Below are 144,179 nucleotides of genomic sequence, written 5' to 3'. Positions count from 1 at the left end.
GCTGGTGCAACATGTTCTTCAGGGTCTCCAGCTGTGGATATTTTGCAATGTCCCTATGCAATCTGTTTCTGCATTGTGCTCCAGCACTGGTACTGCCATAAACATTAACTGTCTAAGCAAGCATTTTCTTACTGCAATGCAAGTTCACTTATTTCCTCCTTTCTAGGTCAATAGCAGATGACAATCCCTAAAAATGCTGGCATGAATTCCATGATACAAATATCATAAGCTTTACCTTCTTAGAATAGAAAACTGTAAATGGTTTGTGTTATACACATACACTACCAGCAAAGGGGTATGTTTCATATTTTCTGCCATAAAATTATACCAGAAAAGTTAAAAAAGCCCCAAACCACATGTACCCTAAAAAAGCTACTCATGGGTCTAAATGACAAGCCAGATCCTACTGAAATCATGAGTATAGATGAGTTTGACTGCTATTTGCGTCAGACACAGAACATTCTGTTTTAAAGAGTGACAGAAAGTAAAAACCTACATAATGAAAGCAGATAACAGCTCTAAAATACCTAGGAAGTATTGCTCAGAGAGGCAAGACACACTCCACACAAGCATACTCTATTGCAGAAGTAAATTGGATAAAATGTGATGGTCTTTTTGAATTTGTTGGGATTGAATTGGCCAAGTTTATTGTTGCCATGGTCTGTCCACACCAAAGTCCTGACTAGTTATAAGTATACCTCCTGTGCTCACTGAATCTCTGAAATCAAAGTTGGTGAAAAATAATATTTAAGTGAAAAAAAAAAAAAAACCAACCAAGTCCTTTTGACTTAAAAAATGAAGAGTGAAAATCCAACTTGTCTCAAGGACATCCAATTCTTATGATAAATTACAGGCAAAAAGCTGCCTTCACATTTCCTCCCTCCCCACTCTCCTAAACCATTTATCTTTTGAACTCCAGCTTAAAAAGTTGCTCATCACAAAAGGTTTAGACACTGCCATAAGCAACAGAACAGCTGCATGTAAGGCAGTGCAAGGTTCACATACTAAAAGATCACAAGGATGTTGGAACAAAATAGATTTTGAATCCCATGTGCTAATTGTCCACACCAAGATAAAGAGAACATTGCAAAACACACAGGCAGGCAGACAGCTGAGTTAATTCAGAGTTTTTAAATTGCAGGAATTAAACCTGAAGAATCAGTTAAAATGAAAAGGGTAATAACAGTGATATTTTCCCTTCCAAGCTTCTGACATGTTATTTGCATCTTAAGCAATTAAGACAGCAGAGGATACAGTCCCTTTCTGAGGGACAAGAATATTTCTGAACTCCTCCCACACTTTGCTGATAGTCGTAACAATGAAAGAATTTGCACTTTAAAGTAAGGAAGCCTGCCAGAGATAGTGAAAAAATAAATTACTCTGAATGTTTCCAAACTCATCAGTTACCAAGCTCTGCTGACAGCATTTTTACTAACAGAACTGTCAAACTTACAGAATGCTTTCTGCAGGATAAATTGTTTCCTATTAAGGTTGCTCTCACCAATGTCATATCTTCACACAGACCCCTTTTGACTAGAAAAAGGGCTACAGGCAAATAACAATCTCAACAGATATGACGACATACTTATGACTTAAAATTCTGTACTTTTAGAAGCACTCCTAGAAACATCAAAGGACCATGATTTTCAGGGATATGAACACTTACAGGCAAAGACAGGCAAGCTCAATGACTATCAGGTGTTATGCTTAAGTCCCTGGAAATCAATTTAAAAGTCATCCTGGCAACACTTTAACACACTAAACCATCAATAATGTATCCATGCCCAGAGGAAAGCTCATTAGAGTGAGAATAAAACTAATCCAGATCCATCTACCTCACTATAAAACAAGTGGATAGAACTGCTTGTTTATGACAGCTCATTCATGTCTTACAATCTCCCATTTGATCTTATATTCTTCCCCTTGGGCATGAAATGTCCTTATAAGCTCACAGGTTCTGGTAACAGCAGAGGCAGGCTTTTTCATTCAGGCTCACACCTGCCTATACTGTCTGAGATTACCCCACACCCCTGTAAGAATACTGGCCACACAGGTACCACAAACAGAACATATGAAGACAAAGATTCAAAGTAAACTAATCTCTACCTATCCTAGTCACAGAAATAGCACTAGAATGTGCAGGCACGCTCAGTGCAACTATCAGTGCCAAAAAAACCCCATTGATACAGGGGAGACCTGGCAGTTTGCCAGAACTGAGCACAGTAACAGCATCCAACTGCAGCTACTGACAAAATCCAGAAAAACTCCCTCCCTAAACCAGCAATATAAAGACAACTGAGAGCAGAAAGAGAATATGCAGCATAGGAAGAAGTAGGGAAGGATGGTAAATGATAAACCAATACATTTGGCCTTATCTCCACTTGAATATTTGCTGAACCATTGTGCTGGTTTAGGTTGAGATAATTTCCTTCAGAGCTAATAGCTAAGCTATTTGCAAGACTATGCTTTGGATTTGTGCTGAAAACAGTGTTTACAATGCAAAGACTTTTCCATTATTGCTGAACAGAACAAATTCTCAAATTGTATTTAAGAATTAAGAGGACTCACCATAATCTGGGTGAAAAATCTGTCGAATCAGAAGAAGAAACCATTCTTTTGTCAGGCCACCCATATCAAGACCAGCTTCTCCTACAAAAGTGACTTTTAACTTCTTTTTCAGATCTGCCTTCTTCCTTGCTAGCTATTGTGAAATAGGTAAGGCAGAAGAAAAAGGAGATTGAACATATTATCACTACCACTAGCCATAGAGAACACACCTCAGCCTCTACTCTACTGCTCTTGCTTTGCTTAAACCATTAATTTGCATAATTTTCTAATAGGTCAAAACTATATTAAAACAATGACTGAATTGCAGAAGTAAGGCAATTATGACTACTTGACACCCTCAACTAATTTGCACACGGTGTCACTCTCTGGGCTTGAAAAAAGTTATGTGTTGTACAAATAGTCTTAATAAGCAATTAGATACAATGAATTGCATTTGTCTGGAATATTTCAGACCTATATAATTTTTTACCTTTTAAATAAGATGTGCTACCAGGAGGAAATGACAAATTAAAAAAGTACTTAGACATAATTTGGAAATATTTAGAAATAAGGAAGTAAGCTAATATTTCAATATTTGGACACCATTCGGTTCTGTGTAAGATGCCTGCCAACAAGTATCAGCTGCTTCTTAGAATTATTTTTTAGGCAATTGTAATGAGCTCCTTTCATTGCTTTGTCCTAAGAGACAGCATTTCATGCAGGTACACAAAAAACCTGCAAAGAATTAGATTACAGCCTTTTACAATTAACAGTGATTTTTCAGACTGAGTCTCTATACAAGCCTTCTTTAAACCATTAATTACTGTCCAGCTCCAGAGAAAGTGTTTAAACCAGTCAAGAATATGCATGTGCTAAAATAATCTCCATTTTGTTACTTGCACAAGTAAATTCCTATTACATAAAAATTCCTATTACATAAAAATGTTATAATTATTGGTATTTGTGTTATGTGAAACAAGCCACTTATTAGTTGAAGTGATTTTTCTTTGCAAATTATTATTTGAAATTCCCTCTCCATCTGCCATCCCCCATAAATTTAAGAATATTAATATATACTATATTCTTACTCATCTCTGAGATAGGTAGAAGAAAACATTGAAAATAAATAGATGAATATTTTGACTATAAAAATTTTTTTAATTTGCTCTTGGTTATATTAGTGAGGTAAAAAAATGCCTGAGAGGAAGCAATATCACCAATCATATTTCTTCTGTCTTAGGAGAACAGGCCAAAAATAGACAGGTTTTAATAGCAGAAAATAAAGTTAAAACTTACATTTTATGACATGAGTAACCAGAATTTGTTTGATGTTGTTTTCACTACCTGGACAGTATCATCAGGCTGTTCTCAATGTTGAGAAAGAGAGGGAACTAAATTTCATTAAATGATGTTAATTAGCAAGGTTCAGAGGATACTGAAGAATTGGCTACTTAATAGACACATCTGTTTCATTTCTCAAAAAGGAAAAATTACACTGAAGAATGTGAGGAATTAGTTAAAAGAATTGAAGAAAAGAAAGCCCAAAATTATTATTATAAGATAGAGATGGAAAAAGAAAAATATTCCAAGAATTAGAACAAACAACCTCATTAGTGATTAGTCAGATACTATTCATGCTGCTGTCATGGACTCAAGTCCTGCAGAAACTGATAATTGTGCACAGGATTTTTAACACAAAAATTATAAAAACAAATAAAGACCATGTACAAGTATGTATGGGATTTGCTATGGAGCAGCATGAGCACAGGAAATTAATTTCAAGATGTCTAACCCAATCTGTTCTTCAGCACTGCAATTTTGACAGTAATTAAATTCTCTTTATTTAGTGCTATGTAGTTATATTCCCAATCTCTTAGTGCAAAAGATTTAAATATGACTTATCAAATTGAAATCTAACAATAGGTACTCTACAGCAACACACAATTTAATTACATTTTTTTATTACCTCATCAAGTGAATCACTAACAAGGTGTGTCCTCCTCACTTTCACATTTAGGAATAACATATTCATGTCAGGCTTCTGTCTCCGAGAGACTTTATCCACCAGGCTTTGCTATTTGAATGAAAAAGAAACATCACACATGCAGTATCTTCATGTAAAAAAAAAAGGTGTCACACTTGTTAACTGTAAAAGTTCTCAGTATGGTGTATTAAAGACCTTTCCCTAACATTGTAACTGCTTCAATATATTCTAGGAGATGGAGAGAAATTTCTTTACTACAGAATTCTCATGAGTTTTTCTTCCTTAATCATCATGTTAATTTAACAGGCTAACACATTATGCTGGTTTCTCAAAAGAGGAAAAAAGTAAGTCAAGTACTATAACTTTCTCTAAAACACTGCCATTCATAAAGATCCTGAAACTAGTACACAAAAAGAAAAAAAATACTGAGAGAACCCAGCATGGACATTTGTAGACTAGTCATAGTAAAATGATTTAAGTTCTTTTCCAGGGTAATCAGAAACTCTAGAAGTTGTAACAGGTCACATGTAATATCAGTCTAACAAATACTCATAAAATACCAATGGAAGTGACAAAGATTCATCTTGAGGGACTTACCCGTGCAATACTTATCATTTGTTGTTCTGAGTCCCTTTGAATAATCACTTTTTTTGCTGCTATAGAAATAATAAATGGGTATTGACAGAAAGAAAACCTAACAAGAGAAAAGAAGATTAAATATTTTCTATCTAGCATACTATTTTCAGTGAATTATTCAGTAACTAATCCCTCCACTGACAATAATTTCCAAATAGCTTCTGGTTTTTTCACTTTGTATATAGTGATATTTGACTCAATAGAACAAACTGTTATTTGCAAATACTGCTAGAAACTGGAATTAATAATACTTATCTTTTGGGTTTTTTGTGATTTGTTTAGTTGGTTTTTTTCTTCTCAAGTAAAATATCAGGTATCAGACAGAAGAGTAGCCTGAAATACCTGATTCAGTGGAGCAAATTATGGTGCCCAAGTTTACCCCAACTGCTGCTGAAGGCAAGGAAAATGTCTATGAATGTATTGGAGGCTAAAATTTGTCTATAATAAGACACAGTCTGAAGTCCATGTCAATAATTAATAAACTTACTTTATTATCATCATCCATATTTTACATATTTTCTCTAGGTTGCAAAGGTAGAATGAGATTTATTCCAGTCAATCTCACATCCATGCAGTAGCAAGTAAGTAGCAGCTGTAATGTTTTTTTCATTAAAATAATACAGTATTTAATGTGGACCTATGTACAAATAAATGGTATGCATACCATATAGACACTGTATTTCCTCTACATTTAATACAGACATACATAGCATAGATACAATGCATTGAAGTACTATTCAACAAGAAGCAACCAATTATTCTTCCTACCTGTGAGAATTCCCATAGCATTGCCAGTTATGATATTCTTCCATAAGATCAATATGATCAAGTGTAGAATTGTAGAAATCCGTATATGAAATTATAGGAGGGCTAATCAGACTATTTGCAGCATCTACAAAGAGAACACAAAAGCTTTTTAAAGTAATGCCTAGACCCAGCATATTTAATTTCTTGGCATCATGAGCACTAAAAACTTTAAGCCAAGCCTAAAATAACACAAACAATTAATAACTTAGCTAGAGAAATACAGCTACAACATAGCACTATATAACAACACATTAATTTCTGTAGAAAACAGAAAATCCCTACTTCATCCAATTTATGATAAGGGAACCTCAGTTTGACTCTGGTTTCTTTACTGACATACACCAAATTAAGGTTTCATGGACAAAGGGTGCTATGTTCTGCTGAAATTGATGGAAAAGCAGTTTGATAAATGAAAGTGTTTAAGAAATTCACATAATTTCAAGCAGCTGTGGCCAGAAACCCTACATTTTTTTCCAGTATACCATCTAGACCTGCACAAAAATTAAGTACTTGACCAAAGGAAGAAAGCCAATTCACATTTATCTCATTATATAATGGCATTCATAAAATATCAAACAGCTAATAAGTTTTCTTTCTTTACACTTCAGCACTATTAACACTTCATAATTTAATTTTGGTCAATCAGACAAAAAGTAGTGTCTTTTGATTAACTAAATAGCTCTTTTTCCAGAATTAAGGAACAAGCAACTCTTTAATAGATGCCTATAAACATATCTTGGGTTTAGACACAGGTCTGCTAATGTGCCTAACTCTGGACTGTGCAGAATACTTCTAAGTAAAAATTTTAAGTTGACAGGCAAAATACCTTAGTTCCAATTTTAATTTTCATTTGGTGGTTTTATCTTCTAAAAAGGAAAAAGTAAGTGCTCTAATCACCATTTGGCAGCAGTTGTGAAGGTTTACATTTGCAGTAGTCAAATCTGCTGTGCTCTATGTTGAACTGCACAGGGGTTTACCTTTTTTAAGCTGTAGTTTTGGATCTAAGAGGCACTTGCATTGCCTAACTTCCTTTAGATGCTAAATAGTTCTGTGAGGGTAGGTGAGTTATAGAAGAAATTCTGGCAGCTACAAGGTTAAGATAGTTTCTTTTATAAATCTGAGGGAAACCTTAACCATTGGTTACTTCTGTGGATTTCTGTTTGAATGATCTTTGTTGTTGCTGTTACAGGAAAACTCTGCATAGCAATTATTCTCTACAAGTAGGAAGACACCAACAGAAGTCTCTTGCTTATCACATTTCAGCATTTTATTGTAGTTTGTACTGTGCCACCATCATTATTAGTATCCCCCAGAAGAGGAGCAGTAAAAACCATCCTCTCCCAAGATGTGTGTGTTATATAAAACAAACCCCATACACACACACAAATATACATATAAAAACATATATTTGCCTACACAGTTCAAGAAAAATACCTACTAAATAAAGCCAGGACTTTTGTTGCTGATGGAATCCACCAGGTACATTTCACCATAGGTGGAAACTCTTCAGGTTTTGCAGGAAACAGCCGTAAAGAAATAAATTGCAGTAACCTGTCCACCACCTGCTTGAACCTCTTCTGTGAAATCCTAAAACAAACATGCTGCACTTACTCTCATGTGATCACTGTCTACACTAGAGTTGTTACCAAATTTCAATGTTTTTTTAAAAACCACCTTCATTACAATTTTTAAATCCAATTATAATTGTTTAAATTAATTTTTAATGCTTTTGTCCTATTTGTACATAAAAACAAAATTCCAAAATGAAAGCTGGAACAAGCATGCTTTTAAATATTGGCACAAGGCAATGTTCTTCAGTGCACCCCTAACTATGCTCCTTAACTCTGTAGAAAAATAATAAAAGAAAAGCAATAGAATCATTATCTGTTCTTGACTTACAGTAAACAAAACAAAAATCCTTATCTATTTCACTCCACACTCTGAATACTGAGGAATTCTGATTTGAGATACATAGTCCTTTAAATAAAAAGTGCTTCATATGCTTGTGCCATGTGTACATTTTAAATCACATGCTGCATCACTTCCATAATAGCACAACAATACACATATATGTGTAGGCATGTTAAAATAGCTTTTTCTAAACAGGAGCTTTCCTATTTTAATGGTTTCCATTTTTAATAACTGCTCTAAGACTAAAAACATTGATAGATGTATTGCATAGACAGAACTGCATTTACAAATTATAAATGCAGTTACAATGAAGCAGTATTTTACCACAATTTAAAGCAAATCTGGACATAGGGAGGGGGAGGGAAATTAAATTACCATCCTTGCAAAGAAGAAAATCCTTAATTAAGATTTCCTAGGAGATTTGGAAATTGCAAATATGGCCAAGCTTTGTTTTTACCTCAAACTGAACTTTTTGCTCAGTCAGTACATGGAAGGCAATCTGCACACCAATTCAGGAGTTGCTCTTTGGGCAGTTACCCCATATGACTTTTAGTGAGGTGCTATTACAGTTATTTCAATTAATTACAAATCCAATGCCCTAAGCACATTCTTTTACCACCTCTATCACACTAGGAAGTCAGGCCCCTAGTTCCTTTGTGGTTTCTGTACATTACAGCAACATTATAGTATCTTTTGCAAGTTATGCAAGATAAAACTTTATTTAAACACAGATCATAAAGATGTTTGTTTTAATAATACCATATAAACATATAACTAAAAATTACACACAAGTATTTATATTGCATGTGTTATCAAAAATAACTCTGATAAGTCATTTTGTGATTAAGGCTTTTTTGCATAAATATAAGAAGTTTTATACATTATATACATTTTGCATCTATAAATCAGTATCACTTAGTGGACTAAGTCCACATGTATTTGAAAGCCACAAAACCAATCTCTTTACTCAATTAAATTAACTTTTATATAATTTATAAAACAGTCAACATCAATGGAAATACAGTAACAATTGTTATCCTAGAAATGGAATTTGTAATGTGGGGTTTTGGTTTTCTTTTTACTTTTTAGACCAGTGCACTAGGAAATGATGGTCAGCTTCTGTTAAGGCTGCTATCTGTCTTAGCAAGTGAGCATAGATGACATAAGTAGAAGTGTTACTAAATTGAGGATTCTGAAAAAGATTAAAAAAAGTGTTAGGTTAATAAACTGCATAAAGGGAAAAAAGTCATTAGGATTTTTTCTCATGTTTGTTGTTGCCAGTACAATTACACAGGAAAGTAGCTCACAAAATAGCTGTGACAGTGGTAAAACTATGGGAAAAAACAACTCACAACTTCTAGCCAAACAAAAAATATACAACTGCTGTATTATAAAAGTATGATTTTTTTTTTTCCCCAAAAGAAAGCCCACAGGTAGCCCAAAGGCAGTACTCAATATTCTGGATTATTCTTTACATTGCAACACAAATTACACTGCTCTAAGTGATGTGCTTTTCATATCAGTAATACAAATTCTTATAGCCCCTGTCTATCCCTTATCAATCCAAACTAATTTTCCCTCTGTTCCAAGTGTTCACACATTCCCTCTTTTCAGCAGGAGATATTATTTTGAATTCACAGCTAGTGTAGGCCACCCCAGAGAAGAAAACTATTGTCTCAAGAAATTAAATTGCTATTTGATATTCTCAAATAACAGCAGAAATTGCTCCTTGTGTTCAGAGGTGTTAGGTACACTATAAAATATAAAGGGAAAATCTATAAATACAAGCCTACTATAGCAGCAAAGGTAAGAGGTGACCACCCACAGAAATCAGACATTGTAACCAGTCAGATAGACTGGATAAAATGTAACACTGGAGAAAGTTACAGCAATATCAGAAACTGCATATATTGAAACTTTCAGAGTTACAGAACCCTAATAAAGCAAATTGGGGAATAAGGACAACATAAGAACAAATAAGCAGATAAAATATTTATTCTTTCAACCCAGAAAATAAAAGGAAACAATTACTTGTGTACTAGTGCATTGTTTTAATCTATGCAACCTTTCCCATCTTCCATTAAGCTCCCATTCCCATCATGCATCACATTTTTTCCACATTTCAATATGTTCTTACAATAGGAAATTGCACGTGAAGTACCTCAGCTATATAAACTATCTTGTTTGCACAGTATACTGGTTTATAGATTAATAAGTTAAGCAGACACATACTTATATAAAAATATTGTATTTTTCTTACCTGTAAAAGTATACAATATGCTCTAAGATCATCTTTTGTTCGTGGCCTAAGAATAAATGAAATAATAAACAGAACCATATGGATCCATAATCTATAGACATTAAGAGTCATGAAATCATGAACGATTCCATTTTGCTTTGCTAATATCTATAGAATACCATATTTAAGAATCTTCACTGGTCTCAAAAACTGCAAAGGATATTTACAGACTCTGACAATTCTCCAAAGGCAGCAGGCTATTTATTATCTGTCTTTTTAAAACATGACACTAAAAAAAGGTCAGAATTGAAGAGTCAGAGGTGTTCCAAAGAGGGAATTTCGCATTATTGTCGATCTCAAGTGACACCATAAAATAGTTTATTTGCTCTTCTTTCATACTTCCTGCAACAATTCTCCATACACTTCTACCACTGCAGACACTGCACTTCTTTGTGTTTACCAAGGCTTTTATATAACCACAAATTCAGGCAGCAACATCACACAAAACAGTGTAAGTTGGAGAAAGACCTGGGTCACATGGGAGTTACAACAAGCCACTGTCTCTTGCTGCACCCTTTTGTGAATTACACCACACATTCTCATTTCTATTACTTCATACTAAAATTCTGACATCTCCAAAAATCTTCCTGCTTTTGGTCTATCCCCTGCTGTATCCTGCACTGCTCTTTCTGTGGTGCTGCCACACATGAACTGTGAAGCAAACTGTGGATCAGGGAAGTGTCCTATTTGCTGGTGGGGGTGGACAACGAGAATAAGTTTTAGATAAATTCCTTAATTAATCTCACAATTCAGATGTCCAAAGAAATGCCCTGGCAACGAGCAGCTGAGATTGGGTGATGGAATGCATGGCTGGGTATGGATCTGCCTCTCAGAGGTTCAATGACAGCTTACAGAGTTCAGGATGTATTTCAGCAGATTTGCCAAAAAGAAGTTCTTATCAAATGAGCTGCATCACATTTTCTTTCTTTGCCCAAAAGATAAAACCTATAGCAGATTTAAGTGCTGGCACAGCACTGGTGCAAACACTTATTATAATTACCCTGTCCATTCTTGCAGTAGACCATTAATTATTCCTTTTAGGACTGACTTCTGAACATCTTGAGGCTATGAAAAAAGGAGAGGAAAAATATCTGACATAATTATACATATTCAATACAAGACATTGTACAAATAAGCAAGTTTGCTTTGCCTGCATTTAAAGACAGCTAAGAAATCTTTTGTGTTATGATGCTGAGCTCCTAAATATCTTCCTCACAGACATACTAGCTGAGCATGGGGTTGTGCCAATGGTGCCTTTCAGCACTTAAACCCTGCAAATATAATTTCTAAACTACTCCTGTGCTTTGTATACTAGGCACAGGACCTATTTTATACTATCCCCATCCTCATATTTTCTTTATTTCCCACCATGCAGTCCCATCACAGCCATGTAGTATCTCTAAGATTTGCAGTCTTTAGGAACTATCACAATGTAAACTATGCTTTACTAGTAGGAAAATTTTCCTCCTCTTTTACTAGAGCAGCTGTCATGATTCTATGACGTTTCTCATGGGATCATTTAAAGTATGTTTTGAGAGATTCTTTAGAAATCATGCCTATCTGAGAAAAACTTTTGATATAAATGGTATAAAACATGAATCCTTTTTTCCTACTTACAGTATTTAATAAGGCATCATAGACAACATTCACAAATTTTGCATCGATTCCAGAATCCTCAATGGTATTAAATGGAGAATTGGTATCTTTCTGTAAGTTAGATAATACATGAAGCATTTTGAGTATTTTATAGCTATCTTTGAAAATGTAAGATTAATAGCAAGCATAGGAAAACATGTTCAGATATAAGTATTCTCCTAATCAAAACCTAAGAATATAAGTTTCCTTAATTAGTATGCTAAAGACAGAGCAAAACAATAGTAATCCTACACATATTCATATTGTCATTCTGTTTTAAAAATGTAAGAGGGTTTCAAATAATGAATTACATTGAACTTTCATTTTTGTTGTTGATCCATTATTAGACAAAGGCAAGAAAATTTCAAGCATTTATCATTTGTAAAATAATTAAAGGTCATGGGTTATTTTGTCCAGGCTCAGGCTCTACCACCCATATTAAATATTGTAAGCACATTTTGCTTTATAGTAAGCAGGAAATAATAATTTAGCATGAACTCAGAAACACAGATAGAACTGTTCCTTAGGAAAACCAAGTGTGCCATGATAACACACAAACAGCTTTAATAGAATCCATACCAAACTTTTTTTTAGGGATAGGGAATTTCTTTTTCCAAATTTGCCTGGGCCTCTGCATTAGCTTCGAGGTTTTAAAACTGGAATTTGTGTAGAAAGTACCTACACAGTCACAGTGTCACACAAACTATGAACTGGAATTTTAAAGCTCCACAAACTTGAAATATGATTACTTAAACTGGAATCAATAAATTAATGCAGTAACAGATTGTCTACAAAAGGCAGGTGAGATCATGCAAAATTATTTTAGTGGCCTTGAATACCTTTGCTTTAACAGGTATCTTTGGAAACATTTTGAAGATACAAAGTACTGTAATTACCAAACAGTATTAGGAATTATTTTCTACCTTAAATGCAGCATTTATCTCCAAGAAAGAATCAAAAGTTGTAGAATAAAAATTATGTACAGCTTTCCAATCTCCCGATGCCTTCGACTTTTCCATATCATCCCTAGAGAAAATATATTCAAATACTCGTAATGGTTTGACCTTTCCAGCCACTTAGACTTCAAAATGCATTGTAACTTGAAGCTCTTCTCACTAAGAACACTTAGAAGACAGACAAGTATAATATCTGTATCTTTCTAACATCTTCCTTGTCATTTAAAGATCATGGCATTATAAGAGAACAAAAGCATAGTTTGTGTTTGATACACCTGAGCAATGTCTTTTATTTAAAATGTTAATTCACAATGTCACAGTTCAGTGTGTTAGGACAAATAATTAGCAGAACAGAACAGAATTAAACTGCAGCTACACTGACATGATAAAGCTTCTCAGAGTAATTTAAGTATGAGGGGTCCTAAACCACTCAAATTCACTAGAATTTCTTCAAAATTTTATTTCTTTTAAATTTTTTCAAACAGAACTCAATCTTAGGCACATGACAAGGTGGCCACCAGTGACAAAGTGGCTTCACTAAGGGCAAATTGTGCCTGCCAAATCTGGTGGCCTTCTACAGTAGAGTTACAATGCTGATAGATGATGGAAGAATGATATTGTCTACCTGGACTTGTACAAGGCCTTCCCCTGGAAACTGCTTCCTCTCACTTTGCTGCAGGCTGTGCAAGAAATCCTCAGCATTGGGAAATCCTAACCAGGCTCAGCACAGGGAGCAGCCTCCAGATCCAGCTGAGGAGGACCTAGCCCTGCCTGGAGGATGGCAGCCGTGGGAGAGGGGAAATGGAGAGGTGTAGGGGCTCACAGCTGGGGACTCAAATGCACTAAGGACAGGGGCTAATGGCTTTAACCTGAAGCAGGGTTGATTTACATTAGATATAAGGAAGGAGTCTTTTACAAACACTGCCACAGGTTGTCTAGAGATGATAGTCAATAGATACAAAAAGCTGAATGTGAAAAAAAATTCAGTTCTTTGAATCACCTGAATACCAGTAAAGGATCACCTCTTTGCAAATTTTTCATTTTTCCTCTTTTTCTTTCCCACAAGATACACACTGAATAATCAAAAAGTGTTCCTTTTCCTCCCTGGAAGCACAACATTTCGAACGTGAGAGAGAGAAATAATTGCCAGTATAACCAAAACACCTAAGACTGTAAGAGATTTGCCAGCCTACAATAAGCCATAATAATTCTTTGCCAAAACTAGATGTTCACTGCCTATCTAATTTTGAAGTATATGTTTTGCCATTTTCTGTGCGGAACAACATCTCAAGCTAGAAAAAATATTTTGATAGTTTTCACAGTAACAGAGTTATCAATCCCACCATATAACTAGATTACCTCCTTGCCAGTCTTACTGAAACTCTTTCCTCATTTGAGATTAACAAAATCAAATGTATGAATCAGGTCAAAACGAAAAGAATTCCAAAGAAAGGAAGAAAACACACTTCTAGGAACACCAGCATAACTTACTGAAAATCTTTCACAGTTTTGGTTCGAGTTGGGAGGGAAGGCTCAGGAGGAAATGGTGCTGTCAGCTCTTGGGGTATAGTATCTGCAGACACACGCTGCTTCTGCCGCACGTCCAGGCAAAGAGGTGGCAGCTCTCTCCCTTCTGAAAAGGTAAAGAAGAGCAAATACAATGCATCTAACACAAACAAACTGGTACTAGGGCAAAAGGAAACTCCGAGTGTTTAATTCTAATTCTTTGAAAAAGAATTTGACTTATCACATGCGCATGCAGACATGATGGAAAATTTGGATAACTAATAAAAATAGCAGTGTTGCCCATTATTGTATTTCCAATATAGATTGTAAATATTTAATATTCAAACTTCAACACTGGTGCTCCTTACTGCTAATCAAAATCTCACAATCATACCAAAGTCTGACTATAGTACAAGGACAACACTTCAGTCCATTTTTCTACACTGTGATACAGAATTTAAGCTAGAGATAACTGTGAATCACCTACAGCTTCCATGAACAATCTCTCCAAAAACCTAAATGGGAGAAGTAATTTCTTTTGCCTTACAGAGAATTAGTGGTGAAACAGAAGCATCTTTGATCACTTCTCAATAAATCAGGCTGCCTATTCTAGTACTACTGGCAGTGCTGTGCAAAGGTCTTTCTATTCTACTCTTTCCTTTTAATTTGATCTGAGAATATTTGATCAGATTAGTGTGGCAAAACTTGGCAACAGTGTGAGAAGAGAGATGAAGCTGCCCCTGTGTCTGACACAGCTCCAAAACACACCCAGCACAGGCCAAAGTGGAGCCCAGCAGTGACACTGGTAGCACCCCAGTGGCAATATATTTAGGAAAGGGTAAAAAAAGCTGCATAGTAGCTGAGAGAGGGGGAGGGATTTAAAAAAAAAAAGGAAGAAAGAAAGAGAAAGCAACTACCCTACAGACACCCATGTGAGTGAAAAAGAAGGAGGAGGTAGTCCAGAGTGTGGGGCAGAGATTCCTCTGCAGCCAGTGGAGAGCCCATGCTTGATCAGGCTGCTGGCAGAATTGCAGAGAAGTTGAGAACAAGGGAAGTTGTGGTAAGCAGGGAAGGGGAAGGTGTTCTGAGTTTTGCTTCTGTTTTGTTTAACTGGCAATAAATTAACATTCTTGTACTCTCAGTCTTTATGTCAGCCCATAAGCTTTTTCTTCTTTTTTTCTCCCCATGTCCTGTTGAGGAGGGGAAGCCACAGAGCAGCTTGGTGGGTGTCTGGCAGTCAACCAAGGTAAACCCACCCAAAACATGAAAAAAGATTTCCACTTCATTTTGACAGTGTCTTCCCAAACATTCTCAAACAGTCTTACTGTCTGATTTATGCTGCTCATTTTTAAAAGCATTTACAAGAATTGTGACATATGTTTGGGATAAAATACACTACATAAAATAGAAGTGCCCTCAAAAGCCATACATATTTAATGAAAATCCTCTATTAATTGTCTAAGACCCTGCTAAGGCCTTTTGAAGATTTGGGTTTTTTAATTAACTAAACATCAAAATAGTATCACTATACTGCTGCCTACTCCACTTATCACAGCAGGGAAACAGATGCTAAGAATGTCCCATGAATCCAAGAGCAGAGTTTTTTTTCACTCATGCTCATGACAGAGACACTGTCACTGTGACTTAACTCAGCCACCATTCATGAGATAACAGACCAGAACTGTCCTCAGTACCCTGATGACAGCACTGATTTCTGATATGGAACCTTGCCCATTCTCACAGCTGGAATTTTAACTATTTTAAGAGTAGTAATAGAAAAAAACAAAGCAGACACACAGATAATAAATTAATCCAAGCCAAGGTGCCAACCAATCCAATTATGTAAATGTTCTGCTATTGAACACCATTCTCTGAAAGCAGGATGGACTGATTTTAAAGAATTAAAGAAAGAATTTATCTTATTTTTATACTCTGAGAATAACAAGCTTTTTGATTTAAATCTCATTCTATCCTCTCAATTTTAAATGGATTAAACATTGAGCTATAACCAGCTGAACACACTGAAATGAGGAAAATATTCTTTCTACATCAGTAGAAGAGACATCTGCTGGCAGATGCTGCATCTCAATTCAATAAATTGAGGCTGCAGGTGCTGAGCTGGTAACTTGCACCCTGTCAGCAAAGCAATGTTCTTTGAAATATATGCAGTTTAATTTACACATACTAAAATTGATTTTTAATAGTATCTTTAACACATATGGTCAACTTCAGTATGTTTTGTCATCATTCAAGTTTATTTGTACACAGATTTATTTGATCTTCTGCCAGTAAAGAATGCTAATTAAGATCTGTCACTTGACTTTCATTGAGTAGAAATGGGAAACTTCATTTATTGAGTTGATAAACAGCAATAACACAAAATTACAAGACAAGAAAAACCAGTAATTTCTGGCTTCTTGCCCAGTTACATCAAGTAAAAAGATTCAGCAAAGCGTTGACTGCTTAAGGAATGATCAAAAACTTTGGTGAGGAAATCTCACTGATACAAAGCAGAATTGAGTAGTCCAGGGAAGTTCAGGGTAAATAAATATTGTAACTATTTTTGCTGTGAACAACACACCTGCTGGCTGATGAAGATTTTCAAAGAAGATAAAGCAAACAAAATTCACTTACTGTATTTGTAACATTAGAAAAGAACTAAAACAATCTATTCAGAATATAAATTTCACACCAGATCATTGTTACATTAGAAAACTAGTTATATGTGGCACCTATATAGCACCCAAACATCTCCCTACTTTTCATGCTGTATCTACCAGCATTAGCTTTTCCACACCTTTGTTTTCAATGAAATTAATGTTCTTTGAACCTAAGTGTGAAGTATTACTAGCATGTGCCTATATATGTACACATATAAATACAGCTACACATGTTCAGAGATAGCATATGTATGGACGAAGTGCAAAAAAGCCCAAATACCAAAACACCAATCAAGCACTATTCTTTAATGCCAGATTAGCAAAAGCAGCATTTTTAACTGATAAATTTGCTTAAATTTCTCCACAGAAATACTGCCTCAAAATATTTTGAATTCATCTTTAACTGCTCCTAAAAATATTCTGATTTTCTATAGGCAGGTTACTCTGATCCTGAAACTACCACAGCATCTGCTCAATTTTACACACTGAGCTCTATTTCAAGAACATATCCTTATTCATAATAAATATTGCCACACGTTAGTGTGGTGAAAATTATCAACTAAGTACTTCTGAGACATTAATTACAACTGGGATAGCACTGTCTGCAGCAAATTGAGGGCACTTCAAGAGAGTGGTGTTTAGAGTTTGTCATTCTTGCTAGGTACCAAAAAAAAAGGAGTGGGGAGAGGTCAGTAGAGAAGCAGATTTTTGGTATGTGGGAGAATTTTTACTGGCCATCTCCACCCACTGAGGTTTCCTTTGTGGTACAAAGCAATTTGATCTAAGCAAAAAAATCGTGTTTGAGGTATCATTCAAACCTTTTGTGTTTCAGTGATTGTCCTTGTATTTGGAAGTAGAAAGCTCCTCTTTACCCTGTAACAAAAACTGCTTAAAAAAAAAAAAAAAAAGTCTTTCACTGACTTTTAGTTTTGCAGTATAGCCAACAAGACTAATAAAAGACTATTTTAGTAAGAATCTAATGCTGCAAGTTATACACCACCTTTCCTGCACAACTTTGACAATACCTGTCAACAGTTTCATTTCAAAGTCACACTGCTGAGATCTCTCAGTTCAGCTTCCTTTTTGCCTCAAATTCACTGACTAATGCAAAGACTTAGTGAACCACAGCAAAATAGGTCGGACCACAGGTCTGACCACAACACCATCTCATCTAAATTTCATTATTCTAGCCTACCATACTGAATAGAGCTACACTTTCTATCTTTTAACCAAGTATTGTTACCACATCATAGTGCAACAACCTTCCTTCTCACTTATAAAGCTCTTCAGAACTTACCAGTTGTTGCCCGTGCATTTTATTTTTTGCTATTACTGGCCTTCATCTACACTGAAAAACAGCATCTCTCAGCAACTCTCTCCCTTAAAAGCATTATTCTTGCCACATTCCCACCATCCTTCAGATGTCAATAAAACAATTTTCTCCAAAGTTCTGACGATTTCTAGAGACACTGCCTGGTTGAAGCTAGACAAAGAATATCTACAGATAGACTGCCAAATCAGTACCTTTCTTTAAAACTTCAGGTGCTTATTTCATCCTCCAGGTCTATTTGTTTTTTCTTATCCAACTTGCCTCTATGACACAACCTCTAATGAGGATGGGCTATCATATATATCCCTGCCTGTACAATGTACAACACAGTATAATTTAATGAAATCTAGATTTCTAGATTTTCTGGCACTACCACAATATAAATACTGGCAGAAAACTGAGCACCTTCTAAACTTGGTAACTAAGTAACACAGGTCTTTTTTTCTCTTACCGTTTTTGATGTTGGGTATAACAAGTTGTGTAGGCGAATTTCTGTTTCCGATGCCTTCTTTCTTTTGGTTGATAGTAGTGATGAAATTGCTGAAAGTGGAAAACTGACTTTTGGCTCCTTCCTCCAACCCCTGTAATTAAGATGACAGTAGGCTCTAAAGGGCTAATATATTACTGCTAGAGTAATCTTCCTAGTGAAGCATTACACAGAATTCTTAAATACCTTTTAACCTGAAATCAGACTGGTAATAACTGAATAAGACATAAAGAATGATTCTGCAAGTTTCCTCATAAATAAAGATTCTGCATGTACCTCAGGAGAGATACCATAAAATTCCTTTCCATTACATTAAAAAACTCAATTATTAAGCTGCAGGATATGAAGAAATCCTTGGATAACTGCAAGGAAAACACAATACAATTAGGATGATGTTGATGATATTCTAACTTTCTGCATCCTAGTCTCGACTTTTATACTTCTCACTACATCCAGTTTAGTTTAAACAGAAGAAAGTATCACATACTCCTTTCTCCAAATAACCCTAACATATTCAAGTAGTTTAGACAAATTTCCCAAGACATGAAATGTAAGGCCAAAAAACTTAACCTGCTAAAAAAATTTCAATACTGACCACCTGAATAAAACTCCCTAATGATTCAAAATGGTCAGCATCTGCTGCCACTGAAGAAAGGCTGACCAACAAATATTGGTTAACAAAATGCTAAAATACTCCTTGCTTGAACACCTGTACATGCTGTCACCAAGGAGCCTGCACAAGTCTCTGCTAGGAAGTGCTGAGCACTAATGTGTTTTAACAGCAAACAGAAGTGAAATCACACATCAGACTTCCAAAGGATTGTGCCAGTTAATCAGCACTGGGTGCTATTAGATACAGTTACTTACTACAGAACTTGTAAAGCAAAGATGGGGTTAAGAGGCTTGCCCAAGAAGTCTCAACGAATATTTTAATTTTCATCTCAGTTCCAAGTCATAAATTGATATCAGGAGAAGGTAAATCAATTAAAAAATATATACACACACTTCCTGCACGCCATGATTTTCAACCTCACAGTAACCTAGACTCATTTTCCTGATATCTGGCATCTGTGCTCTCAGTTAGAAAAATGTTTCCACACAAATCAAAACTTTAATTCTGCAAATGAGAATACATGTTCTAGAATAATTAATCTAATATCCTATCAATTTTTTTTAACATGTACATCTCCCTTTCCCCTTAACAGAAATACATTGGACTAAGACATGCAGCCAGAGTATATAAAAGCTAAAACCCATCATCATCTTAGAACGTCATTTGTTCTAAGAAAAGCACTTGACTTCCACCACAACATCCTGAAAAACCACCAGAAGGGTAATAACACAGCCCATAAATCTACCACACCACAGTGTACACAAGCTGGTACATTGCCAGGAATTTTAAATAACTGTGGCACATGCTACTATTTTTCTGTGGTTTGTAACTCACAAAATTGTAAATGCGAACAATCATCAGGACTTCTGGCTCTAAAAAATTACAAATTTCAATTTCTAAAACTGGTATTTTTACCAAATTTCAATTTCTAGTTCCAAATTCTTTCTAACAAACATTGCAAAATAAAATGTAATTACCAGTGTGATTTTCAGATTAACATTTCCTTTTAGTATATAACCTTTGAAATATCATTAAGATGATTCTTAAAAGTCACCTGGCACCTGATCTGAGAAAAACAGACCCTGGACAAACATTAATGACTGAAAAATAATGTTTAAACAAATCCAGATCTGAGCTTAATCTGCTCTGTCACAAAATGTGTGCTCCAGGCAGAAAAGCTCTGAAGCACAGACTAGTCTAATTATGATTAATAGGGAATAGATTGCAGAGATAATTGAAAAAAGGAGTTTTTTCTTAAATAAATTATTGTGACAGCCTTTTTTGACTGACTTAGCTTTCTAGGTTTTACTCCAGTCATGTCACTGAAATACTATAGGTGGACAGTTTTTAAAAAGCTTTCTCCTTACTGCCACCTCCCTCAGCAGTGATCACAAAGAACAAAAACTGCATGCCCTAACTCCATCATCCTGTTTCAAGAGCAGTTCCAACAATATTAAACAAACATATGGATAAGGCTTTATTGGGAGACCCATTGTCATTAATGAGAAGCTCTGACAACCCCTGAGGGAATAATCTAGGACAAGTGCCCAGCACCATGTCATACTTTAAAATTTTGTAGAAGGTCACTGAGCTTTTAGAGCCTAAGATTCTACAAGCACATGGCCATCAGAAAACTGAACATCCACCAAAAGGAATGAATATGCTTAGAGGGAGTAAGGGGATCAAAGTAATCTTTAATCTTGTTTTAAGATCATATTAATAAGCCACAACTCTGTTGGCTTCTTAGTGGAAGTTTTCCAAAACATGAAGGCCTCCATAAGACTGGAGAAGTCCTAGCATTATACTTTATAAAACTGTATTTTTCATTATTGAAGTTAAATGAAATGGTGAAAACAAGACAAAATGTTCCCAAAGAGCACATATAGACTGCTTTCTCAGAAGAGACAAAAGATCATCTAGAGGAGTTTCTTGAAAATCCTGCATTAGCCCTAACATTGCTTACTCAAGACCCTTATGGATATGGCAAGCAAAGACTAGTGAGGATGAAAAGATTTCTTTCCGTGTGCAAGAACACATGGAGGAGACTCAGATTTCCAGAAGGCATGTGACAGTGCAACAGGCTGCACAAAAAGCAGGATTTTCCCTTTCACTCATAGCTTGAAAGCTGTGATTTTGGACTGTTTTTCCTTTACAGAAGTATCTAGTTGTTCTTATTTATTAGGAAGCAAATGATTTAGCTTTCCACAAGTTTCCTTCCAGAATGCTGACACCCAAACGATCACCCCTTTGGTGATAATCTATGACATCTCTCCACAAAACTCTCTCTCTCCCCCATAACATACTACTGAAGCCCAAGTAAGGCTCCAGGTAAATTCAAACCCCGCCCTGCACTTGACTCACAGCCACACCCAGCCAGCTCTGAGCTCCTCTGCAGCAGGTCCCGCGAAACTGCTCCAGCCTGCGGGCAACACTTCAGAGATAAGGGACGGATGTCCAGCTACAAAGAAATTCTCCTGATTCTGTAAGGCAGCTGCAATTCTACATGGCCATTCAGGGGCACATATTTTTCATTAGCTGAGCTAAGCCTGACAAATTTTAGGCCAGCATTTGTATCTTTATTCTAAGGGACTGAAAATTGCCATTCAAAGTCTCAGGTGGAGATATTCAAAGGTAAAAATAACTCCTGGGCACTCGTCCATTACAGACTTCTCCCACCAAATCGGTATTTGAATCACAAGAATAAACATATTCTTACACATTCTGACAGATTTACAAAGCTGAAAGTCTTTCAGCAGATTGGAACGTTTAGGCAAAACACAAAATTGGCAGAATTGCTCTAAGGAGTTTGCATACAATTACTTAGTTTAACATCACAATTATTTCCTGACAGTTATAAATATTATATGTGCAATTCTTTTAAATTCAAATTATGAATTTAAATAAATTATAATTTAGATTAGAATTTCTCATAAGTCAGATGCTTATCAGAACCGCTGAACTAAAATCTCCTAAGTGTATTACTACAACATTAGTAACATTTTTTGTTAAGTTCTTGGACTGAAGTAACTTACCACAAGTTCTAATGTTAAGTTGTGTAAGATATTCAACTCGTGACAGAAAAATTTTATTTTCTGTAATATTGTATGGTCAGCAGAAAGAAAAGCACAACTCTGGTATAATTAAAAACCTGAGAAAACGTTTCTGAAAGGAATCTATAAGAAAATACCCTATCCCCACTTTTTTTCCCTGCATTAATTCATTCGTCATTTCATCAAAACGTTCTGTCATCTTTGCTTCAACACAAAAAACTGGAAAATATTTTTAAAGAAAAAGTTAAAAATACAGAAGTATTTCCCAGCTGCCTCTCTTGCCATTAAGCGTATTAGAGCTGAAACCCTCCACCCCCGAGAACCCTTAATGAACATTCACAATGCTGCAAACCTTCAGTCATGACTAACCCGACAGAACAGACCGTTGTAAAATGTTAACTATAAGCGGATGGAGAATTTATAGCTTCATTATGTCATTGCTTACAGATGCACTTGTTATTTTTAAGAAACTTGAATGAAAGCCTCTCAACGGAAAGGAACATGAAAGAAAATGAAGACGCTGCTTCCCCCCTTCCCTTTCTCCTCCCAAACAAAGCGGCAAACGCAGCAAACGAGCGCGGAGTGGCACAGGCGGGCCGGCGGGCGGCCGCCCGGCCGCTGACGGGACCTACCCCGGCAGCCGCGGTGGACGCCGACGGGATGGGCGGCAATATCTCTCCCTCCTTTTCCTTTTCTTTTTGCGTTTCCTTTTCTTTCTCCCCTTCTTCCTCTTCTTCCTCCTCCTCGCCGCCCTCCTCGGCTGCCGGGACGGCGGCGCTGCCCTGGCTCAGCTCGGCGCCCGGCGGATGCCCCTCGCCGGGGCCGGGGGGCAGCTCGGCGGCAGCCGCCGGGCTCTGCAGCGACATGCTCCCGCTCCGGGGCGCGTCTCGGCCGGCGGCAGCCTCTCGGTGCCGTGGGCACCCGCGACCCGCGCCCGCCTCCTCTCCTCCCTCCGAGGAGCCCCCGCGGGCACCCTCAGCTCCGCCGCTCCGCTCCGCTCGGCCGCCGCGGCACTGCAGCAGCCGTGCTGCTCCCGGGCGCCCAGACACCCCCGCACGGCGGGGCGGAGCGCAGCGCAGCGCAGCCCGGCCGCCCCCGCCGCGGCCCCGGCGAGCAGGGGGAGCGCGGGACGCGGCGCAGCGGAGGCGCCGGCGGAGCCGCTGCCCGGGAGCGCCCTCGCCGCCGCGCCGCCTACAGAGCGCGGGCGGCAGGAGGGGCCGCCGCCGCCATGCTGCTCAGCGGCGGCCCGAGGAAACGCGCCTGGCGGCCGGGGGGGAGCGGAGGACACGGCGGCGGAAACTCCGCGGCGCAGGAACGGCGCGGGGCTGCGGCTGGCCCGCGCAGCCGCCCTGGCAAGGGGTGCCGGGCAGGGTGTGGGGCAGCGACGGGACTCGGGAGTGGCGACGAGGAAATGGACGAGCAATAAACAAATATCAACATAAATGTATATATAAAAATATATATAAATATACAGCTGGGTGAAGGGATACCGCTAGGCACGGCCGCGCCTCCGTCACGGCGGGTGGTGCCGGGTGCTGCTGCGCTGGCACAGGCCGTGCTGGCAGTGGCACCTGTGACACCGCTCTAGGGCTGTGCTGGCAGTGGCACCTGTGACACCGCTCTGGGTCCGTGCTGGCAGTGGCACCTGTGACACCTCTCTAGGGCCGTGCTGGCAGTGGCACCTGTGACACCGCTCTAGGGCCGGGCTGGCAGTGGCACCTGTGACACCGCTCTGGGCCCGTGCTGGCAGTGGCACCTGTGACACCTCTCTAGGGCCGTGCTGGCAGTGGCACCTGTGACACCGCTCTAGGGCCGGGCTGACAGTGGCACCTGTGACACCGCTCTAGGGCTGTGCTGGCAGTGGCACCTGTGACACCGCTCTAGGGCTGTGCTGGCAGTGGCACCTGTGACACCGCTCTAGGGCTGTGCTGGCAGTGGCACCTTTTACACAGTGTTGTCACCTCACAGCTCCTCATGGTTTCAGGTAAAAGAAAATTTTCTTTTTTCCAAAAAGAAAATACAGAAATCATCGAATCACTGAAGTTGAAAAAGCCCTTTGATATGATAATCTCAATCTTCAGCCAAATAACACCGTGCCCACTATACCTTGTCATGGAATTGAACCTCATTGTGAAGGAGTGTGCGGTTCCATGAGGAATGAGTGTGTGATGGATGTGTGAGCGTGGTCCTGTCTCTGATGGCAAAGGCCGAGTGGTGCCAGGGCTGTGCCGTGGTGGATCCTGCCCCTCCACTTGGGCAGGTCTCAGGGAGCCTGAGGCAGTGCCCACTGTCAGAGCCTAGTGCAGCTCCCCGGCTGCGCTGGAGCTTTGCTGATAGTGTGTGAAGAAATACCATCTTCAGAAGAGGTGCTGTGTTGACCTGGTTGCCAATACATCTAGGCCAATTTAAGCTCTTCAAACCACTAGCTGCCAGATGAAACAAGTTTCCTTCAGACCACTCTAATTTTCTATCTGAAGAAGAGTTTTTCTCCCTGCTTCAGGAACAGAGCGTGATTAGCATTACAGACCATGTGAAACAAATCTTCAAAATTGTTTTCCTGGTGGAGGAAAAACATGTGATGATTTTTCTGAGCATTGGTAGTACACAAGTAGCTCCTGCAGGAGCTGTGGGAAAGATTTCTGTAAGAATCATAAAAGCAATGGCACAATAGGTACTGCAGTGTTGATCTAACACATTGAAAAAGGCTTTTCCTTTCTGAAGGAACTGGCAGACCTGGAGTTTTTAAAGGTTTCACTAAGAAATAACTTTGTCTCCTTACCAAGTTAAATATGAGATCTGGTTTTCCAAGAAGTTCATTCTTCTTGCTGTGCTTACTTCCCAGTGGCTTTCAGCAGTTTGCATGAATAAGCGGCCTGTTGCACTTAAACAAAGCCCCCCAAACACTCACTCATCTTTTTCCTTTCCATGCCAAGAAATAACATAATGATAGTAATTTCAACAGCTTCAGTACAAGCAGCTTTACACCCAGTGGCAGTCCCCAGCTTGAAATAATTGGCACAACTGTTTCGTGGAGCTGTGCCAGCTTGAAACATGGAAGGATTTGCTCCCTTGAGCCTGCAAAGAGAGATGAAATAAAGAAAAAATTAAATGTAGAAAGGAAAGTATAGAAACAAATTAATATGTTTTTCAGTTCCATAAAGCTATAAAGGCCTGATTTTTGATGATGTCAAAAACACTGAAATAGTTTCTACCAAGATTATCTCATGAACAAGCTAATGCAATGTGAAAGATATCAACTTCTATTGTCCATGCCCTTCTGTGCTATTTGAAGGTGAAATGCTCTCTTGGAGCTAAACTAATTCAGGTGAATATTTTGACTCATAGCAATTATGAAAATAGGCACAAAAAATTTCTTCCTATTTTTGTAAGAGAGCAAAAAATACTGAACAAGCAAACACATTTTCTTACTTCTAACTAATGTAGCATACATCTGGTGCCCAGGGTTTGAAACTAAAAGTATTTCAATATCATTCACAGATCCACAAGGCAGTCAAAGATATAATCATAGCTGGGAAAGACATGTCTAAATCAGCTTTCAGTTTTCTAGCATGGACTGATGCTATCTTGGAGAAGCAGTGCTGCATGTAATGAGGTGATGCATGTAGACCCTGCAGTAATTTGTTGCCAAAGTTATGAACTAGGGTAATGGGCAATGGAGCAGTCAGAAAACAGGACAAAGACATTATTGCAGTAAGATTTGTTTGATATACTACATACACAATTTTCAAAACTAAACAGAACTATGCTACTGCCATTCTACAGATTTCATGAATTTGTTGGCCAGATGGCCTGGGAGCCTTGACAAAGGGCCAAACACACTCAATGCCTGTATTTCAAAGGACACTTTCCTTGATTTTTTACATCTCTTGTAAGCTACTTAAACATCTTAAATCACGTGGTGCCAGCTACTTCACCAAAATTTTTGGTGAAAGGGGCAAAGGTAAAGCTCAACTGAAAATGGTTGCTGATGCCCAAGTACATATTGCCTGGGTCTACAGTTCTTGCTGTTCCCAGAGGAGTTTGCAGTGTCACTCGACCCCATGCTGGCACACCATGCTGCTGGCTCAGATGAACATATGCACCCTGCAGTACCACCCCTGAATAACTGTGGGGGACACAGGCAGGATGTGACCCTGAACAGATTTTCTTGTAGTTACAGAAGAACAGTCCTGCCTTAGCAGGATGTTGACCCTTTCACTGGAATAAGATCTTCTTGAAACCTTATTTTAAAATGTTTCACAGATATATCTCTTCTATCCAAAGAGTTTGAGTTGTCAGGAAGGGGGAAAAGCCACTGGCACATCTCTGTGCAATGACGTGGCCAGGCACAGGCTGCCACTAGGAATGACAGATGGAACCAAACCAAATGCTAACATTTGTTCACAAATGATTACTAAACGCTTACAAGTAATAGATACACTCACAGAGACTGGCATTTGGGAGTGACACACAAATGTAAAAAATAAAAAGGGCTGAGTTCCCTGCCTAGTACTGTCATGACAAATACTGATTGGATCTCTCATTCTTCTCTGCAGTCAGAAGTCAAATTCAGCTGTAGCCAAAATCTCCCCTGGTTTAATTCAGTAACATTAGGGGATAGGCTTGGGCTGTTAGTGAGTTTTTCCTTGATACTCAAATGGTTTACTAGTGTTTGCAATCAAATGGTGTCAAAAATCTCTGGTACAAACTGGCATTTCAGGAGCTGAAATGACACACGTCCTTCAGAAAAGGTAGGCGGAATTTTCCCATTCAGTTGCTGATGTACTCCCATCACACATCTGTACTGTGTTTCTCTTATGGAGTAGTGCTATTTCCTTCTCTATACCTTTTGAAGATCTCATTTTGTACTTCCCAGTATAAAATAATTGGGCCATTTAAGAGATGTGTGGGATGGACCCTGAGTGGGCACAAGGGGAAGCATAGTATGACTGAAACATCAAAAGAGGAAGCAAAGGCTGAAGACAACCCATTTCCTCTCTATGGGTGTAGGAGAGAAAGAAATGGTTGGGAGTTTTCCAACAAAACAGGTTTTCAGCAAAACATTCTGTTTCAACAGAAAGATCTGATTAATTGAAATGGAAATGTTTTACAAAGAAGCATCTTTCTCAGCGACCTTTTAGCAGAACTCAGGCAAGATGCCATCAAAATCCACCTGTTACTCTGCCGGCTCAGTTGGAGAGCTCACCACACTTGCTATGTGAATCACAAAAAATTAGAGACACTGTAGCTTCTGTACTGCCTGGCCCGCTAACTCCCGAGCTGTGGTGCCCTCCTGCAGCACCTGCCCACATCATCCTTTAGGGAAGATGGAAGTTCACATCTGCTCACAAGTCATGACTGTTCTGAGACTGCACAACCTCAGAGCTTGTAGGGGATGACCCCAGTCTTGTCCAACCTCCCCTTTTTTGCAGCCACTTGTTTCCCTTGAAGTTGGACTAAGGTATAAATTTGAAGAATTCTGCCCAAAAGTCCAAATGATTGTGAATTCATCTGCCACTGCTAACAAATAGTCTATTTATATTTGCTATTCCTGTGGCAAATTTGAAAATATGTCAAGGTTGATGCTGGCTTACTGCTTTAGTCCCTATATCATATGCCTTCATTTACAAGAGAGAAAAGCTCCTTTTATTCCAGAAGCACATATGCAAGGTGCACTCAGAACCTCCTAAGCTAAGTCCATGTTTTTTCCCTTATGACTAACCTTAGACAGATCTATTGTTCTTGCTTACCCTTGGCTATCCTCCAGTACTTGAAAAGTCTCATTTAAAAAATAAAATTATAAACATTTATAAAAACTGGTGCAAAGAACTTGGATAATCATCTGAAGCACTTACATGCAAATTGGGTTGTCTTGGCAGACAATTGTGTATTTTTCTTTGGCAAATGGTAAATGCTTGATTGAAGGTACATCACCAGATGGGATGCATCCAGCTTGGGCATTCCTAGTACACAAAAGGAAGAGGTAATCAGAGGTTCTGTGTATAACTATTGGCATTGTTGTTTTCACTTTGGGTTCCTTGTCATCACTGACTGTACAGTGTAACAGCTGTTCCAGCCAAACAAAAAAGGCTTGAAGACTTTGGTGCCTAAGCTGTAGATTATCTTCTAGGTTAGTGATTAACTCGTTTTTGTCTGCCTGAATAGGGTGAATATTATATTACTTCTTGCCCTGGGAGAGGGTCTTTGTTAGCCTCTCTTTTAGAAATGCAATGGCTTTTCAGAGGAAGCTTATCTGTGATAATGCAGTTTATGCAAACATTGGAAGAAAGATATGGCAAGAGAAAAACTCACCAAGTGAAGAGCATTCACTTAGTGATCTCTCAGCTTTACTAAGGTTTCCACTTCTTCTCTGCAGAAAGCTGGTGTTGGTTATTCAATATAAATGTCAGTTAATTTCACTTGTACAGAATGTGGCAGTAGCATGGTCTTCCCCAAGGTATAGCAAGGGGCAGATGTTAAAGCTCTACTTTTGTCATGTCTGATCTGGAACTTATTTTTAAATGAGATAGAGGCAGATACTAGGCACAGACTTTTATTCAACTTCTATTCAAACTGGAAATAAGAAACAAATATGCCATGCTAAAAGGGTTAAAATGAGATGTCAATAATAATGTTTAACTCAGAAAACAGCTTATGTACCTTTGTCATGTGACCTATAAAATTGTAAACCACTCTTAGAATTAACATTTGCATAGCATGGCTTTGCAAATCTCTGCTTACTTAACAAAGGAGTCTGATTTCTTTAAAAAGACAGCGGTCTTGAACTGAAGTGACAGCGAGAGATACAATTTAAATAATTTCCGCTCGCTCATCCTCTTAGGCTAGGAGGAGCTGGGGGAGCGGAGGGCGCCGGCGGTAGCCGAGGCTGCAGCTCCCTCCAGCGCCGGCTCGGCGGCTTTCCCAGCGCCGAGAGCATCGCATCGGGCTCCCGCCGCTCGGAAATTACTTACTAGCTCGCAGACAGGGTGGGAGTACCTAGGTTTCGAGCTTTAAAGGTAATAAATATGGGATAAGATCGTGTACGCAGTGATTTGCATGAGTATCCTTGGAACTCCTATGGCAATTTTCACAGACAGTATTAGCACCATATGTTGGTTTGGGGAGGATTGAGAGCTGGCTGCTTGCAGACAAGACTGTCACATTTTTAAGGCAGTCTGTGGTATTTCCCTTGTAATGTCTAAACGGGATGAGTACAGTTTCTGCTTCTTCCAGTATCTTAATTAGCTAACTTTAATAGCCTTTTCTGTTGATGGCAAACCTTTACAAATAGGAGAGATGGCTGAATTTGTGGAGCTCTTGAATCTCCCAAGGAAGAAAGACCTTTGGCACACACATGATGGTAGCTAGAATCAAAGGGCTGGGACAGTTGCTGTCCTGCCACTGAATGGTGCAGTCCTTGCTGATGAATCTGCAACCTTCCTGCCACACTTCTCAGGCTGGCCTGTAAGATGAATCACCTCTGCTTTTCATCTGCAGCTACAACCCCAGGGGAATCCAAAGTGGAGGGTGAGCTTCTACAAGTGTTAGTGGTGCTGTTCCTGCAGCAGAGCAAGTGCTGAGGACAGCTGAAAATCTGGTTCCTCATGTGCAGCAGGAGCCTGGTTTGGATCCAGCTGCAGAATTGTAGCACAGGCACTGATGTGCCCCAGCTCAGCACCTGGCCAAGCAGAGCCTGTTGGGTGCTGTGCCAGCCTGGCCTTTCCTAGGCTCAGCCTTCCCTCTTCCAGGGCTGCTTCACTTTCTCATCTTTCCTGCTCAGGGCAAGTTTGTTTGAGAAAACCAGTTACAAGTGTAAGAGGGCTCTCTCTCCTGTCTCCTATAAACACCAAAAATTTCAAACCCAACTCTTTCACCTTCCCAAGATTTTCTTAATTTTCCCCCACTGCTATCAGTTGTCAATTTCCTGTTAGACACAGCTCTAGACCTACTGGCTGCTTTTCAGCAGCTTGCCTGGAGTAGCTATGAGAGTACAGACAAGGAACATACTGCAGTGCTATGCCACAGCCACAGACCACAGAAGGGAGAAAAAGACTCCCAGCAAGACCCCACACTGTTCTGTAGTGTCACTACAGGCCCATCACACATACAGACTGAAATGTTCATACCTCCGAGGAGCACACCTGAGGTTTCACAGCAGATTTGGGTGGAAACAGCAGCTTCAGGACATTTCTTCAGTCAGTGTGGGCTCAGACACTGTGTGTGCCCTGTGTGCCAGCAAGAGGCAGCAAGTGACAACTCATGATCTTCCAGAAGCACCAGAAGTGCTTACAGATGGGTGCCAAGAGCATCCCTGTGCTGTGTGATGTGGATGCCACTCAAATACCCTTCACCACTGGCACAGGCAGTGCTCAGTGCAGGTTGCATAAGTGTATTCAACAAGGGCCTTTAAAAAAAGAAAAGCACAAATGTAAGTAAATAAGATCAAGATGTGCTTTATGGATACTGTCTAGCTTCTTTCTACATAAATAACTTGCACTCACTCAAAACTTGTTCCTTCCTAGGCAGTGTCTGTTCTAGTAAAACCTTCTTGTCCACCAAAAAGCACATGAACTCTTTACGGTTTGTGTGAGAAAAAAGGAGTGATGCAAACACAACTAATGCAACGGTGACTAAATTTGCCTAATGAATGAACAAATAATGCTGTTTTGCTTCTCTCACCTTCAGAGGAAATGTGCACCAAGTGGTTAATAATCCATCCCCTGCACTAGCCCCACACAGTATCCTTCTATTAAGAAAATTCCATCACAGTGGAGTATGCTTGACTGTAGAGGCAGAAACATTATAAAAGTAAAGAACTGGACTAGATACTAGAGTTCATATAGCTGACTTTCTCCTGAATTATCTTTCAATAAACGTTTTCCCTTTAAAATTTTTCTACGCTTACTCTCCTTAAAACATAAATATTTTGATATTTTTTGCAAAAGCCTTCATCTTCAGTGGAGTTCTTCAGCACACACAGTAAGGCAGTAGAGAATCCTGGAATTACAAAACACTATTCAAATATAAACAAGAGATAATAAACAGCTGTACCAGTTCCCTGTATAAATTGTAATACTTGTTGAAAATATGCTGGAGCAAGGGAAGAACTCCTCTCTCTGAGAAGCAGCAGAAACAGTGTGTGATGAACTGACTGTAACTCCCATTCCCTGACTCTCCTGCTCCACTGCTGGGGAGGGGGTGGAGCTGGGAAGGAGGGAGGGGTGGGGGAGTGTGTTTTGAAGGTCTTATTTTATTTCTCATTATCCTGCTGTGATTCTGTTAGTAGTAAATTCAATTGACATCTTTAATTTGCATCTGTTTTGCCCATGAGGGCATTTGATGAGTGATCTCTCTCTGTCCTTATCCTCTACCCACGAACCCTTTGTTATATTTTCTCTCCCCTGTCCAGCCAGCTTCAACCCAATACACACAGCCTCCCACATTTTCAGCTGATATTGCAGAATTTACTGTTATTGAGCATAAAGGTGCCTGATTTGCTGGAGATCATTGCAGGAGTACAGGCTCCTTCCCAAGACAGTGATGCCAAATTATAATGTCATTTGTATTTATCCAAGTAGTTCTATTTATAATAACCTTCCAGGTGACCCAATTGTACACTTGGTAAAGCATGTCTAAAGAAGATTAGTTTCTATCTTTCAGAGTATGAAGTAGTGTACTATATAAATGCTGCAGCTTAGCTACTGTCTGTTTTGAATGTCAGTTAGGATCAGGTAGTGTTTATGTGCTTCTGAGATTTAGCAGTTTTTATTCAGGATTTCTCAAATTTGCATCAAGCTGAAACTTGGCATGTAAGCTGTCAGCACAGATGCTAGTTTTATTCCAAAAATAGAGTAAGTTGAAGCTTTTAAAGGTGTCAAGTGGCTTATTTATGCAGTGGTTGCAGATCCTTTCGTTTTTCTCGCTTTCAACTATACAGAAGCTTACTCTGTAACCTTCCTCCAGGATTACAGTCCTGAACAGTGAGGAATAAAAAGGTAAGTGATCACAGCAGAGTGATAATCCAAGGAAATGCCCTGGAAACAAGTGTAAATAATGGTAATTTTAGGTGAAATAGAACTACCTTCATGAAATCACCATAAACAAAAATAATTGAGAAAACATCTGAAATGCTACCCAAAATACTAATGCTAATGCTATCAAGCTATATTGCTTGACAGCATCGTGGAAAGACAGCTAAATCTCCAGCTCTGTGAAGGTTTCCTAACACTCCCATTTAGAAAAGGAATCCTTCTTTCAGGGATTACTGAAACCTCCTCCTCCAGGAACCATTGCAGGGTACAGCTCTACCTCCACCATGGTATTTACTGAGTATGTGTATTAAAGTCTAAGGCATAATGACTCAGAAAACTTGTAGTAGTATGGATCACTTATGTTCAGTTATCTACAGCACAGTTTGAGGGGTAACAAACTGCCCCTCATAGAATAAATCAATCCAAATATAAGGGGTTCACAAGTGGACCCCCCCTTTACTTTGTGCAGCCAAGTGCCCTCTGCCATGACCTAAGCTCTGGTAGACTAGAAAACAAAACCAGGAGTTTGAATAATGTCCTGCCAACAGCTACAGGAGAGAGCAGGTCAATGCAAACATGACATACACCCTGTCCTCTTTCCTTTCTAAGAACCCTGAAAGACAGAATGGGGTAGGTAAAGCCAGGGAGGACCTGCCTAGTCAGACATCTGTCTGTAGCTTCAGTTTCCATTTGTAACAAGTGCAGGGAATAACCAATAATTTGCAGTCATGTTGATATATAAATAAATGATACGTAGGTTTCTGTTAATTTTTTCAGTTTTTAGAATACTTACAGGTTGCAATGACTATAATTAAGTTTCAACTGAATGTAGTCATTTGCCAAAACTTTCAAATTCATAGCTGTATTTTTTTTCCAGTGAGCAATTTACTCTTCATAAAAGCACTTGTGCCAGTACAAGTTAGTGTGCATGACTTCTTTATACTACTCTTCTTGGGGAGGCATCCCCCATCTGTTTAAAAAACAAAGAGAAGTTGTTACAATGGTTGCAGAAAAAAAAAATTAACTTTAGACCCTTTCATTCTACTGAATCCAGTTAGATCCAAATATGAATAAAGACGATGAAAGTTACAAGATTATAAACTTGAAGCATTTGCTCCTACGTAATGCATATTCAACACTCAATCATTTTATATTCTCTGAGGAATGGTAGAATTTCAACACTCACTGGCTATATCTCTTTTTGAAGGTCTTCAGCAGTAATTTCTCTTCTCAAATCTACTCCAAAAATGTTCAGCTGTATCAAAATAATAGACAAGACCACATCAAGTTCTATTTAGTGGCCATGATTTGCACATCTACAATACTCTTAACATGCAAACGTTTTAGTCTTTCCTGTCAGAATGAAGCAATGTGAAAAACCTGAGCTAATTTATTTGGGCTTTAGACAGCTGTGGATGAGAACTAATTTCTGGTTAGGAATTGAATTCATGCCAGCAGGAGCTTACTCTTAAACAGATGCTCCAGAATTCTATTAGGAAGGTCACATATCTCATGTCATCACTTGATGGGTACCTGGTCAGAAGTCTCTTCCCTCCCTGCTATTGCTGTCCCTGTGAAATAGCAAACATATTTTCTGGTCATTGTGTGCTCTGTGAATAATTTCTCTAAAAGGTTATTTACAGAAAAGTCAGGTCCATTTTCCTAACTCTAAAAACATGTAAGTTAAACAAAATCTTGTTTGCTAAAAATCTTATAACACTCAGCACGTTATAATTCTGAATTTTTAAAATAATTTCAAAATGTTACAATAATTTTACAGATATAAAAAAAAACTTAAAAGCCCCGAATACACAAGGGATTCTTCTTTATCAATCCTTTGGTTTTGAAAAAAAAAAAATAGAGATTGTATTTTTCCCTAGTGACCATAAAAATGAGACAGCCCAGAAATATACAGGCAGAAGAATGTATGGAATGCACCTCATCTAGATGCTTTTTGTGTTTCTTAAGCCTCCATGAACATCAGGTCTCATTTCAATGTTTCCCCTCAGGAAACAGCATGGCTTGTGCCAGAGATTTGTATCTCTCAAGAGTTTCATCTGTACCTGTCTTCAAGCAAGACAAGTACAAGGTGGGTATTTTTGGTAGGTAGCTCATGTTGTTGATAGTCAGCAGTACCTGTAGTTTCATGAATGCTTTCAGTTCTGGTGTGTTCAGTTCTGGTTTTGCAAGAAAGAATCTGTCCACCCTCTCCCATCCTACAGCTACCTGCTGTCATCCTACCTTCTGCTGTGTTTGCAGGAGCATTTTGTGTGGTCATGTGGAGCTCTGGTTGTGTTTAACTCAGGGAAAAACTCAGAAAACATCTTTTCATCCTTGAAAAGAGGGTGAAGGCCAGGAGCAGGGTCTGGCTCAGCAGATTACTGGTCTAATGAGTGCAGTACCTGAAGGTCAGGCACCAGCTCCAAGGCTGGAACTCACCACACTGATGTGGAGCTGTGCAGAAAAGGGTGACTAAATCAGCCCCTGGGAGAGACTCCAACAGGGCACCCCTGGGAGTCAGAGCCCAAGTTCACTTCTGGTGCCTGTCTGCCTACACGTGCACGGAAGGGGAATGTGCATGTAGGTTATATTTTGCAAGAACTTCCCAAAAAAGGTACAGCAAATATTTTTTGCTTGTGGTGTGATTTGACACATGACATACCACAGCAACCTTCCAGGGCACAGAATGTGATCCCACTTTGTATCTGATATAATTAAGGATGTATGACTTAAGTACCAGCTCATGGCTGTAGCCTGAAGTGATACCATTGGACTGAGATACTACATTGGCATTTTGCTTTCCATCTAGGGAATTGCAATATGTGCTAAAAATACTGTTTGGCACATGGAAATGCAGACTCTTATCTCATGCAGAGCGGGACATGGAATGTCAACCCCAGTAGAAGTCACCACAGAAGAGGGGAAGTGGACATTTTAAGGAAGCCTTCTTGTGTTGCCAGCAAGATAAGCTGAGGCTGGGTTGATATTCTTTATCCCTCTCTCCACTCTGTCCATTGCAGGATGAGGAATGATCTTTTTAGAAGTGAGTCATAGCTAAATAAAACCTGCATAGGTAATCATTTGCACCATATTAGGCATCAATTTTCCATCACACATTGTATCTATGTAGCTACTGGAGACGTTGTTTTCTTCCCTGTGTTTTTCATGGGAAGATGCATTTATTTTTAAGCTGTATTTAAAGTCACTCATCTCTAGGGAGATGTGGAGAGGATACTTGGCAGGAAAGGACCTCATCTTCTCTCCAAAGCCACTTGGTGCCCAGGCTCTCCTATCCCAACTCTGGGTGGCACACCATGACTGTGGTTTAAGAGAGCATCTAAGAGAGAAGACTTGTTCTGACAATCTTTTTAGAAAAAGTATCTAAGATCCTGTCTGAAATTATGGTTACAGAGAGGAGCATCTGCTGAGTTATTTAAATTGATACCTTCAGGTTCTATAATCATAGAATCAGCAAGGGGGGGAGCAGAGACATTTATACACTAAGTTACTTGTGAAGGACAATAAGATAATAAACAAAATGTTCTGCAGAAATAACAAATTAACCCAAGTGATTGAATTTCAGAGAGCTGTAGAGACTAGTCCTGCCTATTTTACCCATATGAGTAGTTTCATTAACAACAATCTGTTTCTTAGTAAATTGCCAGTTGTAATAAAAACAAATAACTTGTTCTTTTGTTTCTCCGCTGCCATGCATTTTAATAATTCCTGGCATACTCATTAAAACTGGTTCTTTTATACTCACAGGTCGTAAAATACTCTTGCATTACTGTTAAACCACTCCATCTCCCTTTTCTGTCTGAGCATCAATATAGCCACAGAAGAGACAGAGGAAAATAAAAACCTCCAGAACAGGTGCAAGAGCAGGATGATGCAACTGTCTGCTCCCTCTGCCCACAGGAGCAATGTGGCACCTCGGGGCTGTGAGCACGGATCCAGAAAGTGGCACTGAGTGAATTCCATGCCAAAACCTTGACAACATCTGATATGTGCAAGAGGGCCACTGAGTGCACAGAACTGCGTGTCCAGCAGAACATGACACCATGCAAACACCACTGGGGTTAGACTTGCACACACTAATCATTTATTTGCTGTAAAAACAGATGTGCCTTATAATTGCATCTAAAAGGTGCACTCGCAAAATTAACAATCCAAAACCTGTATAAAGGTTTCATGAGCTTTAAAATTAATTTGAAAAAGTTGTTCTCCATTTGCTTATGCTTCAATTTTAATGAAGTACTGAGTGACATCTGTTAGGGGTTTTAAAATATTTTTTCCTTTGTCACATTTTTATGTTTATAATGACTGCATACTATGAGGAAAAAGGGGTGACAGAGCACCAAGATTGCTTAAAAAGCATTGCTTGTTCTTTTATATTATTCATGAAGTACTTAAGGCTATTCAAGAGAATCATGATGTTTAATATGCATGTGTACAATACTTAGTTTGCAAAAACAAGTTGGCAGAATTTTGCATGGAGCTGTTGCTAACATCTCTTTCCTGGGCAATTGCACACTTAGGAATCTGTTGGCAATTTTTTTATTCTACCCATGAGAAGTGACACCCCAAAAGGATCACTTTGTGACCATTCTTGTCAGGAGCATAACTGAGAGGTGAACTGGCTCAGCACTGCAAAATCTCTGGAGGGGAAGATTTCACTCTACTGCCCCTGTGAATGGGGAATACGAACATAAAATAATATGAATTTGGATTTTTATCCACTCTTCCAAGAGCTACACTTCAGGAGCTAGTGGAGTTCTATACAGACATTATTCATCCCTTTTTCTGAAGCCCCTGAATCTGTCATGCCCAGTGCTGTTCAGAACTGGAATAGAAGGACAGATCCAAAGACAGCTGACAATCTGTGTGTGATACAACAGATCAAGGAGTGCTAATAGATGGAAATAAGGAAATAACTCTGTTATGTGCTGCTCAGCCCTTTGAAGAATTGGTAAGGTGAAGGTGAGAGAGGGTAAAAACTTACTGTTTTCTAGAAAAAAATATTGCTTCCAAACAGAAGGACAGCTCAGTCTTTTTCCTGTCTATTTGAAGATTCATCTTAACACTGATGGGTATCTAGTGAGTTTGAAGTACTTCCTCTTACACTTTGAGCATTTTTGACTTATGATTGTGGAACCCTGTTGGATGGCTACAGAGTTGTGACCTCTGGGTTAAGGAGTCCCCTTAACCTTAGGGATCTCTTCTATGGTTGAAACTGGTCCCACCAGAGTTCAGCATTACAGTGATGCTCTGCAGACAGAAATCCAGCACCTCTGTCTTTCATGTAGATTTATCAAGAGAGTAAAACAGAGACCACGATGCTGCCAGTGTCCACAGGTCATGGCTAACACATTTCAGCAGAAAAAAATCACTTGACTCTTTGTACTGCACCAAGGATAACACAGTCTCAACCCAAACAAGTAGGAATTATTAATGGTAACAGACAGCTGGAAACACAGGTCAAGGGCAGAAGAAGTCCCTGCCTCAGTAGTTTTCCATTTGCTCATGAGGCAAAGTGACCACCTGACTGTTCTCCTGGCTTGTTGTAGTCTCATGGCAAAGCACTGTGATGCACTCGGGGTTCATGTGAGCTCAGCTCACATGGCAAGTCAGACTCCAGACTCCCAGTCTGGGTGAAACTCCCCTGATGGCATTTCCTTTAGAACTGTAGCACTCTGCCCTTTGTTCTCTGCTGAATGAGCTTGGGCCCATTTAATCCAAGTCATCCTGCTTACAACCTGTTGGTATAGTGGGGCTTCTGCCTAAAGATGATTGAGAAAAAAGACAACCGAGTGATAGGAAGTGAATCCAAACTATAAGTGGTGTGAACCTTGTTTTCCTTTTCAAAGTAGAACTAAATGTATGGGATTTGATTTAAAATGAAATATACAGATAAAATGTTTCATTTTAGTAAGAAAAAATGCTGAGAATCTTTTTACTATCAAGCAGATGTGGATGACATTGGGTCGCATCACAATAGTACAATGGGAATTTTTTCAAACATTGCTACAGTATGTGCTTTTTTTTTTTTTCAATTGAAATCTCACTACTATAATACCAGCCAACTGAGAAGAATTTCTCATGTTTTGGATGGTAATAAATCTTCCACAAAGTGTTAACCAACACCTTGGGCAGTTTTTCCAGTTAATACTACTCTAGATCCCACATTACAAACTGCTGAAACAGGAGAAGGGGTTTAGGTACACATTTCAAACATTTCCTTCCTAGTTTTGGTCAACATCATGTGACTACATGAATGAAATAGCAAGGGATTCATCAATAATAATAGTAAACTACAGCTCAGGCTTTGAGGTAAAAAAGAAAACAAAACCAAAACAACTTTTCCTTCCCCACTCCCCCTCCTTATTCCCATCTAACAGTTCAACAGACTTTGTGAGAAGTCTTGGAATAATTTCTCTTTTCAATGCTTCTAATTTAAATTACTTACTGAAAATGAATATTTCATGACATTACAGGACTCTCCAAAACTTCATCTCTTTAGTGTTAATTATTCCAACAGGACTTATATGAAAAGCAAAGGCCACTTTTTTATATTGTCTGCATTAACACTATAAAACTATATTCATTTGACAGTTAAAGTTCTCATTTTTATATTTCCTCATTTTTACTTTTTAGTGTCTCCCACAGAATGTTGCACAGTTTGGTCATGGGTTTAACCCTGCAGTCAGCCTATTATGTCCTCATCAGTACAAAAGATGCAAAACTGCTAATACTTAATCCTTAGTTTTCTTCCTCTTCAAGCCAAAGCCACCTTCAATTTCCATACTGGAAATTCTCACAGCAGTACCCCTAAGCAAAGTTCTGTTTAATCCTCCAGGTAAGCTTGACTATTATCCATTGCCTGAGCAAGGAAGCAAGGTATACTTAGGCACCTACATGTTTGGAGCTAAGAAAGTTTCCACTTCAGAGTAAATAGTTTCCACTAGATCTCTCTTCTCTTGTAGTAAAAAAGAAAAACAAACAAAACACCAAAAAAAACCCCAAACAATCAAAACCCCCAAAACAAAAACAAACAAATAACAGCCCAAAATAAATCAACCCTCCATCTGCATTCCTTTGACATTCTGATGAGCACAAACAAAACAAGATAACCTCCAGAAGCACAAACTTATGTCATTTGATCAAATGGAAAGACATGCAGTACAAGCTGGAAATCTTTTCCATGTACCTTAGCTGAGGTCAGGACAACTCTGTGTATAACCTGCTGTCTGGGGTGTCAGCATTTCAGGGCCTCTTACCACAGATCTTTCATGCAACATCCACACTGAGGGAAGCAACCTGCAAGTCCAGGCTTTGCACCCTTTGAAGTTCCCTCCTTTACCCATACTCATCCTTCAGCACCCCATCTCTCTTAGGGTGCAATTTGCAATGAGTCTTCCTCTGTCCTGGCTTCTGCCTGACTCCTGAAGTCTGGCTAAGCATCCACACTGAGAACTGGAATAACAAGTGCCACTGGGAATGGACTGCAGGAGATCAGCACGGGGGCTTACAGTGGCTTCTGCCTGCCCCTCGCTGGTGAAACCCCCCAGGTGAGGCACAGAGCAATAAAACAATACCCATAAAGCAAGGCCAGTGCAGCCAGAGTGACTGAATGCTTTCAGGATGTGGCAATAATTTCTCTAGACTACTCTGTGTCATTGAGCAGCCCAGAGGTGGAGAAACGCCTCAATTTGAGGAAAGAACCAAAGTCTCAGACTTCTACTTCTCATCCTCCAACTTCTGAAGTGAATAACCTAGAAAATTTGACTTTCTAAAACTGGTAACAAGTGTGGCACTTCACTGCTCTAAATACTCCAGGCAGCTTTTCCCTCAATGCCTCCCTATGGCCTTTTGTCACCCACACTAAGTTTTCTGATGGAGAGCTAGGTGGCTTTGCATGCCCTTGCCCATTTCCACACCCAGTCTCCTGAGTACTCAGCATCCTTGTTCACAGTAATCACATGCATGAATCTAACAATGCAATTCCAGTTTTATGAAGTGCAGATTTCTGTAAAGATGGAAATATTATCACAAAAAACCCCAATGTTTATTGTCAGACCCTATAGGTTTTGACAAGTTTATTCATGTTAGATGTGGATCTTAACTAACTTCCATTCTTAGGGTATTATAAGACTCTGACCTCTTAAACATTTAATAAACATGATGAAACAATAAACTAGATGAAATGAAATGTTGTGGAATTAGTTCTGCATTTGAATTGCACTTTCATTGTGTCATTTAGCAACCAAAAGGATGAGCTTGTAAAGTGGTTCTTTTGAAACAGCCAAACAAATAAGATGATTTGGGCACACATGGTATAAGTAGGATAAAGTCTTATAAAGAAAAATCCTTCATGACATTGTGGCTGAATTAAGCCAAGGCACAATAATATCCATTTGTCCAGACAAGCTACTGGCACGATTTCTGCAACAGAGCTGAAGTGGTATCTGCAGATGGTGATTGGGGTGCAAAGTTAATGTTTTTATGCATGAAGCATCCTGGCATGTGCAGGTGATCTTCAAATGCCAAGGATTGCCTCTCTCTTTTGCATCACAAAACATCTGCAACAGTCCTACAGCATTCAACACACTCTTTATGATCAAGAGCCAGATTGTCATATTTGTGTTCACAGCTATTTTGCTTTTACCCTAGATTCCCTTCCCAAATTTTCCTTCGTCTTATCCTGCTTCTGTTGGGCTTGTAACCATATAAATTAGATGAACAATTGTATTTCTGTCAGGCCAGTCGCCCTGTTGGAACTGCCAGAATCTCACTGGGCTGGTAAATCACAGTTTGGTAGCTGCTGCCAGACATAACAAGGACATCCACTGATCTCCAGGAAGCTCTTTGGGAAGCAAGACACTGCTCAGAGGGAATATGGGTGTTTCTCAGTTGACCTGCTTGCTGGGAATATGAAAGTAAGGGAAGCAAAACCAGGAAGAAATATTAAAAAGTCCTTTTGTATAGTTTAATACTCTTTTTTGGGATTGCAAAATACAGGAATCAGGGAACATAAATATATAAATTCAACAAAAACTAGACCAATGAAAAAGATTCTGAAGCACAATGACGAAATATATATTCCAGCAAAAGCTCCATCACTATTTACTTCTCTCTATTAATACAATCATAGCTTAATCTAAGTCTGATCTAAAACTGAACTGGAAATGCAAATAGTCTGTTTTGCAACTGTTAAAACAAGTGAATGTGATGTTAAGTTCACCACAGGTTTTGTCAGCAAGTTCTTGGTCTTTTAATACCCTACATACAGGGTTTATACTCTTTTGGAGTGGGGAATTAAAAAAGTCATTAATTTGGCTTAGTTTGCCTGGGAATTACTCAGTCTGGACAATATGGAGAGCAGCATTTGAAAGACATTGTTTGCAAGGTTGTGCTGGGTGACAGCAGCATTTCCATCTGGCAAATGCCTGAAATGTGTGCTCAGTGTGGGAAAGACTGGATTCAAAGAGGAAAATAAGGTGCTATTTGCCTTATGTGGCATGTGAGAGAATTTTTGGGCAGACTCAGAATATACCAGTATTTTACAACAACAGAAAACACAGAAAGAATTCTCACTTTGCCTGCAGTGTGCAGCAAACAAGTTTCACTAATTTTTCTTCAATCAGATTTGTAACTAAAATATTCCTTGCTTTAGTGCAACTGGAATAAAGACTATTCTAAAAGCATGACCAACTGATAAGACATGAATAAAATTACTTCCATGTGTATGAGATTATAAATGGGACTTCTCTTTTCAACAAAGAACATTGTAAACAAATACACGATCCAGTTTATTAACTGGAGATTGGCTGGATTACAGTTTGGAAATAAGATACACATGTTGGCAATTATCACACTTCATTCTAGTTAGGCCTTTGAAAAACATACATCATGTGTTTTTTCCTTGGAAATTGTAGCTTTTTTAGCTTGCCTTACTAGAAGGTTCTGAAAAGTATCTTTTCAAAATGGATATACAAGTCTGATTTCTGAATCCACGTTCAAACATGAGAGGGCAGATCCAGATTCCTCAGTTAGGGAATCTGAGGTGGAAGTCAGGTTGAGGTGGAAGTTAAGAAGGTCTTCCAGCCAGCTGGGATATACCACAGAGGGGGACTGGGTGTAAATGTTCCAGTGGCTGTAGCCTGTGCCACTCAGGGTATGAGACCAAGAGAGGCATTGCCTGGTTCAACTAGAAGAACTGTGTCAGTGCATTGTTTTATTAGGGCTATTTTACATTGCAGGTTGTTCTCATGTCCTAGTTTGTAAAATGTGGCAAAACAGACTTTCCCTACTTCATATAGGTGTTATTAGGGGACTTAAACTGCTAGACTCTCAGGTAGTAGCTGCCAAAGAAAGATAGATTATCTTTTTTTTTCTTAGTGTAGCTTTGAAAGAAAGAAGCCTTTTGAACAACAGCAGCCTGGCATTCAAGGCACTCATGGCATGTCCAGGCCAAGCTCTTGTTCCCTATCAGGTAGAGTCCTTGTTTTGCCCTGGCTCTGCTGCCTGGCTAAGTGCAGGAGCCCTAAGCACTGGGCTGCTGGCCATTCTGGAGCAAGTCTCTCAGAGTGATAGACTCCTCTGACACACCACAAAACACGATCTAAGCACTCCACACGTTTTGAGAGAGCCCTGTGCTGGGATGCACTGGTTACAGTGGAGAGAAGCAAGTTAGATCACATGGAAAGGGATACAGATCTAAACCAGAGCACCACAGTCAGTCTAAATAAATGATTGGTGTTGCTCAGTTTGGACAGATGGCTGGCAAAACCTGCCAGGGGCATTTCAAAGTTAATATTCACGTGCTGTCCTACTTCTTCATGTCAAGGAAATGTATGTTAATGTTAACCCTGGCATTAATCCAATACTGGGCTCTGACATTAGAATGATATACACAGCAAGTAGGAGCATTTCTGCAGAGATTAGAGATGACTTTCTCACAAGAGATACAAGAATTTTGTGCAACAGCTGTAGGGAAAAGAAGAGGAAACCCAGGTCCAAAATCTCTCTTTCAAGCCCATTATAACTTCCAGCATGTCCAAGAAATGATGACAAAGTGTTTTTGCAGACATTTTCAGACTTGGGTGTGTTAGTCCCATCCTGGCATAGGTAACACACAGGCCTGAAAGACAGACCTAACCTCTCCTTCCTGTCATGCAGCCTAGAAAACCAATGAAGTATTGCAATAGATATGAACAACAGCACAAAGTAATCTCCTTATCTAATTGACATTACTATTGGTAGCTGACTTAGAAAGATGGGAACTTAAAGTGTCAAGTGTAGAAGATAAAGGAGCCCTGGCTTCAGCTGAGACTCTCAGACAGCAACACCCCAGGTACAGAAGTGACACAGTTCAAGCATTATTTACTTCAACCAAAACTTAGCACCTTGACAGTATGAAGGATTCCCCCAGTGAAGAAGCTATGCCAGTCCTGTCCCTCCTGCCAGCACATCAGAGACAAAGAGGCCAGGTGATGGGTTAACTTCATGTAAGGCACTTTGGGCTTCATTGAGGGTGTTGAAGACCTCAATTTTCAAACAAAGCCTGGGATAAAATTACATCAAGATGCCATACAAATCTTCAGCTGCTTTGAGCAGGCCAGTAACATGGAAAACCTTTTCTCCATGTCTTATGTTGCAGAAAACCTCAGATTATTTTTGGGTTTGGTGCTGATTCTAATGTCACTTTTAAAAACCATGAAAAAAGGAGGAGTTAAAATCAAGAACTTCATAAATCTTATTTAGAAAAAATTCTGTTTAAATTATATGAGATGAAAGCATATCCTGAAAATTCTCTAAAGGCTCTTAAAAATGCAGTAGGGGGAGAAGGATACCATCCAATTAGTCCTCTAGTCCTACCCCCAAAAAGACCACACTAAATAGCAAAATAATCAGTTAAGGACAAATCAGAAGGCATGGGGCAAAAACTCAGCAAAACCAGTATCCCCACCTCTCTCAGTGTTTCATTTCATTCTACAAGGCCAAAGATTGTTTTCTTGAAATTATAAAATGAAAGCCAACCCTGCCCTGTTTTGTTAGATAGCATGGATCTTTTAATATGAGCTATCTGTTCAGAGAAGGAGAAAATTTCAGATAAATCCTTTTAACAAGCTCTCTCTATTTTTTTTTTTTTTTTTTTTTTTTTTTTTTTTTTTTTTTTTAATCTGCAAGGCCAAATAAATGGACGAGGTGCTTATTTTTTTGGAAGAATAACAGAAGCACTGCCTCTGTGTTTGTGGCCACTGACTGGTCTCAGCAATTAGAAATTACTGCCTTGTAAATTTTCTTCCATTAGCAGCCCATTTCACGTGTTGGAGGCAGAGGTGAGCAGAGCCTCAGCCAGTGGGTTTCTGGAGTTGGCAGCCAGCAGTAGCACTATTGCTGCTATGCCTTTATTGCTGCCATGGACGTGCTGCAGCACAGATCCATCAGGGGGGAGCAGCTCATTCCTGCCCCAAAGAGCTGACCTGGCTGGCTTTGCTTCCATGTGCCCATCTTTGCTGTGTGACAAGCTAAGCCCCAAGCCAGCTCAGGCTCTATCAGCACCTGCAGAGGATTAGGTGGACAGCCCTGCACTGAGGTTTCACAGCAAGCCCAGGCAGCAGCTGTGGCCCGTGGGGAGCTGAGCTGCAGTGTCCATGGCCCCAGCAGAGATCAGCCTGCATTTGCACACCCAGGCTCTGCAGAGCAGCTCTGCCACTGGGCAGCCACAGGGCACTCAGAGGGGCTTTGGCAGCTGGATCCAGCCCCCATGTGATGGACACTCTGGATGGGACCAGACAGTAGCCAAAGTGTTACAAGTCAGTGACCAGACCTGGGGAGCTGCTCCTGAGACAGATCCTCCATCACAGCAACGCCCATGCCAAGAACTGCAGCAGGGGAAGGAGAGAAATATTTATCTTACTGCCTGGAAGGTATTCAGTCTGTGCTTCATACAGTAAGAAAGTCATTACCTCCAACAAATCCGTCCCTTTCTCCCAGACATAAAATCTGCAAAGCTGTGAAGCCAGGTGTCTGATGATGTGGAAATCACATCAGAGATGAACACCATCAAAACTTTTTAACTGCCATTCTGGAGATGCTTCCAAATTTTAAAGGGATTGTTTAGGGAAAACAGCTATGTTTCCAGGTGAGAATCAGGTTACCTAAAATAGCATTTAGAGTTTGGATGTTTAGTACAAAAATGAACAGATAGGATCATAAATCTATCTTTTGCTAGATGCCTCTCTGTATTATTTAGGGACTCTTAGATTTTAATTTTTATATTTTCTAATGCTTGACTTCCATTCTGGCAGGAATTATACTGCTGTAATTTGGTCAACTAGCACTGATTAACAAGAAACAAGGAAACAAGATTAGATGCAAACCCATTTACAGCAAAGCCTACTAACCCAAATAAACCTCAAAAATTTAATTTATGAAGCACTTTCTCTGATGCAGCTCATGCCCAGCTCCATAGGAACCACAAGAGAGTGTATTAATTCTTCTGTGAGGCCAAAGAATGCAAGTATCGGATGGAAGACACTTTATAGTGGATCTACTGTAAATCATTCACCCTCCAGCAGCTGTTTGAGACATCTTCTGGTTCTCTGACTATAATCTGTTCTTTACAGAGCAAACATGAGAATTCTCAAATCAAAATGGTTTTCTAATCAGCATCAAAAAGGCTTTAAAAAAAAACAAAACAAAAACCTTTCTCCCATACAGAGTTAAAGAAAATCTCACAACAAGTAACTGAAAACCAATATACTGCTTTTACACAGAATTTCCAAGAAAACAGGAGTAGGGAAGCAACTATAATGAATAGCCAAGGAATAGTATTTAAGAAGGATGAAATATTAGAGAGTTTTCAAGCTTATCCTAACTAAGCAGGTATCATTATAAAAGCAACTATAAAGAGCTTTTGTTAGTGTTACAAGTGTAACTAGAAGTAGAATTCTGTTATGGTAATAAAGCTGCTACTGTAAATATTTTACAATAGAGAAATAAGCTTTTTGTGGCTAATAAAAACATACATATTTAAAGAAATGGTGCATTATCCAGGTCAGCATTATGTTTCACCTCTGATTTTATTTTATTCACACCTCCTGCATGCTTCTTCCTCACCAAAAACTGTAATCCTTGAAGAGGAGGTAGTCCTGCTCTGCACAAGTGTAATAGTCTAAACACATCTCTTTTTTTTTTTTTTTTCTGCAGATTGAGAGCCTGAGAATTTAATGATTTACAGAACACCTCTGCTTGAGGCCTTCTTTCAGCTTTTATTAATTAAGAGTTCGAGTCTTTGATATAAAGTAGAATCTCTGAGAGGCCAGAGGCATTGCATTCTCAGGTATATTTAACACACAGCAATGTGATGGATGCAGTTCAGGGTCCTACCCTGCTCATGTCTTTGCTAGCACAAATTTAGAAAGTGTTAAAAGGTCTAGTGCCTATAAAAGCTAAGCAAGTTCCAACAAGCCAAGAAGAGGGAGGTGATGCATTCTCTCAGGAATCTGTCTAAGGAAGTTATGGGTGTAGCTGCTGTGCTCTTTGGCTTTGGTGAAAGTCTAGAGCAGGAAGTGTTGTGGGATGGCCCTGGCAACATTTACAGAAAAAGCAGTTCTAAAGTAAGTGGGAAATTTAGATAAGAGAAATTATATAAATCCTTAGGACAAATGAATATCCTATTGGACTGAGAGTCTAAAAGAGTAATATCTTCCCCTTGGAATTCACAGTTTATTGCAGAAAAATAAATGAAATGCTATAGCAATAAGACAATCCCCCAGAGCGATCACTGGCACTTGTCACTTGGAGAAGAAATGAGAGGACTTTTTTTTTATTCTGCTATTCTGTTATGGCTGTAACCGGAATTTAGACAACAGAAAAAGATTCTAAACCACTTGGGGAACTTGTCAACATTTTGTGATTTATACAAAATAAGTGGGACTCAATGCAGTGGGACTCCAAACCCTGTCCTCTTCACCACTGACCTCTGAGTTGCTCCTAAGGTGGTGCTGTAAAACCCTACACTTACTGCTGGCAAAAGCCATTACTGAGACACATGGTCTCAGAAAATGTTCAAAGGAATCGTGTGACTGATTTCCCTAAGAGCAGAAGTTACCCTCATTAAGTCTATTCTAGAGCAATACTGTCAGTTGTTTTTTGAGTATTCAGATAGTCCTGTTTTGTTTGCAAAATTAGAGCAGAGAACAAACAAGGGTAAATTGTCAACTTCAGCAAAACCATCTATTTGAAGCTGGAGGCAAATATCAGGATACCTTGTTACCTGAACATTTTGGGCCAGACTACATCAAACGGTGGCAATCAGAGCCAAGTTCAACACTGCCCATTGCCCATCCATTCCTTGAAACAAACTAGCTCCTTCCTGAGCTGTCCCATTGCCAGACTCCAGCACTTTCACACACAGACCTGCAGAAGTGCCCAGCTGTCCTGGAGAAACACGGGTTAAATTGGAGCTTCAGAGTCTGCAAATGGAGACCAATGCCTTCACTTACATAAAGCACAGGCTCTGATCAGTGTTGAAAAAAAGCATGTTTAGCATGCTGTGATTCTTCAGGGAAATGGGTGAATAATTTTACCTCCTTGAATCTGTTTTTTTCTGCTGCAGCAGCTTTTTAAAGGAAAGAATTTATTGGTGTAAAAAACCACTCATTCTTAATTGCCAAATAATGCCAAATGCCAGTTTCCATGTTTTGTATCTATGTTTACTTCGCAGAATCATTCAAGCCCTGGTCCAAGTAGTCTTAATAATAATTGCTTTTTAATATTAAAGTAGTCCCTCAGGAAATTCCCACATGAAAAAAACCACTGCTGACAGATTGAGAAGAGAAGAGGTTCAGGTAGAAATTCTCCCTTCTGCAGCAGCACTATAGGATTTGCTGTGAACCTAAACATGTGAGGAGTATAGCTTTCACCCACAGATGGTGTTGAACACAGTCTGTGCCTTCCCAAGATAGAAGACTGCAGATTTAGGCTCAAAGAAATGCCAACATACAGCTTAAAGAAAGGGGTTTTAGTTTATGTTAAAACAGGATAACCAGTTTGGCATGAAAAAGTGAGAGTTAGATTGGTATCCACCCATTCATCAGGCTCTGAACAAGCCAGGCAGGCGCAGGCTCAGAGGAAAAGTGCCTCATCCTAATAAGGCAGAGCTGCCTGGCAGGGACATAGCCTGGATGCCTTCCCTGTGAACTAATGCAAGCCATCGAGGAGCAGTGTCATCTTTCCATCCACAACCCCCTGTGCTCACCTCTGCAGGATTACTTGTGCTGAGTTCCACACAAATCTGCAGCCTGTGTGCTGCAGGAAAATCTCACGTTACAAGGAAAGCCACTTACCCCTGTCCCAGGTTACCCTCTGCATCTCCTCCAATGTGAAAGCCCAGGGAAAAGAAAACAGTCATCATGACTGAATAGCAAGCATTTTTTCTGCACAGGGGATATGAAATTATAGCAAGTATTTTATTTATTTTTTTTAATCTGTACTAAAATTATACTGCTTGTTTGCTTGACAAGACCTTCCTTAGTTTAGATTTAACTCAATATGACTGAATCCCTTAGAAATAAAGGATTTTAAATGGAAAACAACAGCTCAGAAGAAGCTTTTGGCTGTATGCAAACAGCCATGTTTCTGCCTCCTGCTGAGTGGAGGTGGCAAGGTGTCTGCTGAGGTAGGAGCTGCTGCTCACTTATTTTGAAGAAATGTCCTTATTGCTTGATGTATTTATAACATTCCCATCCACTAATGCATTCCAGAGAGGCAGATCTCCCTACTGATGTCAAGAGAATCAGCTGAAAACAGGTCTATAACAATTTTTGGACTTTAAAGCAAGACCTGTGGCTGTTCAGAAAGAAGGAGATTTAGCATTATGTGCACAAATAAGAGGTAATTTACAAAGAAGAGAGTAAGTATATAAAGTAAAAAAATTATTAATATAGTTTCTGCTCTTCATAGCCAAAAAAGATCCTGCAGCAAGATTTCCATCTGAATTTTTAGGATGTTTGCTTAATTAACTGCTGAAAGATGTACCTTTTGGGCCAAAACTTCATTTTGGTCTATTGGCATTGTGGACCTTTTTCATTCAGTAAGAAATATCCCATGTATTAAAATGAAAATCAACACGCAGCTACCTCTACTACATCTTACTCTTTTCTTTAAATAATTTTAAATATTGACCCAAAATATGGCAACATGTTGACATTTCATACTTTTGCAAAGCAGCAAAATTTAAGCAAGTGGGGACCTTTTCTTACCACCTGCAATAATCAAATATGGCTCTACTGGCCTCTTAATGCCCCTCCATGCCCTCCTTCCTCCTTTGTACCACAATGGGGTATTAGTGGCTAAAAAGAGAGCAATAATCTGTGGTGAGGGATGGACAATGTGCTGAGGTGCTCTTGGGTGAATAAACAGTGCAATTGAAAAGGCTTTGTTCAAACACAGACATTTATCTGTGAGCAGAACAAAGTACAAACTTACCCAACTCTCAGTTTATGAGATAGTTTGGTTTGTTTACTCATCATTGAGGCTCCCTCAACTTCAACTACAATTAATTTTCAGTTTGGAGGAGATGCTCTCATTTGTTCATCAGTTACTCAGGAAATGAATGTAACCCTAACATTCATTCAGAGAGGAGCTTCCACCCCAAACCTCCCAGTCCCTGTAAGCAGCTCCTTTAACAGCCAACTTCTGCAAAAGCACAAGGCACTCAAGAGGTGCATCAGGCCAAGCACAAACACACTTCTATAATTCTCTGCTAACAATGCAGAAAAGAAGTTGAAAGTTTGAAAGGTACTCTCAAAAGCCCTTCTAATTCCTGTACATGCACATCACCAATGAAAATGGTGACTCCTTTGGCATGTGTGCCATCTCCTACAGACACATCTGTTCTCTGCTGTGTCAGACTCCACCTGAGCAGGAGAGAAACCGGCTCTGACTAGAGAACTACAATTCACTTACAAGGTTCCTGTTTCATTTGCAAGTCTTTAATAGTTTCAAGTTCCTAGACATATGGTTTCAAGAGTGTGCAGCTTCCCCTCATGAGCTATGACTTCCACTTCAAAATGCCACATTTCACTGAGGAGACAGTAACCTGCATTCATAGACCCTGGAACAGTCATTCTGTTACAATTGTTCTCCTCAGCAGAGGAGGGGATTGAAGTACACCCAGCAAAGAGACCAAAAGTGTGAGCAAGTCTGAGGCAGTGCCACCAAGGATTGTCAGGGTGCCCTGCCAAGCCACTGTAGGTGCAGACAGTACAGAAACCCATCTGATATTTTCCAGAGAACACTTTCCACATGACTGACATCTTCTACAGTTCAAAACCAAAAAAAATGTTCATTATGTCAGCTCTCTGTCCCAAGCAGGTGGGACAAGAACACATGCTGATGCACCAGCATTTCACAGGAGAGAGAAATTGTGATTTATGGCCACCTCTGCATTTTTCTCCTTTAGATAAAGGATTTCTTCCCTCAGAATTTGTCAGCACACACCAAAGAGGAATGACGCATTTAAGAGTAGTTACTCAGCACTATGTACTCAAGCACCTACAGCTGAGAAAGCTGTTCATTTAGTAAGCTAAATTTGGAGCTTCATTCAGCTTACCCTGAAGAAATGCTCCATTGTCATCCCACTGCTTGTGCTCTTGTTCTGCATCCACAGAAAGCCTGGTGACGTAGAAGTGTCCACTCCTGGGCAAAAGAAAATGGAAGGCACTCCAAAATGCAGGCACAAGAAGTGTCTCCAAAGGGAGGGAGATCCCTCATCTCCCACATCAGTTGTAATGCAGGTTTGCTAGCCTGAACTCTTCATTCTGATTGAGAAAATAGGTCCTTCATTTCACTACTTCCTTTGCTCTGAAGTTATGTATTTCAACACTGTTGTGGTTAATAAGTTTGTCAGATAGCAATCCAGGGGCAGTGGATATATAGGTCCCTCAGGCATGTTGCATATTTTATCTCTGCCATATCACTAATTATAACCATGGTTATGATTAGAATGTTGAGATTCATGATTTTACAAGCCACTCTTTCCTTGCCTATCCTAACTTGGTTTCAGACTCCTTTCTCTGGCTCCAGCAGCAAAGAGACATCAGTGACAGGGAATGCCTGCCAACACAGCAGGAGTGAGCCAATGCTGATCCCTCTTCCTGTAACATGCCCTGGCTGAGCATGTCCAGGCTAAAACATCACTACAGCCAAATTTGCACATCCACAAAAGCAGTATTACTTTGTATCACTAGGTACTGGTAGGAACAGGACTCCTCAAAAGCTTCTTGAACAGACAACCTTTAGATTAAATGGAGGATCTGGAGGAGGCTTTTCTTATATTGAGGACCCTTCTTATATTTAGTTGCACTAGAAGTACCTAATCCCTTTAAATTCTTATAATTTCAGAGATCTGTTAGGACTCTTAAAATTAACTAATTCAGACCAAGAGACCTGGGATAATAGAAAAAAAAAAAGTGTGACAGAGAGGGAGGTAAAAAAGCATACAAGCCATCACAAAAGAGCTGTGCAGGGCTGAATACCCAATCCCAGACTCTCTTTGCCTGAATGCCTCCTAGCACTGGAGAAAACTCAATTTGACAAATAACTACTTTTTTCCACTTCCCCACCCAGGGTCCCTGAGCTGCACCACTTTATACATCCAGAGCTGCCTCAGCTGAGGGTAAGCAGGGATGCTCAGCATTCCTCTCTTCTTCAACCTGCTCTATGCCCAAAGGCTGGGCTTTAGTTCAGCCTGGTGGCAGGAAACAACCATGGGGCAGTGGGTTTCTGGTCTCAGAGATGCAGATAGATGCCATGGCACCTCCTGTCTTCCTGCAGAACAGAGAATGAGGTGGAGACCTCTCAATTACTTAATCTGATGCTTGGCTGCTTCTGCCTGTGGGCAAGAAAGCTGTGATTCTGAGCAGGATGCCTTTGTCACTGGGGGAAAACATCCTCCACGAGGCAATGCTCCTCTTCTCAGCAGCTGAAACCTGGTACAGCTCAGGGAAGCACTCACCATGCTCAGGGCAAGCAGGGAGTTCTGGTTACTCTCCCTGCTGCCAGAAGTGCTGGCAAACATTGCTGTTCAAGTGCCAAACACAATTTATCTTGGGGTCAGGAACCACAGCTCACAGCTCCCCTCTTCCTCAAGGCTGCCCTAAGCTGTAGCCCACAGCCCTGCAGCCTTGCTGTTTCTTTGTATTCATGCTTTCTCTCACTTTAATTAATTTTGGTTTGGAAGAACCTTTTCAAAAGGAGAGAAGGGTGTTCTTCCAGGATGAGTGGTTGCCTTGGAAATAGGACACGTGGATTTAAATTCTCTCGAATTGAGAAGAGAACCAAATGCAAAGCCCCTGCTTTGCCTGCAAGGGCAGTAACCACCCAGTGCCATGGGAAAGGTGCACACCTGAGACACACAGCATTCTGTAGCCCACTCCTTGAGGAAATGGACCATGGAAGTGTCCCCAGGACAGAGCCAGCACCAGCCTCCTGCAGGAAGGCTTCTCCTGAAGCTGTAGTAGGACATTTTACTCAGGTAATCATCCTAGCAACTTCTTTCTGAGCATATAGACTTTGCATGATTCTTTCCTCAGGCTTTCTGACTGCTAATCTAATATGTCAGGGAGAAAAGAAAAAAAAAACCAGTGATTTTGCCAAAATATCAGTACGGCAATAATGAGACTTTCTGGATTGAGCCAGTAGGTAGAAGTTCAAGTAAAATTATCTTATATCTGATTTAGTTGTTTTTGTTTGCTTGTTTGATTTCTGAAAAGTGCTTTTCCCCATAGCTTTTTTTCAAGCAATGTTAGCATTAGGTCTGGGTTACTTACAGCTAGTCAAAGTGCAAAAAGGTTGTCTCAGGGCAGGAGTTTTCTGAAAGAATGCCAAGAGATTCACAAGCTGGACACAGATCCCTTGCTGAGTGTTTCAGGCTACTGTGAAGGTGTCAAATGAAGACCACTTCAGGCATCCACAGCAAAGAACCAGAGAGACTGTGACCCTGCCCAACCTTTAAGCCATTCTGTCTTGTGTGCTGAAGATCAAAGGCAACAGAAATAACAATTATCATGTTACATCATGCTGTTCCAATAAACAATTGCGTGTTTTTTCCCTTCAGCTTTTCCCTGTGCTTTAAGAAAAGTGAAGTTCTAAAAACAAACCCCAAAAGACTACAAAATTTAGCTGTACATGCCCAAAAGTCAAGACTGTTATGTTTTGCTACTTTCAGTTAGTTTATACTAAGAGGATTTTTAGGAGTTCAGCATACCACTGCTGTCCTGTAATAATGTTTCACAGTGTAGTAAGAGATGCTGTCTTATTTTTTCTTGGCCCAGAGTGAATAATTCAGCACTGCATGTTTCATAGTCTGAGTCATAAATGTTGAAACTGATTACACAGAGGCATTGGAGAAGTCTCTCATTTTGCTTGCTTAAAGAACCACTGAAATTCATTGAGACATTTACAATTCCCATGAAACTCAGGCTTTTAACTTGAGGCTTTTTATTTCTCCCCACCACTGTCAGGACAGCAACTCCAAGGGCACAGTACATGTTCAGAAATCACAAAAACATTTAAACCCCCCAAAATTCTGAGAAAGGAATATATGAGGAACATTGCTTAATCTGGTTTGCTTCTAGCAGTGAACAGGTATTACCAGTACAGAGCATATCCTAATTTTCAGTGTAACCTCAGTGGCAGTCCCTGTTCTTCTGCCTACAAAGCATTTTACTATTTAATAAAGTTTCTGTTTACTGAAATTACTTTTTAACTCTCTAACACCCACTTTGGTAGCAGAAGAATGCAACTGGATCCTCCCAATGCCTTCTGTCTCAGGGCAAACAAACCCACCCTCCTTTGCCTCTCTTCTCCTCTGTCATATGCTCAGCCTCCTCCTCAGGCCCCCATTTTAATGGCTCACCTTTGAATTAATATATTTTTCAATAACAGCACTTGATTAAGAAGCTATATATTAATATATGTAAATAATATATAATATCTATAACATATTAGATAATAAATATAATACATAATAATAATATATATAATTATATTTTAATATATCTTAAAATATATGTCCCAGTCTTCCTACTGGGAGTAAGCACAAATATACCAGAATGCAGATGAAAGGCATTAAAGCCTTGTGTTTTTTTAAAAAAGATGGGATTTTGCTTCTTGCCTATGGAATCACTACTTGTGGTCCACTCTACAAGAGGCATTTGTGCCCCTGTTGAAGAGCAGCCAGAGCTGGAGTAAATCTACCACAGAGAATGCAGCAAATCCAGCATTGTTTGATGTTGTGCTTCAAAAAGGTGTAACTGACCTGACCCTTTACACCAAATCCAGCACAAAGCCAATCAGTGTTTGCCATTTTGGTGTGAAGATCAGAACTGACACTTGTTGCACTTCCCTGAGGCACCACCAGTGGAAAAGCTTCCTAACACATAACTAGAATTTAGTGAGAAGAGTGCAGCTCAAAGTAATGTGGCTGGCATGAAAAGGGCACTAGCAACAACACTCTATTCTGAAAAAAGTCAGTGGAAGACTAGAATATGTTGCCCCATCTAAACAATTGAGTTACACTGCATTCAGTAGTGCAGATCTTCATCTGCCTGTAAATACTTGGAAAACTTTTATTGCAATGCTTCATTATTTTCTGTTCTGCAAGCTGCTGGATCCCTGGGGCAGATCAAGGGAGCTGATGGAACAAGCTCAGCAGGCCATTCATTAGACCTCCTCTATGACCTGGACTGGGCAGGATTTTCTGCACAGAATGTTCCTCTTCCCCAACCTCACAGGGCAAATTAGAGTACATCCAATTAAGATACAAAGAAAACTTCAGTTTGAAGGAAATAACCTAATTCATATTTCTCTGGGACATCAGAGTGATACATCCATCTTTATTAAAGCAAACAGGATAAAGGATAAAACCACTCCACAATCCAGGGCAAGAAAACAACCCTCACTCTAAACAGAGGGTTTAAATAATATTCCTAGAAGGATTATCTTTTGAAGAATTGCCAAAATGTTCATTGGCCAGATCTGGTGCCTTCTGCCTTGTAGGAAGTAATATTTTTTTAAATGTTTTGTCTTTGTGATAATCTTAGAAAGGGCCATCACACACCTCATTATAGTATTATTGCTTATTCTGTGCTTGTTTCACACCTTGCACTCCTCCCTTTGCTGGTGTTGTATTTACAGCACTGTATTTCAGTGCTGCTCTGATCAACTGAATCCTTTAAGAACATTTGGAATCAGAATCATGGAATTGTTTAGGTTGGAAAAGTGCTTTAAGATCATCAAATCCAGCAGTTCCCCTAGCTCTGCCAACTCCACCGCTAAACTATGTCCCCAAGTGCCACATCCACACTTCTTAAATACCTCCAGGGACAGTGACTCAAAGGCTTCCCTGGTCAGTCTGTTCCAATGTTGACAGTGTTTTCCATGGAGAAATGTTTCCTAATATCCAATCTAAGCATCCCCTTGTGTGACTTGAATCCTATCACTAGTTGCCTGGGAGAAGAGGCTGATCCCCAGCTTGCCATAACCTCCTTTCAAGCAGCTGTAGAGAGCAGTAAGGTCTCCCTTGAGCCTCCTTTTTCTCCACCCCAGCTCTCTCAGCTGCTCCAGACCCTTCACCAGTTTTGCTGCACTTCTTTGGACACACTCCAGCACCTCAAAGTCTTTCTTGCAATGAGGGGCCCAAAACTGAACACAGGATTCAAGGTGCAGATTCACCAGTGCCAACTTTGGTCTATGAAAAATCACACAGTGAAATCACTCCACAGAGAGTTTTCCAGTGGGCCAGAAAACATTCGTTGTGAGATTTGGGAATTTCATGGGAGGGGAAGGGAAGGGAAGGGAAGGGAAGGGAAGGGAAGGGAAGGGAAGGGAAGGGAAGGGAAGGGAAGGGAAGGGAAGGGAAGGGAAGGGAAGGGAAGGGAAGGGAAGGGAAGGGAAGGGAAGGGAAGGGAAGGGAAGGGAAGGGAAGGGAAGGTGCTGCCAAACCCACAGTCCCTGCGGGAGCTGAGTATCTGCTCTGCAAAGCCCCGGACACTCAGCGCTGGTTTTCCTTGCTGCGTGCTTTATTACCCGTGTTAGAGAGGTGGTGGGGAGGGTTTTGCGGTGAGAACGAGCACCGCTGCTGTAAACCCCTGATACCGTGCAGCCCAAGGCCCGAGAGCGGGTCCCAGCCGCTGGTGTCCCCTCGGGCTCGGCGTGTGTCAGCCCGAGCGAGGGGCTCCGCTCGCCCCCATCATTGCTCCGCTCGCCCCGGCACCGCTCCGCTCGCTCCCATCATTGCTCCGCTCGCCCCCGGCACCGCTCCGCTCGCCCCCATCATCGCTCCGCTCGCCCCCATCATCGCTCCGCTCGCCCCCATCATTGCTCCGCTCGCCCCCGCCATTGCTCCGCTCGCCCCCGCCATCGCTCCGCTCGCCCCCATCATCGCTCCGCTCGCCCCCATCATCGCTCCGCTCGCCCCCATCATTGCTCCGCTCGCCCCCATCATTGCTCCGCTCGCCCCCATCATTGCTCCGCTCGCCCCCGCCATTGCTCCGCTCGCTCCCATCATCGCTCCGCTCGCCCCCATCATTGCTCCGCTCGCCCCCATCATCGCTCCGCTCGCCCCCGCCATTGCTCCGCTCGCCCCCATCATCGCTCCGCTCGCCCCCGGCACTGCTCCGCTCGCCCCCATCATTGCTCCGCTCGCCCCCATCATTGCTCCTCTCGCCCCCGCCATTTCTCCGCTCGCCCCCGGCACTGCTCCGCTCGCCCCCATCATCGCTCCGCTCGCCCCCATCATTGCTCCTCTCGCCCCCGCCATTGCTCCGCTCGCCCCCGGCACTGCTCCGCTCGCCCCCGGCACTGCTCCGCTCGCCCCCATCATCGCTCCGCTCGCCCCCATCATTGCTCCGCTCGCCCCTCTGCTTTGGGCTTAGCTCTGGCACGGAGCATCTCACTTGCATCAGTGCAGAGTTATTCTGTTCCACGGGCGGCCTCCCAGGCGTGAGTTTTAAAAGCTTACTTAGTGAATATCAGATTTCATATCGTTTCATCCACCGCTTTCCACGCCAGTCTCTAGGCTAAGGACTAAAGCATTAATTTAACTCCACACCAGTTTGCTGCTGATCTCCTTTCCCTTTCCCCAAGATTCCCAAATAACAAGCACTACCATTTCCCTAGCAGGCACTCCAAGCCCACAGCATCATAAAAGCCAAGTGAGGCCACGACATCTCTACAGGAACACGAGAGGAAATGAGACCCAAGACACTCATCAGCTGGTAGAAAGTAGAAACTATTTCCGTCTGCTCCTGGGTTTAAAGAATAAGCTGCCAGGACAAAAGACTGTGGAAAATGTTCTGTTGTAAAGACTCACAGTAAATGAAAGAGGTCAGCAGTGACACAGCTGCTAAAGAGACAGTAACTGCAGCTAATTGGATGGGCTGCTGCCTGGGTCTCTGAATCCTAAGGATTTGCCTGAGAAGTATTTAAAGTTTTCAGGGTCTTGCCATCCATGCGTGGTATACTGAAGTCATACAAGAAAAAGCTGTTTCTTTTCCCTTTCTTTTATTGTTAATGTCTTGAATACATCATTGTGTCCTCTTTTATTTTTTTTATTTTTTTTTTAGAAAAAGCAGGTGAAGGTAGGTAAAGGATAAGAGCTGCAAAACTCTGCACACACAACATTAATGGAAACTAAACATATTTTAGAGGTGGGCAAAATTATTTCTTTGCAAAGTTTCTCATTACAAAAGTTTTAGCACTTGGAATGGCCAGTTCCAACATTTTCTTTTTTTTTTTTTTGATTTTTTTTTTTTTGTTAATAATTAAAAAATAAAAATCCTGTTGGGGTCATTTAATCTTGTCATCTCCAATACAGCATCTATCTTCCTTTCTTAGCACATTTCTGTTCTTTTCCTGCTGGAGATAAGCTGGGGAATTTGCATGCTATTTTCTCACTGACTCATTTTCCAAATATGGCCATTTAACAAATATCTTTTCTGCAGGCAGCCATCCCCTTCAGAGCCTTCATAAAGGAAATTACTCAATCAATAAAGTTAATTTTCTCTCCCCCCTGAAGCAGCCACCCACCTCAGCAGATGCTAAGAAGCAGACTAAAACAAAACTGGAAACCTACTCAGATCCAAACATCTCTTGCCAATGTCCTCCTGTAGCTAAGGTTGAAATTAATACTTTGTCTATACTAGGAAGAAGTGCAAAGAGCAAGACTGTGTTCTGCTTCTCTAATTAGCTGACTGAAAGATTAATAAAGAGCAGTGATGAGCTCTGGTCCATTCTTGCTAAGTTTAGACTCAACCCACTTCTGTGATAAATACTGTTTTCATGTTGAACCAAATTCAAAGTTGACATGAACTTCAGTGATGTGCACAGCACAGATTACCACCATTCTGAAACTGTCCCAGTGGGACAGAAAGAACCAGTCCCACCGGCTAGTTTCATCCCAGGATGAGATCTGCACTGGAAATAAAGAAGAGACTCACCTGGAAAGCCTGAGGAAACCCTGCAACATCTGGATAATCCTTGGGACACCCTCAAAACCACTTGGGAAGGGTCTGTTTTTGCAAATCTGTGGGAATAAACAATAGCATTGATCACAGGAACGAAATGCACAACAGCACCTGCTTTGCTTCTTCTGTGTTTTGAATAAGAAAAACAAAATTTAGCATTGTATATACTAAAAAGGGGATTTTGGGATCAAATCAACTCTGCTTTACATGAACCTGATGTTCACAGAGAAAGTCCAGAGTTAAGCTGAGACAGTTCAGAATTAGGTTCTTGTGCATAAGGATGTTCAACCTCCCCGATTTGAACATGTTGGCAAAGGCAACATAGAAGTTGGCCTCAGTTTAAATTTCTGTGCCAATCACACTTGGGTAGAAGGGGCACAGATTTAGTGAGTTCACTAGCTGGTCTTAGATAAAGTTTAGAAGAAAACAGAAAAATGAGGGTTCCAATTTAATGTTTAAGAAAAAACCAAAAAATATAGGTGTCTTAGGAATATTATCAAGACAACTTACTAGCAGCTGAAGCAGAGCTCCACAGAGACAGAAGGCGCAGGGAGAAAAAGAAAATAAAAAAGCACCCAGCTAAGAAGAAGAGGATTTCATGTGTAAAAGATGCATCAGATATTTCTCAGAAATGCACTACCAATGTAGAGCATTTTTCCTTGCAGTATGTAAATTGTAAGCTATGAAAGGTGTGAAGGAACTGGGATCATCAAGTCTAAGTCCATGATATGAACTAAAACCAAAAGAGAAATACTGTGAATAATGATTACAGAAAGAATGAAAGGAAAAACTAAATACCTAGTATTTAGTAGGATTTTAGATTAATATAATGCATTCTTAACTGAGTACTGCAACTCAGGGCACTTATAGAACAGACCTACTCACATACCCAGTACACCCCTGCTGTCTGCAGCATCAAGGGTCTCACTGTCATGGGCCCAGCAGGGCACTATTTATGTTACAGGTAGCACCAGTCAAGAAACAAAATTAGCCCATCTCCCAGAGTTTATCTCCCAGGAATCTTCTGAGCAGAAAGACAGAAGGAGAGACAAATCAACTATGATCCAGTGTAGGGCTGGGGAGGGATGCTGCAGATGGTCCAGGAGCCTTCCTGTGAGTTTGTGCCACTCATTCAGGTGGGATGGCAATTTTCCACAGTATGGGCTACTGGGGGAGGATTTCCCTTGCTTTGATGTCGTGCTAATAAGGAAGGGGTTGAGTGCTAAGAGAGCTTTGCTTTCAGACCTTAGCAACTGCACGTACCTGTGGCTGCTGGTTTAGCAGCAATTTCCATCCTGCTGACACAACAAGCACTGGGGAAGCTGGTTGCAAAGAAATTAACCACTGTAATTTCAAGCAGAACTGTTGCTGTTAAAAGGACAATGACAGGTTAATGACAAACAGAGGGAAATCTTCTCTAAGGAAATCTGTTAAGTCAGTACCTGATTTGATAGGAGATCCAACCTGAAGGGATGGAAGTGGGTTAACACAATGCAGCTGGTTTCCTACATGGGGCTTCTGGTGTGGAGAGCAAGCAGAACACCCACTGCTGCTGGTAAAATCAATGGCAAAAGCTTATGACTTCACAAACCCGTGGGCTGCTTCAACTGAATTGATACTAAAAGATGGTGGGCAAAATTTTTCTGTGATTTAAACAGACATCTGTGACACATATCATATATCATGAACTTAAAATGTGGAGGTCCAGCAGATAGCAGATCCATATCTACAGCTCCAGAAGATGAGTAACTCTTTCTGTTATTGCTGGGCAGCAGAGCACCAGGTCAATTTACCCTTGTTCTACATAACTACCTGCTATAAATGCCATCAGAAGAGTCCAGCTCCAGCTGTGTCACATATGGAAAAGAACAAAGATTAAGGATATTGCTAGAAATGTTCAGCACATCAGAGACTGCAGCTGCACAGTGGTGTTTAGTGTGTCATCCTGCCTGGGCATGGACTCACTGTTTTACTAACACCAAGCTCCTAAAAATCAGGGCTGATGACAGACTGCACACAGATGGAGTTTCCAGACCTTAAGATAACTCTCCACACCTCCTCCCCAGCAAGAACATCTGATCTGCAGCAGTTGTCTCCTGCATTTAAACTCAGTTTTCACCAAAGCACTGCAAAGGTGGTTATGTTTACAGTTCAAAATCTCGACTTGGACACATCTGAGCCCAGGGGAAGGCTGCTCTGCACTGATAATTAACAGCAGTAAATTAAACACCAACTGCTTAGGGCTCAACAGGAAAAAGGCTAGATACTAATGAACATGGAGAACATCCACAAAAACATTAACAAGCTTTTTTTTTTCCTCTTTTTTTTTTTTTTCTTATTTCCTTAGCTTTTACTTTGATATTTTAAAATAAGCTATTTTTAAAGCTAATTTTAAAAAAATCTTCTTTAGTTTTTTCTATTTAATATGACATTTCCATTCACATTACCCTCTTTCTTTTGCTGTAGTTGTATTTGCCATACTTGTAGTCTCTCCAAGCCTCTGAAGTTCTCATAGTGTGAGTGGAGGAGCTTTGCCTTTTGGTCTTCCAGCATTGGGCTTTATCATTGCATTTAGAAAAATAAAATGCCAGGGGCTTTTGGAAAATTGTCAAAAGGTAATTTTTCTTTGAATGCAAAGCACAAACTCTACATGCATCCCACCCTTGACAAAAGATCTGGGTGTGGGTCAAAGCTAAACAAGCCTTGATGCATCTGATTCTGAAGAACCTGAGGAACTTCTCCTCCCATTCCTTGGGATGGACTCCTGTGCTGGCCTTGTGTCCCACCCTGGAACCTGGGTCTTGCATACATCCACATGGCTTTGCTGAGAGCAATCTGCTTGTGCTGGGTGGCTGCTCCCCAGTCTTACTCAGAATTGCTTCAGCATCTGGCTGTTACTGTCTTGCTCAGGTATTTGTGGAAGTCAGAGAAAATCTAACCACCTCCTTTTCAGAGTTTTGTAGAGGCACAAGTGGAGCCCCTTACAGTGTTTCTTGGAAGGGATCTGTGACTTTTAAGCATTTTTAATGCATCATTCATTGATCATCATTCTAAATATTGCTGATGCATGGAGACATAGGGATTCAGTTCAGCTTTGGCTTCCCAAATTAAAAATATTTATGTGCCTTATAGTCTGCTACACTAGAGGTGCTTGTACCTGTTGTACCTTTTAGAGATGAGTTCAATTGATCTTGCACTGAAGTGGAAGTGAACACATCTAAATTACAGAGTCAATGGAAATAATCATCTGGGAGGACTACATTTGGATGAATTCTCTGAGCAGCAGGTGACAACCCATGATGCTTTAGCTTTTGGGACATTTTATCTTTTCTTAGAAGCTCTTAATGGTATGAAGTACTGTCCAGTGCTCACTTTCCCACAGAAACTTTTGATCAATATTCACAATTGTGCACTCCTTACCACAGTATATTCCTTACCACCATCCTTATTCCAGTGGTTCCTTGTGGACAAATAAAAGCAGAGCAGATGATACAGCTGCTGCACAACAGGTGTTTTTCCTTCCCCATGACCTTCCCAAAGAATTTAGCAACAAGAAACCTGTGAATCCACAGGCTCAGGCACTGGGTTTCACAGCCTCAGTCTCAAGCTAATGGCCACACCAACAAGTCTCCTGTTTTCTGAACTTCTGCCTGCAGCCCTATAGAAAGGCTAAAGGATCCTTTTCTACTGTTTGCCAGGTCAGGCTCTTTGCTGAGTCTTAATGTGAGGCTGCAAACAGCAGGTGAAACCAAGTCTACACTTCCTAGTAGCAAAATGGGAGGACATTTAGAAAGCACAATTTATCTGCTGGCTATGTACTTCAACCTGACAGCAGTTAAGGATGTGGGTGATATTAAGAATGTTTATTGGTGAGAGGTCACATACATGGTATTTGTACAAATGCACATACATAGTATTTTCTATATAACCCATGGACAGACACCTTGTCCAAGGTGAAGTGTGGTATACAGGCAGTCTGGCAGTGACCTGAGCTCTGTGAGGGTTCAAAGCCCACAGCCACTGTCTCTGTGCTGCCAGTTTCCCTGCAGAGAGCTGCAAATAGCTCAAACAGTCCTGCCCCAATGCAGCTGGGGAGCTTGTGCCCAGCTGGCTGGCTCAGCACTGCTCTGTGGATGCCTGGCACACCCCTGCTTTGGTGTGCTGAGCAATTGCCTTCACATGGTCCTCTCTGTGATGTTACATCTCTGGCAATTCTTGTCCTCACCTATTGTTGTGAGAACTACCAGTGCTGAAGACTGAATTTCTTACAGTCTATTCAAATCTAGTTTTAGCCAGTCTCCTCTTGTGACTAGCAGTAGATGACATCAGGATAATTAGTCTATAGCCCTTTCCCTTAGAAAAACAAATGGCTCTCCTATCACATCCACCTTTTTCTCAAAATCTAAAAGATATTACAAGGAATAATTTAGCTTATTGTCAGCTTTTTTAAGCAGTGATTATTGGAGCTTCCCCATGCTGGGAATTGAGACTATATTAAGGATCATAGGGATAAAGCATTTTACTCCTTTTTTTTTTTTTTTTTTTTTTTTTTTTTTTTTTTTTAACCTGAGAATTTGTTTGCCACAGAATAGTGTTGGCATGGAGTAGGAGCTGCAGGCAGAAATCAGTGTTTTGAGGCTGAATGCAGATGGGAGGCAGCTCACTGTGCAGTCACTGAAAAGGTTTACTGGCATTTTCTCCAAAGTCAGGGAACAGACCTGAATACATTTAGGTGTGAATTCTGATTTCACATTACTGTTACCTTGAACACTTCTCTTGCACTTGAATTACTTTCTTGGGATGAGTTGCTCTATTCTACTTTTACCTATGGCCACGTTGCCATGGCAAAGTCACTCCTGCATGTGTATGTTTTAAATACACAACCTACAAAGCACTTTGGGTTCCTTTGAAATGGTAGACATCTATTTTCCAAGTGATTTTCTTGTTTTAAATACAACCTGTAAAACAAATGGAGAACATGCTATCAGCAGGCCAATTTGCATTTCCACAACACTAGAAATCTATGTACACATCTTTCATGTTACACATATAAGTATTTTTTCAGCACAAGCCTTTACAGGATCAGACATCTACATAACATATGTTTGGTATCATGCTGTTATTACGATGTGACATTAACACCTTGTTTTTATAGCAAGTATAGAAGATTAAACTATAGCAGCCCTGGGTCAAAAACAACAGTGCAGATTTTTTTCCTTCATAGTATCACTTCTCTAAATAAACTATATTAGCATAATGTTTGTATTTATTTTTATATAAACAAAAATTTTGATTGGCAAACATTTTTGATTTTTTATGTCTCTGAATACATTTTTTTAAAAAGTCAAATTACATGGGTAATGCTCTGAACATGCAGATTCATCCACTCAAAGTATTAGCCAGAGAGCTCTTTTATAGCAATTTTTCTGAATAATGAATAAAAACCAAGTTGCATATTGCTTACCTCAAGCAGTGTAGTAATTTGTTTTTGCCTATTTATAAGGTATTCTGGAAGCACCTTTTCAGTCTAAGAAGAAAGATTCTGGCAACCAGCAGAACGTGGAAAGAGGGGTAGGCTGACTGCTGCAAGTTACAGAACTCTTCAGCAGTACAGATCCATGCCTTTTTTGTCTCTTGTTCCAGGGATTTTGATTACCAGGGAATAACAATCTGAGCTGAACACTTGGAGAAAGGGTCTGGAAGAAGTAATTGCTGTTTAGCATTACAAAGCAATCCACACTGGAGATGAGGGCAGTACTCAGAGAAGTACAGGCTCTACTCTGGATGCTGTTCTCTTTCCCTGTTAATAGCATCAAATGCACTCCATGAGTTCTTTGTGAGTACTAAGGTGCTTTACAAATCCAACATCATGAACTAGCAAAGCATGGGAGCAGCAGTGAACTTTGCTGAGCTCACTTTTAAAGATGTTTAGAACTCCTGATGCTGGGTGTAGCACAACATGAAGAGCACACAGAGCACTCTCTCTACGTCTGCACCATTCCTGGCAGGTTGTAGGGAATAAAACCCACTTTAGAAACTAGCCAAGACAAAATGACACCACTTTGAAAAGGACATGGACAGAGAAATTAAAGGAGGAATACTGGCTAGTAACAAGTTCTGCTGGTTCTGGAGATGTAGCAGGACATAAATCTGTAGAGGTTGCCTGTGGGCAGCAAGACTGGAGGTCTTTGGGGGCATGGGACACATACATGTATAAAAGGATGACATTAAATCCAAGGCATTTAAATTGTCTGCAAAATTGGTTTTAAGTACAGCTTTTTTAAAGTTCCTCCATATCTAGAAGTGCACTTACTGTCATTATTTGTGTACTATAGGAAAGAACAGACCATTACCTATAAATAGTTTAGAAAAGATACAGTGGTTTTGAATATAAGAATGTTTTATTTCCCTGTGAGAGTTTAATGGGATAAATGCCAATGCTTTTATGAATTGTGAATGCAGCAGTCTTCTTTCCAAATGAAGATGTTGGAAGTGTGCCACTGGAACAAGGTGCTCATATTACATACTGCCAGCAAATTTCTGTTGCTTTAATGAAACCTAAATTACGAAAGCCCTTTTCTTCTGAAAAACATTACTCTTGCCTATAATGACATTGCATTGCACATTCTCCTCTAGAATAAAAGAGGAAAAAATAATTAGGGTAGAAAGCAATGTGAATCACAGTTCCAACAGGGAAATTCATGTGCTACACCCCAGTGTAAACAGCTGTTTGTATACCACCTACCTTCCTCCTTCTATAAAACATAATCCAGCTTGATGACTTATCAGGCATTTGTTACTATTCTTGTGCTTGGGGTTTTTTTCCCCACAAGGATTCTCTTTTTAGCTACCTGAAACAAGGTAATGATTTAGAATAATTTAATCACTGCATTTTAAATTGAAACCTTGCTTGAGGAAAAGTTCCCTATTTAGGAGTAGAATTTTGCACTTATATACAACTCAATTTCTGTTTAATAAATAATGTAATGACATTACGTAGGAGTTCTATGTAAAGTTTGGGTTTTTTCACTGAGTGATCTTAAGTTTCAAAAACACTTTTAGAAGGGAAAGTATTAGTTTATGATCTTTAACAAAATTGGAGGTCAAATATTCCATGTTAAGAAGGTCCAGAGAAAGCCATTGAGGCTGCACTGCTTCATCTGCACAGGTTACAGAGCAGCCAGTGGTGCCACATCTGCTCTCTGCTGTGAGCCTGTTAACAGCCAACTGCAACATAACTAACAAATCCTATTTAATCACATGAATGTGTTGCAATGTGCTACATACACCTTCACATTTTATGCTCAAGCAATATTTTTTTTTTCTGCTAACATATAGAAGGATTTTACAAAGATACAAAAATGTACTTTGTTTCAGATAATTTTAATTCAATCAGCAATCCTTTCTATTATTTCCAAATCTCAGCCACATCTCAGAGCTCATGTGGTGGTGGTTTTGCAGGTTTTGTAGGAGCATCTTAGACAAAAGGTGCAAGTTCTCTTGAATAACAGGGCTCCCTTCATTGTTTTTCTTTTAGTAATTGGAATAATTGCAGTAAAAGTATATAGTGTGAATAATGTTACTTCACACCAAGAGCTCACTTGTAAGGATATCTTCTACCTTCCAATTTGCATGCATGTTTATTTTACACTACCTGAGAGTTAAAACAGCTCAACGACATAAAAAAGGCAAATGCACAGAATAATAAATACTACTGAAACCATATTGACTCAGAAAAACATCAAAAAGGGAGAGAACAAAAAGCAGTGAAATTAGGTTAAAAAAAAAAATTGTAGAAGCTCAAGCACAAAACCTCAAGCACACAGTCACACTGTAACCCACCTGGTCATATTTTACAAATGGGGAGCCAAGTCCAGAGAACTTTAATGTCAGGCAGAACTCTGCACCTGTGAAAATTATTGGTAGCACTCTATGACATTAACTAGAATGAAATCAGGCTGTGTGAGCACCTTCTGTTTTTTCTGTAATGAATAATATTACTGCATTCTGTTTTCTACTTGCACTTCTGTGAGTTGACAGTATGCTTCCATGATTAAGATATAAAGCTAGCAAATGTTTTAATTCAAATGTTATTACAAACTAGAAAGAAGTCAGATAAAACCAGAGATTTTTTTATTGCACAAAATAAATTATATAGAAACAATGCAACAAAACAACTCGTATTGTAGGCTGCACAACAGATGTTACAACATGAATATATTTATTGCTTTGAGAAAGGAGCAATTCAGTGCTAGTAAGCAGATTAGTTATACTTCTTGCTCATCTAGATTTTTCATAAAATTAATCCAACTGGGCTAGAGGCATCTTGCAGCATACAGGTCAGGCCAAATTGTCATTTTTTATCAACCATAATAAAGGTGCTGTAAACCTTCCTGACATTAGCATGAAACACCAATTTAACATCACCAGGACTGAGCCATACAGGTAGTTTACTATTAGAAATGTCATTACATATCTGATACATTTATATACAAGATTCTAGAGGTCCATTCACAGGGTTTGTATGAGCTGTTGTTTCAAAATAAATCTTGCTTACAAATGTTGATGCAGGTTTGAACAGGCTTCACTCTACATCAAGAGGCATGACCACAGGTTTTGCCACAACCCCCCCATGTACCAGCACTTCCCATCCCTAAATGGAAAGTTGATCACTACTGCTGACTCAGTTCTAACTGCCTCATTTTTTCTAGGGCCACACTCAGATTTGAGATTAAAAAACTCCTCACATTCCTTTGGTAGAACTGAGGTGAAATTTACAGTGCTTTTTAAAGTACTTCAAAACACAACATATTTGGTTCTTCCAAAGATAAAAGCATGCAGTACTGGTATTGCACTCAGATCAAATGGATTTTAAACTGCTACTTTGTGGACCCTGAGATGTTGAGCCAAATGAATTACTACAGAAATTAGCTCTTAACAAAAATTGTAAAAATGGACAATGTTCATGTAATAAAACACATCAAATCCTGATCAACTGCAGATCTTTGTGAAGCATGAACATAAATGAGAGAATGCCATTTCAAGTGCTCATAACCTGAGTCAAATTCTCCCCCAATTTATCAAGGACACAAGTATTTATTCATTTGAGTTCCTACAAATGCATTCTACTGCTAGTGCACACACTCATTATTGCAAAACTTACTTATGAGAAGGTTAATATAATAAGAGTAAATTTAAACAATATTAGTCACCCATGAAAGGAAATTAAGTGAGGAAGTGGGAAGTCTGCCTCATTTCAAGTCTCAGCTACAAGGAAAATTAGAGAAAGTCACTCCATTGACATTGAGGTCAAGCATCAGACCCATGAAGTAGACCCCTGTAGAATCCCACAGAAATAGGTAAAGAGATTTTGGATTGTACACTAATCTGTACACAGTATTTAGTTGCCACTCTTTACTGTACTTTAATAAAATTCTCTACTGTATTTTTTCTTCCCTGAAACTGTGTTAATGCATTAAGATGAATCAAAATACAGTGTAAAGGGGGGGTTCAAATAGCTGCAAAATATTAAAAGAAGTTAATTATTCTGAATTTAAAAAATAGTATTTTACAAATTCTCAGAATCTTTAGTGATGCACTCTCATTCCATGCATGTACCCAGCAGTAGTTTCCTTTGAAGGAAGGTAAGTATTAAACTTGACTAATCTTGCATGCATTTTCATCCAGGGGACTGTTTATTAAATACTGTATGTAAAATTCTGTCATCTTGCAAAAATGTTAGTAAACATAGTAAGATTCAACTAAACAACCAGATATACCCTGAAATGCCCATTGAAACACATGCATCACAAGAAATGGCTAGCATTTTTTATACTTATTATGAAGTAGAAAAGTTATAAGGCAGGATGAAGCTAATATCAAAGATGAAAAACAGCACCACAAGCCTCTGTTTTGCAATTGCTTTCTGATTGGACACCAAATATATTATCATAGTCAGACACAATTGATTAAGGTGAGAAATGCATTTAGCCCAGCTGTACTAACTATACAGCTTCACACAGAATAAACATTCCATAAATCAACAGAAAATGCATTTGAGCACAAAAAATAAAAATATGTAAGTGATTCTCTAAGCAGCATTTTGTTTTCTTTTTTTTTCCAAAACATTAACATACATAGATATTGGACTGATTAAATATCTACAAGTGCTTTTCCTTTACAAAAATACATATATTCTTAATAGTAGGATAGACTGTCATTAACAATGACCTGTTTTTTTCACTTCAATTTGAATGATTTATAAGCTAAATTTTACAACCACAAAAAGGTTTATTTGTAATAGGATGTTATCACTTTTGACAAAAAGCTTAAAACATTTTATATTTTAAAACAAATTAGCAACTTAAGATCACAATATGTTCTATGAACTCCTAAGTACTGTGAGGGCTGCTTTATTAAAAACTGGTAACTACTGATCAAATGCAAGGAAGCATTAGAACATTATTACTGCTCACCATAGGCTCCTTTCTTTTAACTTGGATCACAGCTTATATAAGGACACTTAGGCCCCCACCCCCAAAAAATCCATTGAGAGTTACTCTATATCCTCTATTCAGTAGCCTGGAACATCCAAAAATTCAGGCTTTGCATTAATTTTAAAAAATGCAAAATACTTTCCTTTCAATAGTTAAGTCTGCAATAAGGGAAAAAATGATGCATTGCTTCATGTTTATGCTAACAAGCTTCTATTTGAGAAAAAAAAAAAAAAAAGATTAGTAAGTATTCAGAATGAAATCTTCCAGCCAGCTAGGTAATTATATTGACCTATTACTTTCCAGTTTAGTTAACCACTATCCTGGAAAAGGAAACCAAGATAATTTGGATTTTTAAAATTCTCTCTGTTTTATACTGCACAAGTAAAATAATCACTTCTTACTAATCAATGGTCTCACGTCAAGGACAGCAATGCCATTTGCTAAAAAAATAGCTATAAAAATCTGTAAAACATACTTAGTATCTTCCCATTATCCTCCAAATCTGTCCTTTCCACCCTCCAAAAATCACTGAACTATGACTAGAAACCCCAAAAGTAGCTTGGTGACTATTTTGTGCTTTGGAAGGTTTACAGGATTGACAGCACACTGAGTTTTTTTTGTTAGTTCACAGGCCAGGTATAGCAGACACATCAGTAAATGCAAGCCTTTGTGCTTTTCTTCAGGAATATGAGCAAGGACTCAGAGCTACTCTGTGTCTGTTGACTCAACCTCAATGCTATTCCTGTTGTTTCTCTCCTTTTCCAATTTGTTTTGGAAACTGCTAGGTGTGCCTAACCCTTTAGCTTGGTGACACAGACAACTACCACTGGTTCAGCTCTGCTTGATTGACTCCAGGTACCTCTTGACCATTCAGGCACTCCAGGAAAGTGTCAATGTCATATTCCAAGTCCATTTTTGGGTGGCGTTACCTTTGGTATTAATTAAATAGGTGCCTTAAAACTATTAGGCAATCAGATTATCCATAAAAATAGTTTATTTTTAAAAAACCCTTGTTTTTAAGAACAAACTAAATATCTGACAGCAAAGACTAATCTTAAATTAATAACTATGTGATATTTTTTCAGTAAAAATGGAGCATGTTTCATTTTACCACATCAAAATTCAGGAGACAACAGGAACAATATCTACCATACTTGATATAATACAAAGCTGAATTTTAAGAGTAGAATACCATTATAAAATATGTGCCTTGCACTTTGACAATAAACATCTTCATTACAACTTCATTTGTAATAAAACCCTCAGTATGTTAACTAGCAGCAAAACCATTTTACTGTGCAGCCATTTTGTATATTGTACAGTAACCTTCTCTCAACTCTTTGCTTTACACTGACTGTCATGAGGAAAAAGGAAAATGCACAGTAGCTACTTCTGCTCACCTCATCCTGTCAACTGTCAACCATGTTAGAAGTATTTCCTAAAAATACACATAAAAGTTATTTCAAAGAAAAGTACCTAATGGTTCAGAAAAACAAGCAAAGTCAAACCAATCCCTATCTTTGGTTAAAATTAATGTAACAGCAGAAACTACCACTTACAGACATCTTTCATTCCAGAATTACTCCTCCATCCTGAGCTTACAGAACTTTTGTCTCCTTCTGCAAATACAAAAGATAGCCTGGACATTTCTACCCATGTACAGAGCTCCTCCACTTCACTGCCACACTCCAGGACCACAGAGATCTAAATTGTTTCAGAGAATTATGAACAAATCTCTCATTAGAGAATGAAACAACATCCTTAGCTGTAGGGAAAGCTACCTAAATGCAAAAGATTTATGGCACACACCTTGGATGGAAGAATCTGTCAGGAATTCATTAATTAATTCATTTCCTATTGTGGAACCTAAGGTTTTAATCTGACCTACAGACTGTGTAGACAGAAGGTAGAAAAGGAAATCAATAGGTAGATCTATTTATGAAGAAAATTACTGAAAAACTGCAAGACCATCTTCTGAAGGACATTTCTGCAAGGGATGCTTCAGCTGAGGTCTGAAGGTCAGACAACCCCTATATGACAAAATTAGAGGTAAATGTGCAGTTGGAACTTCACACATTTCCTTCAGGTGAATCAATCCCCTTGTGTCTGGGAACTCATCCTGGAACCCACTCTAGTAGACTTCAATCCCTCCTCAAACAAGTGTTTTTAGCTGATATCCTTGTGGAAGCATGACCTTGCTCAAACTGGCTATAAAGGATTGAACATGCAGAACTGTGAAAACTTTGCTGAAATCCATGAGAGCTGCCTGATCAATGAAACCTGTAAGCTGACACCTCATGTGCAGTTCCACCTTTATAAGTCCTCAATGTTTTGACTTTTGGGATGGAAATTGGGTGGGGTATAGGAATGGCAAAAGATGTGTAAGAACCTAGAATTAACTGCAGGAGAGAGGATGCCTGTTTAGATACTTTAACTGAGAAAAATAATAAGTCAACAAAGCATGAAGTAAAACGAGAGGGCAATATGCAGCATGATCTATGCATTTTTGTAGAAAGTGAAGAGATGCCTTCAATCTGCCAGATTAAGTGAAGAAACTGGACCAAACTTCTAGATAAGGATGTAATTCCTAATTGCCTTTGCACTTTTCCAGGACAAAAATGGGTCTGATCAGTGAATGTAATTAACCAATATTTTATGTAGCCCCTCTATAAACAAGGCTCAATCTATTTATTTTGACACTAAAGACTGGTTTTTTGAACAGCTACCTGTTCTCTAGTATTTCTACCAGACATAGTATCTGGCTGAGCTGGATGCTCTGCCTTTTGATGCAAGTTCTCTTAAGAATGCCTTTTTTCTGGGAAGTGAATAAATACCTCTTGTCTTCAGTTATATGAATATGAATGTAACAAGATAACTCAGTGATTGGTTCAATTAAAGGACTAAGCCACAGCCTATGTTTTTTAAACAGCAGAGAAGGAAAAATTGTTTACTTCTCTCACAAAATCATGTATATCAGTTATTTATGGGAGAGATAAGATGAAACTTTGGACCATTATTTATTTTGTCTGCAGTAAGTGCCTAGCTGCTGTCTAAATAGAATGGGATCAATCTCTTTTCTCCTGCAAGATACACTAGAACTGTTTGTGATAAGAGCAGAAAAGTCAAGTCAAATTGCTGAAACCTATGGAGAAAAAAAGACCAAGATACAGAATTAAAGGGTGCCTCATACAGAAAATGGAATATTTTCAACATGAAAGTACTTATTTTAATATAATGTCTATTGAGATAGGGAAGTTTTAATTTAAATTATCTAAAAGAACACATTTCTTTTTATCCCTTTTTTCTCCATGAAAGCTTCTCAATACACTGTGCTTATGATATATTCTTGCTGAAAGTATTAAGACCACAGATAAAATTCAGAAGCAAATACTACCCTGTCAAATGAAAATAATGGGCTTAAAAAGTATTCTGTATTAGTAATCAGGCACTTCACTTTGTGTAACATTTTCAGTAAAGTCAAGATAATACTTTTGTAATTTTTTTTGCATAACTGCAAGCTAGCTGAGTATGCACAAATACTTCTTGCACTGCATACTCCTAGGACTCAAATCCCCAAAGCTTTCATATGAACAATACCTACTATAGTGATGAGTCACTTTAGTTATTGTAGCAGTCTTATTTGGTATTTCATTAAAAAAAAAGTCCCTCATAGGACTAGGCCCTTAGCTACCAGGAATGTAGTAATGCATCATGGAAGATACATGTCTTGATTAATCATCTAATTCCATATTGTTTGAGATATTACAGGATCTTGTTTCTAAATTCTAGCTTACAGCTTGTTCTGAGATAAATGCAGCAACCAGTTATGCACAACTAAGTTGTTTATGATTTTCATTAATGAGTTTTTCACTTCTAGGGAAAAAAACCCAAGCAGCACCAAATGTGCTAAATAAGGGACAGCAAGGTTAGGTAGTAGAGTGGAATTTTTTAGGTCCCTCTGCAGTTAGATACTGCTAATATGGGAAAGTCAAAGAAACACAGTGGCAGCAACACTTATTTTATATTCCTATGCTTTACAAGGATGCAGTGGTGACACTTTGTCATGGAAATGCTCAGGAAGTCTGACTTTATCCAGGCATCTACTCTAGCATGGCATATGGTGCAGTCTGAAGGGAATGCCTAGGAACTCATTTCACTTTACCTCATCTTTGGCACACAGGAATCTGCATTCTCATATTCCTATGGTGCTCAGATACTCTTAATTGGCACAAATGAATTAAATCTGCATATCTGTAGAGACATGGCACATAGGTACTATATGAGTGAAAATTTCCTGTAAAGAAGGCAATGCCTGTGTTGCACAAGCTGCCCAGATATGTATCTCACTGGCACTTTACTTTTACAAAAACTATTAAACTACAGCAGCACTCAGGCACCATGCCATCAAATCAGAAATGAATCAAGTGTAGGTGGTTAGCTCATATGCATTTAATGCCACCATTTGCAGCCAGGAACGTCGATTCAGGTCTGTCAGTATTTTCCATGCTTAAAATGAAGATCTGCCTTCTGTAATCTAGCTTTAACTTGCATCAAGAAAATACCAGGAATCAAAACCAATTGGGAAACTTCCTGGTTCTCTGAATTATGAATAAAGGAAGTTACCAAACAGTCAAAGAAAGTTTCTATTAGTTGCCATTCCAAAGCCAAGGCAAAAGAGAGCTATTCTAAGGGTCCTGTTGGTGGATGGATTAAAACTTACATGTTCCTGTTTATTAAAAACAAGTCTGTTCAAATTTTTTCAAAACAGCACACACAATTGTTGAGGAAAAAAATTGTGCCCTGAATCAAGCAGAAATTATGCTTAAGCATCCTAGCATTAGTTTTGTGATAAACTGAAATAGCTGTTTTATGTCAAGCAAATCTACAGTGAAAATTCTGGCATAAAAAACCATGAAATATATAAAAACTGTAAGGTGTAATTTGTATGTGCATGTAAATATTTACAAATAATATCCTATTTCTACTGTACAAAACAACTGTATATACTAAAGAGAAGAATTATTTTCAATCAGAAAGCATGCTCTGTTCTTCCAAGCTGCTCCATGAGGTGGACTTCTAGATATAACAAGAATCTTTCTTCCTCTAGAGACTCTGCAGAGAAGGGCCCTCCCTACAAGGAGTATCTTCTTTCTGTGAAGTAGCACATCAGAGACTGGGTGGGCAAAGGGATGTCTGCTCCCTGCAGCCAGCACCTGCACCCCTGCCTGCTTTTGGGCAAAGCAGTGCCTGTATTTGCCAGCACACTGAAGAAAGAAAGGGGCAGCAGCTTCTTCCTAAACATTTTCTTTTCCCAGTTCCACTGGCATCTGCACAATACGTGCAACCTTGACCTGTAATGGCAGGGTTCCTTAACAGGCTGCTACCAACAGCATCTTGATTTCTGCATGTCACAAGGGCTTTGGAGTGCAATGGTAGGTAGGATTCAACCCAACTACATGTGATTCCTCCAGTCATCAATGTTAGAACTCCAAGCAACATTAAAGGGGCCAGATTTAATCCACAACATGCTTATTTCTCCTACAGAACATACCACTGTACATGAACATAAACTTACCAAGGAATTACAGCCTTACACCTATCTTTTGTATTTGATCCCAAGAAAGAATTTTCACTTTGTCTATCTAAGAATGATCAGTTCACTCTACAGTAGCTTGTGAAAAATTGATTTGGTTCCTTTTTGCTGTATGCAAAAGGCATAAAGAAAGAAAACAGCTATCTACAACACTAGCAGGCATGTACTAAGTAGAAATTACATAACGTGACTGAATTTTAAGTAACTCCAGAGAATCTGATAAGAAAAAGTCAACTGACTTTTAAGCAAAAACAATGGAAGACAGAAAACATACACATTGCTATGCTCCCTGCAACATTACCAAAAAACCCAAGAAACACCCCATAGTAGAACCATTATGCTTGCAATACCTAAGGCAACAATCACTTGCACTACCAGGTCTTAGGAAAAAAAAGATGACCTGAACAATTATTTTGGTCAGACTGCTAATCTTCAGTATTGCATTACTTCTAATTTTATGGAAATAGTTTTATGACGTGACTTTAACTAATGAAAATTTCTGTAATGAATTCTAAACTCCAGATAGTCACAAGAGATACAGTATGTAATTAAAGCTATATATTATTTTTGTCTTAGCATATTATAGACCTCTATTCAACCTTAAAAGGAAGTGTTTAGTATGAAAAGTAATAATTATGAAAAATTTTGCCTTGGTCATAATTTTGTAGCAGAATTTAGTTGTTCCATAGATAATTATATTATTTTACCTTCATTTTTATGGAGGCTTTATTAGAAGAAATGTAATCTGACCAGAAGCCATTTTTCCAAAAATAGGTAGTATCCCAAATTCCAGACCTCAGGGAAACCATCGGAAAGTGCAATCACAAAGGCTGCAATGCTTTTAAGCAATATTAGCAATTTAGAAGATTTAAAATTACTATTTTGAATTATCAAGTTCTACATCTCTTGTTCAGTGTAATTAATCTTCATTCACTGCAAAAGGACTGTTGCACACTCATGAGTGAGCTATACCTGGACCCATGAGAACCTTATCAAGGAAAAGGTAGTGGCCCAACCACCACTTCTCTTCTAAATATATCTTCTATACAAAATATTGTCAAGGTATAATCCTTAGTTATTTTTACAGTACTCTATGATTTAAACAACAATATTCAGTAAAATAGTGTGTGACACTGCAACACCACATGAATGAGCACTCTGCCATTTTGCTAGTGTAATCAATATTAGGACCAGAAAAATTTTCTAACACGCAAGCAAAAATATTCCATAGGTTTGCAGTCTTGACTGTACACTTCATGATTTTGGCTATGATTTGCAGCACACTCTTAAGATACACAAATATCTTATGCACATCTCAGTAGCAGAATGGCACTTGGCTTGCTCTAATAGAAACAACAGAGATGCAACTGACAATTTTAATAAAGACAATGTCCTTATTTGCATGCTGAAATTCTGGCTGTGTCCCCCCAATCCAGGCACATCCATTCATTGTGCAATCTGTCGATGGGTAAACAAATAGTGCAGGTTCATCTCAGTGGGATCTGGCCCTTTGGTCTAACCGAAGTCAATTCTAGGTCGATACTGAAGTACCATAGGGTAAGACTGAAAACAAGCAAGGGAAAAACAACAACAAAAACAGACAAGAAAGCATGAAGACATGATTCATAAACAATACAAAGAAAATGCAATTAAAGACTACCTTAAGAATAGCCAGACCTTATCTCTAAGACAGATGTATATGACAATTTATATGAAATAATTCCATACATTTCAACAGTTAAATCCATCCCTGTAGTTCAAATCTATTAGCTATTTGTCACTGATATACAGTTTCTGTATCTGCTTTTATATATTTCAATATTTATGTTTTATTACATTTATACCTGGGAGTGCTCAAACAAGTCTTATTTCTGTGCTGCTGTGTTTGATAAAAAGCAATCTTGACATTTTATACTTTCTAAACCAAAGCATATTTACAGGTGATGTACTTTGAAATTTATATACAGAGGCTCCCTAGCTAAAGTATAAAGAAGGTCAATTTGCTGCCAGTTGGTTTTCTGAGAGATGACCTTCTCCCCCAAATCCAAACTCCTTAATCTCAGATCTAGTGATAAACTTTTATTAATTCCTACCAAGGGAAAAAAACAAAAACAAAAACAAAAGCAAATCAGCCTCTTGGATCCCTAAGTTGGATAGAACTCGTGGAATGGAAGGCAAGAGTGGATGGATTTCCCAAAAGGGCTGTAGAATATCTGGGCACTAGCTGCTCAAATTGTTGTTTCACTCAACCTTATTTTTCAGTCTGCCAGCATTTCATTTGTCTCAAGTTTTCCTCTTAACTTCATTAGCATCCTGGATATTTTCTATAGCATAAAACCCTGGCAAATCTCATTGTCTCAGCAGCTGTATGGCCTTAAATACTTCTCTGCCATACAACCAAGAAACAAAGTTAATTTAAGTTTCTTAATTCCAAATTTGGAAATATAAAGAATTATTACAGAAGCTATCCTTTCTTCATCCTTCAAATGCAACAGAGGTGAAGAAACAAAGATACAGCTTCAGAAAACTACAAAGTTAATAAACTTTCCATGCTATGATAGTGAAATATCACCAGAACTAAATTGGTCACACTTGCAGGGGATTTACAAATTGGAGTTCAGAGAAATCACAAGGCAAACCCAGAAGTATTAACAGTACCAGGAGTATTTAGCAGAGAGGACAGGGAGCACCACGTGTATTCTGCATGTGCAATTAACAAACATCTATCTGTGGTGTCATAAATTACTTGGTCTTTGATTAATTTTTTCTTTGCCCAGGACATTACTACCATATCATTTAAATGCTGTTTCACATGTTTTTTGACTTTGAGTATAAAAATTGTCTCTAAAAGTGTGCAGATCTAATTGGAAGTGCACACAGGTAAAGACAGAGAATCACTACACTGAAACTGCCAAGTAAACCAGTGAGGCTCAGTGTTTTAGCAAACAAAATCACAGAACTGTATAAACCAAGTGCACTATGCTGGGACAATTCTAATTATCGAAGGAGGCATGAGTGCAGTAGTTAACTTCCATCACTAGTGGGGAGTGACCCTCTACTACTGACTCTCAATTTTAATCAAGATGAAAATAGTATTCTGAAGTTGCAAAGTAACTTTTAGAAATCAGTTCAAATCAAAATTCTCAATGAGGAAACTGAATACTGTTTGGGAACCAGATTGGTCAGTGAAACTTTGAAATCAGCTTCAGTTTGCAGTTCTGGAGGTTTTGCTTCTAGAGATTATTCCATTTCTAATTTTAAAAATGTGAAAGGAACAGAGTTCAGAAAAATCTAACTTTTTTTATTCCATCAAAAAGGACATATGAATTCCCATAAAGAGATGAAACCACCGTAGTCTCTTAATTCACATTCTTCATTTTTGATCCCTTGCCAATGACTGCCCAATATTGCTTAGTTAGAGGAATGAGATAGGAAGAGGTAGATAATCCTTTGAGGCTGATATGGATATCAACCTACAGAGTGATATCTCTCAAAAAAATCACAAACAAAACCACAAAAACTGTCCTAAGGCAAAGACAAATTCGTAAATCCTTTGAATAAAGTTTGTGCTGCAGGAATGAAAATGCTCGGGCCTTGCTCACAGAGTTTTAGCACTTTGTAGTAAGGAATGATAAAAACTCCACAAGTGGAATTACAATGGAGGTGCTGACAGGTCCTTAATGACTGTAGTATGTACAGTCGTGAGTGCCTCTTACCTGATAGAAAGTGCCATCCTGTGAGCAGACTTGCGAAGATGAGCAGTTCTGACACCGAAACTGCGAAGGAGATGATGTTCTGATCAGATAAGAGGCATCCACAGCTGGACATACACATTACCATTTATTGATTTTTAAAAAAAAAATTTAAATGTAAAGGCTAAAATAAATCTACTTATTTAAAAACAGGCAAGACTTGTATAGTGAATAATTGGATATTTTTTCCCTTTTCTTGTCTATCTCATGTAAGGTCCACAGCTATGCCAGTAAAAGCTCTGGATTTATTACCAGCACAATGGAATTTTTAAAGGTTCATCTTCAAAATCACATTTGACTTTGAGAGAGTGATTTAAAACTACATGAAAGAGAAGATGAACACATTCCTGGCTATACTGTGTATATAAAAATAGACTTACAAACTTAACCAAGAGTTGTCAACTCTTGAATTCACTAAATGTTAAAAACTATAGTTCTGAGATTTTTGAAAATTTTTAGCGCAAATATCTTTTTATCAAGATCATAGTTACTGTCGCCTCCAATTTTATGTAGCTGCCAAAAGTCCATTTGTAGGCAAGGGCTGCAGGATGAAATGCCATGAAAAAATTCCACGATCACTGCAATTGTTGCCTCAACACTTCCTAATAGGACAGCCAATGCTAACAACAATACAAGATGGCAAACCAAACAAACATCCACTGGTTTCAAGGCAGTATTGGAAAAAAATCTAGTTAAAGCTCCCTTCCTCATGCAATACTGGGGTTTCAGCAATCACCAAATTTCAGTGCAATATTACTTCCAAATTTCTAGAATACTTGCCTATATACATTGACCCTCCCTAATTCCTATCAAAACCTATCCTTTCACCTCCAGCTTCAGATTAAGGTAAAACTTTAGGAAACTTGTGAACTGTTAACTTTACAGTGTGTTTAATCCTCTGTCTTCTCTGCCCATGCCCCAGTGCTTTTTATTCTAAGCACTAGGAAGCTTAAAACAAAAAAAGAACAGAAAAAATTAAAATTTTCTTCAGATCAGTACATTAAGGTATGTTAAATGCTTAACCCTAGCTGCACTCCAATTTAGCCTCCACTAGTCATGATAGACAAACTTCCATATACTACAAAGCAATAAAGAGTGATGACCAATCAACAGGCACACACAAACAAATGCATAAAAGAAAGAGAAGGATATGACTTCTAACCAAATAAATTAAAGATACAAGGCAGCACTAAACTCAAGTGAATATCAGTCCTGAAAAAAAATCTTTTAAAAAGTTAAATACTGCAATTCTAAAATATACACATGCAGCAAGAAAAACACATCTGGCTGTGATCTGAATATTATTGTTATAGAGCATATAAAAAAAAAAATAGATGTAGTGTATTAACAGAAACAGTAATAAAACAATTAGATTTCACCAGTAATTTTTCAGTATCACTTTCAGTTTATTCAGACTGAATAAAATAAGTTCTTACTGAAGAACTGCTGGATGCAGATTCCCCAACTATTGTAACTCAAAAGGTCACCAAAAGCAAATTTGCTGAAAAAGAACAAGGGCTTGTGTTTTCAGTTATTAAAACTCTGAGCAGAACTTGCATGTACACATTGTACATCCACTATTTTGAAGTTTCAGAATCTACACAATGTATGTGCTGCAGGGTTTCATCCATAGGGTTTTACATAAGAAACTGTGAAAACATGCAGAAGGCACTCTTAAACAGGGGTTTTTTGAAGGGTCAGAGATTACATTTGGGCCTAAGATGTGGCAGCATGTATAGTCTCTATAATCAATGTACCAAAACATCATTTATCAATAATATAACAGCATTTACGTTTTCGCCTCTTAGTCTCCATCTTGTCATATAGATGAACTCCATAGTATGATCCTTCCCCATGATTTCTCCGTTGCATAGTACATCCAGCTTAAAATATAACAGAACAAACAGTAAGACAATGGGATGCAGAATTTTAAAGTCTAAATGAACTGCTAAGTCTATCTCCAGAGTTAATCTCTCCAGTCCTATCATTATACAACAATTGCATCAGACATTTAGATCAAACCTGGATGAATACAGCATGCTGACAATATGCTATTTTGTGCACTGGTATTCAACTGGTATGTTTTCACTTTTGTGTTTTTATTTGAAGTAGCAGACAGAAGTCTGCTACCAAGGTATGAAATCACCAGTAGACAAACATTTCCTATATTTAGCTACATTGCACAGTCTCTGTTTGAAGAGAAAGCCTTGTGCTGCATTTTGAAGGCCACCTTGCTATGCTAGTGCTCTTTCAAATCCAAAGATATAAACCAGAAGGACAGTAATTTTAATTTAAAATATAGATTGTAAAGAAAATTGCAAAATCTAGTTCAAAAGTAACCATAAATTACAAGAAAAATGCACTTCAAAGTATACAGACATCCCTTAAATGAAAGCAAAAGAGAAAAACAATTATCTCAGTGTGAAAAATGTCTAGTTTAAATGTCTGTATTATAGCATCTTACTGCTGCCTGCCACTGCAAATGTTCAACAATGTTTTTATTATGAGAGCTGTAATGATTTCTCAGTTTTAGACAAAAAAAAGAGTCAACATTTTCAAGCAAGCACATTCTTTGTAACACAAGCCATTAAGGTACTGGACAGATTAAACACCAAATGACACCAAAAAGGCTGGTCAGCATGTCATGACACTGTGATAAACTCCTGTGTACAGTTATAACCTGTGCACCAAAGCTAACTCAGCCCTACCCTGACCAAAGCTGGGAGGCTGCTGCTGGTGCTAAAGGCAGCATGCCCCTCATGCAGCCTTTGGCTTCTGTAAGAGAACAGGCTGAAGAGATAGTCTGTGCTTCAGTCTAAATTCCTGTATTCCTGGAAAGAGGGAAAGCAGGTTCAAGCATGATTAAATTTCATAGAAATATATTATGTTGCAGGGAAATAAAAATGCAAACATCTTTCTTTCAAATGTACCTCATAGGAACTTGGAAGTTTTAATTTTAAGCTGAGAAACTTTTTGATAGTTCCCACGGTCACTCGAGTAGAACAGCGGATAAATTTCTTCATTAAGCCCTAAAGCAACAGCAACAAATCAGAGAAAAACATGTTAGAAATTCTGGAAAATGTGAGCAATCTTTCGTGCAAGAACAGCTGGAAATGATAATTTTTTCAACCAGTAACCAATTTTACTGCACTCTCTTCTAATTCATAATGACACCATAGATTCATTTTTGTTCACTTGTTTTCAAAATTTAAAGATGATAAAGAAGTTCCTTTGACCCATCTCTGGTTCTAAAGATATTTCTAAAAGATACAGAAGGAAGGAAAGAAAAAAGCATAACCCAGCTACCACTGAAACCACCAAAACCCCCAGAAGAATTTAAGCAATCTATGTGTTTGTCTTAGTAATGCTGGGGATCAAAAAAATGTTGCTTTTCTTAGAAGTATTAAGAACCTCCAAAGTTATATTTATAACATAAAACACAGAAAATACAAGTAGTTTCATTAGAAGAATTCTTAAATATATTTTTATTCTTCCATTTTTAATTTAATAAAACATCATTAAAATCCAAGTTGATTTTTAAAGACTTTCTTCTAGACTCAGTATGTTAGGTAATCTCCTTCAGGAATAGAAACCAAATGTCCCTAATTCTTTAGGCAGCAATTGGCAGGTATTATTCTACACATTTTGTAGACTGAAGATCTCCCCAAGGCCACAGACAACACATCAGAGTCAGAATCAGGTTTACAGCTCAGAAGATCTGGATCCCAGTCATTCAGGGTGCCACATATTTGATAAGCAGATTCATTCTGGCACATTAAAACAGTAATCCTGAAGGTATGAGCCAGCTCACCTACAGCTACCTTTATAAATACCTCTGTGGTGTGCTGTAATCTGTTGTGTAATGCAGTTATATACCATAAAGGCTGTAGACTACAAAACTGTAATCCACACACTAACAAAAATTCCACTGTCACAGACGGCTTTCTGTATAGAACCACATTTTTCACAAAATTCCAGAGATGCATTGAAATGCCTCGAAGGGAAGGACTAAATAAATATGGAAGTAGGAACAGGTCACTACATTAAGGTTTATTTTGAATGGCTCCTCTAAGATGCTATTCTGTCATCAATAACTACAGCACAGCATGTTTGCTACTCACTTTGACAACATTATCTCCTGACTGCCCGTTGTTACGTAAACAGTCCAGGCAGATTGCAATCTGTGGGTCACTCCTGTGATAGTCTTTATCTTCTTCATTTTCATCACACTCCTCATCTACTTCGGGTTTATCAGCTTTTGGACTTTCATCTGTAAAATATGAAGATCATATTTTTTAAGTATAAAGTAATTAAAAATCACATATTTAAGGAAATACAGCATTTTTATGAGCCATAATTTTTCTTCAAATTAACTTTACACAATTTTAATTCAGTGCCTTTTTAAACTGACCAATTTAAAAATCTCTGGGAACAAATTTTTACTACTGAAATTTTAAGGCAATGTGCAAGCAACAGATTTCTATGGAACAGAAAATAATTAGTTGATGGACTATAATGGGTATAAGTGTCTACTTCTGGTATGTCCAAAAATTAAAACTATGCATGCATCACAATCACTCAGACATGTAAACCTAGTGTATAGTGTGGCAGTTCAGTGACAAAAATAAATGTTTTAAAATCAACAGTGGAATAACTTATCCCAATACTTATACATTAAAGTAACATGGCTAATCAATATATATTAACTGTCACAATAATCCAGTGAAGACAAGTTCCTGTAATTTAATCAAAAGGTAAACTAAACCTTAGATTTCATCTACTTTTGACCAGATCTAAGTATGTCACTGTAAGAACTCCAGGTGTTTCTCTCCAGAAGGATTTTATAACTAAATAGCCACATATTTACTTATTTCCCCTTAAAAAAATACACAAGAAAAGAGGAAATGTCGGTGTATTTTTAGCAGAGCTTATACAAATGACATAATTGCCTATAACATGTTATCCCCTTTCACTGTGCTGTTAACATGTTCTATTGGTTCCTGGTTTAAAATTCTAACTCTTTGGAAAGGGTATATATACACCTTGTATAGTGTAGTAAGGTTTAGCAAAGGTAAGCACTCAAATGCTAAGACTAGCAAGTACATCTAAATAAGGCTGCAATGTATGTAAATAATAACCACAAAATGGAGTAAGTTTTACAGATTTATAGTACAGTATACAATAATCTTATTGTATACATTTCGGGTTTTTTTCTGTATCCCCAACATACTTATTTTGATTTAAAAGCAAGGCTGCTCTCTGTTGGAATAAAACATTATCAGAATTAACTTGAATAAGCTGCTTTCATGTTTTTCAAAAAACTTTCAGATCAAGTTCTGCTACTTTCCTGCACTTACCAGGCTTCTAAAGGAATTTAGAAGAGTTCGGATGAGAAAATAGAATGTAAACTTTAATAAACACCAAGCCATGACTAAGTTTCTTGACACAGTAATTAGTTGCCTTTGTTCAGTTTACATATTCAAGATGAGTTTTAAGCTATATTCATTACTATTCTCTCTTACAATTTTTAAGCTGTCAGTAATTATGAAAGATTTATCCCCAAGTCCTTATTAGCTATTGGCACATTTAGCTGAATGTGCATCATATGTACATTTTGCTCCCATCATCTTCCTATGAGAACTTACAGTATCAAACTACAGATTTTTTTAGTTTTTCTTTTCTGAAAGTCCAGGGAGAAAACTCTATTAATTGAGCAGGTGCAGTCCACCTCTCACAAGCATTTGTTCACTTCAGGCTGAAAGCACCAATGAATATTTTTATTCTGTACCATGGTATTTCATCATTCATCAATTCTTTTTGGTAACCACTCTCCTACAGGAGTCACCAATGCTTTATTGTTAGGGGCTTTTTCCTTCTGGTATGTGAAAATTTTAAGTACTGGGATTTTTTTGCATCTCTTAGATGCTTTGGTTAGGAACTGTGCTGTGACCTGTGGCAGGGGCCATAACTGACAGACTCTTAAACTACAGTGACAATCTGGTTGCAGGGCATGGTATTGACAACTGAAACAGTCTCTTCTAAATGAAACTATTCTCAGCAAATAATTTCTTCCCAGGCAAGATTCTAAATGCTTGTATATGGCAGAAAATAGCTTAAGTGCTCATAATTTGTCTCAATGAGCTGTCATGATTTTCAAATGTTTTATAGAGACAAAGTTCCACAGCCCCAGGCTACAGTCACTAATGGAGTTGGATACATCTGTAGCTACTCAAAAGTAATATTTGTTAGAGCCCTCCTTTCAGTCACAAAAACAGTCCAAGCTCTCACTACACTTAATAATTCACCTACACTAGGTTTATCATTCAATTAGGAGAGAAAGGTAAGAACCAGAAGAGTAAGTTGGTCAAAAGTAAGTCACATTCTATGTTTGCAGATTATCTTTTGATTCTTTCTAAGTATATAGCAGAAGACCATTTTCTAAACAGTCAAGAAGTGCCTATATCTCACAAAAATATTTTCAAAACTGAACAGGTACACACTACATAGTATACTGCAGTAAACAAATATTATTTCATCTAAACTGTTCTGCAGTTCTTAATTTATTTATATAATAGAGACAATAACATTGTCCCTAACAATGGATGCCAAATGCAAATCAATAAAACTTGTGAGAAGGAAAATGAAATGTTATGAAGTTGAAAAGAAGACATTATAAAGAAATTAATGCAGAAAAATATTATAAGATGTTTACTTGACAGTTACCCTTTACTGAAAATAGCTATTTTTAAACTTAGCAGAATCTTTCAAAAGTTCTTTAAAATTAAATCAAATAGGCTATGGTATTAAAAACCTGATATCAAATTAAAGAGGCATAAAACCAGCTGCATGTAGTCCTCACTTAGCACCTTAATACTGAGTTTCAAAGTTCATGGGTCAACTACAAAAATTAAACAAAACAAAGGAAAAAAGTACAAACAAAAAACCCAACAAAAAGAAAGAAAGAAAGAAAGAAAGAAAGAAAGAAAGAAAGAAAGAAAGAAAGAAAGAAAGAAAGAAAGAAAGAAAGAAAGAAAGAAAGAAAGAAAGAAAGAAAGAAAGAAAGAAAGAAAGAAAGAAAGAAAGAAAGAAAGAAAGAAAGAAAGAAAGAAAGAAAGAAAGAAAGAAAGAAGAAAGAAAGAAAGAAAGAAAGAAAGAAAGAAAGAAAGAAAGAAAGAAAGAAAGAAAGAAAGAAAGAAAGAAAGAAAGAAAGAAAGAAAGAAAGAAAGAAAGAAAGAGAAAGAAGCATTGTAGAATCTATATAAAACAATTATTTAGCATGTGTGGAAACTGTTTTACTACTTGTCATAACTAATTCTTGACAACCTCCTACTTAACAGATGGTCAAATTTGGTAACAGAAAGTAATTTGTAAAAACTCTGTAAAAAAATTCTGTGTCTTGCTCTGTTGAGATAATTAAGAATTCAGCTGGACAATTGTGAGAGCACTGAAAGTGAGAGCCTAGGGTAATGCCAATAAAAACAATGGTAAAACAGACAGAGTTTGTTAACCTACTGGTTGATAGATAAGCAACAGTATGTGAAGGCCCATACATTTGCACAGATTCACTACAAATTTCTGTAGTATCTTAAAATCCAGTGAAAAGAAAATGTACTCATGTGAGTGAAGAAACTGGTCTTAATAAGCAGTGTCACTTAATACACAGATGAGAGAGGGAAAAAAATCATCACCTTGTCCATTTTCTTGAGGTTTGTTTTTCTTCCAAAATTCAATCTCTCGCTGCAGTTCCTCTAGTTAATATCAAAGAACAGTAATGTGAATTTTTAAATCAACAACAGGGATATAATTAGAAATAGCCATATCCCCTCCACCAACCCAAACAATTCCCAAAATCAAATGAGAAACTCACGTTCTCGAAGTCCAGGCACCAACTTAAATATAATTTCCTCTAAGGTGTTATCCAGCCTTTCAGAGGGAAAAAATACATTTCACATTAAATGGAAACAAGCATTTTTAGTATTTTTAGTGTCTAAATAACAAAAATTTTGTATAATGAGCATTTTTCTGGTAAATAATATGTCTTGTCAAAGCCAACTGATTTTAGCTTAGGAGATAACATGCATTAAAGCTTATCTCAACCACCTCCTAAATAGATTTATCATAGAAAAAAACTAAGGAATTTATTTTTTAATGTATAAAGGTAAGAATTAAATAAAAAAGAAAAATATTATACTCTAAAATTTTTATTTTTTGAAATTACATGCAAGCAATAGTGTTAATAGAAGGAACAAACTGGAAAAGTAGTATCCAATTTTAAGGTCCAGCACATGAGTAGTAAGCATGAAAATTATAAACTCCATTATCATATTAAGTGTTGAAGTGCTTTGGTAATAAGCCTGTTATGAAAAACTGAACAGACTATTCCCTACTTACCACATCACAGACAAACCAGTCTTGGCAGGATAAAGAAGACCACAGTGCATCCATGCTGCTCTGACTTGACAGTTCTCAGTACCCAGCATAATTAATTTGAACTATTTAAATGTGCCATGTGTTGTACACCAGAGGAGAGTACACAGCACAGGCATGTCCTCTGATACCCTGATATTAGTGCCAAGACTAGTCATTATGGTCCCTTCCAGTATACACACAGAAGTTATCCCTGTTGCTGAAGCTAAAATACTTTTCTTTCCTTTTCTCTGAATTTAACCAACTCTTCTATCCATTCAGTTTATCATCTGCTTTCTAGTTCTACTTCCTCTCCTGGTCTCTTATCCTTCAGTTTCCTCTGGCTTTCATTCTGTTTCCTTTTCCTTCCTCTGCCCTTAATCTTCTCTCTAGTCAACAGAAATTCCCATTGCCCACAGCCTAAACAAAAACTCATGACAAAATTAAATACTAGGTAATACAGAGAAACTAAGTACCTTGACATTCAGAATCTGGCATATTTTAAATTGCCTTATTTTTTATCCCAATAACAATATATTATTTTACATTACATATTTGTGTACACATACACATGTGTACATGATATTAATAATACACTATAGGCCTGTTAAACATAGCTGTTCTGTCATTTGTTCAACAACAGTTGAAAAGCAGGAGTAAGACTGAATGTTTTTATTGTTGAGGAATGCCTAGAATCCATATAAATTGATAACAATTATTTTAAAATAAATACATGAGTATTCAAGGTTCTCCTTGCAGAATTTGTACTTGTACAAATTACACAAAGTTTACAATTCGACCCATTACCCAACCATCAAGTCCTGACACTAGTTCCCTGTGTCATTCATCAGCAGATACAGTCCTACCACAGGAATATTCATGTTTCAGCTACAACCACAATCCATTTTTAATTGCTTCTTCTTAAGGGCACATCAACAACAACAACAAAAATTCAGCAAGTGAAACATACCTCCCATGAAACAAAGTGACACAGAGAGCACTTTGTCACAGAAAAGAAGGAAATTTAAATTGCAGGGTGTCCGAGTGCCTGATTTCTGATAGATGACAATGTAGCTGTACCTTTGAGTATCTTGCAGCCTCCTCTCTCAGTATCTAAGGTAACTACATGGTACTGCCTTCTGTGAGCTTCCCACAGCAGAGCACTGGGAACTTGGGAGCATGGTTTAGAAACTGAATTCATTTCACACTCTTAAGAAAGCTCCAACCTTCATAATTTACTCATTAAAAGAAATGAAATAAGGACTTCAAAAGAGAACATCACTACCTTAATTAAAAATCCCTCTGTTCTTCAGAATGGTATAATACATGCTGGTTTTCTTTCATTTATTTTTGAAAATTCCCATTTAGCGCTTTTTAATTTACTTTCAGTGGCCCAAAACAACAGTCACTAGTACTGCCAAAATAGCAAAAAAATCCCGTATACTTTGCAAATTTACAATGCTAGAAACAAGAAGTGGCTTCCCATTCTAGTCAATGACTTAATTTTCTTCCAAAAACTAAACAAAAACCCCTTCTTTCTTTACAGAGGATAAATCAATATTTTCAATAGAATGAATACTTTGACAAGGGGAAGAAAAAAAATGTTCTATCTGATTTTTAAATGCAGGGAAACTAAAACTTTAGGGAAAAAATGGAATTTATTACAAGATTCTCAATTTCAGATGCATTTTTCAGTGTTCCCATAACCCACACACGGAAGCACTGACATAAAAATTTGTATTTCTGTGACCCACACCAAACCCATTCCAAAATGAAACTGCTTGAAAGAGGTGGTCTCAGTCATTTACTATGATACTTCCTGTTAATACAAAAACAAGAACATTGATATTTTAGAGACACCTCTTTCTATTCTCACATCTTCCAAATCTCCAAATCAGAACATATAGAAAGAAGATACATTTCTGCCAGCTTAATACAGTTCCTTATTTCACCTCTTCTATAATACTGAATGAGTTACAAGATCAATATTCTCTGATAATTATCAGCAAATGTCAACCAAACTAAGACTATTGCTCAGGAAAAGTTGCATGCACAGGAGTATGCTAGCAAGAGAAAAAAAAGTCTGCATTCATGGCATTATCAACATAGATCCTATGGAGTACTGATAATGCAGAATTCTGATGAATTAGGGAAAGGGAATTCTTTAACACTCTTCCTACATTTTCATTTTAGAGCTCGAAGTTGAATTTCAGATTTAATGTTGTAGTTACAACAGACCCTAAGTGCTGCCAACTAAGAGATACATGTAGAAAGCTCACATAGTAAGGAAGTTACTCAGACCTGAGTTTAGAAGTAGTTTATAAAGCTTATCTGAGAGATCTTAGTTAAAACTACTATGTGATGTTCAACACTATTTCTCAGAAAATGACTGCATTCTTTAGCAATGATGGGCTGATCTCCATGGTCAGAGTGTAAGACTTGTATTAAGTTATGCAGGCAACATCCAGGAAAGATCATTCCATTGCATGGCTCACGTGCTCTTCTGGTTATTAGTTTAGCAAATGTTTAAAGTTGGTTCATAAAATACAGCCAGGAAACTACTAACTATATCCAATTTCTTGGCAAAGAGACCAAATGACTCTAAAAGGAATTTCAGGAAATAATTGCATAGAAAATAGCTCTTCCCACATTTCTGGCTTGTGTTCTCAACCTTCCTTACCCATCTATAATTTCCTGCTCAAAGAACAGTATTTGTTTACTGAACATCTACAACATGTTTCAGAAAATCCATTTTTCTTCTCATATGAAGTGGTCCTATTAGAACAAATGAAATATTTCTAAATGCTTTTGTTTTCAGTTTATTAATAGCCTGTAGCATGTTCTGTTATGATTCACACAGCACCTCAGAAACTGACAGGAAATCAGAAAAATAATCTACACAAACCTGCTCAGTCCCACCCTTCCAAAAATATTCAGATGACAAAGACTTAGGCCAATAATACCCTTTAATGTTGCTGAATTCAATCTCTTTCACTTATCCTCTTGGTACATAACTGAAATATGGGAATGGTAGTAGACAAATGATCAGTCAAAAATCAAAGCAATGTATGACAAACTGTAACAAAACCAATGCCACCAGGAAATTATACCAAGCCTAGTAAATTCCAGATGTGAATTTATATTTTTATATTGATGTAAGAATAAGTCCTCCTAAGTTCAGAACAGTATTACAAAATAATAATACTGGGGAGTGGAGTGGAGATAGTGCTGGGAGTGAGGACAGGGTATGCCTTCATCACTCTAGGAAAACATGAAGTTCTTCACAAAATATCTCTAAAAAGGTATTTTTAATGTAAAAATTTGTTCATGAATGTCTTTTCATTAACCTTACAGCAGATTTCAACAGATTGGCAGATTTATGTCCTGAAAAACATTGTTTTTAACATGATTCATTTCTTATATGTTGCTCAAAAAAGAAAAAGTTGCCATGAGGTTAGGTATGCCCTAAATAATTTGAAAAAAAAACAACCTCTAGAATTTAATTTCATGCAAAGAATAAAAGATATCTGGTTCATTTACTTGTTTAATAGAGAGATTTTTTTTTTTAAACTTGTAAAATATAAGCACTATTTCTGTGCCTTTCCATTATGTTTCTTCCTTTTACTATATCCGAAGAAAATTAATTTAGAACGTAGTGGGAGCTGAGAAAATGACAATGTATATGGCTTAGAACAGTTAATATATGCATGATACAAATAAGCAAAACAATTATTTCCCTTTTAGGATAAAGATCTTACAGATTCCTACCTTAACATTTCTAGTGGATTGGTCTCATGCACTTGGTTGCCACACCTGGGACAGTCATTGCTGTCTTCAAAGTGCTGAACGATACAAGTCTTACAAACTAAGAGAAGAAAATAAAAAAAATAAGCCACTTAGACAAAATCTAAATAATATTGCTCAAGTATGACCAAATGATACCTGGTAGTTACTTCATGCATCAAAAATAAAAGAGTATTGTCTTAAAGTAAATAATTACAATGTGTCTTATCCCCTTCTTGTTCCTCAAAACCATAGTTAGTTCCGCTCTGCTGAGACACCAAGGTCACCAGCACAGGTTGGACAAGCACTGTTTTAAATTATCAGATATTTTTGATACTTAAAATTTTCCCAGCATCGAAACACACAATGCCTGTAGCCTGCAGCACCTTAAAGGGCAGATTCTCAGGTGTGGGCTGGGGAACTTCAGCCAGCAGAGCTCACCATCACCTCTGCTGATGTGGAAATGACTTACACACTCCACTTCTGCTCCAATGGTGTTGCTTGCAGCTGAAAATTGTGGTTTAAATACTTATTGTAAGAGAAAAGGTCACAAATTGTACACAGGTTCCAAGTGTTTCCCTTTTGACATAGAGCATTCCAGATTGTAGACTCAACATTTAATATTTGAATCATTTAATAAAAAATCAGGATCAGGACCATATTAAAACAATAAACCAACAACAATGTGAATTTAAAAACCAATCAACTGAAAGTAAACTAAACAAGGTGCTACACTACGGTTGCTTTCAAATGATTAATTACAGACTCTAGATTTTAATGTCATTAATAATGGAAGCCAAGCTTATGGGAACAAATATGCCTGCTATTATTACTGCACAACAATGTTCTGGACAGAGATAAACTCTATCCTCTTCTTATTATTAATTCACCTACACCGAAATAAGAACTGCAAATTCATCAGTAAATGGACTGAAAAAATAAATGGACTGCTGTGATTGCAATATGCTTTCTGCTGAAACACTGTAATTTTTTTCATCAGTTTCTTAAAGAAGTATGAACATCTCTAAACAAGTTGGTAAATCCTAATTAGAATACAACTCTAGGAATCTTGAACTTCCTTTAACAAACAAAGCCTGTATTTGTCTTTACCTTAGAAGGGTTATATCATATCAGCTGATGCCAATAATGCACACACATTAAACCTCCACGTAGGCGTTTCTTCCAACTGCTTTAAATCACTAAATTAAAGACATTAATTTCACAGACCAAGTTTCTCAAGGAATTGTAAAGTACCTCTTGTCAGTTGAGCTTTTCAGCTGCAGCACCTGATAGCTCATAACCCTGGTATCTATATTGTGCTGAATACACTGCTGCTGTCAGGAGAGAGTGCATGGGTTAGTGGTGGCTGATGACAATACTGATGAACCACCAGGTTAAGAGTCACTGACTGTCTCAGAAATGTCATCAGCTGGAAACCTCAGTTCAAAGAGTGTGGGGAGAAAGGTCTGAGGAGCAAGTACAATGATGAATTGGTGAAGTCTAACACAGATGCAAATTACTGTCATTTGGAAATTCAGCTGAAAGTCACTGAGGTAAGTAACAGAAGGGTTTGACTTACTCTAGACCTCTAACTTGACTTCATAGAAACTGAGCTTAAAGACAACTCTTTTTCAATGGAGTTTAATCTGCTAACTCCTATAAAAAACGAAGGAGTTAGTCTTTATTTTTTTGGTAAGCCTTTTGTCTGATATAAACAGCAAAGTCTCTATGGTGTCTTTCCAGCCTGACACAAAATTAAAATGATAAAGAATAAACCAAGTAGAAAAAATTGTATAAATGTAATTGGAACTGGTCAATATTAATTTTGGAATTGATAAGCTCAATCCATAACCTTCTCTTATCTGGAAAATGTTCAAGCTGCATGAGGCACTGAGCAACCTGAACTAGTGGAGGGTGTCCCTGACCATGGGAGGAGGGTCAGAACTAAAGGTCTTTTCCAGCCCAAACCATTCTACAATTTATTCTTTTTTTCAGACTCAGAGAATTAGCAAAAAAACTCTTCAAAAGGAGAAGGGGCTTAGTCTCAATACCAAAGTGATTTGGTTTCTTTTCTGTAAGCAATAGAATGAGCCTCCTTCTGAAAGAGTTTCCTTGCATTTTAGGAAAACTTTCTGAAATTCTCAGAATTTAATTCCCTTCACTTGCTCTCAGGATTTCTGCTTCACTCATGTCACAGAAGTTCTTGAAGTCTGTGATGAAATGACACTGCTCTTACTGCACTAATTTGTCTTGTAAAGATATTTTACACTTGTGCTTCCTAGGTTTTTTGTTTGTTTCCCAAAAGACAAAGACAAATAGGGCCTATCAGACCTATAGCTTTCATTTACATATAGAAGAAATCTGAAATTATTACTATTCAGAAGAACTCCATGCTATGGGTTAAATAACTAATACACTTATTTAAGTCAGATAATTGACTCCATAAAACCTCCCAAATACTAAATACTGTCAAACATAAAGCATGCTAATATCCACAATAATTTAATTTGAAGAAATAGTAATAAACTGTTCTATGGAAAGGAATTGAATTCCTTAGTCTGAATATATTTTCATGCTCTATTTATACCTTTTGTTTTTGAGAGGAGATGACACTCTTGGAAACCATGCACAGACCAAGACAGGACCTAATGATTAATGAAGAACTTCATTTCCAATGTAGGAAAGGTCTTTGAGTAGAATATACACACAGAAGACATCTTAAGGAACCAAGAACCTTATTCCAGTCCTATATGGATGTTTCTCTATGCCAGCAGACACACAGATCTGGATCATGTGTTTGTACAACCAGCTCAATACCATAAAAACCCCCTTGAAACTATAAATCAATACTGAAACAATCTAAAAGAACTTTTGCTTTTTCTCAGGTAGAGCTATGGTGCTATGAGGATTTGCCAACCAAAACTAAATGTGATTTACCAACAGGAATATAAGGGTAAAAGACACATATAAATTCTAGCATGCAAGAATAATGAACTGATACATGATACTCCCAGTAGGATCATCAACCAGTATTTTCCTATATGATAGGTATAATCATTCTCTTTTACTCTCAATGTAAAATACTGAATATTTTCAGGACTGTATCTTTGCAGTTTCAGAAAATGTGATGAAACCTAAATGTTGGGTGAAAAACATAGGCAAAAAGGGTATCCTTAAGTACAACTAAATGACAAATACAGTTAATTCACCACCTTAGGGAAAAAAAACAAACTCCAAATCAAAACTCTTTAATGCCTCCAGTACAGATTAACATAATAACATGGTTTCATTTGCTTAATTGCAGGTCAGGGTAGGGCAGCAAACAGGCAAAAGAAAACTGCTTAACCAAACTGTACAATTAGCAGAATTTTGAGGTATATGCTACACATGCCAGTGAAATGAGAACCTGAATGTCACAGTCGTACAATGACATTTCAGATGAGACACAATAAAAGTTAAACTCACGTAAGATGACTTTCTAAAGTCTGATAAAAGTATTTGTGTGACATATGCTAATTGGCTGGCAACCATAACAATGCTGTTTTCCAGTACAGAGATATCTGGTTCACACATTCCTTCAGATCTTTGTAATCAGATGAAAAACACACATACAAGTGCCAAGACTGTGCTGTATGCCACAAACAAACAAAAAAAGTACATATCTTATGAATATCTACATACATATGTATCCCTCCAGGTTACTGTTTAAATGTTGATTAATGAGGTACCTAAATAAAACCTCATATTGCACTTTTAAAATGAAGTATTCTACAAGATAAAGTTTAATTAGTTAATTGTGGTACAAATTTTTTGTCAGAACTCATCCTTTGAATTCTTCCACGGGCCTCCTCTCTCAAAGTTAATCACTCTGATTCAGTGAGCAAAGGACAAAGGAAGGGCACAGGATATGTACAGCTGGTGGAACATCATACCCACCTCACTGATGGCACAGAAGTGCAACAAGTCACTTGGTATGTTTACAGAAGTATTTATTATCTGCCTTAAGCCTGGCTTTAGAAGAACTTGCTTTTAAGGAAAGTATTTGCTTAAAAACAGGACAGAAAACTTCAATTCACTTAAACACCCTTTTCAGAAACTATACAAGTGGGACTACTCCACTCTTAACTACAATTACCAGACATAGTCACACTGGATTCTCTGAGAGAGAAATTCAGTATGTGATAATCAAGGAAGACTTTTTGTGTTGAAAACTATTAAAAAATAACATTTAGGCCCTGCTACATTGACTGAAGTTTCTGCAGGAGAAGGAGTCTGAAGGCAGCTCAGCTTGCTTGTCTGAAGGTGGGAAATTTTGCTGCAGTTTTTTTGGGATCTTCTGTTGACAGCCTAGGTTTTTTAGTAAAATCTGAAAACCACTCTGGTTGAAAGATTATTTGATATTGAAAATTACATCTCTGTAAAGTTCTTGCAGGGAAGGACATTTCTGAAAGTTCCTGGACTGCCTTGGTTGGCAATTTCTTAACACAAATATTAGAGAGACCATCTAGGAGAAATGTACCTTTTGATCTCCTGTTCATAAACAGGGAAAAGCTGGTGACAAATACAGCCACAGAGAGCAGCTTGCCTTGAGGTGAGTTGAGAATCTTGAGGAAGGATACACTCTTAAACAGCACAGTTAAGACTCTGAACTTCAGCAGATGGGACTTGTTTAAGCAATTGCTCACCAGATTTCCCAAGGAGACTATCACTGGAAAGAGACTTAGGAGAGCAGGCTGAGCTATACAGTCCACTGTGTGGGCAATTGTGTCAGAAGAACTGCTTAGTGCACAAGAATTGCTTAGTGCACATGGTTCCTAATTAATATGCAAAAGTAGATGATATTAAAAGTGGAAACAAGAATGGAAAAAAAATTGATATAAAATCACTACTCTGGCATTAGAGACAAAAGCAGGAAAGCCAAGACCCAGCCATAGCAAGAACTGATGAAAGACATAAGGGAATTGTCTTAAGTATGCTAGTAGCTCAAGGAAGCTTAGACAAAATATTTCTGTTAATGAATGAGGGGAAAAAGCTCAGGAACAGCTTATACAGGAATGTTTGAAGTCCTCAGGATCTTTCTGCCTTGGTAATCACAGACAGCACTTGATCCCAGATCTCCCTGCATACCAGCTTGATTTGGGAAGGATAGGGATGATCAACAACCAAGAAGCAGCAGGTTAAAGCCTACTGAGAAAGACTGGATGTATTTAAATCTACAGGCCAGGTAGGATTCACTAAGATTAAAGCTTATCACCATTATCAGGGTGATTATGAAAGGTACCCTATGACAAGAAAAGGGTAGTGTGTTATGTATTACCTTTAATAAAGAGGGGAAGGATGACCCAGAGAAATACAGCTAAACAGCCTCCTCTAACTCACTAGGAAGATGGCAGATTACATCATGTCTCTTGGAGTCAATGTCCAGCTATGTGAGTGACAAAAATGTAATCAGGAAGTGGCAATAGCCATTTGCCAAAAGCAAAGCATGTCATAGGCTGGCAGGTGATGAAATAATAGCTTTTACAATTTGAACAGCAGTTACAGGAGTGATGGAGCCCATCTTCTTGGGAGTGGCAAACAGTATCACAAAGAGCAGTGGTCACATGTTAACATTTGGCAGGACATTCAGAAAAACTAGATAAAGGCTGAGCACTGGATATGGTTATGAAGAGAGAGTGTGGAGACTCCACACTTAGAAATTCAAATGCCAACTACACAGAGACATGGTAGAGTGTTGGCAACTAACCTGCCTCCTGCATCAAGCTGGCCTATACAATCTCCAGATGTTTTCCACCAGCATTTCTACAATTGTGTAAACAGTCTGTTATTTTTTAAGATACTGAAGAATGTTCTTGAGGAAAGTTTATTTTGCAAATTTTGTAAGTGCACACTGTACTAAACAACAGAATGACTCAGGAGACAGATGATGGGACATGCCCTTTAGCTCACATCCAGCCTGCTTCCATCAGTAGTTCTTAAACATCCTTGACAACTCTGTAACAGACTAGAAAAAAAGGTCTCAGTCCATAAGACAAAACCATTCTGCTGGCAGTAGCGAAAAAGAAATGAAGTACTGAATTTACAGAATAAGTAATTTTGCAGTAACACAACCATTTCCTTTCCAACAGATAGGAAAAATTTCACTTCTGGTACCCAAGTTGCATTTAGGTTTCCCAGAGAATAGTGGAGTTATCTGTCCAACATTTTCAAAAGCCCCATCAGAAACATCTGTTACTGAAAAAGCACTCATTTCTCAGAGCAGGACTTCACTTATTTTCTAGCAATACAGGACATGTGAATTAACTGCTAATTCCCTGCTTTGGTTACTACTGATCACATTAGTTCCCCTATGATCACTGGAGAACATCTATGTCAATACATGCTTTTCATCTTGTCCAGAGTAATACACTCTACACCCAGTACCTAATGAATTTATGCTGTTTCTTCAACCATTAATATATCTTCAGATTTTGACTATTTGTACAATACTGTTTTCAGTTATGGCAATTAGTAAGTACAAGAGAAATACCAAAGGAAGTTAAAATCATTTTATTCTGTGGTACCTATTTGGATAATACTGAAGAATCATGTATGGTAACATACCTGTTTTTGAAAAAAAACCAAAACAAACCCAACAAAAATTATTAAATACTTTCTACAAGATAAGTTAGCAGAGTACCTTCCTGAATTCTGTCATCACCTTTTCCTTTGCATACATAAGATTTGCATGTCACCACTTTTTCAAGTTTTTAATTTTCCTTTCCATCATTGTAAGCTTTGTATTTCGGCAACTGTAACTAGACTTTGCTTCAAAGAAACACCTTCTTTCCTGCATTTCTAGTTAACAACCCAAATATGTGGCAGTTTTTCAGAAAGGAGACCTGTGTAACTATATGGCAGCTCAGTAAAATTCCCATGCTCTAACCCAGGAACTAGGCAGTAACAGAGCTGGCTCAGTGGAGAGCTCACAAACTACAAAAGAACAAAAGCAGCAGATGCTGCTGAGAAGAGAATGCTCCTTCTGCCATTATTGTTTTGTAATAGGAGCAAAAGTAAATAAACAAATAAATTATATAAACAAAAAGATACCACAATAAAAATATTTTTCTTAAAACTGATTTGTATTGTAACTATTTTCCCCTAACCCCAACCTTTTAGAAGTTATTAATGTTCATTAAACTTCAACCATAAAAAATTAGATAATACTGGAAGTTTTCCAGTTTCTTTAAAGGCAAAGAGAATTTAATAATGTATTTACTTCTCCCTAATAAATTTACTTCTGTTAATTACCTCAGTCTTTTCCTGATTCTTTGTCACTACTTTTCCTCTGTATTCAATAAAGAATGAAGATCCTCCTTAGAACTGCTTTTCTTGATAATGCATATACTAAAACATTTTTAACTGTCTATTATGGCAGTAGCCAAAATAAGTTCTGGTTGGGCCTTGGACCTTCTAATTCTCTCTCTTTTTAACTTCATGGTATTCTTGCAGTCCCTTCCAGGTTGACTGCCCCTTCTTCTAAATTCATAAACTCTGCTTTTCCTACTAAGTTTCAGACTTTCTGTACAGTCAGGCGGGTCATGTTCCCTGCCAGCCCATCCTTCTGCACATGGGAACAGCCTGCTTCCTGGACTCTTCTGCCCTTCAGGACCACCTCCCAAGGCACTCTGTCAACCAGGCTCTAAAATCTGCCCTCCAGAAGTTCAGGGAAGAGGTTCTTCTAAATGCCCTCCAGACTTGTCCAAAAATTGAAAACTATCTTTTCGTGCTCAAAGACATCCTGTCAAAAAAATACCCCCAACCTACTCCAGGAGCCTCCTAGATTGTCTTCTCTCTGATATTTCCAGTAGGCATCTGGTAAATTGAAGTATTCCTCTAGAACAAGTGCTAGTGACTGTGAGACTTCCCTCAGCTGCTTCTCGAATGTATCATCTGCCTCTTCACTCTGGTTAGGTGATCTGTAACAGACTCCCACCCTGCCTTGCTGGCCATCCCACCATTTCCTACCCATGAACACTCAATCATCACCATCACTGGATTCTAGACACTCAAAACACTCCCTAACATACCCTCCTACCCCTTCTTCCCTAACACCCTCCTACCCCTTCTGAAGAGTTTGATAGCCATCCACTGCACCCCTCTAGTTGTGTGAGTTATCCCACCGTATTTCTGTGATGGCAACTGTGTCATAGTTTTCCTGCTGCACAGTGGCTTCTGTTGTTTTAATTCTCTGTGTTCTTCATACAGTAGGGATGTAACACCAAATTGTAAAAATGAACAGTGCAGACAATAACTGCAAGAACAACACTGCACAGAAATGACAGGAAATGACAAGACTTTTAACTGATTTATTAAAGGCTTAAAAATGGGAAATCTACTAGAAGACATACAATTCCCCTTATTCTTCCTTTAGAAGACTTCAAATGTTATTTGGAAAGATATCAAATTCTAAAGGAGGTTCAGTGAAACTGCTGCCTATTCAGAAATAAATGTAAAAAAAGCAAATAAGCTTGTGAAAGTAAGATGACAGAGTTTGACAGGACTATTCATATGTTTAATATACTTCATACATGACAATGGTTTAGCTGTAGTAGGAGCAGAAGACAACTTAAGAAACTGTCTTTTCCTGAGAGTTCATTGAAAGAGATCTACTCCCTAAGTAAATATTTTACCACCTTTCAAATATTTCTCTGCATTGTGCCATGGGACATATTAGAGAGATGTGGGTCAGTACTGACCAAACTACTGAATCCATTGTATGCACTGTCAGCAGATGCATTAGTTCAGGTTTCAAGCATGGTTATATTGTCAAAAGAGCACACCAGACATAACGATCTCACCTGTGGTAAGACAGGCAACAGTGATGTAAGTCTGGTCTTAGAGCCAGCACAATCACCACTAGATTAGGGCAAACAAAAGGGTCTCTGTGCTCTGCCAGGTGTCCAGCAGAGCTGACATACCCTCACTGGGTCAGGTTGGAAGGGTCCCCAGTGGGTCATCTGGTCCAACCTTTCTGCTTAAGCAGGATCATCCCAGAGCACATGGCACAGACCTGCATCCAGACTGCCCTCGAATATCTCCAGTGAGGGAGCCTCCATACCCTTCTGGGCAATCTGTTCCAGTGCCTGGTCACCCATAAAATTTTTTTTCATGTTCAGGTGGAACTTCATGTGCATAATTTTCTTACCATTGCCTCTTGTTCTACTGGTTGGCACCACCAAGCAGAGCCTGGTTCCATCTTCCTGACATCCACTCTAGATATTTACACACCTTAATAAGGACAGCTCTCAGCCACTCCTTCTTGAGCCTAAACAGGCCCAGCTCCCTCAACCTTTCTTTTTAAGAGAGGCTCTCCAGATCCTTTATCAACTTAGTACTCTCTGCTGAATCTGCTCCAGGAGCATTGTATCTCTCTTGTACTGTGGAGCACAGAACTGCACACAGTTCAAGATGACCCACACTGCAGACCAACTCCAGAAGAGACTGGATTAATTCAGAATATTTAACATAAAAACTGAGTAAACAGAACTAAGCACAGTGGTCATATTAAACAAATTAACATTTTAAAAAAATATAACTTACAAAGGAGGGACTATTTTGCAAAGAACTACTTACAGGTATGGAGGCACTCCGTTACTGTAGTTGGCTTGATGAGATAGCCTTTACAGATATAGCAGGTGATATGAGGATTGAAATCTTTCACCAAGTGCTTCCTCTGAGTAGCCATTCGTGGAGCAGGAAACGCTGGCAGAGTGCTTGGGGCCAGAGAAGCAAGTCTGAGAGGCGTCGATGTCCACAGTTCACAAGAGCTGTGACGCTGCTCTGTGCAACTGGACTTCTCCAGGCATTGGATCTTAATTCCGCAGGTCCCACTGAGACATGGCTCATAACTCCCGCTCCTGTGCCGGGCGAGTCATTTTCCGACCTGCAACACACGTGGAAAAAGAGAGCTATGTGAAGCTGGCCGGACAGCGGCGATGCCCCGGAGGAGCAGTGTCGCCATGAACTTGGCAGCGGCACGGGGCTGTAATTTACATAACAGCAGCCGCCGTGCGCGGCAGCCGAGCTCCGAGGCCGCGCCCCCCGCCCCGCCGGGCCGCGGCCGCCGGCGGGACGGGCTCGGGGCCGCGGTGACAGGTGCAGGGGCCGCGGGCGCCCCGCCGCCCGCCCCGCCGGGCCCGCAGGCCGCGCCAGCCCCGCGGGGAGCAGCCCCGCGCCGCCCGGCCCCGCGGGACCGCGGCCGGAGAGGGCGGCGGCCGCCCGCCTCTGCGCCCGCTCGCCCGACTCCCGTCCCTCCCCGCCCGCACCTGCGGCGCCTCCCGCCCCCGCCGCGGCCCCGGCCGTACCTGGCGCGGCCCCGCGGCCTCGGGCGGGCGCCCGGCGAAAGAGAAAGGGAAACGCCGTGCGCCTCCCCCGCTCGGAGCGCTCCCTCCTCCCCGCCGGGCTGCCGCGGCCGGTCCCGGGGCGGGCGGGACGGGCGCGCAGGCGCTGCTCCCGGCCGAGCCCCGCTGCGCCACAGCCCGCAGCGCCGCTCGGGGCGGCGGCCGGAGCCCGGCGCGGCCCCGCTCCGCGGGCTGCCCGCGCTCCGCCGCCGGAGCGGAGCGGAGCGGCGGCGCTGCCCGCCCCAGGTGAGCGCAGCACGGCGCCCGGCCCGCGCCCTCGGCTCGGCACAACCCGCTGGGGCACCGGCGCCCTTCTTAAAAATAACTTCAGCTTCTGCCCGTGGAAGGTGGAAGTTAAACCCATGTCTCCAGCCCGCAAACGCAATCACTAAACACTGCACTAAGTTAGCCCAAATCCTGTGAAAATACGTGTGCTTTCGTCGAACCGGCACCAGCTAGCCAAGGGCTTAGCACGAGTAAAAGCTGTCTCTGTGGCTCAGTGCATCTGCTTCTCGCCCCTCCTTGTCACAGAAATCAAACATATTACCAGGTAATTATCCATAAAACTAATACTGCCTTAATTTTCCAATTGTACAATTTCTAGAAAATTTATTTTATACTGCTTTTCACAATAATGACAGAAACATAAGGAGGCATTTCCTGTATTAGCTGCAATGCCACCACATTACCTGTGACTGTTTTTGGTCTTTGCTTTTCTGTTCTGCATTTTGAAATAAATGCTTATTTTGCAGTGGCCCTCCAGTGCACTCTTCCCTTTCATCCTTGTGTAAGTGCTGCAACAGCAGAAGGCTTTAATAACTTTGGCCTGTTTCTGCCATCTAGTCCTACTGCTGTAATATTTACCAGGCAATAGATCTCCATTTACATCAATTCAATGGCTAGTCTGAGTCAGGTGCATCAAAAACTGTTACAATTAAAGTTCCAGTGCAGTGATGAATCCATGATAAATCAGACACAGAGCAATTCAACAGAATTGATTTTGGGGAATGATTTTTCCCGATAAAATGTTCACCTTATATGAGGTTCTTTCTCCACAACATGAACAAAAGTTTATATAGCTAAAAATCTTTTGAAGCAGCATAGAATCATAGAGTATCCTGAGTTGGAAGAAATCCACAAGCATCACTGAAGTCCAACTCCTGTCCCTGCACAGGAACATCCCTGAGTCACATCATGTGCCAGAAAGCACTGTCTAACTTCTTCAACTCTGTCAGGCTTGGCACTGTGATCACTTCCCTGGGGACCCTGCTGCAGTGCCCAACCCCTCTCTTGGTGAAGAACATCTTCCTAATATCCATCCTAAACCTCCCCTGACTCAGCTTCAGGCCATTCCCTTGGATCCTGTCACTGGCCACCATAGAGCAGAGATCAGTGTCTGCCCCCTTGATTCCTCTCATGAGGAAGCTGCAGATTTTATGAAGTCTCTCCTCAGTCTCCTCCAGGCAGAACAAGCCAAGTGACCCAAACCACCTGCTCCTCATAAAGCCTCCCCTGAAGGCTCCCCACCATCTTCACAGCCCTCCTTTGGACACTCACCAACAGCTTTAGATCTTTCTTACATTGAGGTGGCCAGAAGTGCCCCAGCACTCAAGGCGAGGCTGTACAGTGCAGAGCAAACAAGACAGCAGCCACCTATCCTGACTGGCAGGTGATGCTGTGCCTGATGCACCCCAGGATTCAGTATAGCTTAACAGAGTTGTGTTTTGATGGTTTAAACCTCCTACTGTTAACCATCGTTTGCAGTTTTATGCCTCAAAGCACACACTTACAAGTCACAGGCTAAAGAACACTAAACAGAGAAAGGGACAACAAGAACATCTCATGGGAATATTTTCATTAGTCACATTCAGTCAGCTTAGTAGAAGTTGACTTATTTCAGAATGTGCATAAGAGTGGCCCTGCTCAAATCTAGTTTGATGCACTTATTTTAACCTATATATATGCATTTAAAACAAGCAACTGCTTATGCTTTCCTGGCTGTTTCCAAACCACTGCATTTGGTAAGACTTTTTTAAAAACTAAACTGTATTCTAAGTGAGATTTCATAGCATAGTTTATCAAGTGTCCCATTCAAAAACATTCCCCCAACATTTTCTAAATTAATTAATCAGCTAGGCTCATGTTTACACAGTAATGGATGCACAGAATTCTATTCAAGCACACTAAAAACTCAGTTGTGTCATTTATTATACTGTGCAGGCCATGCAGTAATGCTCGCACAGCAGTTGGGATACTTGCAAACATACACAGCTGGTATTGATTCCCATAAGTCATACTGAAGTCCCTCTTTTAAGGACAAGCAGTCCCATGCCAGGTAAGTGATAGTGTACATGACAAATTCTTGCCCCATCTCTCCACAATGCAGGAACTCAGTCCTGCTGGTACCAAGTTGTATTTATGAGATGCTGACTGAAGGTGATGAAAGCTGAGGCTTTCAGCACCTTTCCAGACCATAACATAAAGAGCAAATGAGAAGCAGCAAAGAAGAAGCTCTCATTTCATTATCAGAGGAAAGTAGATCTTAAAATACTTATGCTTCACATCATCAGGAAGCAAATTATGTTAATAAATGCTTTTGAATTAATTAAAAATTCAAAGATAGTTAACTTCTACCATTGCATGCAACAGGTTTATTTAAAAATACAGGTACATATAATTGATGTGAGCATTTTGATCTACTTATAGCAGTTCAAAGATAACAAGAATAGTGTTTGAATCAAACAAGGCAGTCATTTCATATTATGAAAGAAACAGAATTAAGAAATGAACTGAGCTCATCAGAGTAAGTATGTGTCATGTATTAGTGACAGGAAACATGGTGTCCTGGTTCTCTTGCAAATATTTCCCTATCTCATCTGGGTTCTGAATTTGTTCATGGGGAAAGTCCCAGAAAATTCCTTCAGGGTCTGGCCAACTTTCCCCCATTCCCTACACCACTCAGAATTTTCCAGGCATGGCTCCTCTACCCCTCATGACATCTCAGCCCTCACTCTAGAAAGCTGCAGACCATATAAAGGAAGCTTTACTAAATAAAATAGCAGGAAAGTGGTTTCTAACATTCAGGGGTAACTGAACATTCTCAAAGGTGACATAACAGATTTAAAGAAGAAGAAGGAGGGGAAAGGCTGGGAAGTCTTATCCCCTGCTCCTGCTCTAACAAACTGGGTGCAGTTACTAATAAATCCCCCAAACAGGTTGCAGAAGTTAAGATGGAGATTAGGACAGATAAACAACAGACCATACACATTGTGAACAAACCCCAGTACCTTTGTTAACTCTCTATAAATTATAATCGCCATGCCCAGCAAAATAGCAATCCTAATCTGTGCCCTTCTTCTGTAAAAGTTACATGTTAGGGACAAAATTGGAGTTTCTGTGGGTAAGAAAACAAGTCTAGGGACCAGACAACTATTAGTAACGCAAACAGGCCTATGGACCAGAGAGATATCAGTGCCTCAAGCTGGAGAGACATTATGAATTCAAGCAGCTTGGCTACTGACTGCTTTATCCCAATACAAAGTAAGTAAAATCAAAATGCAATTAGTACAGTTTTTTTTCCATTTTCTCGAGCCCCACATTGGGTGCCAAAATATTGGTCCTGGTTTGAGACAAAATTGGGAGGCAATGTCTGAAAGGTGTCATCTCTGAAAAGGCAGATTCCAGCAGCTCCTTCCCCAACTGGTTTGAGAGAAAATCTCCTTGGAGAAAATGGAAAAAACCTGTTTATTTTCCAAGTAAAGTGTTCGCAAGCATGGAAAAATGAATAATACTAATCAATAAATCCTCTCGCTGTTCTGAATAGATGGCAAATTCAGAGAGTCCTCTGTGAGTGTGGCTCAGCTCTCGCTCAGTCTCTCTGGGGCTTGGGCTTGGCATTCAGGCCACAGTGCAGCTCTGATTGGAGTTCTGGACTGGAGAAAAGCTGAGCAGTTCCAGAAAAAAACCACCATCCAAGAAAAAACTTTTTTGACTCAGCTCACAGACTAGGAACTAGCTTACAAAGCAAAGTTGTCCTCTCTCTGTCCGTGCTGCAGATAACTCACCAAGAGAAAGGAATATGGGGGAGAAGTGAAGCTTCTGCAGACAGAACTGCCTGCCACTGCCTCTCCCTCCCTTTGCTCTTGGATCTAGTCTAAAAGGCACAGAAATCAACATCCAGCATAAGCAGATGGTGGGGATACAATACAGTACCACAAGTCACCCTAGGACACATGGTACAACAGAGACAGTGATTATAGCCCTCAAATGAGCGATGAAAATACAGCTGTCTCATTTTTCTCTGTTTCTTAAACTTTTGACTTTCTCATCAACTGACTTTTACTCAGAAGATTCTCCTCTAACACAGTGCTTACTTTTTTTAAAAAAGTAAAGTCCTTTTTCACATATATGGGCTTTCCTAACACACAGAAAATAAATGCTGCTTTCTAAGCATTGTCATCCTTGAGGAGTAGTTCCTCGAAATCCCTAAAGAACTACTGTATCATCCTGATGTGAAACAGAGTAATTACTTACATTTACATGAATAAAATGTATCTTCTTAAAGGAACAGTCAGGACACACGAGAACTTGTGAACTCCAACGATTTCATTAAAGCAGTTCTAATTCTCCTTGAAATATATCAATGTTTGATGTCAGCTCTCAAGTAAATTTCAGAGACAAAATAAACATTGGTCAATAGAGCCAAATTCTCAGCAAAAATTTTAATGAGTGAATAATTCTAACTTCGCAAGAAGATCCACATTGGTACAATGTTACATCCTTACCAAGCTACTCTGGAGTCAGTTTCTAGCCAACTCTCCAGCTACCCTCCAGTTATCCTAAGAGTTACTTGTATTTTGTAGATGGAATAATTAACACATCTGAATTGGGAAGCTAACAAAACAAACAAACCTTAGTTTTCTTGACAGAAATGGTGTAGCAATCTGAATGGCATTTAGAGAGAACCACAGTACTCACTTTCACTGCATACTGATTCTCTAGATACCTGATGAAAATGTCATTCTACACCTTTTTAAAACTTGAACACTTCACAGAATATTTTAGGTTGGAAGACACCTCTTGATATCATCTAATTTAACTTGTCTGCTCAAGCAGGGTGTCCAGGACTCTATCCAGTTGGGTTTTCACTGTTTCCACAGATGGGGCTGTACGCACTCTCTGGGCAACCTGTTCTAGTTTTGATCAACTTCATAGTAAAAAAAAATGTTTTCTTGTTATCAGATAGAATTTAATGTGTTTCAATTTGTACCCATTACCTCTTTTCCTGTCAGTGGGCACTACTGAGAACAGCTTGACTTCATCTCCATTCCCTCCCATCAAGGAATTATATGTGCTGAAAAATTCCCCTTGAGACTTTTTTTTTTTTTTTCCCAGTTGAGTAGTCCCCAAATTCTCAACTTCTCCTTATATGAACAATGCTCCAATACCTTAAACATCTTTGGGGCCCTGAGACTGGCTTCATGTCCTTCTTGTTCTGAGAACTGGACACAGCACTCCACATGTCACCACATCAGTGCTGCACCATAGAGAGGAAGATCAACCTCCCTCAAACTGCAGCCAACTTACTTAAAATTGCTGCATATTTACTCAGGTAGGAAGAAGAGATCACATATAATCACCTGGGATCTCTTCTTTCCAGTGTTAAATTCCTAATCAAGTAGAACATCATCTAGAATAGAACACTAATTGGGCTGTCAGGACCTTTGGACATCATCTGGTCTAATGCCATTGCTCAGAGCAGGTCTAATGTTAAAAGTTAACTCAGGCTGCTCAGGGCTTCATCCAAAGAAAGCCTGTGTATATGTAAGAATGGCAGTTATACAATCTCTCGAGGCAACTTGTCTCAACCCCTGACCATCCTCATTGTGAATTAATTTATTTAGGTCCAGTTGAAATCTTCCTTGCTCCATCTTGTATACTTTCCCATATATATGAATAATTTACTAGCAGCAAGTCTTTTTCATAATCTTGGGATCATGTGACATATTTCTTCGCTTTTTAGGCAGAGTAGTAATGTTGTTTATCATATAAAAAAATTGTAAGTATGCTCAGTGTGAAAACTGCCTTTGATTTGATAGGAAACAACAGGAATCAGGCTATTTTTATCCCCATCAGTTACCCATGAAAATGATCAGCAATGAGGTTTTGCATTTCAACTATGATGGTTTTTCTTCATCCTTACTGAGCTCTCTATAAGAAGCCATATATTAGCACATAATAGCACTTCTGGGATATATATAGCATTTCTTAATGCTTACTCTTCTTTTATAGCCTAAAGTAAAGTAGCAAAGCAGGTTGCAAAATGCCAACATCTGTATTATTAGGCCATTGACAAGTACGTAAACAAGAAAAATGCATTCAAGAAGCACTTCAAGAGAAAGGTAAAATTGTGTCACAAAGTGTTCCAACTGTGCTGAACTAAATTCCAGGAACTTTTAAAAAGAGAAATTGCAAAGTAAGTTCCTACAGACTTTATAATAATTGGCTGCTAGTAAAGAAGAGAGAATCAAATAAGTGATTCCAGCAAGGGAAAAATGAGCAGATCTGTATTGTTAAACATTTCCCTAGCACCCTACAATACTGGTCAGCCACAGCACACACTGTCTCTTCCCAGCTAAAAACAAGAAACAGGGTCATAGCAGTGGGAGAGGGAGATTGCCAGTGCAAGGGAAAAAAAAAAAAATCATAACTGTGAAACAAAATTGACTAGAAATTGTCACAAGCATGAAGGAGACAATTTAACTTTAGTCACTTGTATGCAGAGGTTGAAAGGAAAAAATATCTGATTTAGAATATATTATTAGCTGACCATTAAACACTGAGTGAAGATCTTGTGACCAGTTTGACATACCTCCCTGGAAACAGCAAATTTAAGAACTGTGATTATAGTCTTCAGAGGTATTGCAAGTTTAAAAACAACAACCTATCTCAGAAGAATCCAAACTTCTCAGCTAAAAGCAGCTGTAGATTTAAGAATTAAGTGTTATGGGCATATTTTAAAAAGGTATTTTCCTTCTGTTTCCTTGATTATTTTGTCTACTATTCTGGATTTTTATTTTGAAGAATAGTTTGAATAGGCATGATTACATATTTCAGACACAAACATATACAGAAACTTCCCAGAGGAAGGGAGACAAACTTATTTTACAGACCAAGTGATCTGTTCAGTTACTCCAGTGTCCAATGTGTGAACTGTGATCAGCTGATGCTTTCTGGTTTGTTTGGATTTTTTAAAGCACAGTACAGGTATAGACAGCCATGTAGCTGATTCTTCATGTAAATAACCCAACTGACATTAGGCAGAGAGTCTTTGTTATCATATAAAACTTTGTATTGTACCACAATAGGTGGGTTTTTTTTTTTAATAGGTAATTGATTTTTGATGAAATGGAGTTAGCCTTTGAAGCATCAAATTGCTCACAGGGAATGATGCAATTGCAGGAAGTTTAAAAGAAATAAAACCAAGGCTTCTGTGCCTCCATTTGCCTTTGTGCTTAGTTAAAAACCAGTACTCTGTGGTGGATCTCTGGGAAACTAAAATACTGGTGCTATCCTCAGCCTCTCCTGGTTTTATATCATGGCACACTAACTTCCACACACTTTGGTCTCCTTCACCTTTTTACAGGGTATTGGAAAAAAATATTTTGTGGTTCTTAGTATGTTCTGTCGGCTGCAATGGAGCAGACATTATTTCAGAGCTGCCTGATTGTGGAGAACCACTGGGCATGACCAAAGTAGTCTTTTACTACTTTTTACTTTTATTAAAGTCCTATGCCTTAGATAAATTACTAGCAATACTGTGTTAGTACAAAATCTAGCAAGTCTGTGTAAGTAGAGCAAGTAATGGTGGTGTGCTTTGGTAACATCTTAAAGAAGAACCATAATTTGAAAAAATCACCTTGGTTCTTAATCAGGTGTTCTCTCTGCACCATGAACGTCTTGCATCATCAGAATTACATTTTTGATCTCCAGCCATTTACTTCACTTCTGCTGTCTCTGAATTAATGGAAATCCCATTTGTGTTGCCCTTTCTATTATTATATAATCTCCAATACTTCTTAACTATTTTACCTATTGCTATCTGGTTATGTGCTTCTGCCAGTTCAGTTTCCTTTTACGCTGCTCTCTACAATAGTATCACCTGCTTATTCTGAGGTTTCCCCAAAGAAAATCTGCTCACCAATTAATGCTGCTTCAAGTCTCCCTGCTACTCCACAATGGAAAAAAATAAATCAATCAGTGATACTCAGAGCTACATTGTCAGAAAAATTCCAGTGCTCAGAGCACCTGATACAGCTGTTTTCTGCATGGGCAAGACTATGTCTCCTCTAAAGATTTCCAGGATCTGTAGGTCATAGAGCAAACACTTGGTCAATTTGATGTATCTATCTTTCCAGGGAAAAATTATTTCTATAACAGTATGAACATAGGTTTCCAATTTGCTAATCAAGTCACAATGTAGTCTATGCTTTTTCATAAGACATCCTAATGGCTACTTGCTATAATTCTATTACTTTTTAAAAAATCCTTGTTTCTGTCAGTAATATATATATATTCTCTTCCATTCCATACTGCATTGTACACACATATTATATAAAAATATCTATTATAGGTAATTTTCCACTTTTTTTCCCCCCAAATTATCAAAGCCACTTATATCAACACCTACAGCTCAGCTAAACAATAACCTGAAGTCTTGAAATAGTTTTATAATTTCATCTCTCAATTTCCATGAAATTAAAAGATAAATGAAAACAATGGAAACAAACTGTAAGAAACATCCAATGACTCCTACTAAAATTGTTACTAACAGATTTTGTTTCTTACAGTTGAAAACTGGCAGGAATGTAAATCAAATTGTATCACACATGTCAAACAGCCTCACAATTATGCAATCAACTTGCACTGCAAATTAAAAACAAGACTTGCTACTAGATCTTAAGTCAAAACAAATTTAAAATGTCAATAAGCTCAGCAAAAGCAACCCTCAACGAATCTACTCATGTCTGTTATGATGGCAGAACCAGAAAAGAGGGGCTTGAAAGGAAATAGAAAAGTAGCAACCAAACTGCCTCATCTCTTACAAGACAGATTAATGACATTCACAATGTCTTAGGGAATTGACTACTCTACTTCAATCAATTTTCAACAGGAGTTCTGTTTCCTGCTCTCTCAAGAACAAAACCTTTAACTTCATAACACAATGTTGGGTGGATTCAATTTCATTTGAACTGTACAGGACTCATTCATGGGAACTGTCACTTTGTCAGCCCATTAGAAGAGTCAGCTTCATCAGAGAAAACCTAACATAGATACCTGTGAATTGAAATTGTAAAACAGAGAATGTGTCTTCTGGATAAACTAAGAGAAAATAAGGGGCAGACCAAGATACCAAGCCTCACATCCTCCTATGATCTTTTCTGACAGCAATTTAACATATATATGTATATAGAGAGCCAAGGTCTGTGCAGCAACATGTTCCATGTGATCCTGTCCATCCAATCATATGACTACAGACACCATGGAATTTGGCCTACTGAGTCAAATTAAAAAAACCTTTCCATAAGAAAAACCTAAAATAAAAGCTTTTTAGGTATTTTAAATGTCTTTAACAGTTCACATTAACAAATGTGAGTCACTGCATATAATATGTCACTGAAAGCATTATCTTGAAATTCTAATAATTTTTATCCATGATACTAATGGTAACAATTAGCAAAACTGATACATGTAGTTGATTCTTCAGGTGAATAATGTACTAGTTTTGAGGAGAGACAAACTCAGTATTCTACCCAGAACCTATTCTCAAGTGAGCAATCAGCCCATAACTTGGCATCATCTGCCAGTTCTTCAGTGACATTAGTTTAGGAAGTTTGACTGCTGGTTTGCCCAACCTTAGTTCCATGACTGCATGACACCAAAAAGTCTGCATAAATGGTGTCAGTTATCATCACTGAGTTTTCTAAAGAAAAGATGTATAAAACAATTCTCAAGTATGCAAAATAAGTTTGACACTACTTTTGCAATTATAAAATCCTGCCTTTCAGACTCTGCCTGCATGTAAACAGCACATTCTTGGTTTACGTGTATCTAATCAGAATGAACACAAAATCAACCAAAAACTGTGAGACCTTGTCTACCATCCCTGCATCTTGAACTTCCTCTCATAGTACTTGGAAGCCTGGATTCAGCACAGTGCTAATGAGATCATGTGGCTTTTAGCTGAGTAGGCTATGGCAGTTTGGACTCCCTGTTTTTAGGGTTCTTGACAGAGCAGGGCTGAGTCTTTCTCAGAATACAAAGAATATACACAATCTTGCTTTTACAAAATCATACTGTTTGCTGAAGCTCATTTTCACATTTCAAACTTGTCCAGTCTCATCAACTAGACATGATTGTGGACTACTTTGCTACACATTTCTTTAGGAAGAAAGTGTTGGTGAGAAATGTAGCTAATACTTCAGGAGATTACATGCTTTTGGGTCTAAAGTTAATTCTTAAGCATACCAGTCAGTACAGGCAAAGCCCTTCTAGATATCAAGATATTTGAATACAACAAAAACATCTGCATTGCAAGAGTTCCAAATTCTATAGTGACTGTCAAACACTAAGAGATTCTATGAGATGAAATTTATCACAGATATAATAGCTCAGCTTCAGATTGCCAGCTGCCTTTTCACTGTATCAACACACTTGAAAAAGCACAAACATACTCTAAACATTTTTACTTGCAATATCTTTCACATTTTGTAATGAACTGAGCTCCCATAAATGCTAAATACGTTTCAAGAATAGTTTTCTAAAGCAAATGATAAACTATGCTAAAGATATCCAATTTCTGACCTTTCTATATTACTACAATCTGTATGCATTTTACTGAGTTTTTTTAGATACATAATTATGTTCTTCAGTGCTGTAACAACTTCAGGTTCTAGAGGCACAAAGCTAGAAGGTTTCACCTATCAATCCAATGGCAAATCTCACTCCATTTCCTAATCTAATACCCTTGGGAAGCTTTCAAAGGCATAATACTCTTAAAATTATTTCCCTTTATGACAAGGAATTTGGCTTATGAGAACTTGTTGATACGTGTAACACATAGTCTGCTCCTATCATCATCGTGCTGTCTATTTAATAATTCACATTTAAATACAAGGCCTCAGTTGCCACAGCTCAGTAGGAATAAAATTAAGGAGATTTACATTTTTCCTGCTGAGAAATCTGGAATTCTGTCTAGTGTTTTATCCTGTGTCTTTTAAACTTGTCAGAAACACTGGTGCCATCATAACCCTCTATCTGTCAGGAACTAATGTATGTATGTAACTGTGTCTTCCATTACTTACCAAATTTATGACAGAAACTATTGCTACAAAATATATCTAAAACGGGTAATTTCAAACACAGTCTAGCAATTCACAGTTTTACCTGATATATTTAAAATCTTCTAAATTTTCTTCATTGCATCTCTTTTTCTTAACATTTGTACCAGTGAAGCAATACTTTTGCCCTTCCTTTTTCTTTACACATCAGTGTATAGTACAAAAAACTAAAGAACAGTTGAAAACTGTCAAGAAGAGATACTGAAACTGCTTTCTTATAATCCTATTTAATGCTAGTATCACTCAGTCAATAAGGACAAGCTAATGAATTTCTGTAGAGAGACTCAATAACACTCCTGAAAACTAATGGTGTTGATACAATTAATGTGGTGCTAACAAAACCACATAACAAAGACAGCCATAAAGAAGAGAAATGGAAAATATACTGGTTTGTTGCAGATTGATTGCATCCAATCACTTTTTTGAAGAAGGAAAAAGTAACTCCATAGTTTGTCTGGATCTTAGGAACACACCTGCCCAAATCTTTACATACAATTTTTACTCAGCAAAAAAGTCATTTTTACTATGTTAGGGCAAACATCCTTGCTATGAACATGATCTCTCAATGGCATTATTGTTCAAACCACTGTCACTGATGTAAACAGGAGCCAATTTAAATGGCACTTAGTGGCCAAAGAACAATAAATTGTAACCACTTACAGGAATACTGTAATTTATTTAGCATAGACAAAATGCAATGGAGAGCCCTGCTTCTTTGATAAGTGTCTTTTTTCAAAACAGCAGAACACAGAAACATTAGTCAGAGGAGATGCAAATATTTACTATTAAAAAGTGAAAGGTACATGGTACTCTTAGCACATAATTTTCTCCTGTCTGTTTATGTTTTTATCATATAAAGTACTTGAAAGTCACTAAGGTGATTAAGGGATTGGAGCTTCTGTCATTTGAGAAGAGGCTGAGAGAACTGAGGTTGTTTAGCCTTGCTCAGAGCAGGTTCTTAGCAATGTGTATAAATACCTGATGGGGCAAGTAAATAAGACAGAGCAAGAGACTACTCTTTTCCAGTGACAGGACAAGAGGCAAGGGACACAAACTGAAACATAGGAAATCCCATCTAAACATTAGGAAGAAAAAACTACTTAGAGGATGAACAAATTTAGAATCTATCTATACAAGGACAGAGAGAGAGTGTTGGGAATGTTTAGCCTGCAGGAAAGAAGGTCAGGGCAGACCTTAGCATTTGTAAATTCTTGATGGAGAAAGGAGTAAAAAAGACTGAGAGAGAATCTTAGTGCCCAGTGAAAGGACATGGACACATATTGGAACGTGGCAAATTCCACTCAAACATCAGAAATAGGTGATTTTTACTGTGATGTTGTTGGAACACTGGAATTATTTGCCAAGTGGAGGCTCCATCACTGAAGACTTTCAAAACTAAACTGGATAAGGTCATGAGCAATCTCCTCTATTGATCTCACTTTAAGTAGATGAGGTGGAATAGATGAGCTCCAGAGGTCCTTTCCAACCTCAGTGATTCAGGGATTCTGTGAAATACTAGCTAGAATTACTCAATAGGTCAGGAATATGTTCACTTAATGCAGTTTTAGGCTACCTACAAACAGAAAGTATATAGTGTTATCCACTCCAGCTGAGTGTGACCTGAATCAGAGGTGAATGCCATGGTGAGTGCTGGGGTCTGGTCTCACACCATGACATTGGTCTCTCCTGAGAGCAATAGTTACTAGGGATACACCCAAGTCTGCACTGGCTCTGTCACCTCCTTGTCCACATTACCCTCTGGGATCCATCATGCTAAGCATCATAGTATCAACCAAACAAAAGCCACTGGGTTCTCCTAAATATCAGTACAGATTGCACAGCAGCTTTGTGTCCATTCTCATTTGCTCTATGACATGTCTAAAAATTTAAATTATGAAAAAGCTACTATTCACTAATTCAACAACAAAACTACCAGTATAGTAAGCTTCCTGCAATAGTGCAATACAGCAAAACACACAGTCCTGTTAAACTGGTTTAATGGCTGCTTTGCATGGCCCAGCTTTCCTCATTTTTCCCTTCATTCATGTTTTTTTCTATTTCCCATCTCTCTTCTGCATTCCCTTGCTTCTGTGGGTTGCTACATTTCTTAGAGGCAACAGATTTTAACTCAAAATCTGATGAACAAATTTAGCTTCCAAAGAAATAATTGTGTTTTCAAAATAGTATAGCTTTGGGGTAGAGATGTTATTCCATGTTACTCATGTAACAGGAGTCTAAATTCTTCTCAAAGAGGAAAAACTTAATGATCTCAAATTACAGAAGATATCCCTTCACAGTACAGAACTCCAATTAATCAACTAAGTTTTATATTCAGTTCACTACTTGACTTTAGAACACCTACAACCCAGTTGTCCTAGAGGACAATGACATTTCAGAATTTAGTAACTCAGGCTGGAAACAGGCTCTCTGCTAGGTGTGGTTCAGGATGAGAATGAGGGTAGCCAAATTTAGGGTCCAGGCTATGTATTATCACAATCCAACTCTAGGGAAATCTAGACAAAACTCTATAGACTCAAGCTTTAATTATGTCTATTTTTTGCTTTTCTGAAAGCACCAAGGAAATTATATACCTTGGGAATTCTGGGGCAACTGTCAACTAATATTCCCCAGTAAAAGAGCTTTGCTGAGCAAAACAGCCACAGATGTGTGCCTTTTGGTCCTCTGTGCATAAAGGAAGAGTCTGTGTGTATTTTGGGGCAGAGAGGGCCAAGGGAAGACAGAGGATGGAAAATTGTTGCCTCTACAAGAAAATAAATCAGAAGAAAATCTAAAGGTTGACTGCAGTATTTAGGAAAGGAGCAAGACAAAAGCTGTTAAAAAGAAAATAATTTGTCTTTTGAAAGGCAAAAGCAGATCCATTCTTTGAACTGGCTAACCCCATTAATAACAGAAGTGAACAGATATATCAGCATAATCTACTCACACAAGGTCCAGGGCAAGCTTGGTCCCACTTACTGAAACAACTGACAGTATTTTTATTGGTATTTAACAAAACTGGCTAGATTACATTTAGGGCAAATATAGCCAAATATATCCATTTAGCTAATACCTTCAGCTGCAGTGGAAACATACCCTTTTGAGAGTCCATCTGCTCTAAAAAGTCTCCAACATAAACTGTGTTAAGAAAAGGATGCATTACTGAGCCTGTTTTACATAAAGACTAAAATATTTCTAGCTGTTTCCTAATAAAATTTTGATATCAGCAACACAGGAAGACATGACTACCTAGGAATTAAGCCTCCAACTCTCAAATTCCAATACAATGTGGTAATCACAACATTAGTCTTCATCTGAATGTTAATTTGACATGCATTTAAAACAGACAGCTAATCTCTGAGGTGAGAGATTTCATTTTTAAAAAAATAGCCATAATGAACACTTAGCCTACATTTTGTCTCATACTGCTATTGATACCAGCTCCTGAAAATAGTCAAGATATTGGCAGATAGTTTTAGAACAGGATTGGTAAAAAATTAACTCTCAAATTTTCAGCATATGGAGGCAAGTAAAAAATTTTGCAAGAAAAAGTATTTCAAGATAAAAGCTAGATTCTTCAGAACTCCATGCCTTATATAGTATGTGTCCGTGTATTTATAGATACAAAATTTTATATGCTTGTGACTGCAACAGAACTTTGTGTTTTAATTGCATTTTTGAATTTGGTTTTAAGCAACAGCAAATGATCACTTAAGATGGCAAAGATTCAGACCCATCAACTTATCATTCATTTTCATATTAACAAACATCTCATGAACATGAATATTGCTGTTTACACAGTCTAATCCCACACAATACCATCATGACTTCCTGAAAGAAGTTATTTTTATGTCTCTATGATGTATATAAATGTACTTTTACCTCTGCTGTGATGAAGAGATTGTTTGTTAATACACATCTAGAGCTGATATGGTGTTTTACAGCTATACATGACTTATTAAAAAGGAAATAAAAATGGCAAGTTATGCTCATTTACAAAACAGCAGGTAATATTAATAATCACTGAAAGAGAAATACTGTCTCATTTTATGTTTGTAATTAACTGAAAGTATTTTTGGTTGGAAATAGAAGAACACTGTTACAGATTCACTCTGCAGTGAGGTTTAAATATAGTATCTCCATCATTGCACTGTTTGCATCATGGTTAGAAATGTGCTTGTAAACTACTCCCATTCCACACATGCACAAGTACCACAATCTCCCAGTAAGCAGGGGTGAAGACATCAAATAAAGGGTACCACCAGTGTCCATGGAGCACTGATTACTGGGAGAAGAAAGTGTCAGTCCTTTTAACTCTTGTAATTCTGATGTGAGAAAATTCCAGTGCATTATCTAATACAAGTGTGCTGGAAGCCTGTGGACTATTCAGAACTGAAGTGGTCCTCTGGTCTACTGCTCTGCTGCAACCCTCAGTCCTGAAGACACAAAGATGGCATTACAGTCCCAAGGGTGTTTTGTCATGTTTGCTTAGGTTGTGATCATTGCACAGGCAGAAACTGCTCATTTGAGACCCAAATCTCTGTTCTTTTTCTAGTCCCTTCCACACACTTCCCAAACTCAGGACGTAAGTACCTTCTACTCTGTCTAAAGTACTTCCAATACTTCATAAGCACTCAAGCAAACTCTCCACAGTGGAGTCAGTGACTCACTTCACTAGCATGTGAGCAGAGATGGGGAAAGAATAAAGTTTTCACACAATATTCAAACAATGCTATGTAAAGAAAACTACTCACATGAGGAACACTAGACTGCTTACATCCCTACACACTCTGTGTCAACAAAAATAACAGTAAACTTTTTTCTCTCTATTCCCAAAACAACACTGAGAGTAAACCTGCAAAACTCGGAAAATTCCAGCAAAAAATTCAGTTCCACCTGAGACTAATGCCAAATATAATCTTTCAGATCACATTTCTCTAAAATAAGAATGCATTATGTTAGACAGAAGTAGGCAGAAACATAAGACATTTAGTCAAAACATCCAAAAGGCTCCTGCACAAGAAAATTGATACTCTAGTTAGAGAAAGTTGAGGATTATGTAATGCACACAACTGTATAAGTAGTCTGTTTTCTGCAGTGAAAGGAATGAAACAGAGTACTTACTGACCTAAATACAAACTTTTGTCCAAGACAAACACAAATTCTTAGTTTTCAATTCTTGAGCAACTTCAATGGGATACACAAATACATACCTTGAGTATCTTTTATGTGTGGATTTCCTTCTCAGACCGAGTTAGAAATATTCATCTCCTGCACCACGTGACCTACGAAATGTGTTCAAAAACACCAAGGTTATCTGTAAAATTCTGTGCTCCTCCTTCCTGAAAAATGTAATTGAGATGTTCTTTGTGGCTTTTTAGAGCTTAAGTCTCAAATACTTAAATCCTCCTGCTAAATAGCTGTACTGGGCCTGGCTAGGACAGCATTAACTTTCTTCCCAGCAGCTCAAGTAGCCTTTTAGTTACCTGCCCAAAACAGTGCTGGCAGAACACTAAGGCTCTACCTATTGCTGAGCAGTGCTTGGTCAGCACCAAGGCCTTCTCTCTTTCTCACTCCCACCACAGTGGAGACTATGTGGGTGCAATAAATTGGGAGAGGATGCAACCAGGCAGATGATCTGAACCAACCAAGGAGATATTCCATGCCATGTTACACCACATTCAGTCATGACAAGGAATAACAGGGGGACTTAGGGATGTTGGCTGCCACTTCCTTGGAACTGGCTGTTCATCAGTCTTTCTGTGGGATGACTGTGGACAGTGATTGCCTTTGCCCCCACTTGTTTTCTTTCCTTTCTATCATCTTTCATCTATCCTTCACTTTATAAACTTTTAGTTTTTTTTTTACCTCAACCCTCAAATTTTCTTCCTTTTTCTCTTCCCTCATGAAGAGGGAAGTGACCAAATTGTGATGCTTAGCTGCCCACTGGGCTAAACCCACAAAAACAACATAATAAACAAAATGAGTGATTTCCCACCTTTCTCTTGTGCTGCCTAGTGATATATGAGTAGGTACTGGGGCTTTATGCACCCTTGTGACTAAGCCTGTATTTGTGTTACCAGCAGATGTAGGCTGTCCCATTTCTCCATGGCCAGATGCAGATGTGCATGGTATGACATGACCATCATCTCTGAGGGATGGAAAGAATGCAGGAGTGGGCTGGGTGCCAGATGAAGTACTCACCCAGGCAGCATCCAGCTCAGTTTCTAGTTTGCCTATAGGTCAATTAGCATAATCAGAATAATTTTGTGTAACACTATACATTGATTATAAGTTGTCGACATAAATGCTTTCAATGCATTTGCCCCAAACTAAACACAAAAATTCTACCAAAACACAGCCATGTACTACACATGCTTCTCACCTGGGGGAGAGGATGTGTGAAAAGACTGTGACAAACGTTAGGGACATTGCTTACTGTGCAGCTGGATGATGTTTCATTTATATGGTAATAAATTCATTATAAGAAATCATACAGATTTATGGCATAATCTCAGACAGATATTTATATGGAGTTATTAAATATTTTTGTGACAGGGAATATACTAGATACAAATGATAGTATTTTTAGGTGTCATCCCACTAAATACTTGCTGCTTTTACTGCATTCATAGAAAGGTACCATTTGTATTGCTGAATATTCTTAATGTCCTCTCACTGAGCATTAAAATGCTGTATTATCAAAAATAAAAACCACTTAGCATTAAATTTTCATACATAAATTTTACAAGTAAAATAGAAATCAAATGTACAGAGTCTAAGTTAGAAGCCATTGCAAGTAATTTTCCCTATTGACTTTAAGGGGATTTGAACCCATGCTTTTTGACTCTTAAAATAAACACTGCATCACTGTCACATATGAAAAATATTATGAATAGTGAAGAACTAGTTTAATCTAGTTTATTAAACTAGATTAAACTAGATTATTTTTTCTTAGAGCAAACTGAGAGTCTCCTAAAGGGGCTTAAAGATTGCTGTACATCTGAAGCAAAGTCTATCTTGCATACCACTGAAATATTGTACAAAGATGTCTTAAAGAATGTGGTTAATAACAGGGATATTTATTGATCATAACAAAGTATTTATTTTCTGTCAGTGGTATGAAAAATATTGCCACAATGAAGAGAAGGAGACTTAATGATAGGAATCCTGACTTCTTATGGTTCCTAAGCATATGTTAGTTTTATTTACATGACATACACCCCTGTATTATTTTAGGGAAGCTGGGCATACAATTCCACACAATATTTATTTTCTCTAACCTTATTTTAAAAATAAATATGAGCCATTCAATTGAGTCTGACTTTCTTCTTTCTGAAAGAATTCTGGAACGCTGATCTTGGACCATTCTGCACCTGAGCTAGTTTGTTTTCATTAATGGTTAAAACAACACATCTTTTCTAGGTTTATTTTTAAAGAACATAAAAATATAAATGGAGAAGGGTTTAATACAGAACAAGCAGGGAAGAGTATTTTTACAGAAAATTTCATGGCTAAGCAGATGTCTAACCTACTTTGAGACCAACATGTTATGCAAATACAGTACACAGCTCTCCCTTGTACCCCAGGGCTATCTTTTGCAGGACTAGCTGTTGCTTTACTTTCCACATACTTTTTGAATACTAGTCCTCGAAAAAGAAGATAAAAGAGCATTTAAAATTTAAATAGTCAGGTATTTTACAAGGGATCCTATCATGCCTTTATAAAGTGCTGACAAATCACACTAAACGTGCTGTACTTGAAAATGTCTCACCTGATTAATGCCATACTGCTGTCTTTTTGTTATAGATGTCCCTCTGTTCTGCTTTTTCTGAATTAGCAATCTGAATTCTGGAGAATTTCAGGTAATTGCACAAAGAATTCTCTGCCAGGACTGTGTGCAATTAAACTTCCAAAAGTTACAGCAAAGATTGACTGCAGAACATTTACTGTAATACATATCAAGTAAAAAAAGGCCAAACATCTAATCTGAGTTGCACTAAATATATTAATTTTCTCCTGAAGTTCAGAAGATTATTTTGACTAAAGCATCCTTCTTTATTTTCTATTGTAAAGAGTGATCTACAAAAATCATTAATAGTTTCAAATGTTGAAAAATTAAAAATACTTAATATTAGTCTGAATTAGTCTGCTTTTTATTACCTCGCTTTCTAAGATACAGTAATTTGATTTTCTTTTAATCAGCTAGACTGAATAATCTGGCTTTGAATATGACTTACTTTATCTCAAATATTTCCATTTAGTTAATGAAAGATAATATCAAGAGATGGCTTGATTACTATCTGAAGTGCCACCTTAGCTTTACTTTTACTAAGCTGTACCCCCAGCCATTCATGATAAAGCATGTGTGCCAAAGAATTCTATCATTCTTTTAGATTTTTTCTATACAACTTACAAGTTTTCTGCATCCTTCTTGACATGCAACTGCCAGAATCAAGTTCAGAATGAGTGGTGATCACAGCATTAACAACCACTGAATCAATGTAATTCAACAACTGCTTGATATTCCCCTTGTCCATTCATCTAAGACTACCTTCATTCTTTTTCTCCCCTTGACACTGGCAGCTGATTATACCATGACCCTTCCAAACTCCTTTAGAAGTCTGGGCTTTGTGAGGGAAGAATGAGGCACTCAGTAAATAGAACCTACAAATAGTTTCTACACAGTGATTTCTCCTTTGCTATCTAGCCTATTCTTCTATTTTATTATCTTAGATCTTAGCTCTGGAATATGCACATGGAAGTGTCTAAGGCTCCGATTTGAAGTCATCTAATGTCAGAGAGATTAACTGAATTTATATGGAATGTATCAATTTTAGATTTACTTCCATGTGATATTTTCTGCTGTTTCCCTCATGAACAACTGAACACTACAGACTTATTTCTGCAGTTTTAAATGTGGAAGGAGTTGGCAGGACATGATGCTTAGCCTTCCCCATTTACATTGTTTTGCTTCTACCTCCTTTATGATGTTTTTTTAATTTTTAATTTTAATAATTAAGCTGATTCTAACATTTGAATCAAATGTCTGTTGTAGAGAAATCATGATTATATTACTGTAAGAAAAGTGCCAGATTATGTCTCCATTTGATTTTTACCAAAGCACGGGGTTTATGCTATCTTGTTAATCTAATTTTTAAGTTTAAACTAATTTTAGTTTGTGTCATCTTGTTAATCTAATGAGTTTCTCCTCTCCCTGCTCCCTCTTCTTTCTTCTGGCTGCCCTGAACACAGAACTAACAAACTTCTGGTAGCAGCACTTTACATCAGCTGACTTTGGCACTTAGAAACAGTGAGATCATGGCTTGAATTGCAGTGCAGTGGATACTGAACAGGTGTTTCTATGAAAGAGCACTTGGAATATGGAAAACTTGCATAGAGACCTTCCAGTCTTCTGTCTTGCAATTTCAAAGACAAATGTTTTGAAATTGTACCAGAAAGTTCACCTACATAAGATTAAAAATAATCAAGCCATTTCTTTAGGATTAGGTAACTGATTCCAGTCAGTAAATTTTTGGCCTGACGAGCCTTTACACAGCACAGTTCTGGAGATAATTAAGAGGAAAAAAAAAAAAAAAAAAAGTAATTCTAGTACTATGGAAGTGAAAAAGAACAATTAAGGTTTTCTAAATTTAAATAAAATTCATTGGGTTTTGAGCATATGATTTTAAATGAAAGACCCTTTTGCTTGCTTTGTGCAAATTTGCAGGTTTAAATTTAGAATTTCTGCAATAAGTATAAAGGATTCAAATAAGTATAAAGGATTCAAAGTGGGCCCTTAAATTAGCAGCAATGCTTGCTACTGCCTTCAGTGAAAATAAAGTCAGAAATAGACCAAGGTATTTTCTAGGTGAGTAACGACAAAGCATTATTTAAATGTGTACAATATTTCATTCTTTTCAGTGTTAAAAAAATGAATTGTTAAAAAAAAAGAATTCATATCAAGTAGTATTTACAAATTATTTTCCTTCCTACATCCTAAGGAAGAAAAAATACCATACTCAAAACATTTTGAGTGGAAAAAAAAAACTAGAACTAGAAAGTTGACCTAACTTTTTGGTTAGTTTCCATATTAAAAAAAAAAAGTTTACTTACATAACTTTTCTCACATTTAAGACGCTTCATTTCATTAAAGGATGAAACATATCTTAGTGGATATCATGTACAACAGAGTAGGAGCTATGCTAGTCAGAACCCATTTAAACATAGTTTTTCTAGTACTAAAAGTCTAGTCTGGCCTGCACAGACTCAATGGGTCTATTTTACATGTTATCATCTATGCTAAGTGAGGTTTGTCTTCCAGAGCAGACAGTGACCTAAATTCCAAGGAAAATATTTAGAATTTCATACCAGAACTTGCACTCTAAATTCTTCCAACAATCCTTCTGTGATTTTTTTTCAGCATACACAGGTTTCTTCTTATTCCAAAATTTATCTTCTACTTGGATTTCGATCAGTTCCTTGTGTTTGCGAAAGAAGAAACATGCAAAGAAAAGAAAAAGAGACAGTGAAAAAACAGACCTCTGAATATGAAGTCTTGCTAACTCAGAAGTGTTGTAGAGAAAAACACAAGCATGAGACCTAAAAAGCAAATGACTGTAAGCATATGCTTACATAGACAGCAACTCCAGCCCTCCCTCCTCCCCTCAAAAGAAAATATTTAGCACAGGAATACAACTCTGAAGAAGACTCAGTCATTAAGTCCAGTAATGCCTGGTGCAGGCAATTGCAATGCAGTTCACTCCTGCAGGGACATCCTAACCATGAAGGTACTTCAAACTGGTACCCTGCACAGATCTGAACCACTGCCTTTCCTCTAGACAAGGAATACAGCCTAAGCATCTCCTCCTGCATCTGTGCATGCTCTGAACAGATAAAAACACAAGCTGTCAAAGAGGCTTTTTCAAAGGTCTTTTCCTATGGTAGCACCACACAAAAAAAGTTCTGGAGTTCCTGGTCATATTACACTGATTAATTTTGGTACATAGTGAGACAAGAGCAGCAACTGCACAGTCAGCAGTTGGATTTCCATGCCCTGTTTAACTTAAATGGAATCACTGCTTTCCTTGTATTTGGTATAGGTCCAGAGACTGAGGCCTACAGAGCTGGTGACTTCCAAGGGACTGATGCTCACAGGAACATATAATAAAATGAGTAATAGTGGAGCATCAGGTTTTTAGTCACTATTTAAAACCTGCACAGCCTGTAAAATACTTAGGAAAAAAGTGGTCAGAAAGAAGTGACTACAGTTCAGGAGTTCAATTAGGCTGTGAGATGCAGTGTAACACTTCATGTAACACCACTGGCAAGTATCTGAATGAATGGTCACAATCATTAATGCCAGTGTTCTACCACACTTACACACCACACTGAGCTACCTGATCTACTCCAACCTACAAAGAGCTCCTGCAAAACAAACTTCTGAGGCTTCGCTCAATACAGGATGCTCAGCATTGCCCATGCTTTTCTTGCCAGTAGGAAAGTACAGGAATCAACATTTAACTGTCAATTGCCACTTCCAAGGAATGAGAGGTTTTATTGCTGTGAACAATGTAAATTTCACCTACTCCAATAAGCACAACCAATAACACCCCACTTACTAATGTATAAGAGAAAGTTCTGCATTGTCCAGGTTCAAGTATTGTGGGCTTTTTTCTATTGCCCTAAACTTTCACTAGTTCTTCCCTAAACTCTGCCTTTCTTCATGCAAATTCCATATTCAGAACTCATCCATAGGATCACTGTCATAGCTTCCTAAAGAACACTTTCTTTGTTTCAATAAAGTATTTTTAATGAATTCTATTCTAATGACAAGGAAAGTTGCAAGATGGTTGTACTAACAGCAAGATGTGCCTGTGCTGGAAGCTGACTAGAAACCATACTCTAGCCAGGGTTCTGTTCAGGGTAGCACCTAATGGTGTTACCATGGCACTGAGCCACAGCTAATATGCTCTGTCCTTATATTACACTAAACATTAGTGGATATCTTCTTAGTTTTTTCAAGCTCGGGCAGCAGGAGCTTACATCTGCTTGAAAATTACACAGATGCACCTCAAAGCATAATTCCTCTAAGAAATAAAATAGCACTTTTGTACTTCCAAGCAGCACACCCAAGTACTTAATGGAAAAATATACCTGTATGACTAATGTCTCTCCCTGAACTCAATTTGTCCATTATATTCCTTTGTTTAAATACTCAACCTTTAGACAAACCAATCTCCTATACATCTCCATGAAGCCAAATTCAACGGGATTCCATACTTAAATGCAGCCTTTGAGATCACTATAATTTCAGTAAAAATTACAGTCTTCAAAAGAATTGCACACAAAAAAATCTGTCCCTTTGCACATACATGAACTTCAGCACTGGTTTTAATATTATATTTACTACCAAACAAATTAGTATAGACAGTTATGCCTTTTTTTAGTATTTTACTCCCAGGTGTTTGATAACACACTCAGTTATACCCACCCATTCCTCCAGTATTTCAGTGCTCCCCAGATAATAATAAAAGGATCTTCTCCACAACCTATTCAACAAAACAACACTGTAACCCATCATTTACAGATACAGAAAAGGGAAGTATAGAACTCTAGGTCCAAACTGTTTCAAGTACTCTCTATTTCCACACCCCTGATGTTCAAAGGTTCAACTTTTCAGGACAATCAGTACTCAGTAAACAGCTCTGTTTCACACTATTTGACTGTACTGGTGATGTCAAAACAAGGGCAAATTTGGCTACATGTGTATCACAACTGTTAAAAATGAAAGGCCATCTGTGAACTCCTGACCTACATTACCTAGCCAGCAAAAAACACGGAGTCAGTATGCAAGACAGGCAGATATTAGCCCTCCAAGGCAGTATTCAACTTCCCTGAGCTGACTGTCCTTTGTCTTCCTGCAGCATTCCTCTGTGCCCATTCTACCCTCTCCTGCAGGTGATAGGAGGGTGCTGGGGAGAAAGCCTTTTAAGAACAGAAGTGAGGAGCACTACAATGGATAAATTATGGCCACACCAACAACCTAAAATAAGAAATATCCTAACATTTTGGCCCTTTAGCTATATTACAACAGTAATTTTTATACTTCACCATTCCCAAAATACAGGAATTCTGCTGCTGAGTTACTATGGCTCCATGCAGTCTAAGCTGTCAGCAGTTTGACTTCTGCACCTGTCAAACAGACTTCACCTTTGTGAATAAACAGAATCAATACCAAGCCAGAAAGCACTGAAGTGAGGAGAGGTTCTTTGCTTGTTCTCTCTGCTGTTCAAGGAGGAACAGGAAAGGGAAAGTTCTACTCAATGACTTGGCTGCAGATACTGTCTTTGGAAAATGTCACAGGCAAACTCTCACCAACCTCACCTAAGAACATATATAAACTCTGATTATTTTTTTTAAAGGCCTATACTTAGATCTAACACTTCTATTTTTACAAGAAATGCAAAATATATGTTTATAATACAAGAGCAATAATTCAACCAAATTTGAGGTCCTGGCTCAATGAAAAGGTTACCAAAAACATTTTTACAACTTCTCCTTATCTTGTTCTTGGAATTATTTAATAACTGGCAATTTTATAAGCAATTCAAGGCAAGGTCTATAGTAACTTAGCTAAAGTAAGTGCAAAGGAGTATTTGTGGTTACTCATTCTACAGGCATATTCAATACTGGGATTATGTCAAGTGGATAAACTGCAGCTTAAGTTACAGCAGTTTTCATAAGCTAAAGCTAATGTTTCAAACTATTTGTATTTTTATGGGTTCTTCCTTTGATTCATGAGAGTCATGACACTTCCTCTGAAAACATACAGCAAAAATTACATGGTAAGTAGCTATCATCCCTTGTAAGAAATTTCAGTCAGCAATGTTATCTCGTATTACCCACCCACTCCAAAAGATGGAAACTGTAAATACAAAACTCCAATGTTTGGCAGATGTTTGCAAATATTCTTTATATTTAATATATGCTTGAGAAATCTAGGTGTAAGGCAGCTAGATGGGAGGAGTGGGGAGGATTCTCTTCTGCCAAGAAAGAAGTCAGATGCAGAGTTTGTATCACATAGTCCAGAACCACAGAACACCAAACTTGCTGCAGCATCTCTAGTCCTTGTGAGCCAAACACATTGCTAGTGCAGTAGCCCAGCACGCATCCAAGGAAAGAAGACAGGAGATTATCTTCAGTAAATATAAGAGAACTGTTTTTCACATGTATGCTGTTGTATTTATGCTATTCTGTCAATGTTACAGACAAATCAGCAAGACTTCCACTGCCAGAATGCATCCCCACTTCTTAATCCTGATCACCAAGTCAAATGTAGAAATGAGGGTTCACAGATCTTCTGGATATCAACAATAATAGACTTAACTGGAGATACTGTCTAGTGTGTCTCCAGCTAAAGCCTCCAGTGCTCTTCTGGTGGGAATGATGCATTTTCCCTCTGCCCAGGACAGAGCACTACCTCAGAATTTCTACCCACACTAATATTTATAGGTGATAACCACACTTTTCAACAAATTAGCTGTTTAATTGCTATAACTGAAACAAACTTACAACAACTCTTCCAAACTTGGACTAAACCTATAGTTAGATGAACAGATCTGATGTAACCAGTTGTACCAAGAAGAAGGGAAGCATCACTCTGGAGCTTGTTGATCCATCTGTAAGTGCATTCAATACTCTAGAGCAGCAGAAAACTTCTTCCTAGTTTCTTGGTGGCTTAATTAAACTTATTTACTAAACTAAAGTTATTTATTAAACTAAATTTATTTGGGAGTAATGACTGCCAGGGCTCAGAGAGCACTGGCCATAGCAGCAGACCTCCTTTGCTCTAAGCAGTGGTTGTAGATGTCTTCTGGAACTGCAGCTCATTGTTTGCTGCTATTGTTCAAAACCTGAAGGAGGGTTTTTATGCCCAACAGTTTTTCCCTGTTGTACTAGTGGATGTACTAAGAGCTTTACTCCTTGAGAAGCCAGGTGTAAAGAAAAGCTCCTCTGTTATAAGTCTCACTGGTTTCACAACAAATAAGCTGAAAGAGCTTCTCTGCAATTAGTGGCAATTTTGAATTGGAGGCTAATCCCATGTAAATTTGCATTTTAAATTTTCATCAATGAATACACAAAAGTTACACATTGATAGTAGAATTTAAGCACTAGCCTGTGAGAGGCACTAATTGTCACTGAGTACATTATTTCAAGTAAATCTATTTGCATTCTCTGATCACAATCCACTAAACCCCAACCCCCACTTGTACTTTTGGTAAATATGCATTTGGGATGAAAGCATAAAAATTTACTTTATCTATGATATATCAAAAGAGTTAGGATGGAAAGCTGAAAAATATTGGTTTGATTAAGCAGCTCTTCAAAATCACTTTGTATGCAGAGAAATTCTACAGCCAGAATCAACCAAGAATACTCACTCAAAATATCATTTATGTCACATAAAGGATCTTTTGTCTCTACAACTAGTACTGATGATTCTTCAAAAAAGTAAACAACAATTTTATAAAACCATGAAAGAAAGAAACATCTTTAACTTCATTCAATACACATATTGGCTATTTAGGAGATGATCTTTCATTTGAAAGAACTGTGTTTTCATTATGAAATAATCAAGAGTCTGGTTTCTTAAATATTCTGTTCTTCTTCTTAAGGAAGGAAATAAATATAATTACATTAGCTTTAATCAGTGGTGACACTTCTCTAAGAATCACTCAAGACTTTTATCTCAAGATCAACTACTTTTTTGTGGAGGAGAGAATTGCTCTCTCTGACTGATCTGATTAGTAGAAACCAACACTGAAATCTATCTCCAGAATATTTAAATTTTGGATGCCCTTACTTTAAGGTGCTTTGTTTATAGACAAAGACTTTAATAGATGTAACACAATGCAAAAAGCCAGACTGAATTACAAGGGATTCCCCAAGAGCTTGTATTCCAAACACCAAGCTGCAACAACAGGTGAGCAAAACAAGTGTGTTCCTTGCTACATCTCCACTGGTATGTTGTGTGTGGGAAGGGTTCTTTATGGTAAGAATTACTGTGGGACACAGAGTGGTTTTCCTCCTTGTGGAAGAACCTATGCTGAAGCTGAGCAAAGGGGCTACCAAAGGCATCCCTTGTTTGAGTGTGGATACCTGTTCCTCATTGCTTCATCTCCATGTGTGCCCTCTTCAAACCAATGAGCACCAACTCAACTGCCAGTGAAGACCCAGTGGGGGAAGGCAGCTCTTGAACCATTACAGACTGCAGCAACTTGAAGCTCTCTGTGATGCACCAGGCAGTGACACAACACTATCTCAAGGGAGGTGAAGATGCTCCCAATAACTGTTACTCTCATCTTTAACCTCTTTTCCTGGTCAGATCTTCTATGAAAGTAGGAATATCATGGCAAATTACCAGGCTACTTTATTTACTTTCAAATCTCAAAATATACATAAACAAATGGAAAACCAAATGATTCCATTTGGGAAAGAAATTATCAATGTACAGCAGTAAATGAACAGTTTGGCCAGCTGCTAGGAAAGCTACTGACATATGCACAAATTTCACTATTAATAATTGAACAAATGGTTTCAGCTTTAGTTAACCAGTCAAAATGATTTGTTTCACAGGTAAGAACTAATGGTGACAGCTATTGAGACCATAGTGCTTAAGTAACACCACATATCTTTCATCCCAGAAGTGACCTACACTTGAGAATGAACATTTTTTGTTTTATAAGCAATAATCAAGATAAGGACAGCAACACTTGTATTTCCCATGGACACACATTGAGACAGACACTGTCTTGTCACAGCCCAATGGAACTGGCTGCCAGTGCCACAGCTGCTCTGCTCATGACGAGCTTCAGTCTCAAAGCCTGTCAAGCTGTTACTTTTCATGGCACTACACCTACTGGAAAAAATTTAAGGATTAAAAACACATTAATCAGGAAAATAAACTTCATTGTAAAAAATATCTAAGGCACTATTCACCACCACTCAAAACAGCTACAACACTGATATAGAATTAACTTTGTTTCTTAATCTTTCAAATATTGAGTCTAATAATTAAATAAAACTTTTTCCCCAGACAACTGCGGCAAATGTTTTTTAACTGAGGATTTGGGGAAAAAACAACCCCAAGCCAAGGTGTACTTGGTGCAAAGTTTTCAACAGTTGGAGAAAGGATTTCTCTTTTCAACACCAATAGTATGTCCTTCTACAGGAAAAGATCAAAACTTTGCTTGGGACTCTTGCACTTATCTAAAAAGGATCTTTACAGCCAGAACTGCAAAAAGGAACTAATATTTTGGGTTGATTTTTTTTTCCTCATTGGATGTTCTAATTGAGATAGCTGGAAAAATATATGAAGATGCTGTTGGCACCAGTCCTTCAAAGCATAGAAAGATTATAATTGAAGATTTTTTTTTTTAATAAAAGGCAGTATAAACTTTGATATATACATATACACACACACATATCAATAGGTCATGCTAAGAACAATTCCTATGTATCCCCAACATGGCAAAAATCAAGATACAAATTTCAGAAACTTCACTTTTATGCCCATTGCTTTTCTCTAAGCAATGCAGATAAATTTCACTGCATTAACTTTTCTCTAAGTTCTTCTGTGCATCCCACAGTAATTTGCTTATCAGTCCTAAAAATGGAGCTGCACAGGAGCAACTTTAAACCAATACATTTTATCTCACTTTATTTTGCATATACTGCAGGCTTAGAATTGAAATCTATAATTTTTCATTTTCACTCTAAATCCTAGAGTGCTCATAGAGCAGGGAAAACCAGCTAGTGCAGACTGGTAAGTCCACTTGGAGTATTATTTCCTTTACTGCTTTCAGCTGAGATCTGGGCACACATAATGCCATACACACTGTACGTTTTTATCTTCTTTTTAAGGAAATTCAATAAATAAGGATGAATGCTATTTGACTGTTGCATGAAATGCATAAATAAATCAGTATTTTCCCTGTTTGTTCACTTGACCACCCAGCATACCTAAGAGATTCTCTATTACAGAACTTTCACTGTCATGTGCAGTCTTAACTTGATTAACTACAGAATTTCTGACAGGGAGATGTTAAAAGCCATGCAATGAACCCTGAAGTAATAGAGTTTTCCCACACTTAGCTGCTCCAATCCTCTAATTAATACTATAAGACACCAGTGTATAGTTCTAGACAAACAAAAATGGTAACATCCTTTGCCCCAACAGTGGCAAACACCCAAATCAATCCTTTCTGTTCCCATGTGGAGAATGACAAGAGGTAAAAACACAGGCAGTGCGATAAGGGATACCTAATACCACACAAAACAGAATAGTTTACTAGGGAAACATACAAAGACCTTCACTTGCTTTATGCTGTAAAACCACTTGGTTGTAGGTGTAAAACACTATCTCCCTGCTAGAAACAGTGACTTTGTTTCTTTACAGTGGCAGGTAAGCCAAGATAAAAAAAGAAAAATTAATCTTGTAAAATTCACGGTTCTGCCTCTGTACAGGAAGAGAAGAACATGTCTCAAAACGGTGGAGGGTGAACAATCCACTTTGGAAGCAAGTTGAAGTTGAAAGGACAACTACACATAGGATCCAGACTCTGTCCCATTTCAAACACCAACAGACAAGGCAACCAGGAACAGACGTCCATCTAGGTACAACTCCAACACATTTATTAAATCAACTGGCTTAACTTTTTAAAACACATATTAGTGTATTTTTTACTTCAACAAAGTCTATTTTTGCCTAACAAAACTAAGCAAATCAAAACCCAGATTAAAAGCATCCAGGATCTGTCCTGTTTCCAGGGTAGGGACATAGTATGAGGCTGCTTTTCAGGCATTATTACTTAAATTTTATTATTTTAAATTAACACACTTTGAACAAAGTTACTTAATTCTTACCATTGACATCCCCCTTCTGACTATTCGGCTAAAATAATGGGTAACAAGTTGCTAACTGAAAGAGGTTACCATTTAACCATTGAGCCAGAAAAACTGCAATTGAATGGTGCAAAACTTTCACAGTTCACAAACCAGCCGCAGGAAACCTGCAGGGTTTCTGAGCATTGTCTATACGTCTGACATCCCATTGCGTGTCAGAAACTGACACCAACCTTTCACTAACTACGGCACCAACTATGCCCCCTCACTGTTGTGCGTGTATGTGAGATGATTCACTTGCTTTTCTTTCAGAGAACTGATGATTCATTCAATCGTCTCCAGACCGCATTAATGTACTAAATATGCACATAAAGGAAGCAAAAATCAAGTTTTTAAACTTTTTTTTATGCTCAAACGTTTATTTATTTATTTATTTTTCTTTGAGAGGGAATAGAAGCAATCAAACATGGGAGACGAACCAGGACAGGTTAGGTTTCTGCTCAAAGGCAAGGTTTGGGGAACACACCCAACCCACGTGTAAAACGAGCAGCCGTATTCCAGCGGCGGACGGCGAAGGGAGGGGAGCTCCCGTTCCCTCCCGGCCGGGGCTGCTGCCTCTGCTCCGGCACCTGGAGCGGGCGAGGACCCGGACCGGTGCGTCCCCCCTCCGCCACACCGAGGGCTTGTGCCTCTCCTCCTCCGGTGACATCTTACATAATAAGCCGAGCTAATCACGCCGGAAGCGAGCCAAACCGCCACGGAGCATCGGCGGGGATAACTACCCGCGGGAGGAGATGCTCGGACCCGCTCCTCGCTCACTGCCCGCCCCGGCGCCTTGCTAGAAAAATCCTGGCCGGGGCGGCAGCGGCTCCCGCAGCAGCCGCCAGACGCGGAGCCCTCGCTCGTCCCCCGCCGCGCTGGGCGCCGTCTCCCCGGGAAGCCGCACGCATCGCCAACGGCACCAGCCTCTCCCGAGCGCTCCCAGCCCCGCCGCCCTGCCCGCCCGCCGCCGGCTCCCTCCTCAGCGCCGAATTGGAGGAGAAAGTTACTCGGCGGCGGCCCGGCGTCCGCCGCCGCCGCAGTTCAAGAGCAATGTCACGTTCAACAACTTGTTATGACACATGATCCCCCCCGCACGCATCCGCAGCTCGGCGGCCCCCGGCGGGCCCCTTACCTTCCCCTGCAGAGGCCACGGGCACCCGCGGGCGTGTGCGGGAGTGGGTGCGTGTGGCAGCGCGGGCGGCGCCGGCTGGGCGGGCGGGCGGGGGAGGGGAGGGCGGCGGAGCGGCGGGAACGCGCCTCGCCGGACTTGTCGGCGGGCGGGGGCGGCTGCGGGGCGGCGCGGGGAGCGGCGCGGAGGGGAGCGCGGGGGGCGGAGGAGTTCCCGGGGCTTGTTTACGCATTGCCGCCCGCCCGGTGCAGGCGCTGCACTCTCTGATTGGACACAAACTGGGGCACAGCCGGGCTCGGGCGCTGCCGCCCCGGGGGTGCCCGGCGCCGCTCGGCCGCCGGTGAAGCCCCCGCCGGGCTGCGGGGCTCGGGGCGGCCGGTGCCCCGCGGGCTCCGCCGGCACCGCCGCCCGCCCGCCCTCAGCCGCTGCCCGGCCGCCGCCCCCGCGCATGCCCAGCGCGCCGGCGGGCCCGGGACGCGCATGCGCCCTGCGCGTGCCCGCGGAGGCGGCGGGGCCGGCGCGGAGCCGCTGCCCGCTCGGTGCCAGCGCGGCCGGGGCGCTCCGCTCTGTCCGCCGGCCGTGGCGGGGCGGGACCGGCGGAGCCGCCCCGCGGGCACTGGTTATGTAACCGGGGTGGCTGTAGCGGCCCCGCGCCAGCGCCCGGGCAGGGGGGGCTGCCCCTCGGTGCTCCTGTGGCTGCGTTTGCCGAGCAGGGAGTTGGATGCGCTCCCTTCGCCCCAGGCACGGGGCCCCTCCGAGCAGCAGCAGCGGCCGCTGCACTTCCCGCCCCTTCCCCGGACAGGTGCGGCCCCAGCAAGAGCACAGCCCCGTTCAGACCCTTCTTCACCGCCCTTAGCCCATCGCGTCCCGAGCAGCTCAGAAGTTGGGGCAGGGCGCGGTGCGCAGCGAGCGGCCGCGGGCAGCGGGGCTTGCTGCCCGGAGCCGCGTTTGCACAGAAACGCCGCCCTGTTCGGTGTAGGCAAAAGGCCATCCCGGCAATGGGCATTTGCTCCTTAGTTTATTTCTGCTGGGGTGGGTGTGACTCATATCTTATCCTTGGTAATTTCCATTGAAATAAACAGTTTTAACCAAAGAAATAATCAGAACATAACACAATCATATGACATTACTTATGTACTCATTAATTCTAATTAAGCAGCTCCTTAATGTGTTCCTTTTACACTCCCATCCTACGGTCAGCAGTGGCAATAAATGCAATACTGAAATATAAGCCATGAGAGTTCTTTGCAATAGGAATCCCCACTATGCACTCTGAGTACACACCACGGGAACTTCCCTGACTCATTTCAGATGAGTAAGCTTCTCAATCAAGTTTTCCTGGCATTTGATGGTAAAGCATTCAGCTTCCTCATACTGATAATAGAATCAATAGTCCCTGTAACCTGTTCCACGTTGCTTCTTGCACAGAGTTTGGGATAAAGACCCTGGCTAGAGCCATTTCCTTGCAAGCCAAAAGAGTGGCTGGTCAGCAGTCAGGACTGCTGATATTAACTTGGAGCTGAGCATTCTCCTGCAAGTTAGCAGCTTTCCCAACTTCAACTTGCATTCTTAGATGGAGACTAGGAGTGTAGTTTTGAAAGATCAATTTTAATATATCCATGATGCTTTCCAAATAGCATTGCATTAAAAAAACCCAAAAATAATCAGATTCAGGTCACAGCACCACATTTATTTAGGCAGCAGTGAACCCTGTGAGTAGATATTCCGAGGCTTTGCTGGTCAGAGTAGTGTTGATCTTGACTGTCAGGTCAGCTGTTGGTTATAATTGTGTTTTTGATAATGAGCCAGATTGGTTTTATCACAGCAATGCATTTAACTCCATAGAGTTTATAATCAATAGGTCTCACACCATGCAGAGTATTTTTAGAGATTAAAAGAAACTTCACTGAAAAGAAACTAGACTGTCTGTACTTCAGACTATCATATCAGGCTCACTGAAAACTGAGACCAGGGTCCTGTGGGTCCTATCATTAAAACTTTTGGGGACTCTTGCAGTGTTTTTTTTTTTTTTCTGGGGTGGGGGGGGGGGGGGGTTGGTAAGTAAAACTTTTAGTCACAAGTTTTTCTTTGCTGAAAAAAGGGAAAAAAGAAAAGAAAGAAAAAATTCTGAAACACGAATGAACAGTTTCAGAGAGAGACAGTAGTTCTTTATCTGAAAAGAAAGGTCAGAAAGAGAGCAAATTCCTGTACTTGAGCATTGATTTTACTGGAACAACTGATGCCAACACTACAGTCACAGAAAAAAAAAACCAAAAACGTACTAGAAGATAAAATTATTCAAGGTATTGTTACAAGGTAGGAATGTTGCTCCCAGTGATGGTCTAGACATGGTAGGACAGAGCTCAGAGCAGATCAACTTTCTTCACTGAGAGAGCAAGGAAGGCACACATAAAGCCCCAATGCAAACACTTCAGTACTGACAGTTCTCTCACCAAATGTTCTGAGTCTACCTAAATGATGGATAGATTTCCCTTTCCAAGGTTTTCTTCACAGCCAAGAGGGCCATATATTTAAATCTAAGTACATACATATGTAACTGTAAGTTTAGATGAAAATTTATCTTCTCACATGTTTTCTTGGCTCCTAGGAGACACCAAACAGTGAGAGACTAATAAGTGAAGCACAAGAGTTGGCACTACTTGTTTTGTGTGTGGCAATGTAAAGGTCTAAAGATATAAATCCATTAAGTGGCTGTGAAAACCTGCACTATAGACTCTGTTTTTATTTTATACCTTACATGATATTGAGTTTTTAGTGTAAACAGTTTTTGCAGTTTCATGGTAGATTTTGCATACAGAAGAAAATGGTTTGCCTGATTCAACACTCAGTTCTCTAATTATCTTTCACTTCCTCTGCTGATTTTATTTCTAGTAGAGTGACAAGCCTTAAACTACTCCCTGGGGCTTTCTTCTTGATCCCAAGCTTTGTAAAATGTAGATGTTTCCCTAAGATGATGGCTTTTATTAGCTGTCAGTTAATTGTGATTAGAGCAACAGCCACATCTGGAACTCCTCTTCTGCTAATGCATCTTTGAAGAACTGGCATGAAAGTTGTACTCAAGTGTAAAATATGTGGTGGGGAAATATTTTCTAAAACTATGAAATAAGCAAAATTAAATTGTTTCATTGGTTTTCAGCAGTTGCTACATGTAGGGTTGTGAGTTAACTTTCAATTCATCCATAGATTTTGCCTGTCAAATAAGCTAAAAAACAAAATTCCAGTGAAGGGCAAGCCACAACCTTTTGGTGTATCAGGGATCTTTAGATCCCTGGCTCTCAATTTCTGACCTAATCTACATAATTCTCAGTGGGTGCCCTCCCTACTTCCTCAGAAATATTGCCAAGGTACATTTTTCCTTTTCCAAAGACTACATAGAAATTGAAAATTATGGCTTTAAAATGTCTAGCATTAATTATGCAGCTTTCTTATGACTTCTTGCCAGTGAGTGATAAATCCCTATCTCATCCAGAATGTGACTACTTTAACAGAGTACCAGGGCACTCTAAAAGTACTTCAGTTTGAAAAGAGGGCTTCATCACTTCTAACTCTCTATTTAGAACCATGATGCTATTTTAAATACTATTTTATACTATGGTTTTTTCATTCCATTTGTGCTGCTAATTAACTTGCTCTCCAAGCAAGGTTATCAGTTGTTTACTGGTCAGCAAAAGGCACCCTTGGCTTTTACTGAGCACAGCTTAGTGTTGCTATAATTACAGAGTATCTCATACCAACAGTGACACTGAAGTGTGAATTCTGCTTTTTGGTGGATATTTTCAACTTGAGCATTGTTTTATTTTTATTCTATAAATACTGAAACACCCTGACATATGAATTATGCAGCAGAAAAGAGGTGCTCTCTTGCCTTTGGACCTGACTGAGGGTTTTCATTCAGTTGCAGAGGGGAAGAGCTGTGCAACACCTGCTCAGCCTGGCTTCAGCTCCAGCAGGAATAAGAATTGCCAGATACCTGTCTTCTGTCAGCTGGAATAGCTGCCTATTTACAAAGTCACAATAGAGCCTACCACATGAAAAATCTAAGAGTTTACTTTCTCCCCGTGACAGAAGCTATTGAGATCCTTGGGTAAACAGCACATTTAATCATTTATTGGTGCATTATAAATAAGTACATAAAAAACAAATATCTTCTGTGTTGGAGCAGAGCTACAGCCACATCAGGGTTAGACCCTGAGCAGGGAATTCTGCACTCCTTCAAAGGCATCAGGAGTCTCCACAGACCTGCTCCTGTGCTTTAAGGCAAGTCACATCTACAGTTGCACTATTCCAGAAACTTTCTCTACTTCCTTCCATTTCACTACTTTTTAACTCAACCATGCTCTGTATCCTAGTATATTATGAATAATTTTGGTTATAATATCAGAGAAAGGTGTTTCCTAATTTGACTTTCATAATTTTTTGAAATATGAACTAAGGTATAATTACACCATATAAGAGATTATTACAAGATGTAATTTCACAGGCAGGATAAAATACCTGCCAATGACTATGGGCAATCTTCCTCCACAATGGAGAAGGGCACAGAGAGGTGGTCTCATAGTAATAAGCTCTATTTCACACTGAGGTGTTCTGCTCCTAGACAATTACCAGAGCAGATTTTAACAGACTCACCACTAACATTTGAGTGGGATGGCAGGACAAGACTCATACCTGTGTTCAGTAATCACAGCAGCTGTTTCTGAGCAAATCTCCCTCCTGCCAGTGAGGAAACAATCCCTTACCAGGGAATTCACAGCATAATTACTGAGTGGTGTCTTTTCACAGCCCAGAGACCACACTAGACAATCACTTTTACACTGCCAAATGGAATTAATGCAGGAAAGCAGGATGGAATAGCAAAGTCTCCAGGGACACTTTTCCTCTTTGTTTACAGATGAAGACATGACTAGTCTTCTGCACCACCCTTTTGTAGCCTGTGGTGTGCAAAACAGCTCACAAGGCAATTGAGAGAAGTAGCTGCTCATGAGGAGGAGGTGAACCTAGACACTAAATTTAGATCCCATGTATATACCCTACCATGTAAACGTTTTTAGATAATCCCAAAGGAAAATATTTACTGAATTGAATCTATTTCCTTTTGCTAGTGTCGCTTTGAGCCACTGTTGAAGTAAAAGAAAGTAGGATGACACTTCCTACTTTTTCCTTTTTTTTTAAGACCCCTAGAAATCAGGGTTTTCCCAAATTTTTACTGTGCCAACTAAAATACCTGCAATAGTTCTTGCTGGCAATTCAAACAATTAGAATAAATTATAACCAGTCAAGTTTTGTATTACACCAATTTCTAAATTAGAATTCAGAGTCCTTAGGTGACAAGTGTTTCATCTGGTATACTTTGTCACAGTCCTTGCTGGGGCATCCTAACACCTTAGTTATTATAGGGCAAATATTTCTTTAAGTTGTTATTTGTATAAAAAGAAAATGTGCGACTAAAGATTTTTAAAAGGTAGAGAAGGGAAAAATAAAGTCCTCTTACACAGCATTTATTTTCAGTCTAGTCTCTGGTTGTTGAAAACAAATAGTTTTTATGGGGTTTATATATTTAGGGCAATGTGGTTGTGGTCTGGATGTGGATAACTAGAGCTGTAGATACCGGAGTTGTTTTTTTTTTACGGTGGGATGTAACAGTACACAGAGAAAAGGGAAGAGAAAGATTTGTGTGACAAATCCATCCCACAATTCAGAGATCTTCCTTGAATTTCTTTCAAAAGAAGCAAACAAGACACAATAGAGCACTGATGGGTTGAAGAGTTCCTATGTAAGAGGGAGCTTTTCTAATCTTCAAGGATCAACCTGTCCACTACCAAATACTTAGAATGACACAGCATGCACACATAAAAAATAAAAAAATCTTTTTAGTACATAATAAAATGCACAGCATAAATCTGGGACTTTTTTCTGCCCCATCACATTAACATATTTTATACATTTTTTATCCCCTCTGCATGTACCTGATGGCACCATCACTGAGAGCACAGTAATCTTCCTTATAAACTTCCTTGCAGACAGCAGTGATCCAGAAGTTTTTTAATCCTGAATGATTTGTAAAACTACTGTAAAAGCACATGTGAGCAGTCTGAACAGCTATTGAGATCTTAAATTATCATCAGGCAATACTTTTTTTTTTTGAAAGTGAGTCAGTGAATGATTTACTTATCAGGTATTAGTATAGTAGTATATTTTCTTGGCAAATATAAAAAAGATTTTGAACCAACAGATAAGGAAGGAGAATTTGACATGTTGTTCTTTATACTTCTAATCAGAACAGTTACTAAGATACTTTTGTTTATCAAATCATGAAAATTCTCCCAGTATGTGAGAATTAAAAAAAAAAAAAAAACATGAAGAGTCTATAGCTGCAAATCCATGCAAAAGAAATCTAGTTCTCTCATAATATGATTTGTCATAGTGCTAATTTTGTGCCTGTGACCCCTTCCTGTGTGTGGCTATGTGCTAACTGTGCTCTTGCCCCCTCTGATTATTCCTTTCTTGCTCCTCCCTCTGCTCAGCTCTCTTCTGATTGGCTGGTTTTTAAGGAACAAAAATCTGAAGATTCCCTCTCTTCTCAATTTTTATGGTGTCCTAATCCCAGAGTAACACAATCACTCTGGATTTTATTTTGTGCATGTGCAGCCATGACTTAGGCCAGGGAGAATAACAGATGATAATATAATGATCATGCATGATGCTCCAATTCCTCAGGCAGTAGAACTTTAGTGGGACAAACCCTTGTGCTGAACACAAAGAAGGCTGAAGCAGAAAGGATAAATCCATTTGCTTCTGCCCCAGCAGGGCTGGTAGCAGACAACAACCAAAACACAAACAACACTTTCCAGGTTACAAATGGAAGCTTGTAACATACAGCTCTGAACTGTGTGTGTGGACAGAAATGTATATTTACAGGGCCTAAATGTGGCCCCTAACACATGTGGAATGTGTGTTTTACCCAAATCTACACATGAGGGTTTGCTTTGAAGCATCTACCACCCATGATCCTGATTAAAAATACCCCGGTACCCACAGATAGAGCAGGCAGGTTTAATCCCTCACTGTAAATTCCACTGTACTTTTCCAGGGGCTTCATGTCCTCCAAGTCTCTCTCACTCAAAATATGACTACAACTTGTCAGTAAGCTGAAACATCATTAGGGAAAGGAAGCCTGAAGGTGGACAAACTGTAGGACTATGGATTGTACTTCTTTCAAAAACCCAGCTGAATTCCAGTTAGATCTAGACTTCAGAAATGGAATACTGACCAAACAATTTCCTATAGCACTGATTAGAAGTCCAAAGTATGTTTTCTTTAAGCTGATGATAAACATACTGGTGGATATAATTGGAAGTCAAGGTTTTGGGAAAGAGCTTTAAGCAACCAAATTTACAGACATCCTTAGTGACAAATCAATGGAAGCAGGTGGACATCTTAGCTTAACATTTAATCTGTTTTCACACAGCCTAAGCTGTAAATAGGAAGAATCTACAAGATGAATTGGTGAAACTAAAAATAAAATTTACGCCCCCAAATTTTATGTAATGAAACTTTCAATATCTCATCTAAATTCCTGCCAAATTCAGGATCCATATGCACTGCTACAGAGTTAATTTGAATTTTGAATTTAAGGTGTTACTTCTTCACTGCTATATAGCATATTTGATAAAGACTGATTTGTAGTTGAAGATGTGAAATGGGAAAGTACAGGAGAACATGAGGAAGCAGACTGGAAAAATAGAAGCCATAGAGAGAGGTTTCACTCAGGTGTCTGTGTAAGTTGCCAGCTGCTCTGTCCATCAGAGGATAACTGCAGGTACCATGGCAGTGTCAAACTTTTGCATCCTCATAGGGGTTTTCATTCACAAGATTTGCAGGGGAAAGTAAAGAAGCAATGCCACTTTTCCTCATCTTGTTGCCCACAAGATCACGTGAATGAAATATGCCAATGATGTTAAATGGCATGCCAGGCTGGATGACTGTAAATCACTGCAGTTTGTTCTTCCTCTCTGTGTCCAGGTTATATTTTCTCTGCTACAACCCACCCAGCCCACACATCCTTAGTTACTGATAGATGTCACTAATTTTTAATATACTAAGCAAATGCTTTAGAGACTTGCGTAGGCCAACCAAAAGGGAAGAGAAGATTCCACAATTGCTTAGATATAGATCTTATAGTGGAAGAGCAAATAAAAACATGGATGCACAACCCAGCTGGTGAAATACACAGATATGGATAGATTTTGTCTACCTGAGATGATGTCCTCATTTACAATTTCATATCTCTATTGCAAAGCTGTAATTCAAGCATGCCTTTGGGAAAGGCAAGAAGAAAGAGCATCAGCTGCACCAATCAAGTATAAATCATAATTCACAAAGGGCATTCTTTCTTTAAAACACTATGTTACATCTAGGTATTTTCCTAAAATCAAAGAAAAGTTAGTAAAAATTCTTTAAACTTAAGAAGTCCTCACTGACAGAACTTATTTCCTGCTTGGAACTAAATTTTTATAATCTTGTTACATCACACAAAATAATCTGGTCAGACCTGGTTTAATAACTGACATACAGGTAAAGCTTTATCAACTCCATCTGTGTATAAGCAAAATTAAAAACAATAAAATAACTTTTTAAAAAGAAAAGTCAAAACAGATATTTAAGTGTTTCTATTAAATAGTGAACTATTTTCATTTCAAATAGTTTTACATATATTTTAAGACTTGCTTTGACAGATAGAGCTGAACATATTTAATTTTGCTGTGACTGCAGGACTTTGAACTTGGGGTCTCAAAAGATATAACTAGCTGGACATCTAAAATTAAAATCCTATATGATGCAGGTAAATTTCAGTTTCTGTTCAATTTTTTCAGTTGTCAAGTACCAGCCTCAAAAATGAATATTTGGCAAAATAAATAATGAAAGGTTATCTGTCTAAACGAGAGCACACCCTGGGCAGTGATAGCCTTTAGTATTTCAATGTCCCATACAACTCAGAAACATGAGTTAGGCTACCCTGATACTTATTTCATTTGGAATAAGAGTTCTTAAGCCCTTACATGGAGCCCCTCAGTGATGTATGGACACCTCCATTGTGGCCCCAGCCACAACACACCGAGGGACTGGGAGAACCTGGGAGACTTGGAATGCAAAGTCTCCCTTTTCTTCTCCCTTATGAGAACAAGTGCTGATCTTCTGTTTATTATCACTTTGACTCAGGAGGCTGGCTGGACAGCAAAGCCACTGAAGAGGGACAACTGTAGCTAGGGTGTGCTTGTGCATCATCAGATGTGCCTTTCTCTCTGAGCTGAAGGAAGCAGCGTGCTGCTGTGACAGGATCCACTTATACTGGCATTAGCTATGCTAAGCCTGCCTGATAGATAGAAAACTTCTGTCTTCAGAACAGATTTTAGGCACATTTCATCAGCCCAAGTTTAATCCTGCTGACAGCATAGCATGCCTACTTTAATGCCATCTTTCTTTTCAGGAAATTTCCCCATCTTTTCTCAGCAGCTTTTACCACAGGATTCCTCAGGGTGTGAAGGGTGAGGAATTGTTAGCAAGAGGTCACATTCCTTTGCCCACCAGATTGGATGCAAGTCCTAGACTAAAGATCGAATTATTAAAGTTAAATTATTCAGCTTCACAACTAGTGGGATTAGGTAATGCAGTGCATGTTTCTTAGTGCCTAGCCAGACTCAAAGCCAGTAGTAACTCCTAGTAGTTGTTAGAGATTATTTGTCTTCCAAGAACATCTATCCAGAACTTCCATCCACTGGCAAACATTTTCCAGTGAGGCACCAAATAAGGGCTTTTTTTTTTTTTTTCACTTTAGCTGTAAAATGCCATATAGTTAACATCTTACAGTTGTGGGGTTTTTTTCTTTTTTTTGCTTTAATGGCTTATATAATAGCTCCAGCAATTTCAGTAAGACATAGAATCTTCCTTCTCTCACAATCTCTGAATAGGCATCACTGCTGGTAGCCCACACCTCTCCTTTTCTACCCCTGCAGCAGCTTCTGATTTGTTCATCTTTGCTCTCTGCAGGGAAGATACCTCAGCTGCCTTGCATTCATTCTTCATTCAGCAAAATGTGGAACAAATGTTCAGTGACAGCCTGTTGCACACCAGTTTAATAGTGCATAAAACAGAGAGGCTACTGCAAGCAGCTTTTGGAAATTCAGCATTTTGTATTTAAAGCTACTCAGCTTTGTAGTAATGTGATGGTTCACTCTGCAGCTAGATTTCCAGAGATGTGTGGCTTTATGTATAGTAGTATTAATGTATTTTTAAGACACTTTTGGATTTTGAGTAGAATCCTTTGTAAACTACTATGACATATTTCAGATATTGTGAGAGGAGGGGTCAATAATGCAAATATCCCACTAACCTCAGCAGAGAACTTCATGCTCCATGTTCTCCAAGAAGTCAGTAAAAAAGTTTTGAAGACACAAAAAAAATCAGAAAACTCAATCAATAATCATATGTTTCTTGAATATGTATTTCTACCTAATGGAAAAGTTTTAAGTGCTTGTTTAAGCACTTCCTTACCAGAGCATATATCTTCTGACCACTAGTGAAGCAGTTTTGTTTAAGGGGAGAGGAGTTTGTATTAGAGATTAAAACTGCGACCGATTTTTCAAACTTGAAATGCAGACTTGGAAATAGAAAATTTGGGACAATGTTTCTTTTAATTCCTAGCCCCTCCCTCTGCTCTTGGTTCACTTTCCCCTTTTGAACTCTAAGCAGCCCCATTTTTTTTTTTTTTTTTCAGATTTCTCTCTCTCCCCAGCACAGGTCATGCCTCACTGTCAATTCCTTTCTCCTTATATTTCTACCCTCCTGCCATTTCTACCCTTGGAGGAGTTGTACACTTTCCCTTTGTAGCACCTGCTACACGTGGAGGAAATCTCCCCATCTCTTTCTGTCTAGCAAGTGGTTTCAGTGAGGTATGAAGAGGAGCAGCAGCACCTTTCCCAAGAGGATCTCTGGCATCCTTGTGCCTGGGTTTCTGCCCTGGCTGCTGTAAGCAGGCTGTGGGAATCCCTATTTAGCCATGTGTTCTGCCTACTACATGAAAGACTCCATTTTTTCCCAGGGCTGAAGATGGCAGTGCAAACCTATTCCTATCCTTTCCTCTTAGAAGGCTGTACTCATTTTGTCTGTCACAGGATAACTGCTTTCCCAGCAAACTTGGCTGAAGGCAAAACAATGGAGGCTCATTTCACAGCATAAAGAGCATCTCTGGGGTTGCAGGAGAACTTATTGGGTTTTTCCATTGTTC

At 38.9% G+C, this 144,179-nt stretch overlaps 2 protein-coding genes and 3 long non-coding RNA genes across 10 annotated transcripts in view; 1 reads left to right on the top strand and 4 right to left on the bottom strand.

The window, feature by feature from the left end:
- Positions 1–23,707, bottom strand: part of HECTD2 (HECT domain E3 ubiquitin protein ligase 2) — a 35,440-nt gene extending 11,733 nt beyond the window's left edge. The window contains exons 1-13 of one of the 2 annotated variants that reach the window (XM_079312874.1): positions 23,054–23,707; positions 18,723–18,852; positions 14,267–14,405; positions 12,743–12,845; positions 11,802–11,891; positions 11,185–11,249; positions 10,146–10,191; positions 8,968–9,077; positions 7,413–7,561; positions 5,936–6,059; positions 5,129–5,225; positions 4,514–4,621; positions 2,569–2,701 (exon numbers count right to left, since the gene is read on the bottom strand). In XM_079312874.1, coding sequence (XP_079169000.1) covers positions 2,569–2,701; positions 4,514–4,621; positions 5,129–5,225; positions 5,936–6,059; positions 7,413–7,561; positions 8,968–9,077; positions 10,146–10,191; positions 11,185–11,249; positions 11,802–11,891; positions 12,743–12,845; positions 14,267–14,405; positions 18,723–18,852; positions 23,054–23,287 — 1,528 coding nt within the window. In that variant the 5' untranslated portion in view covers positions 23,288–23,707. The remainder of the gene's footprint in view (positions 1–2,568; positions 2,702–4,513; positions 4,622–5,128; positions 5,226–5,935; positions 6,060–7,412; positions 7,562–8,967; positions 9,078–10,145; positions 10,192–11,184; positions 11,250–11,801; positions 11,892–12,742; positions 12,846–14,266; positions 14,406–18,722; positions 18,853–23,053) is intronic. The other variant, XM_079312873.1, reaches the window with a different exon arrangement.
- A 1,120-nt stretch (positions 23,708–24,827) lies between these two features.
- LOC306805283 lies at positions 24,828–33,416 on the bottom strand. 2 transcript variants are annotated; one of them, XR_013775176.1, is made up of 4 exons: positions 33,246–33,416; positions 30,548–30,825; positions 28,277–28,384; positions 24,828–25,496 (listed from the first exon to the last, which is right to left on the bottom strand). It is a non-coding gene; the product is annotated as an uncharacterized lncRNA (long non-coding RNA). The 2 variants fall into 2 exon arrangements; XR_013775177.1 differs by lacking the exon at positions 33,246–33,416 and having other exon boundaries at positions 30,548–30,961.
- LOC306805282 lies at positions 29,365–38,987 on the top strand. Its single transcript, XR_013775175.1, has 3 exons — positions 29,365–29,437; positions 32,359–32,416; positions 36,218–38,987. It is a non-coding gene; the product is annotated as an uncharacterized lncRNA (long non-coding RNA).
- Positions 38,988–67,100: 28,113 nt separating this feature from the next.
- Positions 67,101–132,990, bottom strand: PCGF5 (polycomb group ring finger 5). 4 transcript variants are annotated; one of them, XM_079312898.1, is made up of 12 exons: positions 132,878–132,990; positions 123,169–123,278; positions 118,011–118,082; positions 100,635–100,944; positions 91,005–91,101; positions 86,698–86,753; positions 86,519–86,578; positions 82,952–83,100; positions 81,761–81,859; positions 80,624–80,713; positions 78,795–78,854; positions 67,101–76,641 (listed from the first exon to the last, which is right to left on the bottom strand). In XM_079312898.1, exons 4-12 carry the CDS (start codon positions 100,744–100,746, stop codon positions 76,594–76,596), a joined length of 771 nt encoding a protein of 256 aa, XP_079169024.1. In that variant the 5' UTR covers positions 100,747–100,944; positions 118,011–118,082; positions 123,169–123,278; positions 132,878–132,990; the 3' UTR covers positions 67,101–76,593. The 4 variants fall into 4 exon arrangements, with proteins under 4 accessions (XP_079169024.1, XP_079169025.1, XP_079169023.1 ...); XM_079312899.1 differs by lacking the exons at positions 118,011–118,082; positions 123,169–123,278 and having other exon boundaries at positions 132,878–132,900; XM_079312897.1 differs by lacking the exons at positions 118,011–118,082; positions 123,169–123,278; positions 132,878–132,990 and adding an exon at positions 101,366–101,520.
- LOC306805284 lies at positions 76,850–77,544 on the bottom strand. The gene is made up of 2 exons (XR_013775178.1): positions 77,172–77,544; positions 76,850–77,052 (listed from the first exon to the last, which is right to left on the bottom strand). It is a non-coding gene; the product is annotated as an uncharacterized lncRNA (long non-coding RNA).
- Positions 132,991–144,179: the final 11,189 nt, after the last annotated feature.

Source organism: Erithacus rubecula, assembly GCF_903797595.1.
Source record: "Erithacus rubecula genome assembly, chromosome: 9".
Taxonomy (NCBI): domain Eukaryota; kingdom Metazoa; phylum Chordata; class Aves; order Passeriformes; family Muscicapidae; genus Erithacus; species Erithacus rubecula.
This window is presented reverse-complemented; position numbering and strand designations above follow the sequence as displayed.

Excerpts from the sequence above, each read along its gene's own strand:
- PCGF5 (XM_079312898.1), bottom strand. The coding sequence starts at position 100,746 with ATGGCTACTCAGAGGAAGCACTTGGTGAAAGATTTCAATCCTCATATC. Across the intron at positions 91,102-100,634 it reads AACGGAGTGCCTCCATACCT|TTTGTAAGACTTGTATCGTT; the intron begins GTAAGTAGTTCT and ends TTCTTCTCTTAG. Across the intron at positions 83,101-86,518 it reads ACCTCAAGAAAATGGACAAG|ATGAAAGTCCAAAAGCTGAT; the intron begins GTGATGATTTTT and ends CATATTTTACAG.